Raw genomic sequence first — 144,179 nt, forward strand, 5'->3', positions numbered from 1 at the left:
ACTGTAGCTACCATGATGAATTTCAACATGGAGATTTCTTAAGAGAAGCAAGGTGCCATATTTATCACTTTGATGTACATATATTCCTAAGAACTACCTTGTTAGGTAAAAATTTCTTTAAGTTAGGATTATGTGTTGTTCTGACAAGAAAAATGCTTTTCTTTAAAAAATCACTTTCATGGGTAGAGGTAAGTATAAAAATGTGTCTGATTCAGTTATTGTATGTCAGTACACCCCACCAACCAGGGGGGTTAGGTTCCTGAAAAACACTGTGGTTGGGAAAACTGTGGTTGGTGAAGTTAGCTTTATATGGGGAAAAACAGAGTAAAGGAAACCTTGGTTGAAAGTACTGTAAAAGGGATTTAGCATGAAAAAAGTGTACTAGTTTTGTGATCTTTATTATACAGTATTGCACTGTACCAAATGTAATCATAAACAAATAAAAAAAAGTATGATTGAAAATAATTTACTATACAACTTATTATTCTCTTGTACAAAGGAAAAGGGGAAAAAGAAGTTTGTGGTAATCATAGGTCATAGGGGCATTTGTCTTCTCAGTGTAATAGGAAAAGTATATGGTAGGATCCTTATTGACAGAGTTAGGGAAATAACAGAGGAATTAGTTGGAGAAGAACAGGGAGGCTTTAGGAGGGGATGAGGTTGTGTAGATCAGATATTCATTCTTAGATCTTTGGTGGAAAAGTTTCTAGAGAAGGGAAATAAGTTGTATGCAGCCTTCATGGATTTGGAGAAAGCATATGACAGGGTGGATAGACAAGGATTGTGGAAAGTATTAAGAATATATGGAGTAGATGGGAAGTTGCTGAATGCTGTGAAGAGTATGTATGATGGTGCTAAGGCTGCAGTGCGTGTGGATGGTGAAATGAGTGAATTTTTCTCTTTGAAGGTTGGGTTGAAACAGGGATGTGTCATGTCTCCATGGTTGTTCAATCTGTACATGGATGGGGTAATAAAAGAGGTACAAGGTAGGGAAGTGGATGTTGGAGTGACCCTGGTGAGAGAGGGTAGTGTTTGGAAACTCCCTGTACTGTTGTTTGCAGATGATACTGTGTTGTTGAGTAAAGACGAAGGGGAGCTGCAAGGCTTGGCGGATGAGTTTGGGAGAGCGTGTAAGAAACAGAATCTAAAGGTGAATGTAGGGAAGAGTAAAGTTATGGTCTTTGAAAGAGGTGAAGTCAGTGAATGTACAGTGAGGTTGGATGGTGAGGAAATGGAAAATGTGAGTACGTTTAAGTACTTGGGCAGTGTGATGAGTAAGGATGGAAGTTTGGAGGGTGAAGTGCTTGAAAGGGTACAGCTGGGAAGAAAGGTTGCTGGTTCCTTGAAAGCAGTGATAAGAAACAGGGAAGTGAGAATGGAAGTGAAAAAGTTACAACATGACAGTGTTGTGATACCAACTCTAACGTATGGAAGTGAAGCTTGGACGTTGTTGGAAGGACACAAGTTAAGAGTCAGAGCATTGGAAATGAGTTATTTAAGAGTAGCCTGTGGCGTCATATGGAGAGGATAGAGAGTGAGAGACAGACAAGGAGAGTGCATATGAGTGAGGTGGAGGGGGAGAGAGGGAGGGGAAGGCCAAGGATGAGGTGGAGGGATGGAGTGGAAAGGTATGTGAGAGAGGGGGAGGTGTGAGTTGGAAGCAGGGCAGTGAAATGGCGGGGGACAGGGTGACATGGAGGCGATTTGTTTGTTGCCACCTCGTATGGGATTAAGGCGTCTGGCAATGGATAGATAGATAGATAGATAGACAACATCGTGCTGGCCTCTTTTGATTGTCAGATTTGCCTCGAGATGTCTGACAGCAAGTTGAAAATGTTGAAATGAAAGTTCCTTTACCACAGAGATAGTCACCAGGAAAAACAGTGCAGAATTGATTGGAGTATGATTTACTAAGGATCGTCTAAAATGCAACAAATATTGGTGGGTGCATCAACACGTAGTTTATTTTCTGAGAGAGAGAGGACGTAAGGTGTGAGAAAAGCCCTGGAGAGTTGAGAGGACAAATTTTGAGCTTCTCTACCAGCCTCACAACCACCACTAAGTGTACTCTCTTTACCTGCTCTAAGCCGAATTTTAGTAAAATAAACTCACTCAATAGTTCAGAGAACATCATCTACTTACATGTTGGATCCAGACACCAAAAAATAGCCCAGAGATCTCACTACTGCCCCAAATATAGCCCAATCTCTCTCTTTCCGGAAATTAGTTCAAAACATCATCTGGCATGAATCTGGTAGCCAACGGCACATGCGCAATGAACGCAAGGAGTCAAATTTATCGAGAGAGTCAGGATTTCGCACTACACCGGATCCAGACACCAAAAAATAGCCCAGATGCACTACTGCCCCAGGTATAGCCCAATCTCTCTCTGGAAATTCTACAAATTTTTTATTGGATAGTAAGTATGGATAATAAAATGCAGTGCAGTATCACAGAGGGCAACCCAACACCCCCAGAAGGAGCCTACAGAGGAGCAAATACAGTGCCACTGGACTCCAGGCGACAGGGATGTAAGTCCGCCTGGGCCGCACACCCCTATGACCCAGAGCTCGCCTGCCGCCACCATAGCAGGAAAACAAGACTACCCCCTGGACGAGCCGACCACTGACAACCATGGGGTGGGGCTATTACTCTAGCTCCAGTCAACACCCCTGAGACGGCTGGTAGCAGCTCAACCCTCCTACAGGAGAAGGCATGCAGCCGCTCTGGAGGTAACAAGGAGACGGCCAGAAGCTGCTCTGAAGGTGACCTAAACGAGATGGCCTGTTGCCGCTCGACCCTCCTGCAGGGGACGGCCTGCAGCCGCTCCTGAGGTAACGAGGAGACGGCTGGTAGCCGCTCGCACCTTCGTCAGGAGACGGCCGGAAGCCACTCTGAAGGTGCCCCTCAAGAGATGGCCGGTAGCCACTCGACCCTCCTACAGGAGACGGCCTGCAGCCGCTCCAGAGGTAAAGAAGAGACGGCTGGTAGCCGCTCTGAAGGTGCCCCTCAAGAGACGGCCTGTAGCCACTCGACCCTCCTGCAGGAGACGGCCAGTAGCTGCTCTGAAGGGAATAAGGAGACAGCCGGTAGCTGCACCCGCCGTCGTCAGGAGACGGCCAGTAGCAGCTCCGAAGGTGCCCTTGATTTGGCCTGTAGCTGCTTCCTTCCCTAGGCCATGGCCAGTAGCCGGGCCTTAACAACGGCCGGTAGCCGCGCCCCTAGAAGGCCATGACCAGCAGCTGGGCCCTATGGCAGGAGATGGCTGGTAGCTGCTCCTCCATCAGGTGCTGACTCCTACCCACAAAACTACAACCCAGAGGGAGGCCCCAGCCCGAAGGAGTATTGGAGAGGCCCTGTAACTACTACTGGGCTCTTCTCACTGCAGCCCATTCCTGAGAGGACTCGCCTGACAGACCCCAACGGAGGCCGATGCTGCAGCCCACCCCTGACTGTGTCCCCAACTGCTGGGGGCCGCAGCCCATGGGACTTTCAGACCATCCCCAGGACCCCCGGGTGGGACATCCCTACATCCCAACGCTGGAGATCTTCGTCCTCCGTCAGGCGCCTGAGTGAGAGGTTCAGGCAGCTGTTCAGCCCCAGGCCTGAGGACCAGACTTTTGTCCCAAGCCCTGAAAGTGCGAGACCCTTTGCCACCAGCAGCCCCGGACGAGAGAGGACGCCCATACGCGTGATCCTGTGGCCCCTGAATATGGAGGCCTCTGGCAGAACTCAGCCCCATCAGTAGTGAGGCTGAGTCGTCCCCGCCGCCCTTGTACCTGACCGCCATTACTCCCAGTCTCGAAAGTGAGTGACAGTGATAGCACGGTGTCAGTGATATAGTCAAGTAAAGGCAGAACAGTGAGTTATCAGAATATGGGAAGTCAGTGAGAAAAACATCAATAGCAGTATAAAAGGGAGGTGGAATCCACATCATATGGAGACCCCAGTGCAAGAACTGTTATGCTGGATGTTTTTAGATCTACTTCTCGTTCTAAAGACACCAGCGACTGAGCGGGATCCTCTTTCTAGACCGGAAATAGAACACTTACAAAGGAACAGGGCATAAAAACTCGGCAGTATACCTTAACACATCTATTGTCTCAGTTCAATTCCCTTTCATTATACATACAAAGATACACTGAATATGGATGGGGTAAAGTGACAGGTTAATTAATACTAGCATGTGATGTGGTGTGTGGGAGGAAGAGAAGCCGGAGGGGGGTGCAAGGAACCGCGTGGTGGAATGAAGAGGCGAGACAGGCTGTGGCACAAAAAAAGAAAGCATACAATGAATGGATGAGAAATAGGGGCGTGGAAGAAGTTGAGAGGCGGAAGAGAGAGTTATATGCAGAAGGAAAGAGGTGAAAAGATTGTAAGAGAGAGTAAGAAGAGAGTGGATGAGGAATTTGGAAGGAATTTGAGTGTAAAGTGGAGGGACTATAAGAAAATGTTCTGGAAAGAGGTGAAGAGAGTAAGACAGGGTGGAAGTGAGGTTACCAGGGGAGTGAAAGATAAAAATGGTAGATTACTAGTGGAGAAGGGAGAAAAGTGAGCAGATGGAGAGAACTCTTTAAGGAATTGTTGAACATACAGGATGGAAGTAATGCGAGTATAAGTGGCTGGGGAATGGCTGGGAGAAGGAGGGAGGTGAGAAGACAGGAAGAAATCAGTAGGATAGAAGTTGTGGAAGCAATGAAGAAAGTTAAATTGGGGAAAGCCCCAGGAATTGATGGAGTGTGTGGTGAAATGCTGAAGCATGGGGGAGAGATAGTAGTAGAATGGATGTGGAAGATGTGCAGATTGGCCTGGGAGGAAAGTAGAGTCCCAGAGGTTTGGAAGTCAGGTATAATTATTCTCTTGTACAAAGGAAAAAGGGAAAAAGAAATGTATGGTAATCATAGGGGCATTTGTCTTCTTAGTATAATAGGAAAAGTGTATGGTAGGATACTTATTGACAGAGTTAGAGAAAGAACAGAGGAATTAGTTGGGGAAGAACAGGGAGGCTTTAGGAAGGGAAGAGGTTGTGTAGATCAGATATTCATTCTTAGATCTTTAGTGGAAAAGTTTCTAGAGAAGGGAAATAAGTTGTATGCGGCTTTCATGGATTTGGAGAAAGCATATGAGAGGGTGGATAGACAAGGATTGTGGAAAGTATTAAGAATATATGGAGTAGATGGGAAGTTGTTGAATACTGTGAAGAGTATGTACGATGGTGCTAAGGCTGCAGTGAATGTGGATGGTGAACTAAGTGAATTTTTCTCTTTGAAGGTTGGGTTGAAACAGGGATGTGTCATGTCTCCATGGTTATTGAATCTGTACATGGATGAGGTAATAAAAGAGGTACAAGGTAGGGTAGTGGTTGTTGGAGTGGCCCTGGTGAGAGAGGATAGTGTTTGGAAACTCCCTGTACTGTTGTTTGCAGATGATACTGTGTTGTTGGGTGAAGACGAAGGGGAGCTGCAAGGCTTGGTGGATGAGTTTGGGAGAGTGTGTAAGAAACAGAATCTAAAGGTGAATGTAGGGAAGAGTAAAGTGATGGTCTTTGAGAGTGGTAAAGTCAGTGAATGTACAGCGAGGTTCGATGGTGAGGAATTGGAAAATGTGAGTATGTTTAAGTACTTGGGTAGTATGATGAGTAAGGATGGAGGTTTGGAGGGTGAAGTGCTTGAAAGGGTACAGCAGGGAAGAAAGGTTGCTGGTTCTTTGAAAGCAGTGATAAGAAACAGGGAAGTGAGCATTGAAGTGAAAAAGTTACTACATGACAGTATTGTGATACCAACTCTAACGTATGGAAGTGAAGCTTGAACGTTGTTGGAAGGACACAAGTCAAGAGTGAGAGCAGTGGAAATGAGTTATTTAAGAGGAGCCTGTGGAGTCACATGGAGAGACAGGCTGACGAATGAGGATATAAAGGAGCGTTGTGGTGTTGATGTGGATGTGATAGGAAGCGTTATGAGGAACACACTGAGGTGGTTTGGCCATGTGGAGAGGATGGAGGGTGAAAGACTGACGAGGAGAGTGTATGTGAGTGAGGTGGAGGGGGGAAGAGGGAGGGGGAGGCCGAGGATGAGATGGAGGGATGGGGTGGAGAGGTATATGAGAGAGGGATGTGTGAGTTGGGAGCAGGGCAGTGAAATGGCGGGGGACAGGGCGACGTGGAGGCGATTTGTTTGTGACCACCCCAAACGGGATTGAGGCATCTGGCAATAGATAGAGAGATAGATAACATATCACATGGGCACAGTGTTTACGTCTGAGTTAATACACGGGAGAATATCACATAGCCGTGGTGTTACTGTTCATCCACTCGGTCTCGTCTCAGGTCAATTCCCTATCAAGATACATACAAAGATACACCGAATATGAATGAGGTAAAGTGACAGGTTAATTAATACTAGCATATTGTATCGCATGGGCTTGGTGTTTACGTCTGAGTTAATACACGGGAGAATATCGCATAGCCGTGTTGTTACTATTTATAAAGTCGGTCTCTGGAGTATACGTGGTAGGTTGGTCTCTTTGCCACACACTAGGATATTACTCCGGTTCTGGGGTATTCAGATATATGCACAATACTCTGTCTAAATTAGAATAGAGACCTTTATGGGTGGTGTTTCTGTCTCACTGTTTTATATCAGATAGTCACTTCACCATAAAGTCTTTTAGCACGACACTGGGATCTGGAGGCGTCGTCATTGGGCTGCTGAGACCTGGGTTTAACTGAGGTGGCGCCCAGGAGTGGGAGGGAGCCCTTCTGGGGAGCCTTTCTGCAGAAGGACAGCTCTCGGGGGCGTCGCGGCCTGGGCGCGTCTCTGGTCTGGGGTGCAGGGAGGCCCTTTCCTGCTCGGGCCTCGACCTGGTAAGGGGCCTTCGGGACTGGGGCCGAACAACGTCAGGAGCTGGGCCTGCCGCTTATTTCTCCTGGCGGAGGGCTGATGGTGAGTGGGGCCAGGGCGGTCCCACTTTGGGGTCTGTGGGCTGGCCCTAGGAGGCCTGGGACTGTGGTCGTCTCTAGGTCAGGGCACCATCAGGGGTTGTCTGCGGCGCCTCGTCTGTGGGGCGTCCGTCAGGATCCGGCGTCGTCCAGGGGCAGACTGTAGGGCCCAAACCTCGCCTTCGGTGACAGGACCACCACCACTCCTGGAATGACAGCACCTCCGGGGAACCACACCTGGGGGGAGAGAGAAAAGGGCATCCCACGCAGCCGAAGGGTGGATGGTGGGCCGCACAAGGGACCTTTCCCTCCGGGAGAACCCTCGGGACCGTGGATGAAGGGCGTACAGTGGCCGTCCCTTCCCCGACACATACAGTGGCCGTCATCGTGGTTCCACAGCCCCTTGGGGTAGCAGCAGAAGGACGTACAGTGGCCGTTCCTTCCCCGGTACATACAGTGGCCGTTACCGCAATGCTTCTCCCGAAGGAGGAAGAGGCAGATGAGGGACGTACAGTGGGCGTTCCCTTCCCAGTGTGTACAGTGGTCGTTGCCGTGGGTCTGCCTGCCCGACGGGAAGTAGCTGAGGGACGTACTGTGGCTGTTCCCTCCCCAGTACGTACAGTGGCTGTTACCGCGGGGCTACTGTCATAGGAGGAGGAGGAGGTGGATGAGGGACGTACAGTGGCCGTTCCCTCCGACACGTACAGTGGCCGTCGTCACGGTTCCACTCCTCCTGCCTTTGCCTGTCAGTGTGCGCTCAATAGCTGTCACGCCAAGGCGGGCTCCACATGTGGCTGCAGCAGAAGGACGTACAGTGGCTGTTCCTTCCCCGACGCATACAGTGGCCATCGTCGTGGGGCTGCAGGGGGAAGCAGCTGAGGGACGTACAGTGGCCATTCCCTCCTCAGTACGTACAGTGGCCGTTACCGCGGTGCTGCCTGGGACTGTATCTGGAGCAGTCCCACCTCAATCCTGGCGAGGGTTGCTCCGGCTGGGGAGTAGTCTTATTTCCCTGCGATGTTGTAGTTGAGCAGGTTGAGGGGAAGAGGGACATATGGCCGGGGTGTACCTGGGCCCGTTTCGCTCTCGGGCTGGGCAACTGTCATCCGGCCCACCGTGGTGTCCTCCAGGAGTGGGGGTGGGGATGCGGCTCCGTAGCGGGGTGGGGAGTCTGGCTGCGGGAGAGCGCCTATTAAGAACCATAATTAACGACACGACAGACGAACCAGTTAGACTACCAACATTGAAAACAGTGCCACGAACTCCACCCGATATACAAAACCTAGACTTCCCCAAGTAATAGTGTTATAGCTTGACTGCCCTAAGACTCTTGGGCCCGTACTTATAAAAACTACATCATAGTTAGGTGAAAGTCATAAATGTGAGACTTAAGGAGCACCTCATCATAACTAAGTCGAGACTTTGTCTGATTGTAGTGCTCTTCACTTTGATCTTGTTTCAAGTAGTATCCCGTACGATACTACCAGCCCATAATCTAGGCCTTAAGATTATAATTGTTCAGCATAATTACTCTTGTGACATCTACCCGTTCCACTGTAGAATTTAGCAATAAACATGTAAGGTTGTTGCCTTGAGTTTTTGTGTCCTGCCTCTCTCTTACTTGTCTAAGCTTCGGTTTAGAAAGAGAACCCAGCTACCCACTAGGCGTTAGAGGAACGGGAAGCCGAACCTAAAACACCTAGCATTACAGATAATTACCAACATATTGATATATGCGTTAAAACATTTCCGCAGATACATTAATTTTCATTTCAAGTCATTATTTATGCAAATAAAAGTTTGTCAAAGCGAGTTGCCGTGCTTAAGGTGAAACACTTCTGCTAACTTTAGCACAGTTACACTCTAAATCCTGATTTTTAAATTAATAATTAAATGAAAAACTTTGACCGGTGTCATATGCACGGAGTGACTTATGCTGGAAATTATCGGCTCAACAGCTAGTGTTTCTAGGACGAGAAGTCGACCTAAAAACACCTAGAATAACAATTTTCTCCAAGGATACATTATAATATTAAATATTCAACATTATATGTGCCAGTTGAGTCAAAGAATAGGCCTACATGAATGAAATAGGACGAGGCAGAGCGCATGCGCCAAGGTCAAGTTAAAGAGTTCTAGTAAACAAAAGTAAGTCAGTGGCAGCTCAAAATTTTCAATGGTTATTCGTGTTGCCGTAGGCTGTTTTCGTAATGGCCATCAAGTGTTCAGGAAAAGAATAATAAGGGCAGCCAGTGGAACTGGTAAGGACACGACATATCGGACTCTGGCTCGGCCTCTTGGTTTCATAGTTAAGACCACGACTCTTAGCCTCTTCGCTTCTTACAGGTTGGTGAGTTAGCAGTCTATATATATATATATATATATATATATATATATATATATATATATATATATATATATATATATATATATATATATATATATATATATATATATATATATAATGGATGTGGAGAGGTTGCACTAAAAGAACTGGACAAAATTCAGAACAAAGCTGTTGGAATTATTAATCCTGCTATTACAAATAAACTACCTCCCCTACAGGTACGAAGGAATGTTGCCTCCCTTGCATTATTTTACTGATACTTTTATGGCAAATGCTGAGACGAAGTTGCGTCCATTGTGCCACCTTTCCATGCCTTCCCTCGTGCAACATGGGAATCTGGTAACGCTCATGACTGGAATGTCACACAGCCATTTTTGGAGAACTTCTGCCTATCAGAATTCTCTCATTCCCCAAACCGCAACTCTGGAACTCACTTCCCCAGAGTTGTTTCCTCCCGAACTTCAACCCACAGCTGTTCAAGTCCAACTGTTACAGATATTTTATGAATGGATTGTGCCAGTAGTCTGGTGTATAGATTATTTTTTTTTATTTTTCCTTCTGATCTGTAATATATATATATATATATATATATATATATATATATATTGATGTTTTTGATGTGGGGAAGTATTGATTTTTTTTTTTTTTTTTTTTTTGCTACACCAATTGGTATGGAGAGTGCATTTTTAAATCAAATTCTGGTTATGTTTCTTTTTTGGGCTGATGCAAGTTATATTTAATAATTTGGTAGCATCTTAACAGTTTGACAGCCTAACTAGCTGATTACCATTTTTTGGTATTAGGCTAAACAGAGTGAGATAACAAGGTAGAACCATACCACAGTAGATACATGGTCAGTAAATAATGTTTCAACTGTGCCAGGGACTGTGTTGGCTAAACTGAATTGTCATTGTACAGATTAAAATTACCCAACTAGCCTACATCTCCAGGCACAGTACACTGAACAGTTAAGAGTCTATCTTGATTAGCCTACAATACCAAACATTTCGTAAGACTGGGCTGGAATGACACCATTATTGTGGCTAATTTGCCCCTTTATGTTTTATTTTGCTGTCTCTCTTTCCTCAGTACTGATATGTAACTTGAATGAAACCAGAATGATGGAAATCATAAAGTGCTGTGGGAAGGATGTTTAACCACAAGTCTTATTCTGCCACAGAGCTACTGGTGCATGCTATAAAGCCATAAAAGAACAAAAATATTGGCTGAGTTGAGGTGAAACAACTATACTCCTTTCATGCTAACCTGGCCTAGGTTTTTACACTTTTGCAAGATATTTCATATAGAACAGTGGCAGAAAAAGACATTGCTATAACTCAGCATCTTTTCCATAGCACTTCGTGACTAGCATAATATTTTAGTACGGTATCAGTCTTTTGCTACGACTGAAAATTCAAGATGGGCATACGGCAGTGTTAGGGCCAAGTTAGAGTAAAAATAACATGTTACTGTAGTAGCTACAATAGAAGTACCGTACTGGTACCATTGGAGGAAGCCTTGCCCATCAAAAGACCAATAAAATCCACAGGTTTGCTGTTGATCTACTTAGATTCTATAGTCCACCTCCATTTCCACCTGTACCATGTACAGTATTTGTCATATCTTTCCTAAAATATATTTATTGAGGGTGCAGTATATATATATAAAATATATAATATATATAATATATAATATATATATATATATAATATATAATATATATAATATATATATATATATATATATATAAAATATATAATATATATAATATATAATATATAATATATATATATATATATACAGTAGAACCTCTCTCATTCGGACTATATGGGGGGAAGGGTTGTCCGAATTAGCAGATTGTCCGGACCATCAGGGTAATCATCAGTTCATACCAAACTCTATCTACATATGGTATGTTTGTTAATTATTAACATATGTAGCATATGTCAACCCTACGTAACCGCAAAAGATGAAAGGATACTGGTACTAAAATAACAAAACTAATCATGTAAGATAGTTTTGTATTGCATAATTTACAGGTAAGGCCATGACAAGAAACTAGCCTACATTTTAAATTGTAATAAGTGACTGAGGCCCGTCTAGGCAAAAATATAAATTAATTAATTAACTGTAATATTGGGAATAAAAATAAAACTTATGTAGGCAAAAAATACATTGTCATCTTTGGTATATTGATAACACCCATATGGGCAAGAAGCTAATGTTTGATGTACAAGTAAAGCACATTTAAGTACAAAAAATAACCTACAGTAATCACTAAACACTGCAGAATATTCTGACCCATTTTTGTGTAAGCAAACTCCTCCTTTTAACACCTTCATTCATTACAGAAGCTACACTTGCATTAAAGGGCATGGTAAGGAGGATTAACTTTTGAAATACAGCGTAAAAATATAAATGGTTGGTGAACTAGTTGATGGAACGAATGCTAGCGTGTGTTTAAACAGGCGCCCATGTAGCGACCTAGCGTGATCCGAGACTAAACGAATGACGATCGCTTTCCGCGCCGATACTGAAAATGACTTTATTATTTTGGGAGCTTATTATTTTTAAATTTTGTCCGGATTAACAGAAGTCCGGATTAAAGGGGTCCGGACTAAAGAGGTTCTACTGTATATATATATATATATATATATATATATATATATATATATATATGGCAATAGATAGATAGATAGATAGATATATATACTTTATAGCGTCGACAGGGGTGATTCGGACCATCAAGTGGTCCAGGTTAATTTGGTACACCTTCCTATTTCGGTCACTGGTGTCTAGATATGTAACATATGTGCAGTTTTGAACACCCAGTGTAGTAAAGCAACTATTTTCACATTTGCAGGGTGATTATGAATGTGAAATTCGATGTGTTACAGAATTGAGGAACCAGAAGGGAAATATGATGAAAATGGTGCAAAACTAACGTGTCGGGGAACTTTGTTTACAAAATCAGCACTTTTGCTAAACTTTGTTCTTACGCATATTTAAATGGGTCAGTCTCTTTAAAAATTGTCATAAAATAGTTTGTTGTTTCTAGTTTCACATAAAACAATATCGGTAAGAAAAGCTCTTGCTCATCCCCTTTTTTTTTTTTTTTTTTTTTTTTTTTTTTTTGACCATAATCATCCCAGTCAAAATTAATGGCTGGGGTGATTGTGGTCTAGCTCTGTTATCAAACTAATGAGTCAGATTTTGAAGACATCCTTGCTGCTGCAGTTAGGTCTACAGTAAGATCCACTGCAGCTCCTCCCGGGAAGAAGGTTCGAAGGAGAATAATTCCAGCAGCAAGGGTTATAACAAGTGATGAATTTATAGAGGAAATGGAAAAGAGAGAAAAAGAAATGAAAAAAAAAAAATTCAGAAGAAAGGTCAGGGAAAGAAAAGGATGATTGAAGAAGTTGAGAACGAAGATGTAGAGGAAGAAGGGCTAAAATTGAGAGTGAAGAGGAGCCAGGCAGAGAGAGATCAGAGGTGGAAGAGGAGAAACACGAAACAGAAAAGCGAACAGGAAAATACTGTTACTTCCCCTCCCCACACTGCCACAGGCTTCAACAACAGCAGTGCAATACAGGAAGGATGCTGCCCAGTGAGTTGTTCTTCCTATGGTCAGCCTTTAGGTGTACAGTACACAGGATCAGCTCAGGCGTCGTAAATAAACACTGGCATTTTAAGTTCACTCTTTATTTTCCAGATAATTACACTTAATGCTTTCCAACTTCACATCACTATTCTCGCAAGCACTGGAGCTATACAAACTTTACTAACTGCAGTTACACTTAATGCCTGACAACACTTCACTATTTTCACAAGTACTGAAAATATACAAACTTCACAGACACTGACACTGCATTACACTCAAACTGAACTGAAGACCAACTAAACTTGAACTATTCTCTTCCCCATCCTTATATAAGCTTACATTACTCAAGAAACTTCTAGCACAAACGCGACGGGGCATCAGTTAACAATTACCAACTAGGAGACATCAAAACATGCTAGAGTTGTCTTACGTTACATCTATCTATCTATCTATCTATTGCCAGACGCCTCAATCCCGTTTGGGGTGGCCACAAACAAATCGCCTCCAAGTCGCCCTGTCTCCCGCCATTTCACTGCCCTGCTCCCAACTCACACCCCCCTCTCTCATATACCTCTCCACCCCATCCCTCCATCTCATCCTCGGCCTCCCCCTCCCTCTTCCCCCCTCCACCTCACTCACATACACTCTCTTCGTCAGTCTTTCACCCTCCATCCTCTCCACATGGCCAAACCACCTCAGTGTGTTCCTCATAACGCTTCCTATCACATCCACATCCACACCACAACGCTCCTTTATATTCGGATTTGTCAGCCTGTCTCTCCACGTGACTCCACAGGCTCCTCTTAAATAACTCATTTCCACTGCTCTCACTCTTGACTTGTGTCCTTCCAACAATGTCCAAGCTTCACTTCCGTACGTTAGAGTTGGTATCACAATACTGTCATGTAGTAACTTTTTCACTTCCATGCTCACTTCCCTGTTTCTTATCACTGCTTTCAAGGAACCAGCAACCTTTCTTCCCTGCTGTACCCTTTCAAGCACTTCACCCTCCAAACCTCCATCCTTACTCATCACACTACCCAAATACTTAAACGTACTCACATTTTCCAATTCCTCACCATCTAACCTCTCTGTACATTCACTGACTTCACCTCTCTCAAAGACCATCACTTTACTCTTCCCTACATTCACCTTTAGGTTCCGTTTCTTACACACTCTCTCAAACTCATCCACCAAGCCTTGCAGTTCCCCTTCGTCTTCACTCAACAACACAGTATCATCTGCAAACCATAGTACAGGGAGTTTCCAAACACTATCCTCTCTCACCAGGGCCACTCAACATCCACTACCCTACCTTGTACCTCTTTTATTACCCCATCCATGTACAGATTGAACAACCATGGAGACATGACACATCCCTGTTTCAAACCAACTTTCAAAGAGAAAAATTCACTTAGTTCACCATCCACACGCACTGCAGCATTTGCACCATCGTACATACTCTTCACAGCATTCAACAACTTCCCATCTACTCCATATATTCTTAACACTTTCCACAATCCTTGTCTATCCACCCTCTCATATGCTTTCTCCAAATCCATGAAAGCCGCATACAACTTCTTTCCCTTCTCTAGAAACTTTTCCACTAAAGATCTAAGAATGAATATCTGATCTACACAACCTCTTCCCTTCCTAAAGCCTCCCTGTTCTTCCCCAACTAATTTCTCTGTTCTTTCTCTAACTCTGTCTGTAAGTATCCTACCATACACTTTTCCTGTTATACTAAGAAGACAAATGCCCCTATGATTACCACACACTTCTTTTTCCCCTTTTCCTTTGTACAAGGGAATAAATATACCTGACTTCCAATCCTCCGGGACTCTACCTTCCTCCCAGGCCAATCTGCACATCTTCCACATCCATTCTACTACTATCTCTCCCCCATGCTTCAGCATTTCACCACACACTCCATCAATTCCTGGGGCTTTCCCCGATTTAACTTTCTTCATTGCTTCCACAACTTCTATCCTACTGATTTCTTCCTGTCTTCTCACCTCCCTCCTTCTCCCAGCCATTCCCCAGCCACTTATACTCGCAGTACTTCCATCCTCCACGTTCAACAATTCCTTAAAGAGTTCTCTCCATCTGCTCACTTTTTCTCCCTTCTCCACTAGTAATCTTCCATTTTTATCTTTCACTCCCCTGCTAACTTCACTTCCACCCTGTCTTACTCTTCTCACTTCTCTCCAGAACATTTTCTTACAGTCCCTCCACTTTACACTCAAATTCCTTCCAAATTCCTCATCCACTCTCTTCATACTCTCTCTTACTAATCTTTTCACCTCTCTCTTCCTTTCCACATATAACTCTCTCTTCCGCCTCTCAACTTCTTCCACGCCCCTATTTCTCACCCATTCATTGTATGCTTTCTTCTTTTGTGCCACAGCCTGTCTCACCTCTTCAGTCCACCACGCTGTTCCTTGCACCCCCCTCCGTCTTCTCTTCCTTCCACACACCACATCACATGCTGCACATATTTCTTCTGTAAATATCTTACACACACCTTCCATGTCTCCCATCTTCTCCAATTCATATTTGCCCAATCGTTCCTCCACTTCTCTCTTATACTCTGCCTTTTTCTCATCCTCTTGTAACCTTTCCACTCTCCTTGCAACTACTCCTTCCTCTCATCTTTCCCTTCTTCTATTCCCCTTCTCACTTGCATCCTAATTCTGGCCACCACCAAGTAGTGGTCAGAAAGTCCACTCCCCCAACCTCTATACACTCTTGCATCCTTTACACATCTTCGCATCCTTTCATCCACGCACACATAATCAATCATTGCCTTCCTTTCATTCATTTCACCACCCACCCTTCTCATCACTCGCCATGTATACCTGTGGATCATTTTATGCCTGAAGAGGGTATTGGCTATCACCAACCCCCTCCCAGCACAAATGTCCACTAACGCACTCCCATTCTCATCTATCTCGGCAGGCACACCCCACTCACCAACTATTCCATCCACCTTCACATTACCAACTTTACCATTCATATCACCAATCAGAAACACTCTCTCATTCCTTCCAAACTTTTCCATGCACACTTCCACATTTGTCCAGAACTCTTCTCTCACTCTTCTAGCACGATCTTGAGTTGGCGCATACACACACACAATCGCCCACATTTGTATTCCAACTTTCAGCTTTACCCACACAATCCTTGACCCAACTGATCCATACTGTCTTATGCTCTTCTTCCATCTTTTACTCACAACTATACACACTCCTTCCTTTGCCCTCTCATTCTCATCTACTCTTGCACATATACCCCATCCATACTCCCATTCTCTCACACTTTCTCCTCTCCATTTTGTTTCAGTTATTCCACATACATCCACTTTCGCACCCTCAAGCACCTGGACAATCTCTCTCTCTCTTTCACGTCATCATTTGCTCCTCTTACATTCCATGTACTCATTACCAAGTCCTTTGTCCAGTCCTGGGTCGTCATCGTTTGGTCAGTCCTTGTCCGAGGCTTCTTGTTTGTTTTTTTAGTTAGTTGTTTTCCGGGGAGGGGCACTAACCCTCCGCCAACCCTTTTAGTCGCCTTTTACGACAAGCAGGGATACTGGGGGAGTTACGTTACATAACACTGTAAATTATTTAGCATATAGAATTAACATAATTTAACAAGCAGTCACATAAATAAAACTTTGTATAGAAAAAGAGCATAAAAATTACAATAATACCTCACTATAGCAGACTAATTGAGGCCCAAACCATTCCGAAAAATGCGAAATTCCGATAAAAGCAACATCCGGACTTCCCCCTGCTAATCCGGACTTCTTCCGATATATCAGACATTAGTCCGGAGTGCATGAACGGTTTTGAATGACTACCATTGTGGTTCTGTTCTGTGTTATAACTTCACTGCATTAATGAAATGGTATAATATATATGTATAAAATTACTGTACTGTACACTGATAAACATGTCTTTTATTTACCTTATTGTGGTGAGCATAGCTGAAGTGGTCAGGCAGTCTGGATTGCTTCTGGCTTTATCGGACTTTTTCTGATATACAGTAATCACTCCAATATCCGACGTAATAGAGCCATAGGTAGGTTCGGTTATTGGTTTTGTCCGGATATTGGGCCCCAGCGTATGGACTTGTACTTATGGACCCTAACTCAGAGAAACACCTATACAACTCCCTCTGGACATGCATAGCACCTATTTAACATCCAAATCACACCAATAAGACACATAAATGACTGAAATAAATGCAAAAGAAACATAAAATGAGGGTTTAGAAGTATGTTCATACATTAATAAACATTCTGGTACTTATGGACCCTAACCTAGCCTAACTCAGAAAAACACATTCCTACTGCACATGCATAGCTACTAACACCCTATTCACACCAATAAAGGACATTAAGGAGTGAAATGAGGTAAGTATAGTATGGAAAAAAGTACGGTATGAAACATTCTAGCTACTTACAGCAAGTCCCTGGCCACCTCGATGAATAACCGCCTCCTCTCGGACTCTGATTGTAAGAACGATTTCCTGAAGCACTTGCAGTACACTGTTCATGAAGTCTTGCACTGAACTTAGTCAATAACACACAGAAGTCCGTTCTCTTCACAGTGTGCACTTTTGTCTAAATAATGCGTCAATCAAAGGCCAAGGGCTTTTGATTGATGCTGCTACTGTGATTGAGGCTACTTATATGTATATACATTCATATCTTTATTATTTTTGAATTTTTTCTGTCTACTTTTACCATACCAGTACCCTTTCAGTGTTAAGATAATCTGATGAATGAGAGAGCAACTGCATTAGCTCATTATTCTAGAGTCCCTTTTCTTCAATAGTGGGGAGGTCTTTTAAGGCCAGGGAAATTGTTTGGGTTTAACATTGGGGAATTAGATGAATGGACAATAATAAGAATAAAGGAAATTCTTTGGTCTGAAGGGGTTAAATCAGTTCATGATCTAACTAAATGAACCGAACTTAAATCCTGTCCAACCCAGTGTATCATAACATATCAGGATCTCTTACAGACTCCACCGGACTGTGTGCTTGTCCAGCAGCATGGGGATTAAAGTCCATGTGGATAACATAGTCAAGTCTGAGGAAGATGAGCGACAGTATCGTGCTTTAATATTGGAAAATGATCTGAAGGTGCTGCTCATATCAGACCCGGCCACCGATAAGTCTGCTGCGGCTCTTGACGTACATATAGGTGAGTCCTGAGAGAGAGAGAGAGAGAGAGGGGGAGGGGAAGGGAGGGAATGCTACCTATTTTGAATCCAGAGAGAGAGAGAGAGAGGGAGGGTGGGAGGGAGGGAGGGAATGCTGCCTATTTTGAACCCAGAGAGAGAGTGTTTTACTCTTAAAACATTTTCAGTATGAATGTACTGACATCCACAAGATGTAAACCTGAAATTCCCAAGCACTGTCATGTACTATCAGCTCTCCTAAATATGTTAATTTGGGAAAGTACATATTTTTGCCCTGATCATTGAGTCAGAGATTGTGAGGAATGATTGTTTGAGCCTTTAACATATTTAATTCAACCTGACAGAGCTCTCCAACCTCATTCAGCTCTGGTGTAGGCCAGGTATAATCAGACTGAAGAGTACATTTGACAGGCAACCAAGGACTCATTTGTATTCATAACTAAGACCCATTGGATTTCATGCAACTGTGACTTAATATTGAAAGTAAGGGAATGACACAGTCCGACGGGTGCTTTCACCTGACTTAAGGCTTGCGGCCCCAATTTGATGTGCGATGACAGTTGGGAAAGACTAATCCCGGTGGTCGTGTGACTTTGGACATTTGGTGGGGATGCATAGGACATTTTGACACCACTTGTGGGTTACGGTCAGTATTACTCAGGTGCCGGAGGTTCATAGGGAGTGATCGGACTAGTGCTCAATTTTGATCATTCAATACAGGGGCAGACAGACTTTTTAGCTCAGGTTGTGGGTTATGACCTATTTCCCACTCAGGGTTAGAGGCCAGTGGCCACAAAACTGAAAGTTTGATCATATTGGCTGGCTGGCCAAAGTTCTCGGGGACTTTTATGTCCAGATAATAGTGAGTAAATTGGAATAATGGTTTAGTAGAGCCAAAGTCCAGCATCCGGATAATGAACACGTCCAGGTACTGCATGTCTGGATAAGTAAGGGAGTAATGTATGTACTTGTAGGAGTACAGTAGGGCCCCGTAGCTAACGTTTTTTTTTTACTAGCCATTTCAGGTCTAGTGACAGGATAGAAACTGTCTTCAGCCTCATAACTTGCGACGAAAACCTCGAAACTAGCGACTCTGTGGCAGTCATCGTCTAGCGATCAAGCCGCGAGGCACATTTCCACTCGTTTTCCTAGCAACCGAGTCTCGTCTAGTGAGTGAGCTGCACGTAGTGAGCGAGTCATATGGCGTGTTTTGATTCACCGTTGTCCTGCCCATCGCAATGTTAGTGTGACCTTGCCCTGTTTTTTTATAGCTGGCTACCCCCATTGTTCACTGTTTTTGCAAGACTTATGGCTTCTGTGGCTGGTGGTCGAAATGATGGTGAACCTAACGACAATGAAGGGTTTGAAAGTGATGATGAGATACTACAGGAGATACGGAGAAACGCTGTTGCTCGAGAGGGTGGCGATGGTGGAGAGGAGGGTGGCAATGGTGGTGGTGGCACTTACTCCCAGTAAGCTTGAGCACTCCCAACTCCCAACTTTTTCTTTCAATAAACTGCATTCTGAGCATTTAATGATGACTTTCCATTGCTTTGTCTATCTATCTATCTATCTATAGCCCGACGCCCTAATCCCGCAAAGGGTGGCTGCAGACAAAACGCCTCCAAGTTGCTCTGTCACTCACCATTTGACTACCCTCCACCCAACTCATCCCCCCCCCCAACTCACCCCCCCTCCCTCATATACCTCTCAACTCCATCCCTCCACCTCATCCTCGGTCTACCCCTTCCTCTCCCTCCCTCCACCTCACCTACATACACCCTCTTAGTCAGTCTTTCATTCTCCATTCTCTTCATATGTCCAAACCACCTCAGTGTATTTCTCCTAATCTTCTCAACCACATCCACATCCACCCCACAATGTTCCTTCACTTCTTCATTCGTCAACCTGTCCCTCCACGTCACTGCACATGCTCCTCTCAAGTAACTCATTTCCACTGCTCTCACTCTTGACTTGTTCCCCTCTTGCAAGGTCCACGCCTCGCTTCCATACATCAGGGTAGGGATCACCATACTATCATGCAGTGACTTCTTAACTTCCATACTCACCTCCCTATTTCTCATCACTGCTTTCAGTGTACCAACAACCTTCCCTCCCTGCTGTACCCTTTCACACACTTCATCCCCCAAAGTCCTATTAATTATAATAAGTATATAAAAATGTGACTATTTAGTAGATAAAAGTCGACAAAAATGGAAAAACAGTTGAACGTTCAAAATGTTCCAGTCTGTTTTTTTTTTTTGCTATATAAAGTTTGCCTCCAAACTATGGTCCTTTCGCAGCAAGAAGTCCGTTCAGGGTGTGGCAGAAGTTGGAATTCCCCCGAGTGCGACATTGCCAATTTGACCACCAATTATCGGATTATCACTCTGTCTCCCTACCTACCCCCATCTCACCTGTTTCTCTCTCTCTCTCTCTCTCTCTCTCTCTCTGTATATATATATATATATATATATATATATATATATATATATATATATATTGTATACAGTATACAGTATTTATTATTTATTTTCAACTTTTTTTCCACACCACCTATGAGGTAAAAGTCTAGGCGTAATTTATTTTTAAGAGGTTTCCCCTGTAGGCCTAATCCTCTCTCTGACCCTGGGTTCCTCGCCAACCTCGGCGTGGCAACATGGGAAAAAAGCGCTGCCACGTGTCGTAGAATTCATTCAAATCGTTGTTATAATTCTAAAAAGTGATACTCAATGTTCTATATAGCTTCCTTTATTATATACAGAATATAAAAAACAATTTCAAATAGCACATAGGTGGGAAATAAGAGAGAGAGAGAGAGGCATGTACTACGGTTGATTTGGCAGCATCGCTAGAGGTGATTCACCAGGTGGGCCCCACCCTGAACGGACTTCTTGCGGTGAAAGGACCATAGTGGTTTCACGACTAGCGAGGTTTCATCAGTGTCTTAAGATCGCTAGTTGCGAGGCCCTACTGTAGACTGTAGCACCAGTCAAGCAGAGCAGTACTGTACTTCCAAGGTGGATGGAAAGCTGATGACAGGGAGAGCTGGAGCTCCTGTTTCATGAGCCCTTGGGTCTAGTTCCTGACCATCCCCCTTTTGCTGAACTTTTTCACTGTTTCAGTAACACAGAGAGTAGACCAGCATGCTCTCCAATGTAAGTTTCTCTAACTGTCAACACCAAACTACATGCACACTACACACTGCACTTCCTTTTCAAAATTTTAGAAAAAATCTGTCTATCTATCTATTGCCAGACGCCTCAATCCCATTCGGGGTGGCCACAAACAAATCGCCTCCATGTCGCCCTGTCCTCCACCATTTCACTGCCCTGCTCCCAACTCACACCCCCCTCTCTCATATACCTCTCCACCCCATCCCTCCATCTCATCCTTGGCCTCCCCCTTCCTCTCCCCCCTCCACCACACTCACATACACTCTCTTCATCAGTCTTTCACCCTCCATCCTCTCCACATGGCCAAACCACCTCAGTGTATTCCTCCTAACGCTTTCTATCACATCCACATCCACACCACAACGCTCCTTTATATCCTCATTCGTCAGCCTCTCTCCATGTGACTCCACAGGCTCCTCTTAAATAACTCATTTCCACTGCTCTCACTCTTGACTTGTGCCCTTCCAACAACGTCCAAGCTTCACTTCCATACGTTAGAGTTGGTATCACAATACTGTCATGTAGTAACTTTTTCACTTCCATGCTCACTTCCCTGTTTCTTATCACTGCTTTCAAGGAACCAGCAACCTTTCTTCCCTACTGTACCCTTTCAAGCACTTCACCCTCCAAACCTCCATCCTTACTCATCATTCTACCCAAGTACTTAAACGTACTCACATTTTCCAATTCCTCACCATCCAGCCTCACTGTACATTCACTGACTTCACCCCTCTCAAAGACCATCACTATACTCTTCCCTACATTCACCTTTAGGATTCCGTTTCTTACACACTTTCCCAAACTCATCCACCAAGCCTTGCAGCTCCCCTTCGTCTTCACTCAACAACACAGTATCATCTTCAAACAACAGTACAGGTAGTTTCCAAACATTGTCCTCTCTCACCAGGGCCACTCCAACATCCACTACCCTACCGTGTACCTCTTTTATTACCTCATCCATGTACAGACTGAACAACCATGGAGACATGACACATCCCTGTTTCAACCCAACCTTCAAAGAGAAAAATTCACTTAGTTCACCATCCACACGCACTGCAGCCTTAGCATCATCATACATACTCTTCACAGCATTCAGCAACTTCCCATCTACTCCATATATTCTTAATACTTTCCACAATTCTTGTCTAATAACGTAGCCTCAGAGTCCCGGGGGGGTGGGGCAACGAGCTGCCTGGAACCACCGTCTGACTCACTTCTTATTCATTTCTGCAACATTCACAGCCTTTCCTCTAACTTCCTCTCTATTGAACACCACCTCTCCTCCTCAAAACCTCACCTTCTCCTCTTCAACACAGTATCATCTTCAAACAACAGTACAGGTAGTTTCCAAACACTCTCCTCTCTCACCAGGGTCACTCCAACATCCACTACCCTACCGTGTACCTCTTTTATTACCTCATCCATGTACAGACTGAACAACCATGGAGACATGACACATCCCTGTTTCAACCCAACCTTCAAAGAGAAAAATTCACTTAGTTCACCATCCACATGCACTGCAGCCTTAGCATCATCATACATACTCTTCACAGCATTCAACAACTTCCCATCTACTCCATATATTCTTAATACTTTCCACAATTCTTGTCTAATAACGTAGCCTCAGAGTCCCGGGGGGGGGGGGCAACGAGCTGCCTGGAACCACCGTCTGACTCACTTCTTATTCATTTCTGCAACATTCACAGCCTTTCCTCTAACTTCCTCTCTATTGAACACCACCTCTCCTCCTCAAAACCTCACCTTCTCTTCTTAACTGAGACTCAGCTGTCTGAGGCAACTGATAGTAAACCCGTTTCTGTATCCTACATTCTCTATACTCATTTCAAAGCCAAAGGTGACTGTTGTGTATATGTACACAACGACTTATCTTGCTCTCGTGTTCACGAACTTGATTCTTCTGAATTCTCTACTCTCTGGCTTTGGCCCTCCTTTCATTCTCTGACTATACAGTATATATCTGCACTGTTTACTTATATCCTAATTCTACTGACTCTGAAATACTCTTCGACTATCTTACATCTGCGTTGGAACACATTCAATCCATTTATCATTTCTCTGAAATCTCCATTCTAGGAGATTCCAGTGTTTACCACCACCTTTGGCTCTCCTCTCCATGCACTGATCCACCTGGTGAACAAGTATACATCTTTTCAATCCTTAATGACCTAGAGCAGCTTGTACAGCACTCTACCCGTATCCGTGACTTCCTTAGAGAGAGCTCCAACATACTTGACCTCTTCCTTACAACTAATCCTTCTGCTTATGCTGTTAATCTTTCCTCTCCGTTGGGCTTTTCTGATCACAACCTTATTACCTTGTCCTTGCGCTTCAGTACGGCCTGTGGACCCTCCAAAGAAACGTCGACTGTGTCACTTTGGAGCTACGTATAGGGAGGCCCTCAGGCATTACTTCTTTGATTTTCCCTGGAATGATTATTGCTTCCATGGCTGAAAGCCATCTGAGTGTGCCCGGTCCATTATGGAGGTTATTCTCTCAGGCATGGAAGCATACTACATTCCCTTCTCATATCCTTTGACTAATGTGATAAAGCCTTGGTTTAATAACGCTTGTTCTAATGCTGTCCACAGCAAAGAGAAGACCTATAAAAGGTACCGGAGGCAACCCACCCCTGAATCATCTTTTTTACGTTTCAGCCTGAAATCGTGCTAAGTCTGTTCTTCGCCCTGCTAAAAATAATTTCATCTGTACTAAATGCTCTCAACTCTGCAACTCAAATTCTTCCCGCTCCTTCAGGCACCTTGCCAAAAACCTTTCTAACAACTTTACCTCATTATTCTTCCCTCCTCTCTTCTACTCTGATGGCTCTGTAGCTATTTCTTCTACTGATAAAGCAGATTTCTTCGCTCAGACTTTATTCTCCAATTCCACCTTAGACGATTCCAGTGCTGTTCCTCCATCACTTCCCCCCTCAGACTTCCTCATGGCTGACATTAAAATTTCTTCGGCTGATGTACTTCCTACGATCACTGACCTCAATACTAACAAGGCATATGGGTCTGATGGAGTCCCTCATGTTGTCGTCAAGATCTGTACACCCTGCCTAGGTAAACTTTTTTGCCTTTGTCTATCAACTTGTACCTTTCCTTCTTGCTGGAAGTTTGCTCTCATTCAGCCCATCCCAAAGAAGGGTGACTATTCTCAGTCCTCGAACTATCCAGTTGCTTTAACATCGTGTGTCTCAAAAGTTTCTGAGTCTGTTCTCAACAGAAAATTTTAAAGCATCTTTCCCATCAACATTCTTTCTGATCGTCAGTATGGGTTCCGTCAGGGACGCTTCACTGGCAATCAGACTGTAGCACCAGTCGAACAGGGCAGTACTCCCGAGGTGGATGGTAAGCTGGTGATAGGGAGAGCTGGAGCTCCTGTTTCACCGGCCCTCAGAACTTAATCCTGACCATCCCCCTTTGCTGAACATTTTCAGTGCATTCACTTACACAGAGAGTAGGCCAGCATGGTCTCTTAATACCTTTACCTTCAACTGTCTACACCACACTGCATGTGCCTAACATATCACACCTATCCACTCTCTTTAGTAATGGCCGCTGCAATGTTTCTATCATATAAGGTGGTACCTCGGATTGCCACCACCGGCAGGGTAGGGCTGGTGGCACAGGGTCCTCCCGGTCGCCAAGTGACTGTGCCGGCAGCGACTGTTGCTATTTCTGCTAGTGCTCGCCAGCGAAGAGGTGAAAGTGCGGCCTTATTCTTCACCAACATCTGTGGCCGTACCACAAATTTAAACTCAGTTCATTTTTTCCTTCAGTCCATATCCCCTTTGGCCCTTTTCGTCACAGAACCACAAATCTCACCCTCTACTGATGTATCCCCATTTTGTTTTCCCGGTTACCATCTCCTTACAAACCTCCGTAACAAGGGCGACACCTGTTGTTATATCAAATCCCAATAGGCAGTTGACACTGTTTTAAACTTCACCTCATCCAGTGTTGAGTACTCATTGTATAAACTAAACTGTCAAAATATTACCAAATATATTTGTGTAGAAGAAGGGAAAGACGAGAAGAAGGAGTAGTTGCAAGGAGAGTGGAAAGGTTACAAGAGGATGAGAAAAAGGCAGAGTATAAGAGAGAAGTGGAGGAACGATTGGGCAAATATGAATTGGAGCAGATGAGAGACGTGGAAGGTGTGTGTAGGATATTTACAGAAGAAATATGTGCAGCATGTGATTTGGTGTGTGGAAGGAAGAGAAGACGGAGGGGGGTGCAAGAAACAGCGTGGTGGACTGAAGAGGTGAAACAGGCTGTGGCACAAAAGAAGAAAGCATACAATGAATGGATGAGAAATAGGGGCGTGGAAGAAGTTGAGAGGTGGAAGAGAGAGTTATATGTAGAAAGAAAGAGAAAGGTGAAAAGAACAGTAAGAGAGAGTAAGAAGAGAATAGATGAGGAATTTGGAAGGAATTTGAGTGTAAAGTGGAGGGACTGTAAGAAAATGTTCTGGAAAGAGGTGAAAAGAGTAAGACAGGGTGGAAGTGAAGTTAGCAGGGGAGTGAAAGATAAAAATGGTAGATTACTAGTGGAGAAGGGAGAAGAAGTGAGCAGATGGAGAGAACACTTTAAGGAATTGTTGAACATAGAGGATGGAAGGAATGCGAGTATAAGTGGCTGGGGAATGGCTGGGAGAAGGAGGGAGGTGAGAAGACAGGAAGAAATCAGTAGGATAGAAGTTGTGGAAGCAATGAAGAAAGTTGAATCGGGGAAAGCCCCAGGAATTGATGGAGTGTGTGGTGAAATGCTGAAGCATGGGGGAGAGATTGTAGTAGAATGGATGTGGAAGATGTGCAGATTGGCCTGGGAGGAAGGTAGAGTCCCGGAGGATTGGAAGTCAGGTATAATTATTCCCTTGTACAAAGGAAAAAGGGAAAAAGAAGTGTGTGGTAATCATAGGGGCATTTGTCTTCTTAGTATAATAGGAAAAGTGTATGGTAGGATACTTATTGACATAGTTAGAGAAAGAACAGAGAAATTAGTTGGAGAAGAACAGGGATGCTTTAGGAAGGGAAGAGGTTGTGTAGATCAGATATTCATTCTTAGATCTTTAGTGGAAAAGTTTCTAGAGAAGGGAAAGAAGTTGTATGCGGCTTTCATGGATTTCGAGAAAGCATATGAGAGGGTGGATAGGCAAGGATTGTGGAAAGTGTTAAGAATATATGGAGTAGATGGGAAGTTGTTGAATGCTGTGAAGAGTATGTACGATAGTGCGAATGCTGCAGTGTGTGTGGATGGTGAACTAAGTGAATTTTTCTCTTTGAAAGTTGGGTTGAAACAGGGATGTGTCATGTCTCCATGGTTGTTGAATCTGTACATGGATGAGGTAATAAAAGAGGTACAAGGTAGGGTAGTGGATGTTGGAGTGGCCCTGGTGAGAGAGGATAGTGTTTGGAAACTCCCTGTACTATGGTTTGCAGATGATACTGTGTTGTTGAGTGAAGACGAAGGGGAGCTGCAAGGCTTGGTGGATGAGTTTGAGAGAGTGTGTAAGAAACGGAATCTAAAGGTGAATGTAGGGAAGAGTAAAGTGATGGTCTTTGAGAGAGGTGAAGTCAGTGAATGTACAGCGAGGTTGGTTGGTGAGGAATTGGAAAATGTGAGTACGTTTAAGTACTTGGGTAGTGTGATGAGTGAGGATGGAGGTTTGGAGGGTGAAGTGCTTGAAAGGGTACAGCAGGGAAGAAAGGTTGCTGGTTCTTTGAAAGCAGTGATAAGAAACAGGGAAGTGAGCATGGAAGTGAAAAAGTTACTACATGACAGTATTGTGATACCAATTCTAACGTACGGAAGTGAAGCTTGGACATTGTTGGAAGGACACAAGTCAAGAGTGAGAGCAGTGGAAATGAGTTATTTAAGAGGAGCCTGTGGAGTCACATGGAGAGACAGGCTGACGAATAAGGATATAAAGGAGTGTTGTGGTGTGGATGTGGATGTGATAGGAAACGTTATGAGGAACACACTGAGGTGGTTTGACCATGTGGAGAGGATGGAGGGTGAAAGACTGACGAAGAGAGTGTATGTGAGTGAGGTGGAGGGGGGAAGAGGGAGGGGGAGGCCGAGGATGAGATGGAGGGATGGGGTGGAGAGGTATATGAGAGAGGGGGGTGTGAGTTGGGAGCAGGGCAGTGAAATGGCGGAGGGCAGGGCGACTTGGAGGCGATTTGTTTGTGGCCACCCCAAACGGGATTGAGGCATCTGGCATTAGATAGATTAGATAGATAGATATTTGTGTAGTTTATCGCTCCCCCAGTGGTTCTTCGGAACCCAGTGTATTTGATTCCATATCCACACAGTTGAGTAACCTTAACCTTGTCCTTAGCACTGAAATTACCATTTTGGGTGATTTTCTATCTATCTGTCTATTGCCAGACGCCTCAATCCCGTTTGGGGTGGCCACAAACAAATTGCTTCCAAGTCACCCTGTCCCCCGCCATTTCACTGCCCTGCTCCCAACTCACACCCCCCTCTCTCATATACCTCTCCACCCCATCCCTTCATCTCATCCTCGGCCTCCCCCTCCCTCTTCCCCCCTCCACCTCACTCACATACACTCTCTTCGTCAGTCTTTCATCCTCCATCCTCTCCACATGGCCAAACCACCTCAGTGTGTTCCTCATAACGCTGAATGGTTATTGCATTCTGCCGGGACTGACGACGCTGGTCTAGAGTGCGAGCTGTTTGCTGAATTGTTTAATCTCACCCAGCTGGTAAAGCAACCAACCAAGATACCTGATAATCCTGACCATGATGCCCATCTCTTTGATTTATTCTTGACAAATAATCCAGATCAATACAGGATAGAGGTATTGTCACCACTTGGATCCTCTGGCCACAATCTCACCAAAGCCTCATTAGTTAACCCCCCTACACCACTGCATTCTGAGCCTGTCAGGGTGAGCCGATGGCACTTTGATAGGGCAAACTGGGATGGATTTAGAAATTATCTTGCTGACATTCCATGGCAGTCTTTCTTCTCTGGTGATCCCAATTCTACCCAGTCCCACATTTTGCGACTTAATACTAGCTGGTATGGATTTACAGGTATTCATACCAAGTCAACAGTTCACTAAAAGATCGAACTCTCCAAAATGGTTTGATGGCAACTGTGCCAGAGCAACAGCCCAAAGGTCATTAGCATATAACTCTTACTTAAAATAAAAAACATCTGAATCACTCTCAATTTACTATTGCTAGAAATCATGCAAAAGCTGTAATAAATCTAGCTAAATCAAACTTTCTTCAAAAGCAAGCATCAGAACTACTTAACAACCCTAATGACAAGAGAATATTTTGGTCAACTCTTAATTCTTTCAGTAATAACTTTAACAAGTCATCTTCCATTCCTCCACTAAAATCTTCAGATGGCGATATTACAACTGACCCGCATGGGAGAAAGGATATTTTTGCCAGTACATTTGCCAGAAACTCTACCATAGACGATACCAACCAGAATGTCCCAGTACTAGAACTTGACTGTCCTGAAATTTCCCCACTTAAAATACAGACAAGATATGTAAAATTCATCCTAGACAATTTACTTACCAACAAAGCTCCAGGCCCAGATGGAATTCTGCCAGTTGTTTTGAAGAAGTATTTACCTAATTGTGATATACAGGAAATGAACTACGCTTGTGGGGTCCCGTCTCTGTTTCTTAGTAAGTCAAATTTAGCTTTAAACTCGTTTAACTTTTTAGACTGGACGATCTCTTTGTCCAGGCTATTCCACAGGTCTGTACATCTATAAGGAAAACCATATTTCTTGATATCCTTCAAGCAGCTTGGCTTCTTCAGTTTCATTCCGTGTCCTCTTGTTACTCTCTTATCCCATGAAGACAGATCGTCTTTATCAATTTTATCTACTCTCACCGTGGTCCTGAACACTGCAATCATGTCACCTCTCTTTCTCCTGTCTTCAAAGGAAGGCAAATCCAGCTTTTCCAGTCTCTCTCTGTACGACAGATCTGCCAGACTGGGGACCGTTTTGGTTGCTGTTCTTTGTATTCTCTCAATCTTGTTTATATCTTTCTTTTTGTTTGGGGACTGCATTACTGCTGCTTATTCTAACCTGGGGCAGATCATGGCCACTATCAATTTTTTCATCATCTCCTCATCCAAATAATGAAAAGCTACTCTTATATTAGTTAGGAGTTTATACGTCTCTCTAACTGCCTTGTTAATGTGTTTCTCAGGTGACAATCTGTCCTGGACCAGCACTCCTAAATCTTTCTCTTCTCTCGCTTTTGTGATTGGTTCATTACCCATCAAATAATTCAATGATGGCCTCTTGGTACTTTTACCCATTTCCAATATTTTACATTTCTTTGCATTGAATTTCATTTCCCATATCCGGCTCCATTCGTGTATCCTATCCAGATCCTCCTGCAGCATTTTATAATCCTCCTTAACCTCTACCTTCCTCAAGATCTCTGCATCATCAGCAAACAGACTTGTATAACTGTTCACTCTATCTGCCATATCATTTACATACATCAGGAACATTACTGGTGCCAACACCGAGCCCTGTGGGACTCCACTTGTTACTTTCCTCCATCCTGACATCCTATCCTTTATTACTGTCCTCATTTGTCTGTCTCTCAAAAAGTCTCTCATCCATTCCAGGAGGTTCCCCTTCAGTTCTCCTATATGCTCTAGTTTCCACATTAGTCTCTTATGGGGTACATTGTTGAAGGCCTTCTCCAAATCTAAATACACACAATCCACCCAACCGTCTCTTTCCTGTAGCACCTCAATTGCTCTTGAGTAAAAACTCAACAAGTTGGAAACACATGACCTTCCACTTCTAAATCCAAACCATTAGCTAAAATATTCATCTCTTCGAGATATTTTATCCATCTATCTTTCAGAATTCTTTCACACAATTTTGCAACCATGCTGGTTAGGGACACTGGTCTATAATTCAGGGGTTCTTCCCTGTTTCCTTCCTTATAAATTGGCACCACATTTGCCCTCTTCCATTCTTGAGGCACTTTCCCCTCTTCCAGAGAACACATAATTAAACTGTGAATCTTATCAGCCAGTTGTTCTCTACATTCCTTCAGTACCCAATTAGAGATTCCATCTGAACTTGCTTCTGTTCTAGCAAAATTATTCAGACTATGCATACATATTTCTTTATTCCCAAATTCATGGAAAGAAGCCATTATCCACCCAGTTCCGAAGAAAGGAAGTTCCTCTGACCCCTCTGATTACAGACCAATAGCTGTCACATCTTCTCTTGGTATGGCATTTGTAACTTTAAATAATAAGCAAATTGTTAAATATCTTGAATCCAACAACTTAATTAGTGATAGACAATATGGTTTTCACCACGAAAGATCCACCTTTGACATACTCAGTCTCTTAACTCATGCAATCCATCAATCAATTGATATACATGGAGAAACTCATGCAGTAGGTCTTGGTATTTCTAAAGCTTTCGACAGAGTATGGCACCGTTCCCTGCCGTCCAACTCCCCTGCTATGGACTAACGTCTTTTGTTCCTTTGATTTCTTCATATCTTAGTGACAGGAAAATAAGAGTAAAAGTAGATGATGTATATTCCAATTTTCACTCAACCCTGGCGTGCTGCAGGGGTCAGTTCTGGCACCAACCTTATTCCTGGTTCATATTAATGATCTCTTATCTGTCACCCACAATCCCATCCACTGATACGCAGATGACTCAACACTACATAGTTCATTCACACTCAGACACCCATTTACAAAGTCTAATATCTCTACCTCTCAACTCAGTACAGCCATCTCCATAAATCAAGACCTATCTGTGATCAGTGAATGGGGACAAAACAACCTTGTCTCATTTAATGCTAGTAAAACTAAATACCAGTACAGTAATCCCTCCACTATCTGATGTAATAGAGCCAAAGGCATGTCCGGAAAGTGGTTCTGTCCGGAAAGTGGGCCCCTGCCTCCTGGACTGGTACTTAAGGACCCTAACCCAGCCTAACTTTGAAAGCCACCTAAATAACTCCCTACCGGACATGCATAGCACCTGTTGAAACCTATTTAAGACTCTATTCACACCAATAATGGACATAAAGCATGAAATAAATGAAAAGGAACCAAAGAATGCGGAGTTAGAAGTGGCTGTACCTCACCCAGGGTACTTACAGCACGGCTGTGGCCGCCTTCTCTGGCTTTGGCAGTGGTGAAAATGCTCTTGAAGCACGTACTGTAATCCAGTGTTGTGCTGCACTTAATTCTTTGCACTGTGAGTTATAATTGTTTAACACTGCACATTGTTCTTAACTGCACCGCGCCACTTTCAACCGCCAGTTTCAACCGCCAATATGCACTTCACAACTAATCTTTTGCACTCTAAATTCTAATTTCTTAACACTGCACAACACTGTAAATTCCTGTGTGGTGTAGCAGTGAGGTATTGCAGTTTATTCACTGTGTATTCACAAAAAATGAGCATGTGTGTCTATCATTGCGATAAGCATCTGCTCTCAATCGGAGTTAGGCTATAACTGTTGATGATGGGGTAACAGAGTTGCCAGATTGCAACAGCCACATTACCAAACTCCTTAATTTTCATTACCAAATTTAACTTTTCATTATCAAATTCGTAAAGCTAGCATTTATTCTTCACTAATTATATATACAAGTGGAAATACATGTAATCACTCTTCTTATGATTAACAACAAGTTGATTATTTTCACGCTATGTTGGCTAGCAGATTAATCAGAGAGAGCAAACAATCCACCATCTCCATCCTGTGTATCCTCATACATGTGAAAAATCCATTTGGTATTGCATTATTCTGATTCATTACCAAACGAATTTTTCATTACCAAATTAACCCACATTTGGTAATGAAAAATATGAAATGGCAACCCTGACAGGGGAGGGGGGAGGGGGGAGGAAGGAAGGGGTGAAGGGTCCATGGTGTAACAGCTGCTCGGCGCCGCGCGGCAATTTCAAATTACGGGTGGGGAAAAACTAAGATTTTGGGGGAATTTTTTTTTCTTTTTTTTGGCCATTTTTGGGTTCCGAAGGTCCATGCCCACAAAATCCGGTAAGTGGGGATGTCCAGAAAGTGGGCGTCCGGAAAGTACAGGGATTACTGTACAATTTACTAATAGACAGATGTTGCCAAATTCGTACATTACCTTCAGTGCTGCTAGTATTCCCATCTCCAAAAGTATTGAAACTCTTGGCATCTCGCTTAACAATGCCCTCAGCTGGACCTCTCATGTTAGATCACTTGCTGATACCACCTTAAAAAAACTTGGAATATTGTACAGAGTCCGTAACTTCTTCACTGATGAGCAGTTGGCTATAATTTATAAGAGTCATGTGCGCTCTCAGCTTGAATATTGCTCACCCTTGTGGAATGGATGTGGAGAGGTTGCATTAAAACAACTAGACGAAATTTAGAACAAAGCTGTTAGAATTATTAACAACCCTGCCATTACAAATAAGCTACCTCCCGTGCAGGTAAGAAGGAATGTTGCCTCCCTTGCATTATTTTACAGATATTTTTATGGCAAATGCTCAGACGAAGTTGGATCCATGGTGCCACCTCTCCATGCCTTCCCTCATGCTACACGGGCATCTGGTAGTGCTCATGACTGGAATGTCACTCAGCCATATTGCAAAACTTCTGCCTATCAGAATTCTTTCATTCTCCGAACTGCATCTCTCTGGAACTTGCTTCCCCAGAGTTGTTTCCCTCCAAATTTCAACCCACAGCTGTTCAAGTCTAACTGTTATAGATATTTTATGAATAGAGGACACCAGTAATCTGGTTTATGGAGTATTTTTTTTTTTTTATTCATTTGTTTTTCCTTCCTCCATTGTTATTAAAAAAAAAAAAAAATACCTTTCAGACTTCTGGCCATCCTCCTTTTGGGACTTTGGCAAAAGCTTTGCCATTGCATTTGACATCTCAAAGGCTTTTGATTGAGTCTGGCATAAATCTTTTATTTCCAAACTGCCCTCTTACGGTTTCTACCCTCCTATCTTTGCCTTCATCTGTGGTTTCCTTTCTTGTCGTTCTATAGCCTCTGTTGTAGACGGCCATCATTCTCCTAGATCTATCAATAGTGGTGTTTGTCAGGGCTCTGTCCTATCACCAACTCTTCCTTTTATTCGTCAATGACCTTGTAAGGTGTACATCTAACCCAATCCAATCGTACGCTGATGATTCCACCCTTCACCTTTCCATTCGGTTTCCACAACTCCCATCTCAGCAGTTACTTAACAAACAAGGGATGAGGCTATGGCACACCTAATGTCTGACTTGGGTCGTATCTCTGATTGGGGCAAAAATAATCTTGTTGTTTTTAATGCATCAGAGACTTAGTTTTTACACCTATCAACCTGACAAAATCTTCCATGGGAGTACCCACTAGTGTTTAATAATATCTAGCGCAATCCTGCATCATCTTGAACATGCTTAGGGTTTCATTCACTCGGGGTTTATCTTGGAAAGATCACATTACATCTCTTGTAAAATCTGCTTCTAAGAGATTAGGTGTGCTAGGCCGACTCCGTTCCTTCTTTACCCCTGCACGGTTTTTGGCTTTATGCACAGGTTTTATTTGCCCTCGTATAGAGTACAACTGTCATGTGTGAGGAAGCTCCTTGCATACAGCTCCTCTCAATAGGGTGGAGTCAAAGGCTTTTCGTCTCATTTAACTCTCTTCCTCTTACTGGCTCCCTTCAACCTCTGTCTCTTCACCGCACTGTTGCATCTTTATCTCTTTTCTATCGCTACTTCAATGGTCGGTGCTTCTATGAACTGTCAGCTTGCATCCCTTCACCTCTACAACTTGTGCGTAGCACCCATCTAGCAACAAACTCTCATCGCTTTTTTTTCCACGTCTCTAATGCAAGAGTTATCCGTTACTCCCAGTCCTTCATGTATGCAACAGGTCAACTCTGGAACTGTCTCCCTCTGTCTGTATTTCGTACTTCCTATGATCTCCAGTCTTTCAAACGCAGTATGTCCTGGCATCTCAAAATGAATGGATCTTGCTTTTGGCTCTCTTTTGCATTGTTTCAATTTTTTCTTGGAGGGAACAGTTTGTGTGCTCCTGGCCTTTGGTGCTTTCTTCCTTGCATTAAAAGAAAAAAAAAAGTGTGTGTGTGTGTGTGTGTGTGTGTGTGTGTGTGTGATTTTATTTTTATTTTTTATTTTTTTTTCTGGCACCCTCCACTATACCCTGTTAACATTGGTAAATGTGTCCTGAAGTGTACAAAAAGTTGAGGACCACCGCTTTACGGGATTAAGACATCTGGCTATAGATAGATAGCTAGATTATTATTGTCATCATTGGTTTTATTATTATTATTATTATTAATATTATTAATATTAATTTTTATTTTTATTATTATTAGTGGTTGGTGGGAGCACTCACCATCCACTCACTTGATGTAGTGCTGCTCTCGGGTGCCTGCCCGTTCCTCTCTTCCTTCTTACCATCCTTCCTCTTTTATCATTATTTCCTTCATTTTTTCCTCCTCCTTCTGTCTTCAGTTACACTGAGCGACAAGCCAAATGGTTTCCTGTGCACCAGAAAACCATTTACTGCGCTGGATGGTAACCATATAACCAAACTGTGGCGCCTGGCGGTTTAATGGGCAATTTAGGCACTCCAATCGGATTGAGCCAGTGCAGTTTTATATCCAAGGGACGGTTGGAGTTTATTGCTCATATAATGCCACTCAGGGATGAGTGAGGCTGGTCACTCCCATCTTAAATGTCAGGACCAACTTGCCTAGCCCCGGGCTCCTATGCTTTTCGTGGGGTGGCATAGGATTGGATGATGGATTATGGATGGATTATTATTATTTATTATTATTATTATTGCTGTTGATTAGTTATACTGTACCTTTATTTTATTTATTTATTTTTTGTATGCTACCTCATCTTACCTATGAGTGGGAAAAGAGAATATGACAACGATGCTGATGATGATGATGATGATTTTTACTCTTATTATTAACTTAGGAAGCATGTCTGATCCCCTGGAGCTGCCTGGCCTGGCACATTTCTGTGAGCACATGCTGTTCATGGGGACACAGAAGTACCCATGTGAGAATGAATACAACAAATACCTGTCAGAGCATGGCGGTTCCAGCAATGCATACACTGCAGCCGACCACACCAACTATTATTTTGACGTGGCTCCTGAGGCCTTTGCTGGGGCCCTTGATAGGTAAGACTCTGCATTAACTCCTTGTTATGTGTTTTTGTTTGTCATGTTGTAGTAGTAGTAGTAGTAGTGTCAGTAGTAGTGGTTGTAGTAGTAGTAGTAGTAGTAATTGTTCCTTGGGCAGTCTGGCCAAACAGCCCTAAGTCCCTAAGGAAGGCCATAACCAAGACCGGGCTTTCCCACAGAGCTCTCAAGGAGTGTATGTTGTGTTGTTGGCACAGGCAATTGTGTGCAGTGGAGTCTTCCACAATGTACTCTATGCTGCGGGATGCTGTGTTCCATCGTGGACAGGTGTCAGCGACGGAGTCATCCAGCCTTTTCTGATAACTCAACAAATACCTGTCAGAGTATGGCAGTTCCAGCAATGCATGATGCCAACATCTCATCTTGGCCAGGTGGACCCTGTCCTTATGAGGGAGGTAGGATTCAGAAGGGTTGATAACAGGAGGCCTTGCATGCAGCTGTGTGTTGTCTTTGAGTAACTGAATAGACCAGTGAGTAATTTTAGTACGGATATGCTTCTGGAAGCTGGTTTGAGGCGGGCGAGGGAGGAGAGATGACAGTATTTTTGTATGATATCATGTGCTGGCTGTTGTTTTTATGTTCCTTGGTATGTGTGGGTATGCTGCCATGTAGTGCAGTGGATGGTGTGGGTTTGTGGAGGCTGGGGCAGGAATTTGTGCACCTCTCATATCTAGATGATCCTTGACTTTGAGGACTTTGATTTCTTGGTGTAGGTGATCTGTGGGTGTAGTAGTTATGCAGCCTTTGAGTATTTTTTAGGGCCTTGTTCTGTATGGTCTGTAGAATGTTGTAGTGTGTTTTAGTGAGGCTAGAAGCCCATGCAGGGCTTGCATAATTCATCACTGAACATATATATGTTGTTTGTATACTGTGGTGGTGATTTCTTTGTTGTTTCCAGATGTTGTATGGGCAAGTGACCTTAAGGCATTGAGTCTTGGAGTTAATTTATTTTTAATTTTCGTGATGTGTTGTTTAAATAACATCGATGTATTGTACGTTACACCAAGGATTTTGTGTGTGGTAGGGGAGTGTTGTTTATGCTGAGATGTGGAATGTGACTATGTTCTGCCATCCAGTTTGTGAGAAGGGTCATTGTAGATTTGGCTGGGGCTGTATTGAGTCTGTTTGTGGTGAACCATTCGTATAATGTTTTGAGGTAAAGTTGGAGGATGTATGTGGCTGTGTTTGCATTTTTGTGTGTACATGTAAGTGTTATGTCATGTGCATAGAAAGCTATGTGTATTTGTGGTGTGTGAGGTGTGAGTATGTCTTGCATGTATAGGTTAAGAGTCGGGAACAAAACAGATCCTTGAGGGATGCTGTTTGTGAAGTTTCTGATGCTTGATGACTGACCAGCAAATGTTACATGTGCACATCTGCCTGCTAAATAGTTTGCCAGCCATCCTTTTGTGTTATTATGCATGTTTGTGTTGAATAATTTGTTTGTGAGGTTGTGGTGGGGGATGGCATCAAAAGCTTTGTTAATGTCTAGTGTGACTAAGAGTGTTCTTTGTGGTGGCCTAGCTGAATTGATGCCATCAAAAACTCTCTGTGTAAGGTGTGTAAGAAGGGTCTTTATGGAGTGTAGTGGCCTACAACCATGTTGTGATGGGGCTACGGTGATGTGAGGTGTAACTAATTATAATACCAGTTGTTCAGTGACTATGGAGGGGGTGCAGAGGAGTGTGATGGGGCAGTGTAAGGAAGTTGAAGTGGGGTCTTTGTTGGGTTTGGGGATAATGATGATAGTGCCATGCTTCCAGTTGTTGGGTATTATGTTGTGTGAGTAACTGTAGTTTGATAAGTTGGTGAGTGCTTATAAGCCTTGTGGTCCAAGGTGTTTAAGGTGTATGATGCTTATGTTGTCTAGACGATAGGCAGATGAGTGCTTAAGGTTGCTAATGATATGCTTCCTCTGGTTGTAAGTGAAAGGTGCGAAGTTTGGCCCTGTGGGGAACTGTCTCTTGCATTGGATGATGCGTCAGAGGACACTTCGGGTGTCATGATGGGGGTTTAGATGGCTGGCATGTGAAAAGTGATTGATGAGAGTGTTTGCTTGTTGTTTGTTTGAGGTTATGGTGTCTGTTGTTATGATGGCAGCTTGTGATTGTGTAGTGTTGCTGTTGGAGAGTGTGACACTGTTTAGTGTTTTGTAGAGTTTGCCTGTGTCTTTTATGTTTCTCCCAGAATCGTGCTAAGTCTGTGGTTTGTTCTGCTAAAAATAATTTCATCCATACTAAATGCTCTCTACTCTCCAACTCGAATTCTTCCCACTGCTTCTGACAGCTTGCGAAAAACCTTTCTAAAAACTTTACCTCATCATTCTTCCCTCCTCTTTTCTACTCTGATGGTTCTGTAGCTGTTTCTTCTACTGATAAAGCAGATCTCTTTGCTTAGACTTTCTCCATCAATTCCACCTTAGATGATTCTGGTGCTGTTCCTCCATCACTTCCCCTCTTAGACTTCCTCATGGCTGACATTAAAATTTCTTCACCTGGTGTATTCGTTGCCATCACAGGCCTTAATATTAACAAGGCATATGGGCCTGATGGAGTCCCTCCTGTTGTCCTCAAGAACTGTGCTTCTGTGCTTACACCCTGCCTAGGTAAACTCTTTCGCTTTTGTCTATCAACTTGTATCTTTCCTTCTTGCTGGAAGTTTTTTTTTTTTTTTGAGTAAGAAAGAACCAAAGGCTAGGAGCCCACAAACAATTTTTGCTATCATTCAGCCTGTTCCCAACCCTCTGACTATCGTCCCATTGCCTTAACATCCTGTATCTCAAAAGTTTTTGAGTCATTTCTTAATAGAAAAATTTGAAAGCATCTTTCATATCACAACCTTCTTTCTGATCATCAGTATGGGTTCTGTCAGGGACACTCCACTGGCAATCTTCTCACCTACCTTTCAGACTCCTGGTCATCCTCCTTTCAGGGTTTTGATGAAAGCTTTGCCATTGCACTTGACATCTCAAAGGCTTTCAGTTGAATCTGGCATAAAACTTTAATTTCCAAACTGCCCTCTTACGGTTTCTATCCTTCTATCTGTGCCTTCATTTCTAGCTTCCTTTCTGGTTGTTCTATAGCCGCTGTTGTAGACGGCCATCGTTCTTCTCCTAGATCTACCAGTAGTGGTGTTCCTCAGGGCTCTGTCCTATCACCAACTCTCTTTTTATTCATCAGTGACCTTCTAAGCTGTACATCTAACCCTATCCATTCGTATGCTGATGACTCCACCCTTCACCTTTCCATTCGGTTCCTGTAACGTCCATCTCAGCAGTTATTTCAGGAAACAAGGGATGAGGCTATGGCACACCTATTGTCTGACTTGGCTCGTATCTCTGACTGGGGTAAAAGTAATCTTGTTGTTTTTAATGCATCAGAGACTCAGTTCTTACATCTATCAACTGGACAAAATCTTCCACGGGAGTACCCACTAATGTTTAATAATATTCTGCTTAATTCTGCATCATCCTTGAACATGCTTGGGGTTTTATTCACTCGGGACTTGTCTTGGAAAGATCATTTTACATCTCTTGTAAAAATCTGCTTCCAAGAGATTAGGTGTGCTAGGCCGACTCCATTCCTTCTTTACCCCTGCACAGTTGTTGACTTTATACACAGGTTTTATTTGCCCTTATGTAGAGTACAACTCTCATCTGTGGGGAGGCTCCCCACATACAGTGCTTCTCAATAGGGTGAAGTCAAAGGCTTTTCGTCTCATTAACTCTCTTCCACTTACTGGCTTCCTTCAACCTGTGTCTCTTCACTGCACTGTTGCATCTTTTTCTCTTGGCTATCGCTACTTCAATGGTCACTGCTCCTCTGAACTGTCAGCTTGCATCCATCTACCTCTACAACGGGCGCGTAGCACCCGTCTAGCAGTAAACTCTCATCCCTTTTCTGTCCAAGTCTCTAATGCAAGGGTTAACCATTACTCCCAGTCCTTCATTTATACAACATGTCATATCTGGAACTGTCTCCCTTTGTCTGTATTTCTTGCTAGCTATGATCTCCAGTCTTTCAAACGCAGTGTGTAGGCATCTCGAAATGATCGGATCTTGAATTTCGCTCTCTCCTGTATTTTGTTTTTCTCTTGGAAGCAACAGTATTGTGGGCTCATGGCCTTTGGTTCCTTCTTCCTAGCATTAAAAAAAAAAAAAAAAAGAATAATCAAAGTTAAAGTTTGCTGTTCTGATATTTTATTGTGTAATTGAGTGTTTAGTTCTTGTATTTGTTGTACAGTGTCTTGTGTACCAGGTGTTGGGAAGGTTTGTAGTGTGTCACATTGATTGATGAAGCCTTGAATTACTGGTGTGAAGTTGGAGTTGTGTCTCTTTCTGTTGCCTCTAGGGTTGCGTCATTTGTCTGCATTTTGAATAATTGTATTGAAAGTGTGCACAGTTGTTTTGATGTTTGTGATGGGTGTACTGTTTTATGTTTCAAAGTTTTGTTCTGTTTCAACTGTGAAGGCCTTCCAGTTGGCTCTCTTATATTTAGTGTGTGTGTGTCTGTGGCCAGCTGGGGTGATTCTGTTTTGGTAGTGATGATGATTGGGAGGTGGTCAGAGCCAAGGGTTTTGACCACTCTCCAGGATGTTGTGGGGGTGAGGTTTGGGGAGCAAAAGATGATGTCTGGGGATGATGGGAGGAAGAGGGCATGGTGTGGGATATGGGTATGTTGATGGAGATTGTTGAGGATGAAAAGATTATCAGTTTGGGATTGTAGTATCAGCCCTCTGTCTGTGTCAGGGTTGTTGACATGCCAGGCCGACACATAGGCATTGAAATCACCACCCAGGATGATATTGGGTATGTTAGTGATGTGGTGTATTTGAGGAGAGTAATTCTGTGGTACTGTGAAGGATGACTGGGGGGGAATGTGTGTATTGGCGATTGTTATGTGTGATTTGTTAACAGAGCGAATTTGAAGTGATTGAATTTCTGTTTTGGTGTCGTGTGGGGGGAGAAGTGATTTTGTGTGTGCTCTAGTGTCTGAAAATTTGATGAACTGGTGTACCAGGGTGATGAGTCCACCGCTACCACCATCGGCCCAATCTTGTCTAATGATGGTGAAATTATGAAATGTTGGTACTTTTTGTGGCCTGCGTAGTTTTGTTTCTTGTAAGATGGCAGTATGTTTTGTTGTTTGATGAATTGTGTGAGTTTTTGGTGTTTATGGCATCTATGAGAGAGGGGGGTGCAAGCTGGGAGCAGGGCAGCGAAGTGGCAGGAGATAGGGCGACATGGATGCAATTTGTTTGTGGCCATCTCTTACAGGATTGGGGCGTCTGGCAATAGATAGATAGATAGATAGATAGATAGATAGATGCCATCTATGTTGTTGTTGCTGTTATTATTGCTTAACCCCAGTCTTTGCCCAAACAGACTCATGAACCACAGGTAGCAACTGATTTTAAGGGGCCATCCTACAGGTACATTACACTACTGTACATACACTGTGTAGGAAATTGGCACACACTTGTGGTAGACAGTGCCTCACCAGGGTCAGATCAGAGTCCTTTTCCACAGTAAAGTGCAGAGAAGTGTGATAAGGTATGACTCTTGGGAGGATGCTGCAGCTCCACCCAGGGCACACAGCACTACCATGCGTAGGTTTCTAATCAGTACCCCCCTCCCCCCCCTTCTTTCTTTAAGTTAGGTACTTCTTACTCTCAGGTTTTTTCCCGATCTGTTGACCCTACCACACACATCTTTAGGTGGGAAAAGGGGTTGGGTAATAGTAGTAGTAGTAGTTGTTCCCCAGGCAGTCTAGCTGAACTGCCCCGAGTCCCTAAGGAAGGCCATGGCCGAGACCGGGCTTTCCCACAGAGCACTCTAGGAGTGTATGTTGTGTTGTTGGTGTAGGTAATTGTGTGCAATGCATAATAGTACGGGGTGCTGTGTTACATCCTGGACAGGCATAAACGATGGAGTCGTCCAGCCTCTTCTGATAACTTAGAGGTTGGGTTGGTGGTAATGGTGATGGTAAATTACAAGAAATGCATTGCTCTTTGCCATCAGTCAGATTCTGTTTTGTTATCTAATTTTTGTGGATACAAATTCACACTGTTAGTTTATCGGTTCCTTGACTGTGATTACTCGTATATCCAAATTTGATTTCGTTTAGTTTGTCTTTTCACTTAATGCAGATTCTTTTATAGCCAGAGTATTTATTTATTTATTTATTTTTTCAGTTTGTCCTAAATTCATTGAATGTTGATTCATATATGGAAATTTGATTTTCTTTCACTTTGTATTTTCATTGAATGCAGAGTCTCTTATATCCAGATTGATTTAATTTCTCTTTGTCTTTCTTTGTATTCAGATTCTCATATATCTGAGCTCATTTTCTTTCAGTTTGGTTTTTCATAGAATGCATATCACTTATTCTAAATATTATTATTTTAGTTAGTCTTTGGTGAAGGAGTATGCCTTCACAGGGTGGCACCAGTATAATCTCTGCCTGGTTATACAAACATCCAATGACTCCTTTCCTGTTCTCCAAATGGAGGGTGGTGGACTGTACGAAAAGGGCAGCTTCCTACCGCAGTCCATGAGGCTCACATTCAGATGAATATAGGGCCATGACAGCAGGAACAAGCCATTGTATCTTGCTCTTTTTTTGCATTCTGAATCCTACTTCACCTCATCTTTGGGTGAGAAAGAGAGGCTGCAATGATGATAATGATGGTGATGACTGTCTTTTCATTGAGTACAGATTCTCCCAGTTCTTTGTGACTCCACTGTTCACTGAGAGTGCTGTGGATCGGGAGGTGAATGCAGTGAATTCTGAGCATGAGAAGAACATCCAAAATGACTATTGGCGCCTGGCTCAGCTTGAAAAGTCCACGGCAGACCCAGCACATGATTTCAGCAAATTTGGCACAGGTTAGGCTGTCAGCTGTCTGTAGGTGATTCTACACTGTGTGACAAGTCAAATGGTTTCTTGTAGTTCAGGAAGCCTTTACTACACTGGGTGGTAACTTGCAACCAAATGGATGCCAGGATGCCTGGTGATCTACTGAGTTGAGGTTCTTCATCTGGATATAACCTATAAGGGATCATATCCAAGGGGTGGCTGAGGTTTATTTCTCACAAAATACCACTCAGTGACATGCTGCTGGCCACAATCACCATAAATGTATGAAATAAGTAGCATAGCCCTGGGCCCCTAAACTTCTGATCAGGCAGTAAAGAACTGAATAATAGATATGTAGGCATAGGCTGTCAGCTGCATGGAAAATCCTTGTTATGGCATTTTTGGTCTGGAAAGTGTTTGGAGAAAAACCATGAGATAGTTTGGTTACATGGAGAGAATGGAGAATGAGACTCACTAGGAGAGTGTGAATTATCTCTTGTCACCCATAATCCCATTCACTAATATGCAGATGATTCAATGCTTCACAGTTCCTTTACACATAACTACTCTTTCACAAAGTTTGATAGCTTTAACTCCCAACTTCACACAGCAGTCACCACAGAGATCTATATAAGATCACTGAATGGGGACAAAATAACATTGCCTAATTTAATGCTAGGAAAGCCAAATATATCCAGTGTAAGATAGACTGATATTGCCCAATTCTTATATTACCTTCAGTGTAACCAGTACTCCTGTCTCTGATAGTATTGAAATTATTGGTGTTTTGTTAAAGAGTGCCCCAAGTTGGAACTCTCATGTTAGATCACATGATATTACAGCTTCAGAGAAACTTGGATTGTTGCATAGAGTCCATAATTTCACTGACAAGCAATCAGCTATAATTTATATGAGTCATGTGCACTCTCAGCTCAAATATTGCTCCTCCTTGCGAAGTGGATGTGGGGAGGTTGCACTGAAACAAATGGACAAAATTCAGAACAAAACAGTAATAATAATAATAACAAAGCATTTAAGATAACTAAAGTACCTCCCCTGCAAATAAGGAGTGTTGCCTCTCTTGCACTGTATTGCAGATACTGTACTTTTATGGCAAATGTTCAGATGAAATTTCATCCATTGTGCCACCTCCGCACACCTTCCCCTGTGCTACATGGGAATCTGGTAGCACTCATGACGTATCTGTCACACTGCTTCACTGCAGAACTTCAGCCTCTCAAAATTCCTTTATTCCTCAAATGACCTCTCTTTGGAATTTGCCTCACCAAACTTCATCCCAATGCAGTTCATCAAACTGTTACAGATTTTTTATGAATGGAGGAGATCTGTAGTATGGGGTATGGATTTTTTTTTCTCTGTTTAACTTGTTTTTCCTTCCTCTGTTAATCTGCTGTAAAAAAAAAAAAATAATAATAAAATGTGAGGTTGAAGGGAAATGGTAGAAGGGGAGAGCAAAGATGAGGTGGATAGATAGGGTGGAGAGGTATATGGATGAGGGTGGTGTGAGTTTGAGGGAGGGCAGCCTGATGGCAGAGGACAGGATAACATGGAGGCAGTTTGTCTGTGGCCACACCCTCCATGATCAAGGTGCCTGGCCATAGATAGGTGGATAAGTAGATAAATAGATAGAAGAACAAACTTTCCTGGAGAATCCTCTGTTGTGAACTGCTGTGGGGAAGTTTCTGGGAAGGTGCAAAGTGCCTGTGAGATGGATATAGATGGATAGAAATTTTCTGTCCATCTGTCTGTCTGTCATTTGCCAGACGCTGTAATCCTGCAAGGGGTGGCCACAAAACAAATCGCTTCCATGTTGCCCTGTTTCCTGCCATTTCGCTGTGCTCCACCAGCTCACACTCCCCTCTCATATACCTCTCCACTTCATCCCTCCATCTCGTCCTTGGTCTCCCCCTCCCTCTTCCTCCCTCCACCTTACTTGCATACACTCCCCTACTGTAGTTAGTCTCTCATTCCATCCTCTCCACATGGCCAAACCACCTTAGTGTACTTCTTGCAACACTTTCTATCACATCCACATCCACACCACTATTCTCCTTCACATCCTCATTTGTCAGTCTGTCTCTTCATGTAACTCCAGGTAACTCATTTCCACTGCCCTCATTTTTTACTTATCTTCTTCCAACAAGGTCCAGGCTTCTCTTCCATACGTTATAGTTGGTTCCCCCCCAGTATCCCTGCTTGTCGTAAAAGGCGACTAAAAGGGTTGGCGGAGGGTTAGTGCCCCTCCCCGGAAAACAACTAACTATTTCTTATCACTACTTTCAAAGAACCAGCAGCCCATCCTCCCCCCAGTATCCCTGCTTGTCGTAAAAGGCGACTAAAAGGGTTGGCGGAGGGTTAGTGCCCCTCCCCGGAAAACAACTAACTAAAAAAACAAACAATAAGCCTCGGACAAGGACTGACCAAACGTTGACGACCAAGGACCGGACAAAGGACATTGCAATTGGAACGTGGAATGTAAGGGGAGCAAATGATGAGGTGAAAGAGAGAGAGATTGTCCAGGTGCTTGAGGATGCGAAAGTGGATGTATGTGGAATAACTGAAACAAAATGGAGAGGAGAAAGTGTGAGAGAATGGGGTATATGTGCAGGAGTAGGTGAGAATGAGAGGGCAAAGGAAGGAGTATGTATAGTTGTGAGTAAAAGATGGAAGAGGAGCATAAGACAGTATGGATCAGTTGGATCAAGGATTGTGTGGGTAAAGTTGAAAGTTGGAATACAAATGTGGGCGATTGTGTGTGTGTATGCGCCAGCGCAAGATTGTGCTAGAAGAGTGAGAGAAGAGTTCTGGACAAATGTAGAAGTGTGCATGGAAAAGTTTGGAAAGAATGATAGAGTGTTTTTGATTGGTGATATGAATGGTAAAGTTGGGAATGTGAAGGTGGATGGAATAGTTGGTGAGTGGGGTGTGCCTGCTGAGATAGATGAGAATGGGAGTGCATTAGTGGACATTTGTGCTGGGAGGGGGTTGGTGATAGCCAATACCCTCTTCAGGCATAAAATGATCCACAGGTATACATGGCGAGTGATGAGAAGGGTGGGTGGTGAATTGAGTGAAAGGAAGGCAATGATTGATTATGTGTGTGTGGATGAAAGGATGCGAAGATGTATATTGGATGCAAGAGTTTATAGAGGTTGGGGGAGTGGACTTTCTGACCACTACTTGGTGGTGGCCAGAGTTAAAGTTCAAGTAAGATGGAGGAATAGAAGAAGGGAAGGACGAGAGGAAGGAGTAGTTGCAAGGAGAGTGGAAAGGTTACAAGAGGATGAGAAAAAGGCAGAGTATAAGAGAGAAGTGGAGGAACGATTGGGCAAATATGAGTTGGAGCATATGGGGGACGTGGAAGGTGTGTGTAGAATATTTACAGAAGAAATATGTGCAGCATGTGATGTGGTGTGTGGAAGGAAGAGAAGACGGAGGGGGGTGCAAGGAACAGCGTGGTGGACTGAAGAGGTGAAACGGGCTGTGACACAAAAGAAGAAAGCATACAATGAATGGATGAGAAATAGGGGCGTGGAAGAAGTTGAGAGGCGGAAGAGAGAGTTATATGTAGAAAGAAAGAGAGAGGTGAAAAGATTAGTAAGAGAGAGTAAAAAGAGAGTGGATGAGGAATTTGGAAGGAATTTGAGTGTAAAGTGGAGAGACTGTAAGAAAATGTTCTGGAAAGAGGTGAAAAGAGTAAGACAGGGTGGAAGTGAAGTTAGCAGGGGAGTGAAAGAAAAAATGGTAGATTACTAGTGGAGAAGGGAGAAAAAGTGAGCAGATGGAGAGAACACTTTAAGGAATTGTTGAACGTGGAGGATGGAAGTAATGCGAGTATAAGTGGCTGGGGAATGGCTGGAAGAAGGAGGGAGGTGAGAAGACAGGAAGAAATCAGTAGGATAGAAGTTGTGGAAGCAATGAAGAAAGTTAAATCAGGGAAAGCCCCAGGAATTGATGGAGTGTGTGGTGAAATGCTGAAGCATGGGGGAGAGATAGTAGTAGAATGGATGTGGAAGATGTGCAGATTGGCCTGGGAGGAAGGTAGAGTCCCGGAGGATTGGAAGTCAGGTATAATTATTCCCTTGTACAAAGGAAAAGGGGAAAAAGAAGTGTGTGGTAATCATAGGGGCATTTGTCTTCTTAGTATAATAGGAAAAGTATATGGTAGGATACTTATTGACAGAGTTAGAGAAAGAACAGAGAAATTAGTTGGAGAAGAACAGGGAGGCTTTAGGAAGGGGAAGAGGTTGTGTAGATCAGATATTCATTCTTAGATCTTTAGTGGAAAAGTTTCTAGAGAAGGGAAAGAAGTTGTATGCGGCTTTCATGGATTTGGAGAAAGCATATGACAGGGTGGATAGACTAGGATTGTGGAAAGTGTTAAGAATATATGGAATAGATGGGAAGTTGTTGAATGCTGTGAAGAGTATGTACGATGGTGCAAAGGCTGCAGTGCGTGTGGATGGTGAACTAAGTGAATTTTTCTCTTTGAAAGTTGGGTTGAAACAGGGATGTGTCATGTCTCCATGGCTGTTCAATCTGTACATGGATGGGGTAATAAAAGAGGTACAAGGTAGGGTAGTGGATGTTGGAGTGGCCCTGGTGAGAGAGGATAGTGTTTGGAAACTCCCTGTACTGTTGTTTGCAGATGATACTGTGTTGTTGAGTGAAGACGAAGGGGAGCTGCAAGGCTTGGTGGATGAGTTTGAGAGAGTGTGTAAGAAACGGAATCTAAAGGTGAATGTAGGGAAGAGTAAAGTGATGGTCTTTGAGAGAGGTGAAGTCAGTGAATGTACAGCGAGGTTGGATGGTGAGGAATTGGAAAATGTATGTTTAAGTACTTGGGTAGTGTGATGAGTAAGGATGGAAGTTTGGAGGGTGAAGTGCTTGAAAGGGTACAGCAGGGAAGAAAGGTTGCTGGTTCTTTGAAAGCAGTGATAAGAAACAGGGAAGTGAGCATGGAAGTGAAAAAGTTACTACATGACAGTACAATATTGTGATACCAACTCTAACGTACGGAAGTGAAGCTTGGACGTTGTTGGAAGGACACAAGTCAAGAGTGAGAGCAGTGGAAATGAGTTATTTAAGAGGAGCCTGTGGAGTCACATGGAGAGACAGGCTGACGAATGAGGATATAAAGGAGCGTTGTGGTGTTGATGTGGATGTGATAGGAAGCGTTATGAGGAACACACTGAGGTGGTTTGGCCATGTGGAGAGGATGGACGGTGAAAGATTGACGAAGAGAGTGTATGTGAGTGAGGTGGAGGGGGAAAGAGGGAGGGGGAGGCCGAGGATGAAATGGAGAGATGGGGTGGAGAGGTATATGAGAGAGGGGGGTGTGAGTTGGGAGCAGGGGAGTGAAATGGCGGGGTACAGGGCGACTTGGAGGCAATTTGTTTGTGGCCACCCCAAATGGGATTGAGGCGTCTGGCAATAGATAGATAGATAGATAGCTTTTTTACTTCCATGCTCATATCCCTATTTCTTATCACTACTTTCAAAGAACCAGCAGCCCCTCCTCCCTTCTGTAGCTTTTCAAGCACGTCATTCTCTGAACTTCCATCCATGCTCGTCACACTACCGAAGTATTTAAATGCATTCACATTTTAATTTCTTTGTCATCCATACTGTTCATTCAGTGACTTTCTGTCTCTTGAAACCACAACTTTACTCTTACCTACATTCACCTTTAGATTCCATTTCTTATGCACCCTCCCAGACTCATTCACCAAGCCTTTCAGCTTCCCATGTCTTCACTGAACAATACAGTATCATCTTCAAACAACAGAACAAACAGAAATTTTAATATTCACCAATGTGGGACTTGGTGTGTATTGACGTTTCACCTCATGGCTTCCTCAGAATGCAAATGTACAGTAAAAGCTCACTAAATGGACTAATTGGGGCCCAAGCCATTCCAAAAAATGTGAAATTCTAATAGTAGTGACATCTGGACTTCCCCCTGCCAACCCGGACCTTTTCCGACATATCAGACATTAGTTGGGATCCCACCAACTTTTTTTTTTCATTAGCACTGTTGCTTCATTACATGTTATCTAACTCATATCACGCAGTCTGCTTCCTCAAGATCCTGACACACTCCAGTGCCCATCCAACACCCATTATCAAGGTCACGACAACCACCCAGTGCCCATCCAACGTCCATGATCAAGGTCAGGTCACGACAACCACCCAATGCCCATCGTCAAGGTCACAGCAACCACCCAGTGCCCATCCAACGCCCATCATCATTGTCACGACAACCACCCAATGCCCATCCAACGCCCATCATCAAGGTCAGGACAACTCACCCCAACTTCCTCATCCTCCACCATCCCCCTGCCCAAGCTGGACTGAGGTCAGGCAGTCCGGACTGTTTATCGGACTTTTCCTGATATACAGTAGTCCCTCATTTATCCACTTGCAGTACCTGGGCATGATCATTGCCTGGATGCTGGATATTGGCTCTGTTAAACCATTACTTGAATTTACTTACCATTATCCGGATGTAAAAGTCCCTGAGAACTTCAGCCAGTCAGCCAGCATGTTCAAACCTTCGGTATCATGGTCGCTGGGCTCAAACCGTGAGCAAGAAATAGGCCATAACCCACAACCTGAGCTGAAATGTCCATCCACCCCTGTACTGAATGGTCAAAGTCGCATGCTTACCTGACCATTCCCTACAAACCTGCAGCACCCAAGTAATACGACCGTAACCCACAAGCAGTGTCAAAATGTCCGCACACATCCCCACCAAATGTCCAAAGTCGCGCAGCCACCGGGCTGTCTTTCCCAACTGCCGCCACGCATCAAACACAGACCGCAAGCCACAAAGTACATGTTCTGTGACAGCAGCTGTCTGCCTCTCTACCGAACGTCCAATGTTGCCTGGTCACCGGGGGAGAGAGAGAGAGAGAGACACACACACACACACACACACACACACACACACACACACACACACAGGGATTCCTTCCCATGATATCATTACAATATCAGTACAATAATCTCTGTATAAATGCATTTGATAGTACAGTATGTGTGTATGTACTGTATAGTACGTTTAGGTTGGGATGTGTTCACACACGTAATTTGTTTGGGAAACACACTTAACATATTTTCAAGAAAATCCCATGGTTAGTTTTGAAACAGCGGGGTAAGCGTCGTTCCTGGGTGAGGATTCCTGGTGGTCACCCTGCATGTAACACAGACCACAAGCCACAAGTAAACGTATGGTAAAAGCGCCCATCTGCCACTGCAATGAGTGATGGGATTAGTGTGGAAACTCCCCACCACCTGCTTCTGTCCGCTTCCCTACCGAATGGTCAGCGTCGGCTGGCTGGCCGTATTAGTCATACACTGCCTGAGGTGATGATATACTGGTCATCCGCTGTTTCCGTCACGTGCTAACCCTTGTCTGGGCAAATGGAAGTGAACCTTATATCAGATGTCAGTTTGTCGCGTTTTGCTTTGTCTGTGCTCGGATGCAACCATGGGGTGCGATATGGCAGTGCTGTACTGCTTGCTGACCAACAAGCCCGTACCTCAGTTCCTGCCTTTGTCTCGGCTGAGTGACTCGCTTGCAAGAATGGCTGTGAATGAGGTAGCTTTTGTGGTGGTCCCCTGCCTCCTTCAGGTTGTGGCTTTCCTGTGCTGTACAGTATTCTTGTGTGTGTGGTGGTGGCCCCATTGCCATCTAAGAGGCAGAAGAGGAAGGTTCTGACTCTGGAGAAGAAATGTGAGATATTGAGTGAGGTTGATGTGGGCTAGACCACAGGATGCATACTGCGGGAATATGATCTAGCCTCTTCAACATTGTTTGATATCAGAAGCCATGGGACAAGCTTACGCAGTACAGACAGGACTTCAGCGAAAGCACATGCAGGGGTGGCAGGAAAGTCATGCCCCAGGCCTGACACACCATTATCGACCAGTCGATATTGTTGTGGTTTCGCCAGCAATGTGGTGCCAGTGTGCTAGTGCATGGGACCAAGGTGAAGACTACAGCCAAGAAGTTTGCATGCCTTCACAACGTGTACAACTTCAAAGTGTCCGAGGGATGGCTTTTTCGGTTCAAGCTTCGCCATGGACTTTCTGGCTGTAAGGCACATGGCGAGGCCTTGGATGCCACAGTGGAGGAAGTAGACCCATTTCTCCAGAAAGTGCAATGCCTGATCAAGGACAAGGGCCTTGCCCTTGGTCAAGTCTATAATGCTGGTCTCTTCTACCACTTCTTGCCCACCAACACCCTGGCTGAGGAAAAGAAGAATGCTTTGCCTGGTCGGAAGTTGTCCAAACAGCGTGTTTGTGCTTTGTGCTGTGCCAGTGCTAACGGGATGCATCGCCTCAAACCCATTGTTGTTGGGCATGCAAAACAACCACATTGTCTTCGTGGGTTGATGGATAGCCTGCTTGTTGTGTGGTCAGTCTATGAAGGCCTGGTTTACCGCAAAGATCTTCTGAGGATGGCCCCACAGACACTTCGTCAAGGAGGTTATCGGTTATCATACGGAAGTCCTTGGTATCACTTGCGACCAGGTGAAGGCACTCCTGCTCCTGGACAGTGAACCTGCGCATCCTTTTGAAAAGGATTCGATTGCTTATGATGGGTGGATTAGGTGCATGTTTCTGCCACCTAATACAACTGCTCAGATTCGACCAATGGACCAGGGTGTTATCGTGGCTGTCAAGATACTGTACCACTGACGGTTCCTGAATGAGGTGATTGTGGTGTTGGAGGATGAGGATGGGACCGAGGGCACACGTGGGGAGCAGATCTCGCAGAATCTTCGGTGTTACGGCCTGAGGTCTGCAGTGTTCAGCTGGGTGAAGACATGGAAGGAAGTCTCCGTGAAACCTGTGGAAGTGGTTGGGAATCGAAGGTGAGCACGACTTTAAAGGGTATTACGTGGATGATTTCCACTGCTGCCTTCGAATGGCAGGATTGCAGGTGGACGTCGACGATGTGAGGGACTGGCTGGACTACAACAGTGGCAATGCCGGTTATCAGACTGTGTGATGAGGAGATGGCTGCTGCTGTCTTTGCGGGCACGAAAGAGGACCTAAAGACCGACAAGGATGAGGACCCTGACTTCCAGCCCTCCGCAACTCTTTCACTCCCTCATCTCAGTGTTCTCTGTTGCTACCTGGAGGGTACGCTGGAGTATGCCGAGCACCCGCATCGTGACAGGAAGTTGGTGCCACTCAGCATGGCGATGGAGCTGCGGGCAGTCGGGATGCTGTCATCCTCCAGCAGAATCATCGGTCCTATCGTTAGTCCAGGGTCGACTCCTTCTTCAAGCCTGCGACCCCCCATGAGTGCCAGCCCATTCTAATCACCACCACCACCATCTTGTTTCCCGCCTTCACCATCGGACCTGCAGTCGAGCACGTCGACATCCGTTGAGTCTCCATTGAATGTAAGCTTGTGCATGTCTTCGGAGTCTCCTGAGGTGGGTAGGCCACCATCACCGCATTGTTCGTCACCGCTCATTGCCCAGCTCCAGCAGGTAGAGGAGGAGAAGTTCTTTGACATTTGCTGAGTGCGAAGGGTAGCCACTAGACCACATGGGACAACTCTACACCTGCTGGAGGTGTGTGGGTTAAGAAGCCTGTCTGCAGTGCACTGGGTGGTAATTACCCCAACCGAATGTTTTTTGGCAGGGAACTTTAGGTTTCTTTCATAGTTTCCTTGGTGTAAAAATTTATTTAGGATATTCCCATGTTTGTTTTGATGTCAAAATATGGCAGAAATGACCTGAAAAGAGTTCCAAAATTAGGAGGGGTACACACATACAGTAGTATATAGGTAGGGTGTTTTTTGGTTAGCAGTGTTTTTTTTTTCTTTTATGTTTTTCTTGGTGTTGAAAATTATTTTGGATAATCGTATGTATGTTTTGATGTCAAAATATGGCAGAATGACCGGAAAACACTGCCAAAATAAGGAGGGGTGCTGTACATACAGTATTGTGTAGGTAGAGTGTTTTTTGGTTTTCAATGGCTTTTCTGCATGGTTTTCTTGGTATTTAACATTACTTTAGATATTCCTATGTGTGTTTTGATGTCTGAATATGCCTGAATGACAGGAAAATACTGCCAAATTAAGCATAGGTACTGCACAAATATATTAGGTATAGGTTGGAGGTTGGGTATAGGTAGGGTTTGAGTATAGTAAGGGAATAGTTTTCATTATCTGTGTTGCCACTACCCGGACATGCCTTTGCTCTATTACGTCTGGATAAACGAGTGATTACCTTATAAGAATTTAGTCTGATAGGCTCCTCATGTCTGATGAAAGCGAATTCCAGTATATTAAACTCTATTATATTGAGGTTTTACTGTATTCTGAGGAAGCAATGAGGTGAAATGTCGGTACATACTAAGTCCGATTTGTTTGTGGCCACCCCTTACAGGATTAAGGCGTCTGGCAATAGATAGAGTCAGAAATATTAATATTTTCATTAATTGGCCACCGAGAATATTTATGGTACTCTTTTTACTTTAATGACTTAAAATTGCTGTCTGTCCATTCTGAATGCTAAGCTTTAGCAATTCTTAGATTAACTTAGTTATTCACAGTTGACCATCTGATCAAAGTCTGAGTTAGGCCTGTGAGTCCAGCTGCATTACATTAACCTTGTATGTTGTTTCGGTCAAGTTAATTTTATTAATTTGTATTTCAGCTTTATAATCCTAAATTAATTCCTGAGTATTCCAAACTTTATCTCTCAAAATACTTAACTGACTTTGAATTCAATACATACTGGAGTAATACATTCCGGTTGTTTACAATTCTGTTGTAAAATGAATATTTCCATTTATCTAATCCGGTTCTTTCTGTATAAATCTGCTTATCATGGTCTCATGTTGACTGGTCTTCTTGCAGCTCAAAAATACCCCAGTGCACTTCAAGGTCGTACACAGTGCATAGTATCATGTAGATCTCCGTCATGTCTCCTCTTGCCCTATCGTATGCTAACATTGTATGTTGCTCTCCTCCATATTTTCTGCTGCCTCCACATCCTTCACCACATAAGGAGAACAGCCCTGATTTGCATATTTTGAGTGGGATCTAGCCAGCGTTACATGTAAGAGTTTAAAGATTTCTTCATCTAAAGACACAGTTGTTCACCGAATAAGCCCAACTATGCGGTTTGGCATGCTTATCTTCTCCGCAAGAGGGTCCAAGAAAATGAGCTTATTGTCAGTTATGACCCCAATATCCTTCTCATAGTTTACTTCAGCCATTTTTACTCACTTCTGTCTAAATTTGATCCCCCAGTTCTCATAAACTAGCATTTCTTAGGGTGAAACAACAGCAGCCACTTCTCTGACCATCTCTTGATAGCATCTAAGTCTATTCTATCTATCTATAGCCCGACACCCTAATCCCGCAAAGGGTGGCCGCAGACAAAACGCCTCCAAGTCACTCTGTCACCCACCATTTGACTACCCTCCCCCCAACTCACCCCCCCCCTCCCACATATACCTCTCAACTCCATCCCTCCACCTCATCCTCGGTCTACCCCTCCCTCTCCCTCCCTCCACCTCACCTACATACACCCTCTTAGTCAGTCTTTCATTCTCCATTCTCTCCACATGTCCAAACCACCTCAGTGTATTTCTCCTAATCTTCTCAACCACATCCACATCTACCCCACAATGTTCCTTCACTTCTTCATTTGTCAACCTGTCCCTCCATGTCACTCCACATGCTCCTCTCAAGTAACTCATTTCCACTGCTCTCACTCTTGACTTGTTCCCCTCTTGCAAGGTCCACGCCTCGCTTCCATACGTCAGGGTAGGGATCACAATACTATCATGCAGTGACTTCTTAACTTCCATACTCACCTCCCTATTTCTTGTCACTGCTTTCAGTGTACCAACAACCTTCCTTCCCTGCTGTACCCTTTCACGTACTTCATCCCTCAAAGTTCCATCCTTACTCATCACACTACCCAAGCACTCGAATGCACTCACATCTTGTAAATTGGTACTATCAGTCTGGTTCCTGATCTTCCTGTACACCTTTGTGTCATCAACATAGAGATAGATTTTACTGTCATTCTGAACTACTTCTGGCAGATCATTTATATAAAGAACAAACAATAATGGCCCAAGAATATGATGCTAGTCTTCAAGAAGTTATATGGAAAGGATGGAGAGCCATAATATTGCCTTTTTCTCTGACTGTGCTGTGTGAAATAAGCTTCAAAAGGTAAAAGTCTGGCCCAAGTTAGGATGAATGATATACGATGAAGATTTTTGTAATGAATTTTGATGCCATGTCTTTCACCTCAGGCAACAAGGAGACCCTTGAAACTATACCGCGTGAGCAAGGTATCAACGTTCGTGATGCACTCTTGCAGTTCCATGCAAAGTGGTACTCTGCCAACATCATGGCCTTGGTGGTCCTCGGCAAAGGTGGGCTCTTAGAAGCACTCTTTCCACTATAAATTTTCCACTGGCATGGACTTGCTTTTTAACCATGTTGGTAACTTTGTTAATTTTATCCTGCTTATTATGGGATGGAAATAAGACCCACTCCAGAGAAAGGGATGTTGAGAATCTTTGGGGAAGGGGAAAACCTGCAACCTTTGGAAGTTTAATCTTGGGATGTATGCAGTTTGCAAACTCTTGTGTATGAAGATAACTTGGCTGTTTTTCTTGAAGAACTGAGAGATGTAAATTGCAGTGTTATATGTTGTAGTGAGGTGAAAAGGCCAGGTGAGGCATATATAGAATTATGTTATGGTTGCATACTGTGTTGCAGAGGCAAACGAGAAAAAAAGGAACATGATGAACAATTTCTGATAATTGAGTAAGTGGCATGGCATGGAATTTTCTCCTCATTTCTGTTATGTAGTAACAGTTATGTGGAGGCGGTGCTGTCATGGCCAACCTCTGTTGGGGGTTTCCCAGGAAGGAACAAGATGTCATAGATAGTGATTAGAATATTATTTGCCTAGTAAAAATGGAATCGTAAGGTAAATGAATGTGTGACGAGCCTAATTTCTTTCAGCATTAGTAACTGAGCATCTTCTACTTGCTACACAGTCATCACTCAGTTGGGAATCTCAGCCGCATGTAAATAACTTCAAAATCTAACCTAAGACCCACGTTGTTATCAACTTTGTATAGTTTTTTTTTTTTTTTTTCCAGCTGTTGGGAAATTGATGTTTATTTGGTTCTGAAACATGACGTAGCTTCCAGTCCATAAAAAAACATAAGCTTTAGAGTGAATTGACTGGCTGGTTTATTTAAGTTGATAGGTGATGTGGAACATGTAAGTGTGGATGGTTATGCTTGTCAGGTGAAGTTAAAATTCCAAAGGCATGAGTATTGAGTGAATGAGTGTGTGACCCATTTAATTGGGCCTGCTGTTGAAAATTCTCCTTTTGTGTGTGTGTGTGTGTGTGTGTGTGTGTGTGTGTGTGTGTGTGTGTGTGTGTGTGTGTGTGTGTAGCATCCCATCATTAGGTGAAAAAAAAAATTTAATTGTTGTTGTTGTTGTTTTTGTTGTTGCAACCCCAGGAACATCTGAGCCCAGCAAATTGCAGGGTAAAGTGTGTTTTCTGGCAGTCTGTTATCCTCCTTGCAGCGAATAAGGGAAGGAATTAAAGGATGTTTGTATAACTGAGCAGCAGAGTTACCCAGCTATATCAGTGCAACCCTCGGAAGGCTGGTGAGATATACCAGCACCAAAGGTTTGGATAATAATAATAATAATAATAATAATGATGATGATGATGATGACGATGAGGAGGAGGAGGAGGATTGTTATTATTATTATTATTATTATTACTATTATTATTTTCATCATCATCATCATCATCACCACCACTGCCATCATGATCATCATTGTCATCATCATAATCATCATTATTATTATTATTAGTGGTAGGTGGGGGCGCTCACCATCCACTCACTCGATGTAGTGCTGCTATCTGGTGACCGCCTTTTCCTGTCTTCCTTCTTTCCTTCCATCCTCTTGTGTCATTCTTTCCTTCATTCTTTCCTCTTCCTTATGTCTGTTGGTGACTCTACACTGAGTGATAAGCCAAATGGTTTCCTATACACCAGGAAACCATTTACTATGGTGGGTGGTAACCATGGAACCAAATTATGGCACCTGGTGGTTTAGTGGGTAATTAGGCACTCCAGACAGAGTGAGCCTGTGCAGGTTTATATCCAAAGGGTGGTTGAAGTTTATTGTTCATGTAATGCCACTCAGGGATGAGTGAGGCTGGTTACCCTCATCTTAAATGTCAGGACCAGTTTGCCTAGCCCCAGGCTTCTACACTCCTCATGGAGCAACACAGGCTTGGATAATGAATGAAGAGAAAAAATATATATCATCATCATCATCCAATCCTACATTGCCTCATGAGGGGTGTAAGAGCCCAGGGCTAGGCAAGTTGGTCCTTACATTTAAGATGAGAGTGACCAGCCTCACTTATCCCTGAGTGGCATTATGTTCGCAATAATCCCAATCACCCCTTGGATATAAACCTTCACCGGCTCAAACCGATTGGAGTGCCACAATTACCCACTAAACCACCAGGCGCCATAATTCGGTTGTATGGTTACCACCTGGCATAGTAAATAGTTTCCTGGTGTACAGGAAACCATTTGGCTTGTCACTCAGTGTAGAGACACCCATAGGCAGAAGGAACAGGAAAGAATGAAGGAAAGACAGACATAAGAGGGAGTGTAGTCACCTGCAGGCAGAAGGATGAGGAAAGAATGAAGTAAAGAAAGACAGAAGAGGAAGGAAGGTAAGGAGGGAGGAGAGGAAAGGGCAGACACCCGAGAACAGCATTACATCGAGTGAGCGGATGATGAGTGCCCCCACCTACCACCGAAATATATATACAGTATGTATATATATATATATATATATATATATATATATATATATATATATATATATACAGTGGAATCTCAAATTTCGACAGTTTAGAATTCTGTGAATCAAATTTTGATGCATTTTGGAGTGGTCTGCCTACTTTACTTTTTGATGCAAAGTCGCATATTTGGATGCTCTCAGGGCCAGACTCCAACCAAAACAAACAAAGATAATATTTTTGATGCTAACCAAAATGCTAGAAGTGAAGGAAAATTATAAGAAAAAGTATGAACCTAACCTAATATTGTATGTGACATGTGCTGTCAGGGCCAAACTCCAGCCAAAACAAACAAAGGTATTATTTTTGATGTGAACCAAAATGCTAGCAGTGAAGGAAAATTATAAAAAAAAGTATGAGCCTAACCTAATATCATATGTGACATTTGTCATGAAGAGAATGAAAATCAACATCATTTATTCATACAGTACATGAAGCATGCGATGATATGGTTCCGAGACAATTCACCATCAAGTCAATTCGCCCATCAGATAATTCTCCGTCAAAACATGGACGATTTTCCATCAGGACAGTTCGCACCCTGGACAATTCCCTGTCATTCTATAAATATACTTATTATTAATTAATCAGTACTTTAATAACTCGAAGATATAACAAGAGAAATTAGAGGAAGAGAATCAATAGTAGAAATACTAAAACAAAATGAATTACAGGTGGTAGCAAATACTGTACAGTAGGCAGAATAAAGAAACGAAGAGAAGTACGGTAATTATGAATATGAGGAACAACATAGAAATGAACAATAGAGACAGAGAAAAAAAATAGTCATGTTGTTTAACCCTTTAACCGTGGGCTTGATTTGCTTTTTCTTGCGGCACCCGCGGGCATATTCGCGCTCCGACAGCCTCTCTAAAATTATTTGCCAAAAATCAATTATTAGTCCTAGAATATTAAAATCACATATGCTTATGGCACATACCTTCAGCTTTCTCCTGGGGTGTTGTTGAGCCTTCGTCGAGTACCGTAGGACTTGTGGAGACCTCTGAAGTTGGGTAACGAAGTCTCCTCTTTACACTTCCCGACAACCCGTAATATGATTACCACAGCCTGATATTATCACTAGAAACACCATTCTATGATTCTCAAATAGTTTGGAATCCATATTCCAAAAAAAAAAACACTGTGAAAGCAATGAAAATTACGAGGACATATGACCTTCCCACTTGCGCTAGTTCGCCGCTGGTGGTGTCATTTATTATTCATAAAAATACTCACAGTTTATATTTCTATTACTATATAACACTTATATATATCTATAGTCTTTATCCATAAGTTTCCTTCAGTAATAGTACACTCAACCCTCGGCTATCATGGGTTCCGCTATAGCGTATCTCGCTATCATGCCTATATAAAAAACTACCCAAATACCTTTATCATGCACTAAATGCCTGCTATCGTGCACCGCAAATGTTCGAAAATTTAAGAAAGGCCAGGCTCCAGTGCTCCGCCCAGCCAACAGAAGCTTCACTCCGTGATTGGTCGTGTGACATCAGCGCCAGCCGAGCACTGATTGACCACCCGACCGAGTCTCCTGGCTGCCAAACCATTCAAGTGCGCGCCCTCAGATCGTGAACAGTGATAGCGAGAACAATAACCTTTTTTATGATATGACCATGGCCAACGTACCCCCTCCCCGTCCCCCTACCATCACCCAACATAATGCTGTGGCACCTGGCAGGGAAATAAAGAAGAGGAAGAACCTAAGTTATGCAGATCAACTGGAAATGTGAAACTTATAGAGAATGGTGAGACCAAGCGAAGTGTGGGGAAGAAACATAACATAAATGAATCAACTGTGAGGAGTATTTATAAGACGTACTTGAAAGCCCAGGGGAATTCAAAATAACACAGAATCGCAAAAGTGACGCCCCGCGGTATGATCCCTTGCTCCCAAGCATCACGAAAGTGACGCCTCGCGGTTAAGGGGTTAAGGACAAGAGCTCCGGGATGGGAGTAGGCACCACCAACAACAAGCCATGTGCAAGACGATGCTCTATTGTCGACGGCCATTTTGCGACTGTCCTGCCAGCAGCCAGCCCTCTACAGCCTAGTGCTGCACTTTCAGCTTGTACCTTCCATGTGTGGACATGCATTTCACTGCAATTTAATTGTATGTATTTTCTTTGTATTTTCATCACAACTTACCTGTTTCAAGATGGCAAGCAAGAGTGGTTGTTCGGGTAACATTGGTAATGGACGAGAGCAGCCTGGCACCTCTAAATCTTCGCAGCCAAAGGAGAAATGGGAATACAGGAAAGGGCAGAAATACACCAAGTATACTGTACACTTGCTGACAGTATGGCAGTACAATCCAGAACTACAGTTACTTAACCACAATTATGGTTCATAAAGTTTACTGGGGTGTGGGCAAAAAATCATGATATTAGGTAGTTAGGTTCGGAGGCTCTGGACCCAAAATAATTTTTCTCATAAGAAGTTCAGTTTAAATTTTGATGTTTTCAATTTCGATGCGGTTTTTTGGTACATATCCCCATCGTAATTTGAGAATCCACTGTATATATATACAGTGGAATCTCAAATTTCGACAGTTTAGAATACGACAAATCAAATTTCAATGTGTTTTGGAGTGGTCCACCCACCTCACTTTTTGATGCAAAGTCACTTATTTCGATGCTCTCAGGGCCAGACCCCAACCAAAACAAGCAAAGATAATATTTTTTATGCAAAACAAAATGCTGTAAGTGAAGGAAAATTATAAGAAAAAGTATGAGCCTAACCTAATATGTGACGTGTGTCAAGGAGAGAATGACTATCAGCATCATGTATTCATATGTGAAGCATATGATGATATGGTTCCGAGACAATTCACCATCAAGTCAATTCGCTTGTCAGATAATTCCCCATCAAAACATGAACGATTCCCCGTCAGGACAATTAGCACCCTGGACGATTCCCCGTCATTCTATAAATATACAGTACTTATTAATTAACCAGTACTTTAATAACTCGAAGATATAACAAGAGATATTAAAGGAAAAGAATCGGTAATAGAAATACTAAAACAAAATAATTACAGGTAGTAGCAAATACAGTAGGCAGAATACTAAAACGAAGAGAAGTAATTATGAAAATAAGGAGCAACATAGAAATGAACAGTAGAGACTGAGGAAAAAATAAAAATCATGTTGTTTAAAGACAAGAGCTCCCGGATGGGAGTAGGTGCCAACAACAACAAGCCATGTGCAAGGCAATGTTCTGTTGTCGGCGGCCATCCTGCGACTGTCCTGCCAGCAGCCATCCCTCTGCAGCCAAGTGCCACACTTTCAGCCTGTACCTTCCACGTGTAGACGTGCATTTTGCTGCAGTTTAGTTGTATGTATTTTCTTTGTATTTTCGTCGCAACATACCTGTTTCAAGATGCAAGCAAGAGTGGTTCTTTGGGTAGCAGTGGTAATGGACGAGAGCAGCCTGGCACCTCTAAATCTTCGCAGCCAAAGGAGAAATGGCAATACAGGAAAGGGCAGAAATGCACCAAGTATACACTTGCTGACAAGGCGATATACACTTGCTGACAGTATGGCAGTACAGTGCAGAACTACAGTTACTTAACCACAATTATAGTTCATAAAGTTTACAGGGGATGTGGGCAAAAAATCATGATTGTACGTAGTTAGGTTCAGAGGCCCCGGACCCAAACTAATTTTTCCCATAAGAAATTCAGTTTAAGTTTCGATGATTTGAATTTTGCGGTGATATGTAGGTACATATGCCCATCGAAATTTGAAATTCCACTATATATATATATATATATATATATATATATATATATATATATATATATATAATATATATATATTTATATATATATATATATTATTATTAAATTAATTAATATTATTGTTATATTATTATTATTAATATTATTATTATCCTTACTACTAATCTTTGCAGAGAGTTTAAATGAACTTGAGGAGATGGTACTCAGACTGTTCAGCGAGGTTGAAAACAAAAATGTATCAATACCAGAGTGGACTACACACCCCTTTGGGCCAGACCAGTGTCAAAAGGCTGGCTACGTTGTCCCTGTCAAGGACATACGAAGCTTGTACATCACTTTTCCTATCCCAGATCTCAACCCTCATTACAAATCGGCAGTAAGTTGACAGTTATTGTCAGTCTGTTTGTATACATCAGAACACCATATTCTTTCCTTGGGAGCGTGGTTGTTATCTGAATCATATGTTAGGACATCATAATGATGATGATGATGATGCCTCTGTCACATGAAGATGATGATAATGTCTCTCTCGGCCCCCCTTTCACAGCCTGGACACTATCTCGGACACCTGATTGGACACGAGGGCCCTGGGTCACTGCTGTCCTATCTCAAGGGGCGAGGGTGGGTCAACTCACTGGTGGGGGGTCAGAAATCTGGAGCAAAGGGATTCGGCTTCTTTGTGGTCAATGTGGACCTGACGGAGGAGGGCATAGAGCATGTTGAAGATATTGTTTCAGGGGTATTCCAGGTAATAACAATAGTAATCAATGTATCTCTGAGTCCATTAGCCAATCTTCTATTTCCCTATCAGGATCACAGTATTTTTGGGGCTGGACTACTCATTCCAGACATTTAGGGGGAGCGTAACCAGTTGCTTGGCCGAGAGTTACTTTACTTGAGTAATTAATCCCTGTCACCCCTTTTTAAGTAGACCACTGTGGGTCACATCTAGTTGGAGTGCCTTGACACTCCAGACCGTCAGGTGTCTAAAGATAAAAATCCAAGGAGAAAGTTAAGAAGAGGAAGAGCTGTCAACAGCATGTCTAGTGATAGTTTTCTCCCTATGAGCCTGACTGAAGTAGGGTTTAGAACACATGAAAGTCATTACATCAGAGGTTTTCCTGGTAATTTTGATCCACTGTTATCAGAACAAAACTTCAAACAACACTGAAATTCTTTCATCTAAATTTTACCCACTGATTTGTCCATTTGCAGCTTATTTCACATAGTTCAGTGGCAGAAAAAGAAGACAGTCCTGTGGCAATACATACTTTCCATTGCACTTCTTCATGACTGGTATCATATTCTGTGATACTCTTGTTACAGCTCAGCATTCAAGATAGAGAGTGGGTAATTTTAAGCCAAGGTAAAGTGAAAAGAGTATGGTTTCCAAGCCAGAGAGAGATCAACTTTAGACCAAGTTATCATGAAGAGATTATAATACTGTATTTCAAATTCCACCCCATTTTCAGTACAGCACATGAGCTTAAAGGTAAAAGTTAAAAGAAGAAAGTTATCATATTAGCTTGAGTCTTGTTTTCAGTACTTGAACCTGCTGGTACGTGAGGGTCCGCAGCAGTGGGTGTTTGAGGAGTGTCGGGACCTGAGCATTATGACCTTCCGTTTCAAGGATAAGGAACGGCCTCAGTCGTACACATGTGGCCTCTCTGAGCAGCTGCACGTAAGCTCTCCTCATACCCTTGTCATCTACCCTTTACCTGTACCCTCTTCATCTGTAGTATGCCTTTACCTTCTTCCTCTGGCTTTTACCACTATCCTTTCCCTTTGACTTTTACCCCTACCCTCTCACCTCTGCTGTCATCTGACTTCTACCTCTCCCCTCACACATCTTTTTTCACACCCCTACTGTCTGCCTTTACCCTGATAGCTTTACCCTTTCAGTGGTGCTGGAGAGGGACAACTTGTTGTGATACCAGTATAACTGGGCAGTGGAGCTGCATTGTTTTGCAGGTGTCCCTCAACTCCCTCCCTGTCTCACAAATGGGAGATAGTGGATGACAGGAGAGGGACAACTTCAGCTTATAGTCCACTGATTTCAGTTTCAGATGAGCCTAGGGCAACGACAGCAAAACATCCCTTTGGACCCTTTCATTATTATAACCTGTCTGTAATCCTCTGCACTGATTTGTTTCAAATTGGCTTACACAGAAAAATGTGCTTTGTGCTTACTTAATTCCTCTGTGGCCATGGGTCTGGAAATCATTGGGACCCACAGGCTGGCCTTAGCACCAATTTTTCAAGTTTCAAAAATCAATTTTTTTTTTCTTGCCAAATTGAAGAGAAACAGCTGGTGTGCCTGGCAATGCAATTTGTAGCTTTCTAGACCAATCCTGTGCATCACAGTGATTTACCAATCCTGTGCTTCGCAGTGAAGCACAAAACATTTCTCCTGATGATCGTGACTGTACACGCCAGTGAAAACTGAGAAGAGTGAAAAACATTGCTCTATGAAATATCCATATTTTCACTCCCCCCAAAATTTCAGTGGTGCTGAAATTATTTGAAATACCCAGATATGTGTATTACTAACAAAATCAGTACATAATATGGGAGGTTTTATAAAAAAGAAAAATAATTATCATCATCATCATCATCATCATCATCGTCATCATCATCATCATCCGGATCTCCTTTCCCACCCTAGGGCAGGGTGAGGAGTAGCAGTGTCCAGACAGCCCATATTTGCCCAATCCAATGGGCCACGCTTCCATCCACTCATCATTCAAGCCCCCGGAATCCTGGCTGTATCAGATACACCAAAAACATTCACTACATTCTGTAGCTTCACATAATCGTATCCGAGAGTCAGTAATTATCATGATTATCATTTTTCACATTTTTGTATGTTCATTGTGTTTATGCAAGTATCGAGTTATTTCTGTTGTCTGGGTTGTTTAGTTTGTGTCCAAAGAGAGGCGAGAGATGATGTTTTTAGACTCTTAACAAGATAAGGGTCCTCCATTGTGTGTACAAGCTGAACCGCAGCGGCTAAAATTCGATACAACTCACGATTAGCACTTTGCATGAGGAAACTAGTGTGAAGGAAGAGAAGGTTTTACATCCATATACAGTAATCCCTCCAAGATCCGACGTAAGAGGGCCAAAGGTATGTCCGGGACTTTGGTTTCATCAGGGACTTGGGAAAAAAATGCCCCTGGACAAGTACTGATAGACCCCAACCCAACCTAACTTTGAAAGCCACCTAAATACAGTGCACTCGCATAACTCACGCACTACTAACTCACGAAGTATCTAACTCACGGTGTCCTTATGTAAGTCACCATTATCACCAAACTCACGGAAAATGCTCAAACTTACTTTTCTCCACTAGAAAATTACTGTACTTATTTCTGAGGAGATGTTTAACTCACAGTATTTTAGCCGCAACTCGCAACTGGAAGCCAATCATATTTAAGCACACAGTCCTTGTGATTGTGCAACCAATCAAAACAATGTTTTCTCCACCCACGCCACCTACGCCTAGTGGCCAGGACTGCAACTATTGTCAGACTCAAATATGAAGTCTGTTTGGGTGGGGCCCGTAAGGGGATTACCCTCTCTACAGCTTTGCTGCATCAACCCCAGTACCTGTCTCTCTCTTTGTCATATGTCAGCTGTTTACCATTTGAAATTGTGTATTAAACAGTCTGTACTTATTAAATATATTAAATAAGGCTATATAGTGTTATGAATGTGTCGCTTTTTAGGATAATAACAATGATTTGTATAAATTCCACACCACGTGACAACGTCACTTTCTGACATTGCCAGAGGTCAAGGACTCTATGTATGTCACCACCTCAGACTACATGTGACCGGTCACTTCCCTTATAGGTTTGGCAGCGCTGTGGAGAGGGGAATCCCCACATGGGCCCCACCCAAACGGTTTTCATATTTGAGTCTGACTATAGGCCTACCAAGCGAGATTTTTAGTCTACACACGTACACCTACCTGCGAGCTCCTTCCCTGCCTTTTTGTGCTTTCCTGCCTTTTTTATGGTTCACCATGACTGAAAACAATCAAGCAAAGAGTTCTTCATCCAGGAAAGGACTGAAGCAGAAGCCACCACTGAGCTACACCCTGAAAATAGAGCTACAGTAATTCGGAGGATAGACAACGGCGAGAGGAAGTCCAAGATGGCCAAGGAGCTGGGTCTGAACGAGTCCACAGTATGCACTACAGTATCTACAAAAGTAAGGACAAGATAATGAATAATGAAGCTGATTTTGAGAGCTCCTTAGTGAGGCTGCTGAAGAAGAAGCATTACTGCAGCAGCAGCATGAGGCACCGTAGGCTAGTGTGCCGAAACCGCTACCCATCTGTCATCGACGAAAGCAATGTCATCAGTAGGATTAAGGTAGATGCTTTTCAGTATTGTTTTTTTTTATCATACTAGGCTATGTAATGTCTTTTAATATTGTTTATTATCATTATAAGATATGCAATACATACTTCTGAGCCAGGATGTTAGTGTTAAGTGATGTTAAGAGGGGTTCCGGTAATGTTATACTTGGCTACCCGACACCATGGCAGAATCAGATATATTTTTCCCCATAAGGTGTGTTTTTTTTTAACATGTTTTTCCAACTCGTGACATGAGTTCGGAAGGAAAGTTAGGCGAGTGCAATGTATCTCCCTACCAGACATGCACAGCAACTATTTAAGGCCCTATTCACACAAATAAGGGACAGAAACCATAAACTAAATGAAAAGGAACCAGAGAATGAGATTTTAGAAGTGAGTATGGAAAATATTTAGCAGTGTACAGGGTACTTATGGCACGTCCATGACTGTCGTGAAGATTAATCCGCCTCTTCTATAGCTCTGACAGTGATGAAGGTGCACTTGAAGCACGTACAGTAATCCAGTGTTGCACTGCACTTAGTCCTTTGCACTATGAATTGTAATTGTTTAACACTGCTCATTCTGTTCTTACTTGCGCCATGCCAGTTGCAACATGTCAGTTTTTCACTCAGCACATAATCCTTTGCACTCTGAATTCTGATTTCTTAACATTGCACAACACTGTAAATTCCCATGTTGCCTAGTGGCGAGGTATTGCAGTTTATTCACTGTCCACCACAAAAGCTATCACGTGGGCAGCCATGGCGACGAGCATGCAGTCACAATGGTAGGTAGGTGGGAAGTGGGGGAAGTGGGGAGGATGCAGGGGCGCTCTAGCGGATGTCGCCAGAACTATGCGCCAAAACTCAGCTGTTCGTCACCGCACAGCAAGTTTAGAGTACGGATGAACACATATCGGCCTTTTTTTTTTTTTTTTTTTTTATTTTTTTTTTTTTTATACCCAAGCACAAAATGTCTGGGACTTGGGCATCCATTTCTTAAAGGGATTATTGTATTCACCATGAGAACACCTCACATGTTGCTGGAAAATATGTGTAAAACAAGAAATATGTAAAATTAACAAATTCAAATAATATCTGTTCTTATGAATGAAGATGGAGTTGAGAGGTATATGAGGGAGGGGGGGGTGAGTTGGGGGGAGGGGAGTCAAATGGTGGGTGACAGAGTGACTTGGAGGCGTTTTGTCTGCGGCCACCCTTTGCGGGATTAGGGCGTCGGGCTATAGATAGATAGATAGATAGATAGATGAATGAAGATATCATAATTATCAGTGTTTTTCATCATTCTTATGTTTATAATGTTTATTCCTGTATGTATTTTTTTTTTTTTTTACTGTGGGTGGTCTAATTCATGTGGAAAGAGAGCAGAAGGATGCTATTTTTAGTCTATTTCAAGATAATGAGTGCTGCTGTGTGTGTATAGACTGAACCATCATGGCCAAGATTCTATATGACCCAAGATTAGTGCCTCGCAAAATGGGATTGGTGTGAAGGGAAGGGAAGGTTTTACATTCATATATTTTGCGATGAGAACACCTCATATGTTGCTGAATTGCATGTGCAGAACAAGAATTATGTAAAATGAACAAATTTAGTACGTAAAACAGTACCCTCGCGTCCAACACGGTAATATTGTCATGCACAGATTCCGTGTTGGACAAACAACAGAGTGTATGGGGAAAAACAAATTATGTCATCAACCCTAGGAAAAGTCACCCTAAATACCTACCATATACCTATACATATATTCGTACTGCTGTAGTTGCAATAAATGGTATTATACTATGAATGATAATTAACCTTTTAGGATAGTGTTGGTGGGCTTGCTGGGAGTGGAAGGTGGTTTCCGAAGCTGTAGGTAGTCCTACTGGGTCCCCGGAGGATGGCTGCTGGTGTCACTAGCAGGTAATGGCTGCTGCATTTCCTCAACCTCCCTCTTAAATCCTTTGAAATTCCTCTCCCCTTTCTTCTTCCTCTCGATGATTTCTAGCTTGGTGGCGTGAGGGAGGTGCCACCGCTTCTTGGGGTTCTCAGGAGGCTTCCTAGGCATCGTGAGCAGGGTAAAATGCAATAGCAAGGGCAGAAAATGCAGCAAGAAAAGAGCACTGTTCAATGCGAATTATGTGACTGAGTGGCGCTGTGGCGGGAGAAATTTAAACAAAACAACATGTGAGAGCAGAAGCATTTTTAATTGGGCGACATCATGATCACATCACGATAGTGGGTGGGGGAGGCTACTTGATCGGAAGTTTTGATTGGCTGTCAGCGTCATGGGAATGTCCAGTATGACCATGTTGGACCAGGGGTGATCGTGCTAGAGGCGAACTCTACGGATTTCGCCCACTTCTCGGAGCTACGTCTGTGTTATGCTAACACACCCGTGTTACATTAATTAAATCGTACTAATTTTTTGCTCTCCATACTGGACGCGAATTATGCTGGACAAATGCGTGTTGGACGCGAGGGTACTGTACTGTGTATGTACTTACAGATAAAAAGATACTGTGATTTTGAATGTTTTCCCTCTTTTTTTATATTTATAATGTTTATTCCAGTATGGATTTTTTTTTTTTTCTTTTTTACTCTGGGTAGTTTAGGAAAGAGAGGAGAAAGATAATGGGTGCAGCTGTGTAGGGACAACCCTTGCAGTAAAAAAACAACAAGGCCAGAGATAAACACGGTAGGCTGGGAGAAGAGATGCAGGGGGTTGGTAAGATAAACAAGGAATATGAATATTTCTTCTGCAAAAAAAAAAAAAAAAAAAAAAAAAAAAGAAGTAGAGGAAAACAGTACAATAAAAGAAATAATGACAATATGAGCAAGGAAAAAAAAAAAAAACTTAGCTTTTATACTGTAGGGTTGGGGGTTGTAGAGTGGGGAGAACGAGGGAGCGGAAGGGATGCTTATCTCCTTCCCCTCCCTGGTCAGATGCAAACATTGATAAGCAGTCACTGTTTGGGCAACACACTTTCTTTCTTTTCTTGACTTTCTCGTTTTCTTATTCATACTTACACTAACACTTGAGGGGAACAGAAGATGGACCTCCACTCATGACTGATTCATGAGATGTACAGACTACCTAAATGGTTTGGAGGCTAGAGTAGGTCTGTGTCAGCATCTCTCAGACCTTCGTTCCCTTCCCAAAATTGTTCATAGTTTTTTACAGGTTGCGCTGCATCAACGCCACTGGCCATGCTCCAGTAAAACATCGTTCAATGCTGGCGGCCGTAGAGGGGTTAAAGGGGTCATACAAGATTGATTGTTGCTATTTTTAACTCTTACAGTTGAGGCAACTCTAGTATTCTGTTCCTGTTAATACCAAGTTATTTGATTTAGTTGAAAGTTAATAAAAGAAACTGAGTGTGTAAATGTTGTTGTCATAACTAATTCATCATCAGGACAGCTGATCTATTCTGTGCAAGCTAACAGCAGTTTTAGTCAGCTGAGAGTGAGTTAATAGATGAGCCCTGGATTATTAATATAGTCAGTCTTGACTATTTCATCATCAGGACAACTCTTTTATCCTATTCGAGTTAATGCCATATGATTTTTTTGAGCTGAGAGTGAGTCAGTGAAGAATTTTTTCCTTCTCAGTATTACTCACTGTAGTCTGATTGACTTGTGCACCTGAGATATATGGGGCAAGTAGGGTGTGTTTGATTCGAGGCTGCTGATTGGCAGCCGATGATGTCATTGAAGTAAATGCAGACATGTATTGTAGTGCAACATGCAGATGTGGGTGTACGCTGTTGATGGATATTATAGTGCAACATGTGGATGTAGGTGTACAACGTGGGTGGATGCAGTGCAACATGTGGATGTGGGTGTACACCGTTGGTGAATGTTACTGCAGATGTCACTCATCATTTTATAAATTATATAATTAACTTTAATTTTCTTTGATAACAGTAAACTTTTAAAGCTAATTTTTACCTCTTTAGTTTCGGAAATTATTCCAGATTTAAAATAGCCGCTTACATTGTAGGCAGTTTAGAAATAAAAATGTATCATAAACGGGTGATTTCAGACTCGGGGCAAATTCGGACATTATTGCAATAAAAAATTATTTATATTAATAATGAATGAACATATTAGAAATCTGTTTGTGCTCAATTGTTTGGAATTCTTTACTGTACTTTTGTGTGTAACGATCTTTAATATATCACATGACACTTTCCAAATAAATACTATAAAGCAAGCATATATAAAAAAATAAAATTTGTATCATCGGCAAAATTCCTTTGGCAGACATGTTGATGAATAGATACAGGGAAGTCTTTGGTGCCCAGATGTACTTTCATGAGTAGTGTGAAAGTGCAAAGTAAGTAATTGGCGTTATCTTCTCAGTTAATCTCTTGATTGGGCATTTAATGAAATTTTTACAGTTTTAATGCAAATTGGAGTCAGTTTGGACATTGGAGTCAATTCAGTCTGGGGGAGTATGAACAAAAAAAATAATTTTTTTTTCCAACGTTCTGTTGTCTACAAATTGCCAGCTGTGGATATTGTGTGTAAGTGGATTCATATGTGCCATTTACAGGTATACTCTTGAGCTGTTATGGTACTGCCTGGTTAAGCAAGGACACCCAGTGACTCAAACATATACGAAAAGAACTGGTGGAGATTGAGATCCTTATCATAGGGAAAAATCAAGCAAGAAAATGATAAAGACAAATAATCATGATAAACATCACCTTTAACTAATTTCCCATTGTTCTTCCATAGGAAAAAATTATTAGTCAGAAATTATTGTTAAGTATATACAGAACTAAAGTTTGTTGCTAGATTTATATTACCTACATGTGTTCTAATATGTTTTATTTTAACAAAAAATTAATAAATAGTGCTATTGTGTTCATATCTCATTATAGTCATTAGCTTATTTTCTCAGGGAGTGACATTATTTTTGTACTGGAAGAACATTTTTTTTTTTTTTTTTTTAAAGCCCCAAAACATTCGAAATGGCCCCACACATGGCGGAGACTAAACTGGGAACCCAGGGTAGTCATCTGCATTCATTTTCTATTTATATACGAATTTATACAGGTACAGTGTGTCCGAATTCACCAAAGTTTGAGTACAAATTCGGAACCTCATTACTATGTTTGCTATAATTATGTATGAAGCATTTAAAAATTTTTACTGCTATGAATTGATACCCTAGTGGACCAGCCCCACATACAATACTTAAGATCTTGGATTGAACTAAAAACTTGATTACATGACATAAAAACACGAAAAAATCTCCCAAATTCACCGCAGTTTACGATATTTGTTTTACAATAAGAAGAGCTGTAGATAGTAGTAGTAGTAGTAGTTGTTCCCTAGGCAGTCTGGCCGAACAGCCCCGAGTCCCTTAGGAAGGCCATGGCCGAGACCGGGCTTTCACACAGAGCTCTCAAAGAGTGTATGTTGTGTTGTTGGCGTAGCTGATTGTGTGCAGTGCAGTCTTCCATAATGTGCTTAATAGTATGGGGTGCTGTGTTGCATCCTGGACAGGCATCAGTGACGGAGTCATCCAGCCTCTTCTGGTAGCTTAAGAGGGCTGGATGGTGCCCACATCTCAGCCTGGACAAGTGGACCCTGTCCTCACAAGGAAGATAGGATTCAGAAGGGTGGATGTCAGGAGGCCGTGCATGCAGCTGTGTGTTGTCTTTAAGTGACTGAATGGAGCGGCGAGTGATCTGAGTGTGGATATGCTTCTGGAAGCTGGTCTGAGGTGGGCGAGGAGGGAGAGATGACAGTATTTGTGTATGGTATCGTGTGCTGAGTGTTGTTTTGATGTTCCTTGGTGTGTGTGGATGTGCTGCCATGTACTGTAGTGGATGTTGTGGGTTTGTGGAGGCTGCAGCAAGAAACTGGGTGCCTCTCATGTCTAGGTGATCCTTGACCTTGAGGACTTTGGTTTCTTGATGTAGGTGGTCTGTGGGTGTAGTAGCTGTGCAGCCTGTGATTATTTTTAGGGCCTTATTCTGTATGGTCTGTAGGGTGTTGTAGTGTGTTTTGGTGAGGTTAGAAGACCAGGCAGGGCTTGCATAATTCATCACTGAACGTATGTATTGTTTGTATACTGTGGTGGTGGTTTCTTTATTGTGTCAGAATGCTGTATGGGCAAGTGACCTCAGAGCATTGAGTCTTGGTGTTATTTTATTTTTAATGTTTGTGATGTGTTGTTTGAATGACATTGATGTATTGTATGTTACACCAAGGATTTTGTGTGTGTGTGTGTGGTGGTGGAGTGTTGTTTATGGTGAGATGTGGGATGTGACTATGTTCTGCTGTCCAGTTTGTGAGAAGAGTAACTGTAGCTTTGGCTGGGGCTATTTTGAGCCTGTTTGTGGTGAACCATTCATGTAGTTTGTTGAGGTAAGGTTGAATGATGTGTGCAGCTGTGTTTGAGTTTTGGTGTGTACATGTAAGTGTTATATCATCTGCATAGGAAGCTATGTGTATCTGTGGTGTGTGGGGTGTGGGTATGTCGTGCATGTATGGATTAAAGAGTGTAGGGGACAAAACAGATCCTTGGGGGACGCCGTTTGTGAAGTTTCTGATGTTAGAAGACTGACTGGCAAATGTTACGTGTGCACATCTCACTGCTAAGTAGTTTGCCAGCCATCTTTTTGTGTTATTGTGCATGTTTATGTTGAGTATTTTGTTTGTGAGGTTGTGGTGGGTGATGGCATCAAAAGCTTTGCTAATGTCTAGTGTGACTAGGAGTGTTCTGTGTGGTGGCCTAGCTGAATTCATGCCATCGAAAACTCTCTGTGTAAGGTCTGTAAGAAGGGTGTTTGTAGAGTGTAGTGGCCTGAAGCCATGTTGTGACTGGGCTAGGGGAATGTGAGGTGTAACTAGTTGTAGTATCAGTCGTTCAGTGACTATGGAGGGGGTGCAGAGGAGTGTGATGGGGCGACGTGAGGATGGTAACGTGGGGTCTTTGTTGGGTTTAGGGATAGTGATGATATTGCCATGCTTCCAGATGTTGGGTATTATGTTGTGTGAGTAGCTGTAGTTTGATATGTTGGTGAGTGCTTGTATGCCTTGTGGTCCTAGGTTTAAAGGTGAATGTTGCTTATGTTGTCTGGTCCACAGGCAGATGAGTGCTTGAGGTTGTTAATGATGTGCTTCGTCTGGTTGTAAGTGAAAGGTGCGTAGTCTGGGTCTGTGGGGAACTGTCTCTTACGTCTGATGATACGTCGGTCTTTCGGATGGGGGGTTAGATGGCTGACTTGTGAAAAGTGATTGATGAGAGAGTTTGCTTGTTGTTTGTTTGAGGGTATGGTGTCTGTTGTTGTGATGGCAGCGTGTGATTGTGTGTTGTTGCTGTTGGAAAGTGTGATGCTGTTTAGTGTTTTGTAGAGTTTGCTGATGTTTGTTTTGTGGTCAAGTGTTTGGAGGTAATTTTTCCAGTTTAGTGTTTGCTGTTCTGATATTTTACTGTTTATTTGAGTGTTGAGTTCTTGTATTTGTTGTATGGTGTCTTGTGTATGGGGTGTTGGGGAGTGTCGCAGTGTGTCCCGTTGTCTGATGAGGCTTTGAATTTCTGGTGTGAAGTCATTGGCAGCCAATCAGCAGCTGCGAAACAAACACACCTTAGTCGCCCCATAGATATCAGCTACACAGGTCAATCAAATAGGATATAGAAGAATTGAATGATGGTTACCAAATTGAAGTGAATAGATTATATGTTTTTTATTTATTTATTTTTTTTATTTTTTTTCCAGTATTACCCACTGGAAGAAGTGTTGTGTGGTGGTTACCTCCTGAGTGAGTACAAACCAGAGCTTATCAAGATGGTTCTCAGTCACCTGACTCCAGACAACATCAGGTGTGTGAATGTGTGTCACCTCCATGGAATACACTTGCTCTAAAATATTGTAAAGTTAAGTTGAATTCCTCTTGTTTATTGTACCGTACTTACCTCACGAATCCTTTCATCCACCATCCACTCTAGTATTGGCATATCAAGAGTGTAGGGGCCTGGGGATAGGCTGTGCAGTCCAGGCATTTAAGGTGAGACTGACTGGTTACTTCCTCCAAAGGGACGATTATTCATTCATTCATTCATCATCCAGTCCTACATTGCCCCATAAGGAGCATAGGAGCCTGGGGCTAGGCAAGTTGGTCCTGACATTTAAGATGAGAGTGACCAGCCTCACTCATCCCTGAGTGGCATTATGTGAGCAAGAAACCCCAGCCACCTCTTGGATATAAACCTGCACCGGCTCAATCTGATTGGAGCGCTGTAATTACCTACTAAACCACCAGGCGCCAAAATTTGGTTATATGGTTACCATCCAGTTTAGTAAATGGCTTCCTGGTGTACAGGAAACCATTTGGCTTGTCACTCAGTGTAGGGTCACCCACAGGCAGAAGGAAGAGGAAAGAATGAAGGAATGAAAGACAAGGGGGAGTGTAAAGTCACCTGTAGGCAGAGGGATGAGGAAAGAATTCATGAAAGTAAAGACAGAAGAGGATGGAAGGAAAGAAGGATGGAGAGGACAGAGCAGACACCCAAGAGCAGCACTACATCGAGTGGGTGGATGGTGAACGCTCCCACCTACCACAAGGAAGATTATTATTATTGTTTGTTTTTTGTTTTTTTTTTATAACAGAACAGAGGGGAAAAAAAAAAATCAAAAGTAGACCCTGATGGACCACATCAAAAGTATGCAAATACTGTATAATGTCAAGAATTGACCTGATGTCTTCATTATACAGTATCACAATATGCTGAACTTTGTCTTTTAAAAGATGTAGTATGGTATTGCTAGTGATATCGTGATGTACAGTACAGTATCTGTATTTTCAAGAAGATTTTTTTTTTTTTTTTTTTTTTTTTTTTTTTTTTTAAGGTACTTGTCCATACCAGGCTGAATATTATGTCCTCTCTTTATCCATACTGTACAGTATTCATCATCATCATCCATACCACTTTTCCCATCTTTGGATGGGATGAAATAGGGTCTAGAGAGCCAGTGGAAAAAATTATAAGAGTAACTAACTAAAGTCTGGTCAGTTGAATGGGCCACACACTCATTCACTCACTGTTTAAACCTTCAGGATCTTGACTCCACCTCATAGGAACAGGCATCCACACTTATCCGCTTCATAGGCTACCACAGTGATGAAGAGAGAGTTATATAAACCCTTTCACTCCAGTGGTGTATTTTTATTTCATTAATGCTGTCTCCAGACGGCTGTGTTCAACTGAAAGGGTTAGTGAACGCTATATCTAACTCCTCCAATTTTAAGTGCCACCCCTAAGCAAACTAGATTGTTTGAAGGCAGCAAGACTGAAATAAGAGACATAAATGGAGTATAGTGGTTAAAGCTGTTTTATTTCCTAGACTCATTTCACATGTGAGCAGATTCAATGTTCTCTGGTAGATGGGGGTGCCTACAATCCACTCGCTTGATGTGGAGCAACCTACTGGTAACTTTACACTAAGTGACAAGTCAGTGGGTTTCATGCAGTCCTGAAAACTCTTGTGATAGGTGGTAACTGTTTTGTGTAGTCAATATATCAGTACCTGTCAGTAAAATGAATGAAGGCATCCCACCCAGAGGTGGCCCACATGGATATAATTCAAGGTGTGGTTTGGGTGTCCACAAAATACCGCTCAAGGGTGAGCAGCTTGTTACTCTTGTCATCAATATATGGACTGAGTACCCTAGCCCCAGCCTTTACATTTAACCTGGCCATAAACTGATGTCTCTCTGTTTGAAAGTTAATCTGTAACAGAAGATAAACACTAGAATATCATTCAAGTCACAAAGAAGTGTTATTGGAAAGATGTAAAGTCTTTTTCTGGCCCTGAATTATTTGCATTAAGTGGCAAAAGGATGAGAATCTTGGCCAAAATTAGCTGAGAGAACTGTAGTGTTAAAGTAATTCTTCTTTACCTTATTAAGTAAAGTTGTTTCTGCATAAGAATTGATGCTGAAAGACCTTGCTTTATTATGTCTTCTTTCTGTTCCTTTTTGCTCTTAACTCCACATTAAGATCCATCCATTCATCCATCATGTATTCCTGTGTTTCCCCTTGAGGAGCATAGGATCCCAGGGCTAGGCAAATTGGTCCTGACATTTAAGATGAGAGTGAGCAGCCTCACTCATCCCTGAGTGGCATTATGTGAGGAATAAACCCTATTCATCCCTTGGATATAAACCTGCACAGGCTCAATCGGATTGGAGCACCTTAATTACCCATCAAACCACCAGGCATAATTTGGTTATATGGTTACCATCCAGTGTAGTAAATGGTTTCCTGGTGTACAGGAAACTATTTGACTTGTCACTCAGTGTAGAGTCACCTGTAGACAGAAGGAAGAGGAAAAAATGAAGAAAGAAAGACAGAAGAGGAAGGATGGAAAGAAGATAGGAAGAGAGGAAAAGGTAGGCACCCGAGAGCAGCACTACATCAAGTGAGTGGTTGGTGAGTGCCCCCACCAACCCAAGAATTTATTTGTCAAAGTTGTCTATCTATCTGTCCATAGCCAGATGCCATGATCCTGTAAGGGGTGGCCATTTGTCTTTGAGTTTGTTGTTTCATGGGGAGGGGTACTAACCCTCTGCCAACCCACTTGCTGACATGTAGGGAACACATATGGGTTGGTTATATGGTTACCATCCAGCATTGTAAATGGTTTCCTGGCTTACAGGAGACCATTAATCTGTTAACTGCTCATGGCGGTTTTTTGAAGGTGTCTGTGGTGCGCAGACATAGGGGTGAAAATGAAATTTCCCAAAGGCCAAATTTTGTCTTAGGAATTGGGAAAACACATGCCAAAGTATATAGTAATGAAATATTAGCTCAATATTTACCTAGGTAAAGTCGTGGATGAACATCGAAGTGTCCGATTCCCTATTGGAATGTATGGTTTTCTTTTTCAGTTTCAGTTTCAGTTTCGGTTTTGAAGGCTCAAACATCCTTGCATGGGTCGGCCTTGGTCACCATGGCACTATATTTGAAATTCACCCTCGCAGCCAGGGCTGTATTGAGCAGTCGCACTTGGAGCAGCCCAGGCTGTATAGAGCAGTTAATGTGTTAAGATTGTCACTCAGTGTAAAGCCACCTGAAAAGGAAAGAAAAGTAAGAAAAAGTGACAAGAAAGATAGGAGATATAGGAAGAGAGGAGGGCAGACACAGAAGAGGAATGATAATGGTGAAGGATGAGGTAGGCTGCACAACATCTAGTGTGTGGATGATAGTCACCACCACCCTAAGTTCCCTTGCTGCTTATGAAGCTGATTTGCAAACTGACCAGATTTATTGTACATACCATTTGTATGGAAAAGTTGTGATACAGTATTTTGAAACACATTATCAGCTTATAATTTGGACAATTATAAGTTAACCTTTTAAATTAAAGGTCAGAACAACTCTGGTATTCTGCACCATCTAATACCAAATGATTATTTTCAGTTGAGAGTGAGTGTAGGATCCTGAGAGGGTTGATCCTGGTACCATTAACCCTCTAGTTTTCTGTTCCAACAAATGCCATATGATTTAGCTGAGAGTGTATCATAGGAATTAGTGAGTGTAAAGCTATTGCTGTGTAAGAAGGGATAATGTTTCAGAATTGCAGTGGTGGGCAAGGCAGTAGCTGAGAAGGCCACCTGCACTGAGAAGTGGTATGGGACCTGCTACAAAATGGAAGATGTGGCATCGGAGCTGTTGGAGAAATGGAGAAATGTGGCAGAAAATGAACTACTTCAGTTGCCTAAGAAAAATGAATTTGTTCCGTCCTGCTTTGACTTGTACAAGGATATCCAAGTTAGTTTTATTTTTTTATTTTTTATTTTATTTTTTTTTCCAGATGCCATAATCCCAGATGGGTTGCCACAGACAAATTGCCTCAAAATCATGGTGTCCGGCACCATAAGGCAACCTTTCTTCAGTTCACACAATGTTCATTCTATACATACCCCTCCAACCTGTCCCCGTATCATATCCTAGGTAGTACTGTAAATCGGCAAGCAAAGCCATTTGATATCTGTATCGGTATTGTTTTGTTTCATTTCGTTTTTGAAGGCTCCAACATGCTTGCATGCATCAGCCTTGATCACCTAATGGTGGCTCTCCATGGTGCTCCATCTCTGGCAACTTCCCTATGTAGTCCCTTATTCCTGAGGTCACACTCAATGGTTGTTTTACCAACATATATATTCTAGCACTTATTTCTCCACATCGTCCTGTTCATTGTCTTGAATGGTGAAATGCTTGAACTAAAACATACGGAGTATTAACCCATTCGATACTTAGGGTAGCGGTGCAAAAGTCAGCCGCTCGTTACTGGACAACGCTGGCAGCATCGAACCTGATCTTACCCGCTCGTTACTGGACGACGCAAGCAGTTTCTCACATGCTTGAGAGACATACCATCAAGATCAGTCCTTTCATGCCTGACAATCTCCACCTGCTCTCCCTGACACACTGCACACATGAAATCAGCATTATCTTGCAGTCTACCTCTAATACCACTACATCTCTTGTGTACCCACTTATCACAAACACTGCACACGATTAAATTACTTCCCATGTCCTTGTGGCAAATTTTATGTGGCCACTCTCCCTCTTCTTTGACAGTATTGCCACACCAGTGAAAAGTGTGACTGCAAATATTACAACTAAATAAAGGATGTAAGAATTAATTGTTGTGGGCAGTTCGTGCTTTTGTTGACTCTGTATGTACACTATTCATGTACAGTGAAATTTCAGATTTCATTGGGCATGGGTGCCAAAATATCACCGCGAAATTCAAATCATCGAAATTTAAACTGAACTTCTTATGGGAAAAATTAGTGTGGGTCTGGGGCCTCCAAACCTAGCTATGTAAAATCATGATTTTTTGCCCACACCCCCTGAAAACTTTATGAACTATAATTGTGGTTAAGTAACTGTAGTTCTGCTTAATCTATCTATCTGTCTATTGCCAAATGCCTTAATCCTGTACGGGATGGCCACAAACAAATCACTTCCACATCGCCTGTCCCCCGGCATTTCACTGCCCTGCTCCCAACTCACACCCCCCTCTCTCATATACCTTTCCACTTCATCCCTCCATCTCATCCTCGGTCTCCCCCTCTGTCTCCCCCTCTCCACCTCTCTCACACACTCTCCTTGTCAGTCTCTCACCCTCCATCCTCTCCACATGGCCAAACCACCTCAGTGTGTTCCTCCTAACGCTTCCTCTCACATCCACATCCACAGCACAACGCTTCTTTATATCCTCATTTGTCAGCCTCTCTCTCTCCATATGCCACAACAGGCTTAAATAACTCATTTCCACTGCTCTCACTCTCGACTTGTGTCCTTCCAACAATGTCCAAGCTTCACTTCCATATGTTTGAGTTGGCATCACAATACTGTCATGTAGTAACTTTTTCACTTTCATGCTCACTTCCGTTACTTAGCATTGCTTTCAAGGAACCAGCAACCTTTCTTCCTTTTTGTACCCTTTCAAGCACTTCACCCTCCAAACTTCCATCCTTATTCATCACACTCCCCAAGTACTTAAACGCATTCACATTTTCCGTTTCCTTACCATCCAACCTCACTGTACATTCACTGACTTCACCTCTCTCAAAGACCATCACTTTACTCTTCCCTACATTCACCTTTAGATTCCATTTCTTACACACTCTCCCAGACTCATCCACCAAGCCTTGCAGCTCCCCTTCATCTTCACTTAACAACACAGTATCATCTTCAAACAACAGTACAGGGAGTTTCCAGACACTACCCTCTCTCACCAGGGCCACTCCAACATCCACTACCCTACCTTGTACCTCTTTTACTACCCCATCCATGTACAGATTGAACAACCTTGGAGACATGACACATCCCTGTTTCAACCCAACCTTCAAAGAGAAAAATTCACTCAGTTCACCATCCACACGCACTGCAGCCTTAGCACCATTATACATACTCTTCACAGCATTCAACAAATTCCCATCTACTCCATATATTCTTAATACTTTCCACAATCCTTGTCTATCCATCCTGTCATATGCTGTCTCCAAATCCATGATGGCCACATACAACTTCTTTCCCTTCTCTAGAAACGTTTCCTGATCAGACAGGAAACGTTTCTAGAGAAGGGAAAGAAGTCTGATCAGCTAGTCAGGTCAGGTGCGGGTAAGGGGATGGGTCTGTTATGATGTGGCAGGGGTAAACCAGTTCTGCTGTCGGGCCCTGCTGCGGATGTCACTGATTGCATTGCCCAGTTGACCCTTGTGCGGTGTGGTGCGGTGAGGATCTGTCCGTTCTCCCCTTTGGGGCTAAGATGCGAATGAATGTGTTTGAATGGATGAGTAAATGGAGAGTGAGTCGTCCTGTCTCGGCTACCTCCCTTTCCTTGGGGGAAGCAGCCTAGGTATATAGATAGATAGATAGATAGAAACGTTTCCACTAAAGATGTAAAAATGAATATCTGATCTACACAACCTCTTCCCTTCCTAAAGCCACCCTGTTCTTCTCCAACTAATTACTCTGTTATTTCCCTGACTCTGTCAATAAGTATCCTACCATACACTTTTCCTGTTACACTAAGAAGACAAATGCCCCTGAATATATTTACAGAATGACGGGGAATCATCCAGGGTGCCCACTGGCCTGACATGGAATCGTCCATGTTTTGACAGGGAATTATCTGATGGCCAGTTGACTTGATGGTGAATTGTCTCGGAACCATATTTTTGTATGCTTCACATATGAATAAATGATGTTGATTTTCATTCTCTTCTTGACACATGTCACATATTAGGTTAGGCTCATACTTTTTCTTATAATTTTCCTTCACTTCTAGCGTTTTGGTTCACATAAAAAATATTATCTTTGCTTGCTTTGGTTGGAGTCTGGCCCTGAGCGCATTGAAAAACGTGATTTTGCATCAAAAAATTAGGTAAGTGGACCACTCCAAAACACATCGAAATTCAAATCGCTGAATTCTAAACCGTCAAAATTCGAAATTCCACTGTACTTAAACCCACATGGTCACAACACTTACACACCACTAGTACACAGTATACCTCATGGTCAGCTCACTGTTTTCACCTTCCCCATTTCCCCCCCCCCCACCTATCTATCTATCTATCTATTGCCAGACGCCTCAATCCCTTTTGGGGTGGCCACAAACAAATCGCCTCCAAGTCGCCCTGTCCCCCTCCATTTCATTTATAATTCTGAACTTGTAATGGTTTTCAGTAAGACTCTTATTTATTAAGCTGGAAAACAGTGTCAAGGAAACAACACTGTTTCACAGAGAATCAGGCAAAACAGTGAAGGAAATCTTCAGTTATGTTCATTTCAGTATTTCATCTGTCTGTATCATATACTTTGACATTGACTAAAAATCTCTATCAGTTTGGTATTGGAAAGAATGCAAATATCGGTGATATATGGGTTTGGCAAATTGAATTGGTCACATCACTAATCCTTACTCTTTCCCTTCCTTTCTCGCTGTCCATTTCTCTTGTGAAAAGTTACAGGAAATTATTTACAAACATGTCTTCCTTTTTAAAAGTGCAAAGACAACAAAGATTCTTATATTTTCTGACCAGCTGTACAATGCTGACACCACTCATCTGAACAATAATGTAGTCCCAGACTAAACTAGAGTGGTAGAGCTCATAACTCCGCCATCAACATCCATGCAATATTCACTGAAAAATTTACGAAAAATTTATGGCATATCTCGCAGTGTTAAAGAATGTGAAAAAAAATTCCTGGATCTGCACCTTTATCCGGATTGACACCAAAATTTAATGAAGTCTATTCTGGGCCAAGGCCCATTCTTCTATCAAGTTTCGTGGAAGTCCGTCTAGTAGTTTTTGTGTAATCTTGCTCACAAACTAACCAACCAACAAACAAACGGACAGTGGTGAAAACATAACCTCCTTGACGGAGGTAATAATATTTTGCCAGGTAGGAGGAGGCCGTAGCACAGGCCGAACAGGGTAGTACTCCCGAGGGGAATTGGGAATGCTGGTGATAGGGAGAGCTGGAGCTCCTGTTTCACTAGCTATCTAACCATCCCCCTTTGCTGACCTTTTCAGTGTGACAGTAACATGGAGAGTAGACCAGCATACTCTCCCAAACATTTCCTCTAACTATCTATGCACTACACCACATGCACTTTACATTTCACACAACGTATCCCACTACGTTACAGGGGTTGGCGCCAGCAAGGGCATGGGGCCAGAAAACTTTGCCCCCGCTACCTAGTGGCGGACTTCTGGGGGGAGGCGCGGCAGGAGTTCCACCAGCATAGATCGTGGGTCCAGGGCGAGATGGGGCTCGGGCCTGTGCTAGAGGGTACAGGGCATTGCGGTTCCCAGGCTGCCACTTCCGCCCAATAGAGAGGGGCCCGAACCTGGGAGTAGCGCCCCAGGAGGCTGCCCTATCAGTGGGTGTATAATGGCGGGATAGTTGCAGTGCCAAGACGTGCTTGGAGGGTGTCCCTGCAGCTGTCCTGGCAGGGTGCCCCGAGCCCACTACCACAGCCACTGGTAAGCTGGTGGGCTAGGGGTCCCAGATCCATTGCCTGGACCAGGGACTGTGCAGTGAGTGGGATCTATGCTGTGTCTGTCCTCCTTTATTAATACTGAAGATGACAAAGCAAAATAAGTTTCAAAGCAAGCCTGAGGACAGTAAATCACCCATGGGGATGAGGGTGGGTTCATGAAATGTGGGAAGAGCAGGGGAAGTCATTGAGGCATTCAGTAGGAGGTGGGTGGATGTGGCGTGTTTGCAGGAAGTCCGGTACAGGGGTGGATCAGCCAGAAAGATTGTTGGGAAGGACTGTTGCTATAAGTTGTTTTGGCAGGGGGGGGTAGACGGATATGGAGGAGTTGGTGTGATGGTTGCTGAGAAATGGGTGGAATATGTTATGAATGTTTTGAGAGTAAGCGATAGGATATTGGTAGTGAAATTTCTGTTGGGAAGAAAGATAGCTGCGATTATATCGGCATATGTTCCACAGGCAGGATTGGATGAATCAGAGAAAGATAGATTTTGGGATGATTTAATACGTGTAGTGGGTGGTATGTGGGATGATGAGATAGTGATTTTGGGAGGGGACTTAAATGGTCATGTAGGTGAAACAGCACAAGGTTATGAAGGAGTGCATGGGGGATGTGCGTATGGTCTAAGGAATGCAGAAGGGGAAAGGATACTTGAGTTTGGGAAGGCAACGGACATGATTGTGTGCAACACATATTTTAGGAAAAGAGACAGTAGGTTAATTACGTATGAGTCTGGGGGAAATAGCAGTCAGATAGGTTATTTTCTGGTTAGGAGGGCCGATAGGAGGTTAGTGAGGGATGTTAAAGTTATAGGAAGTGAGGAGTGTGTGCAGCAGCATAAACTATTGATATGTGATATGGTGCTTAAAGAACAAGTGATGAAAAAGAGGACTTATGTACCTAGGAGGAAAATATGGAAGCTGAAAAACCAAGTAGTAAGGGATGCCTTCTATAGCGAGTTGAGGAGAGTGGTGGCTGAACAGGGAGCTGTAGACAGAGGCGTTAATGAACAGTACAGAGCCCTCAAGAACAATTTCTTGAGAGTTACTGATGTAACATGCGGCTGGACAAGAGGACCACCAAGACTAAAGTAACTTGGTGGTGGGATGAGGGTGTAGAAGCTGCAATTAAGGAGAAAAGAAGGCTTTTCCGGGAATGGAAGAAGGGTGGTAGCAAAGAGGAATATTTGGCTGCTAAGCGTAGGGCTAGATTATACAGGGCAAAGACTGAGTCACAGAGACAATTACTTGATAACCTAAATCATGGGGAAAGGAAAAATATATTTAGGGTGGCAGGTCAGGTGAAGAGGGATAATCGGGATATCATAGGTGAGCAGTGTGTGAAGAATGATGAAGGAAGGGTAGTGGTGAACAGTGAGGATATTAAAGATGCATGGAGAGAGCATTATAACCGGTTGTTGAATGAGGAGTTTGACTGGTACAGGGAAGGTTTGGAGCCAGCAGATCCAGTGTCTGGCCCTTGGCCTTTGATTGATACTGCTACTGTGAGTGAGGCAATAGGCAGGATGAGGGTGGGGAAGGCAGCAGGTGTGTCTGGGTTGACTGCCGAAATGTTGAAGGCCTCAGGCGATACAGGGATGAATTTAGTCACCGACCTGATAAATAGGATTATTTATGAGTGTGTTGTCCCAGATGATTGGCTGAAGAGTGTAATTGTAAATGTGTATAAAGGGAAGAGTGATGCCCTGGAAAGAGGAAATTATAGAGGTATAAAGCTTTTAGGTCAGATAATGAAGGTAATGGAGAGAGTTTTAGAAGGTATGATTAGAGAAAGAGTGAATATTGATGAGATGCAGTTTGGGTTTATGCCAGGTAGGGGGACCACTGATGCCATATTCATTGTTCGACAGCTTCAGGAAAAATATATTGGTAGGAGAAGGGATCTTTATTTTGTTTTTGTTGATTTGGAATAGGCCTTTGACAGAGTCCCTAGAGAGGTGGTGAAGTGGGCAATGAGAAAGCTTGGCTTGGAGGAGTGGCTGGTTAGGGTGGTTATGGCCATGTCTGTGGGTGCTCACACCCAGGTGAGAGTGAATGGTGATTTGAGTGATGAGTTTTCCGTGAATGTTGGTGTGCATCAGGGGTCAGTCTTGAGTCCCATGTTGTTTATCATGGTACTTGAAGCCCTTTCACGTGACTTTAGAAACGGACTCCCGTGGGAGTTGTTGTATGCTGATGATTTGGTGTTGATTGCTGAGGATGAAAGGGAGGCGGAGGAAAGGTTTAGGAAGTGGAGAGATGGTATGGGGCAAAAGGGTTTAAGGGTAAATGCAGATAAAACAAAAGTGATGATATCTAGGGTTGGTGGCGGTACAGTACTGTCAAAGACGAGGGAGAGTGGCCATGTGCTGTTTGCCACGAGGGCGTGGGAAGTAATTCCATCTTGTGCGGTGTGTGTGATAAATGGGTGCATAAGAGATGTAGTGGTATCAGAGGTAGACTGCGAGATAATGCTGATTTTATGTGTACGGCATGCCGGGGTGAGCAGGTGGAGATTGTCAGGCGTGAAAGGATTGAACTTGCTGGTGAATCTCTTGAGTGTGTGTGGAAGAGTTTTGTTATTTGGGAGACATGTTGTGTGCTGGAGGTGGGGCTGTTGTGTGCTTCTGTGGCTAGGGTGAGAAGTGGTTGGAAGAAGTGCAGGGAGCTCTTGCCTCTCCTGACCTTGAGAGGGCTCTCCCTACGTGCTAAGGGGTCTTTGTATGCAGCATGTGTTAGGAGTGTAATGCTGTATGGCAGTGAGACCTGGGCAGTGAAGGAGGAAGATATTCGCCGGCTCAGACGTACAGAAATGACAATGATTAGGTGGATGTGCAGTGCGTCCCTGCGTCCAAGGCCTGGAGGGGCTGGGTTTACAATGGAAGAGTTGAGAGGTAGGATGGGACCGGAGTGTATTGGTGTTGTGATGAGGAGAGGTAGATTGAGGTGGTTTGGACATGTGGAGAGGATGGGGGATGATAATTGGGTGAGGAAGGTGAGAAGTGTTTATATTGGGGGTGGGGTTATGAGGGGTAGACCGAGAAAGACATGGGATGAGGTCATTAAGTGTGACCTTAGGGTTAAGGGACTGAACAGGGAGGCTGCAATGGATCGTGCAGCGTGGAGAGCCGCCATTAGGTGACCAAGGCCGACACATGCAAGCATGTTGGAGCCTTTAAAAACGAAAATGAAAACGAAAAAAAACTCACCAAATATTTCACCTCTTGGCTGAAGATGGAATGATCTGTTTATTGCAAGATGCCTCAATCCGGTAAGGGGAGGAGGCCATAAACATATCGCCTCTACGTCATTCTCTCCTTTGCCATTTGCCTGCTCCCTCTTTCTCCAACTTCACACCCCCCTCCATTATATACTCTTCCACTCCATCCTTCCTCCTCCTCCTCATCCTTGGTCTTCCCCTCCTTCTCTCCCCTTCTATCCTACTCACATATACTCTTTTAGCCAGACTCTCATTTTCCATCCTCTCTACATGGCCAGACCATCTTAGAGGATGTCTCTTAACAATATATGAAATGTTTAATGTTGTGAACCCAGATAACATCTTTTTTAGCATATTCCCATCTTTACCAGGCAATTTTGATAAATTTGGGAAAGGCCTTTCATGTTTAAGAGGTTTATTAAGGCTGTATCTAACCCCCCCAATTCCAAGAGTGTATCATATGCTGAATGGAATTGTCAGAAGATGGCAGGAATAAAATGACAGACATCCCTGGGCTCAGTGGGGTAATGGTTACATAATTATTTAATCAGTTTACTACAATGACATCTTTTATATTTAATGCTTGATTCTTACAGATGATTTTTTCAGCTAGAGGGAATTTTTTGGCAAGGAAGGGATTAAGGAAGGCTATTCATAACCCTTATAGTTTGAAAAGGTCCTGGAAAGGGATGCCTTTACAGTGACATCTACATAACCAGGTGGCAGAGCTACTTTGTTATACAGTTATAGAAATGTCCCACAGCTCTCACCCTGTCCCCCAAAAGAGGATAAATAGTGGACTGAAGAAAAGCAGCTTCAGCCTGCAGCCCACCGGGTTCACAGTCAGATGTGCTTGTTGACACAAGAACAACAGTTTGAAAAGTCTGTCCAAAATTAAAGAAAATCATCTGGGGGTAACAGTAGCATATAGCAAGCCCTTTGCTTTTTATGGGGGTTACATTACATGGGCACCAGTGAGAAGTGAATTTCCACGTAGTAACAGTCCCCTAAGATAGGGCTCCCATTGTCATAATTTAGCAACATAATGGCCTAAAATTCATTATAATGCTGTAGAGCCTCAGCAGACATTGCAGTTTGCATGTGTAAAATATATTTTGAGATGATTTAATAAAAGATTTGGTTGGATTGCCCCCAAATACAGATTAAACTAGTGGATTTTGTTATGGTTTATTCATGCACAAAAAAAATAAAGCCGACATTGTCAAGTACCGGTACCACTGTGGACAAAGGCTTACTGTGATATGGAAGACATCACTGGACTCAGGGGGCTAATTTTTATCTACCTATTGGACAGGAGGTGAGCAGCTTACCAGTGATGGTGAGTGAAACACCACTGGCCCGTGTCTGGTTCAAACAAGATGATGAATTCAAGCTTCCTAAATGTGTGATATACACAGAGTTATTCAGGTGAGTGACTATTTTCTGGTCAGCCTTTTGAATAAAAGATGAACAGAACAGCTGACCTGTTGAGCTAGGACACTAATCCCCCTCAAAGCAGGCCCCATCTGACTTGACACGTGTAGCCCAGCATTCTGTCCACAGCCTGAAACATTTTTCAAAGTCAGTTTTCAGTATCTCCTGCAGGTGCTTTGTTGCATTCATCATGATCTCTTCTCAGATGATCGTTGCTTAAAATATGTTGGAGTGTGTAAATCCCAGTCCAGACTTTCTGAAGATTGTTATCACTGTAGATGAAACTTGAGTGTATGGGCATACCTCAGAAACCAAAGCACAGTCATCCCAGTGGAAGTATGCAGGGTTGCCTCATTCAAAATAAGCACAACAGATCCGCAGCAGGCAATGTGCACTCATATGTTGACTCCCCTCCCCCCCCACTGTAATGTTGTACATCACGAATACACACCAGAAAGTCAGATTGTCGACAAACATGTTATACGTCATCTTCATGACACAGTTTCTGCTCTCCAAACGACTGATTGGAAAGCAGAAAGTTGCAAACTGCACCATAACAACCCCCCCATCCATTCCTCTCAACTGGTTCAGGAATTTTTGGATAAACACAACATCCCACAGGTCTGGCAGCCTCCGTACTCACCAAACATGGCTCCATGTGACTTGTTTATTCCCCAAGTTCAAAACTCAGCTGAAGAGTTCCCGATTTGAGGCAAGAGAAGAGATCATGACAAATGCGGCAAAACACATGCAGGAGATATCAAAAACCACCTTTGAAAACTGATTCATGCTGTGGAAAAAACACTGGGCTATGTGTGTCAAGTCAGAAGGTGTCTACTTTGAGGGGGATTAGTGTCCTAGCTCAACATGTTAGCTGTTTATTTTTTTTAGAGCCTATGGCCAGATACTTCTCGAACAGATCTTGTGTAGTGGAGTGTATGACAGTGGTGTGGAACCATTGTTTTTACTTGGTGAAATAATAGTTATCAGATTGATTGTAGCTAATATGTGATGAGAAGCATGGAAATGTGGATGCTAAAGCCTTTTAGATAGAGCCAGATTTCCAGGGGCTGGAATGGTGAGTGACTGAGAGTGTGGCCCATTTAATTGGCCCTGCTATCGATAGTTCTATTTTTATCATTTTTCTTACTTTCTTGTCCCTACCTTACTCAGTCCATGAGTGGTCAGAACGGTCTTGATGATGATTGTGATGATGATTCAGGTAAGTTATTTTTCATGTTTAACCTTTTGAATTTTTGTGGTCTAGAGATGCTGTAACAAGGAATAATGTGATTTGTAAAAGATGTGGAATAGTGACATCTGAACACAGGATAGAAGAGAGTACAGTATGCTTAGTTGGTGTAGACATGTGGAGAGAGTGGGTGTTAGTAGGATGGTGAAAAACAGGGGCGTACCTAGAGATTTGGTGGCCCAGGGGGCTAGGTTCTTTGTGGGGCCCCCCTCCAGGAGGGGGCCCCACACAGACCCTAGCCCCCATAGTTCTTAAAACTTATCTAATATCTTAGCTGGGATTGTCGGGATGATAAATATATATATTTTTAAATATTAATAAAAATGCTTATAAATTTTTAAGTCTTTTGGGGGTCCCCCTCACTTGGGGGCCCGGGGGGCAGTTTCAAACACCCCCTACCACCCCCTCCCCTCAGGTACGCCACTGGTGAAAAGGGTGTATGTGGGCAAGGTGGAAGGTGGTAGGATGGTTTATAGTCCAAGAAGAAGGTGGGTAAATATGATAGATAAGTGTTTGAGCATTCAGGTATGTAGATTAATGAGGCTAGGAAACTGACAGTGGATCAATCTTGTTTGGAAGAGTTTTGTAGAGAGGAGTGTATGACAAGGGTCTGGCACCCCTGTCATTTTTAGCCATGTGGTAGTCACTAAATTGGCTCAAGCTGTTATGCAACGTAAATCAAGTAAATGTGGGTGATTATCCTTGTGAGATTGAGTCAGATTCTGGGGGCTTAAATGGTGAATGAATGAGAGTTTGGTCCATCAGCTGGCAGTGTAGTATATATACTGTATACATGTATGTATACATAGTGTCTCTCTTTATATATATATATATATACAGTAATCACTCTAATATCCGGACGCCCAATATCCGAACATCCCCACTACCCGGACATAATCGTCCTGGGATCCAATATTCCCAAAATGGTCCCCCCCCCCCCAAAAAAAAAAAAAAAGAAACAAAGAAAAAAAAAAAAATCCCCGCCCGTAATTTGAACTTGCTGCGCGCAGTGCAGGAGAGCATTGTTGTGGCGCATCATTCCTCTGACGTCCGATAGAGCGCTGCTGCATCCTCCCCATTTTCCGCCTGTCTCTCGCCGCTAGTGCACGCTCATCGTAATGGCTGCCCACGTGATCACTTTTGTGGTGGGTTTTGGACTTGGTTAGGGGGAGAACCTAAAGCTGAAAAACGCATCTCATTACATGTTAAAACTATCCCGATATACGATACTTTTCCTTAATGATGGGTTTTTACATTACCAATTACATTGTTAAACTGGGGTATTACTGTATTATTATTGTTTTGTTATTATTATTATTATTATTATTATTAATATTTTTATTATTTTATCCTCTGCTTTGCACAGCCCGTTGGCATATTTGGATCCCCTTCACACCAATTTGCTTCACATGTTCGCACAGCTGTTTAGAGATGCCCTGACAGAGTACACGTATGCAGCTGAGTTGGCTGGCCTAACTTACTGTCTTTCCAACACAAAGTATGGCCTCACGGTGAGTATGTCTGTGTGTGTGTGTGTGTGTTTTTTTTTTTTTTTTTAATGAGATGTTCTTAACACCTTTTCCTTAATGAACTCTAGTCAGATGTGGACAGTAATGGTTTAAATCTGAGGGGTGATTGGGTTTCATTGCTCATATAGCCTAACTGCCACTCCAACTTCAAATATGACCTTACAGTGAGTCTACGTGGCATGTAGTCGCTCTAGTTAAGGAGGCATCCTAGTAGCACCTTTCTCAAAAAACTCCATTCAGATGTGGCAGTAAGGATTTAAATCTTAAGAATGGTTATCATTTATTGCTCACATAATGTACTGTTGAACTACCTATCCTGCAGCAAGTGTGGCCATACTGATAATCTTAGGGTTGCACAATCTTGTCAGTTATCCACTTCATTATGATGTCTTTTATTATTTCACAGAGGTGGACAAACTGTACTTTTAAAGTGCTGTTGGTAGCAATAACGGTACTGGTTGAAAATAGTACTGGTAGTTGTGATAATGTTACCGCTTTTGAAAAGTACCGGTAGTAGCGATATTGGTACTTCCTAGTGGCACGTTTTAGTTAACTATTTGAGTCTTCCCTTAACCAAACCTTTACAAAAATGTTAGTACAGGCTTATCTGGATATCCAGTACATCGATAACTGACAACCTGGTACAGTGAACAAAAGAAATTGGGGAACATTCTCACAATCTGAACAGATGTTGCATCACTAGTCTGAATACTCCACCGCTCCCTAGGTTTGAAATGCACATGTCCGAATGTGCAGGCACAGTTTCACTCATCCATACCTTCTTACATATCTCTTCCTTGAATTTAAAAAAAAAAAAAAAAAAATCAGTACACAAGGTTTTTCCGAAGTTAAATATAATTGAAGAGCATAAGTAAGAATAAGCTAAAATTGTACATCATCGGATTGTGGGAGTTCACGAGGCTTCCTAGCCCCTCTTTTTTTTAGAAGCTAATGCCTGAAACAGGTACAGTACAATATTCTTGCATAAGTTGTCGTTTTTGCAATATTGTCAGTATAAAATGATTAAAAGGATACAGCAGAATAATAAGGTACAATATGTAAGATAAATTGTTAAAGAAATGATGCCCCCCCCCCCCTTCATAACTTGACCTAAAGTTAACATCCTTCCATCTTGAATGCTGTGCTGTAGCAAGATTTTAGCACATGACTACTGCTTTAAACAAGAAGTTTTCTTCAAGGAATGTAGGGCCACAGTTTTGTTTTTTTCTGTAATTGAGCTACATGAAATAAGCTGTGAAGGATGAAAATTTGGACTAAGTTCAGATAAAAAGAGTACAGTGTTCCCTCGTCATGAACAGGATTTTTTTTTTTTTTTTTTCCCCCCCAGCTGGAAATGTCACTGGCAGAGTCTTCTTACCAACCTGCCAGTCACATACTTTCAGCTGTACCCATTTCCATCTGTGCATCTCCTCTCACTTTTAGTAAATAACAAGATACTATAAACTCTTGATTATCTGGCATAATACAGTAAGACCTCAATATAACGGACTTCAGTGGACTGGAATTCGCTTTTATCGGAATCGAGGAGCTACCAGACTAAATTCCTATATATCGGAAAAAGTCCTATAAAGCCAGAAGCAATCCGGACTACCTAACCACTTCAGCTTTGTTCGCCACAAGAAGGTAAACAAAAGACATGTCTGTCAGTGTAAAGTACAGTATTATTACTGTATATATATATTATACCATTTGATTATTGTAGTGAAGGTATAATACAGTACAGTACTGCAGTAGTAGTGAAAACAGTTTAAAAACCGTTGGTGTGATCCAGATTAATGTCCTATATATCGGAAAAAGTCCAGGTTAACGGGGAAGTCCACATGTCTCTTTTATTGGAATTGCCCTTTTTTCAGAATGGCTTGGGCCCCAATTAGTCCGTAATAGTGAGGCCTGAAGTATACTGTCAAAATGCCTGGTTATGCAAAAGTCCCTCCTAGTGGCCCCAAACCCCCCAACCCTTAACACTGATCCACTGTCTAACCCCTGCAGAATGCTTTAAAATGTCAAAAAGCAGCTAATGGACATTCCTAAAAATAAAATGCTGTAATGTACTGTTAAGTGCACTATAATTGTATGTACAGAAGCAATTTCATGCTGTCATTGGAGATAATATCATTAGTCCCCCCAGCCGGGAGACCTGTTTTCTTTCACTCAGCACTACATGTACTGTATAACGCACATTATAAACACTTTAAATCATTGAAAATCAGCTGAAAGACGTTCCTAATATGGAAATACTGTGTTTACTTTCAAGTACACTGTAATCGTATGTACAGAAACACATTTCATGTTGATAGTTGTGATGATGATGGTGGTGGTGATGTAGACATTGTTGGAGAGTAGTGTACAGTAACACCCAAAATAACCAATCAGAGCATCAAGAAAACAGAAAAAAACGAATAAAATGAAGCATGCTTCACTACTGTACTCTACTGTATACACCATACTGTACTTTCTTCGATCAGAATTCTAGCACTCTGCCACACACAACACAACAAAACTTTTGTCTCATAGTTGCAAGAACAAACTTCACATGGGAAAGAAGAGTTGTCTGAATGATTTTACATATTGTGTTAACGATTCATTTGTAGCATGATTATTCTGCATAGTAAAATAACACATTTTTATCAACTCTTATTGTTTAGTAACAAAATTTAATTGACTTTTCTTTCCAATACACTTTCATTGGTGCCTTAGCAGAATCCAACAGTCACTTGTACAATGCAGTAATGTACTCTTCAGAACACCGTAAGTAGTACTTACCCGAGAGGAGAGGAGGGGCCAGCAGCATGATGTGTCAGAAAGCCACTGCAGCACTAGAAGGCCAGCCAGGTTTTTGGAGGGAAACCCATCACAACATTGCCATTTAATAATAATTATGTTTTGGAAGAGACATAGAGTGCAGTGTAGATTTGTTTGAATATCGACACCATAGCAGCGGAGGAATAAAGTGGAGTAAGAGAACATCCACCTTCCTGCTGCGAGCCAATGAAAACTCTGCATTAGAATTCTCCTTCCCCTGCCTTAGCCAGTCAAAACTCTTCTACTCCCAACCACTGCATCTCCCCTCCCTACCCACCACCAAACACCTCATGAGCTGCTAGGCCCACCAACCGTCAATCCTCCCCCCCTCCCTCCCTCCCCCCCCTCAACACTTCACCCATTTCCTATTACAGTACATGTACAGTGTAACTCCATTCTTTTTGTGTATTTTATTTATTTTCTTTTTTTGTGATTGTTGCTGGATGTTTGATGACATCAACTGTCTCATGCAGGATAATAATGTGCTTTTAGCCAGAAGGAAGGGTCCTTCATGCAGGGTAGTGTCAAAGATTTTATGCTTTCTGCCAGATAAAAATTTAATTCAGCCATTAGCCAAGCCAGATAATGTATGCCGGGTAGTGCCGTGATGGATAATCGGGAGTTTACTGTATTCATGGTGTCTATAGTTCCTTCTGTGGAAACTGGTAAAATGTTTTCTCAAATATGCACCAGTCAGTGCCAGCCTGTCTTCTTTGTTGCCATACATACAGTGTTTGCAGAAAGTATAGAGCGCCTTCCATAGAAATCAATGGGAAAAAGCGCTCTTAAGTTTTTGCGGTTTGCAGCGTGGTCTCGCAGCTGACCAGAACTGTAATACGTTTGGAACGCAGGGACACGCCAGGAAAACAAGATGACCTTCAGTTCCTGCCTCACTGCTCTTTGAGCTGCCTTTGAGGGTGCATTAGTGCCACATTCTTCTGTACCACTACCCTCTGTTTTCGCATGTTAGCTTGTTGGCACTGCAGTTTTTGCACTGTTACACCCAGATGACTCCCGTCATCCTCAGTGCTGAAGAAAAGGCTTGGGTTTTGGCCTGGAAAGTCAAAAATGTGTTAAAAAAAGAAACAGTAACAAGGCATAGGGGCTGTGATGAGAACGTTTTTTCCCATTGATTTCTATGAGGGGCACTCTATACTTTTTGCGGACATTGTAAGAAGTTAATTGACTGCGTGTGTTGCTGCTCATTTCCATCTAACTTGTGCATCTCATTTTCACTTTTAATAAATAACAAAATATTCGTAGTGTCTGTTGCTCACTCTGTGGAAAATAATAAAATGTTTACGTAAATATACACCAGGCAGTGCCAACCTATCTTTTTTGTTACTGTTCGTACACAGCTAGTCATTTTCTTTCACCTTTACTCATTTACATCTACGCATCTCTGTTGCCATTAATGAATAACAGTACAGTATTCCTAGTGCCTGTAGCTGAACAAGTATTCAGTGCAAATGAGAGGCCTTTAGTGGAGTAGTATGTAGAAAGGAATTCCTTTTTAATCATCAAAAATCATGTTAACATAACATATGAGTGGCTACATAGGAATTATATGATGCTTAAATAAAGGTGACTATCAGAAACTCAGTATTGACAAGATATGTGTATCAGCGACATCTTAGAAATGTAACTCCCGTTGATAACAGAGGCAGATCTGTATAGCTGGTACCCCATCTGGAATGCAAGGGTTGGGCGAAGCAACTTAATTGCAACATTTAGGGTTAGGGTGAGCAACTGCTTTCCTTTGAGTGTCATTAGTGTGTATCAGCAGTAAACTCAGTTGCTGCGTGAATGTGAATCTTTATTGGCCACTTGCAATTCAGGGACTTTAACCTACTAGATCACAAGGTGACATTTGGTTATATAACTTAGCTCTGTTGTCCAGTTATACAGATAAGACATCCCTCAGCTCCTCTCTTATCCCCAAAAAGAGATTGGTGGACTGGAGGTGAAGGCAGTTTCAGTCTTCAGTCTACTAGGTTCATGTTCAGATGAGCCAAGGGCCATAACAGCAGCAAGAATCACTACATCTCTTAGGTGATAATGAAGGTTGTAATAATGATGATGTTAATGGTGATGATGATGATGATGTATGGTATATTTTTTTGTAAAATTTTCAGATTCAAGTGAAGGGGTGCAGTAACCTTCACCAGCCTATCTCTTCAGTGAGAGTGATGATGATATTGATGATGATGATGATGAGATGATTTTCATGTACCCATACTCTTTTCAGCTGCAAGTGAAGGGGTACAATGACAAGCAACATGTGCTGGTGGAGAAGATAATGGAACGCATGACCACCTTCACCATTGATCCAAAACGCTTTGATATATTAAAAGATGCAGTGAGTTGCTTTAAAGTCTTTGTGATGTAATGTAGTTGGATAGGTAATATTAAATATTTAAGTGTGAATAGTGGTGTCATGAAGTGGAGTCTGGTTTCTGGGAGCTCAACTGGTGAGTGAACGTGAGTGTGACCTGCTTAATTGGGCATGCTGTTGATAGTTTTTTTTTTTTTTTTTTTTTTTTTTTTTTTTTTTTTTGTGAACCCCATCTCACAACATCCTTGGCTGGGAAAATGAGGTTGGATTCTATTGATAGTTTTTTTTTTTTTTTTTTTTTTTTTTTTTTTTTTTTTTTGAGGTTGGGATGGTGATGGTGGTGGTGGTGAGAGTGATGGTGGCTGCATCATCGGCATTTGCGTTGGCATCAGTGTTGGCGACACTGTGGATAATACAGTTGGCCATAGTCAGAGTGAATATACTGTGCTTTTTTCACTTTAATATTACTTTGTTGACTGAGAGAAGGTGGTTGTCAAACTGACGTTAAATTTAAAAGTGATTTGGACATGAATACACTGTACTCTTTTAACTTCAATGCTGCTGAGTTGGCTTTCAGAGGAAGGGAATGTCAAGCACTCATTGCTATGAAACTTGTATTGGCTGCTCTTTAAAATATTTTTGTTATAAATACTCCTGTCTGAAATATTTCTGACTCTTCTTGAATAAATATTCTTGTCTAAAATATTTCTAACAAAAGTTATTCTTGTCCTACCTCACCCAATCCTTAGGTGGGAAAACAGGTCTAGATGATGATGATGATGATGATTGATAGTGAAGAAAACTAAAATATTCCCATGTAACTTAGTCCTGTATAAAGTAATTTTGTCAAACATAGTTGTGTCAAAATAATCCTGTTTAAAAGTATGACTGCCTAATAAAGTATTTTGTTTACCATAGTACATCCGAGCACTACGCAATTTCAATGCAGACCAGCCTCACCAACATGTGGTCTACTACACCTCATTACTAATGGCTGAACATGGATGGACTAAAGAGGAGCTGTTGGAGGCAACTAATGGTGAGATCTATAGTTTTTTCACAACTTTACCAGGCCTTGATGATTATCTTTTTGTAGTTTATGCCCCATCTATCATTGGCAGACAAAAGATAATTCTATGGCTCTTACATACTCTCCATGGCCTAAGAAGGAGCAACTGTTGGAAGCTGATAGTGAGATCTTTAGATCTGATACTTCTACCCCTTCAGCCTGGTGACAGAGTTATCTAAGGGTGCCTTAGCATGGTGGCACTGACATTGATGGATGTGTCTGCTGCCTGGTTATGCAAATGCCCCTCAACTTCCTTCCTATCCCCTGAAAAGGGGATGATGGACTGCAGGAGGGGAGCAGATTCAGCCTTTAGTCATGTTGGATTTACATTCCACATGAACCTGGAGTTACAGCTACTGCCACTGCTACAGCTAATCTGGTGATTTTTTTATTACTATTCATGATACCTCCAGATGGTTTTAGGTTACCTAGGAAATATCTCTCATATAGAAGGGTTTAATGAAGTCACTCAAGTTAGAGAAGTCTTTCCGAAGCTTAACCTGTAGCTGGCAAGAATGAAATAGTGTCATCAGGCTGAAGAGGTCAACTTTACTCAGATTTTTGTCATCTTGCAGCAGCCATATTTCACATAGTTCTGTGGCAGAAAAAGTTAATGCTATGATCCACATCCGTTTCATAGCACTCTTTTTGTAACCTTCACTTTACAGTATTCTAGTGTAAATCTGATGTTACAATGTGGCATTCAAGATGGAGAAATGGCAGTTATTGGTTGGGGGGTGGGGTTACTGCCAGATTTCCATTCTGATGCCCCTTCCCCCCATAGCATGGAAAGTAGTATTGAAACATGAAGATTAAACATTCCTAATAGTGAACAGGATCTTTGCTGGAGAAAAAGCATGAATTTCAGAATTTCTTAACATTTCAAGCCTTGCAAAACATTCTTTCCATCTGCTCCATACTTCCATTCCTTTGTTAGTATAGTATTCTTATGCTTTCATCCTTCACACTTTCATACTTGTCGTCATCCTTTTTTGTACATTTTTTTTCCTCATTCCAAAATAATATCTTATTTGCAAAGTAGTTTCCATCCATTTTCTTCCAATATCATCATTTAGTATTCCTCTCTCTTTTTTTATGTGCTCGACTCTGGGCATAGACTTCACAGCCTGCTCCAAGCCCCAGTAGTCCTCCTACATATCAAACACCTCTACATGTTACCACGTCGGCGCTAACACCCACCGTCCATATTGAATACATCCTAGGGCAGTCTCATACAGGACTGATGTATTGGTATTAGTGGGGGTATTTTTACGACATGTCGACGGGTCTTCTGGTAGATTGGTAAAGTCTGCTGTACATGAAATTCAAATCCTTAAACTGTTCCCTGCCCCAGCATGGATTTGAACGTGGGTCTAGTAGGATGACCAGGAAAACCTGCCAAAAAGTTTCTAGCAATTATGGTCGGCCACCCCAGTGCAATAACAGTGTCTGGCAAGTATTATTGGTCAACCCTAAGCACTAAATACTTAATAAGCAACTTATATTCAATGTATTATGCATGAACTTACCTTGACCTAGATGTATTTACATTTGTACACCATAAAATAGCGCGACAAAGTTTCCAAACTTTCGAAAGGTCCCATTCACAAAGCCAGACACTCACGAGTCATGATGGCCAACGGTGCATGTAGTGTTGGCAAGCAGAAATCTTCAAAAGTGCTAAGAACTTTATAATGCACTAAGCTATAGGTGAACTGTTAGAATTTTCACACTTTTGGACTTCAAAATTCACTAGATATAGGATAAAATCTAGTATTTATTGGTACTAAATTATTATGAAAAGCCCTAAATTATTATGAAAAATGCTAGATCTAGCACCAACAGTGCCAAGTTGGTAACTGTGGGTGCACAGGTACCAGCGGCGAGCCAGCAAACCCTCCGCAAATGCCGATCGGCTTAGCAAATGTACCGGAAGAGCAGAGAACTTTCGTAATGGGACTGTTTGTGAAAATGCCGAAAGACCGGAAATACCGTAAGACTGGATATCGAGTGAGAGGACTACTGTGAGTCTTAGTACAGTACAGTCACAATCCAGTATGCAGTGGGATTACATCAGATGAAAAGTTTATCACATAATTTATCATGAATTGATGTCAATTTAAAATGGGTTTAATGGTGATACTGTACATTGGAGGTCAAAGGTTGTGGAACATTAAAAAAAAGAAAAATTTACTTTCCCTCAGTGTTGTCTGTATTACCATGCCTTCCACTAATCCTGGCATCATTGCCAGACATGATTTCACAAGTTTCAGTTTTTCACACAAAAAGTTATCACTCCACTTAATATTGCACACTGCACTATTTGTTGCACATTTGCACTGTTATTTGGTGATAACGACAGTGTCTCAATGACCTTTACATGTGCAAGACAGAACAAAAAGGAGACTCACATTGCATGTAAACACTGGGTGGCCATCTTGGCTCAAAAGTTTGTTGACTTGCACAGGTGACACATGGGATTCTCGGCCACCACAGTTATCATTTACGGTAAACAAATTCCACAGTTGTTAGCCTGAGACTGGGTATAGGTTTGTTTTTGTCGTTTTATCAATTGACCATATACCAAACCGTCATATACTGGATCATGACTGTACTCTCAATATTTCTCAACTGTCTGTGGCCACCACAATTATCATATAAGCAAATTCTTTTATAGTTAACCCCAAACTGGGTGCAGTATAACTTTTGTTTTTTTTATCTTTTTATCAACTGAAAGGATACCAGACCATCATATATTGGCTCGTGACTGTACTCTTATTATATTCTCAACCTCTTTTGTGTTATTACAATATTTACTGTTTTATTCTTTCTATTTCCTGATGATTTTAATCCCCTTAGGATAGTCTTGAAAGTAAAGGCTTGGATACAGCCTTCTATAAGCACTTCACAGTTAGTAATCCTTCCTAAAGTTGTATTATCACTTGGAGATCGTCTGATTAAAGTACAATATGCATAATTGGGTTCAGTGCTTTAGCCTCATCAATATTGCAGACATGACAGTGGAAAACCTTGAAGTGTTCATCTCTCGTTTTCTGTCTGGGCTACATGTTGAGATGTTGATCCATGGTAACATGATGAGAGAGCAAGCCATTGACCTTGCCTCCAGTGTCCAGAACTACCTCACATCTGCCGCCCACACCCGCCCACTCCTTCCCTCTCAGCTTTCACGTCAGAGAGAGTACCAGCTCAGAGACGGTGAGTGGCTTTAGTTTAAATTGAAGTACATTAACTTTCCATAGTTATTTTCACAACAGAGAAGTGCATTTTGTATTGATTTATATGTTTGTATTTTTGTTTTTGATTATTAACACTACTTGCAGTTAGGATTTGTTCAACTTTTTTTTTTTTTTTTTTAGATTGAGTAGGCTTCTTGGGACTTGAATGATGAGTGAATGAGAGTATGGCTCATTTAATTAGGAATTTGTTTTTTCATGCTCTCTGAATTGTACCTCAGTCTATCCTTGGGTGAGATTAGAGGTTGAAATAAAAGTGATGATGATGAATTTTCTAGTACAGTACACCCTTGATATAATGAACTACAGTAATTGGTATAGTCAGCCAAAAAAGTTGTGTCTTCTTTCCGAACCCCACAAATATTCGAACAGATAAGTCAAAGCAGAAGGGATATCTTCACAGTCTGGCAACTGTGTCAGACCAGACAGTGGTGGGGGTGAGTGATTTGGGGGTGGAGGTGGGGTAATGAAGGATGTGTGTGCTGTAGTTGTTGGCAGTGTAGTCTAGCATTACACCGCATAGTAAAGGTGCTAAATGTGATATTACACATGATTTAATCCATCTATCCATCCATCATCCAATCCTACATTGTCCCATGAGGAGCGTAGGAGTCCGGGGCTAAGCAGTTGGTCCCAACATTTAAGATGAGAGTGACTCGCCTCACTCATCCCTGAGTGGCATTACATGAGCAGTCAACCCCAACCACCCCTTGGATATAAACCTTCAACAGCCCAGTTCGATTGGAGTGCAATAATTACTCACTAAACCACCAGGTGCCATAATTTGGTTATATGGTTACCACCCAGTGTAGTAAATGGTTTCCTGGTGTACAGGAAACCATTTGGCTTGTCACTCAGTGTAGAGTCACCCACAGGCAGAAGGAAGAGGAAAGAATGAAGGAAAGAAAGACAGAAGAGGAAGTGTAAAGTTACCCATTGGCAGAAGGACAAGGAAAGAATAAAGTAAAAGAAGACAAAAGAGGATGGAAGGAAAGAAGGATGGAGGAGATGAAAGGGCAGACACCTGACAGCAGCACTACATCGAGTGAGTGGATGGTGAGCGCCCCCACCTACCACAATAACCCTATTACCCAGTATGTTATTCCCAACAATTTCCACACGACAGTAATACATGGCACCCCAAACCACTCACCCCCACCACTGTCTGATTTGACACAGTTGCCAGACTTGTGAAGCTATTTCTGCTGCTTCGACTTATCTGTTCGAATGTATGCGGGGTTTGGAACGAAGACACGACTTTTTTGGCTGACTATACCAGACCCTTGACATTGAAGCTGATAGTTCATTAAAGCTAAACACCATGCTCTTTGCTAATTTCCCAGACATTGTGGCTTTTACCAAACATCATCATCATCATCGTCATCCAGGCCTCCTTTCCCACCCTGGAGCAGGATGAGGATTAGCAATGTCCAGACAGCCCAAGTTTTCCCAGTCCAATGGGCTATGCTTTCATTCACTCATTATTCAAGCCCCCAGAATCTTGGCCCAATCTGATACGCCAAAAAACTTTCACCACATTCTGTAGCTTCACATAAATGTATCCAATAGAGTCACTCTGAATGCTGTCACATGAAAAGGGGGGCCAAATCTTTGATCATGCACTTCTTCTCACAACATTCATCCAGCCAGCTCGATATGTTGTCAGTCCCATAGCCTCACTGACTTCTGTACCTTTTTTCCTCACATGCTCATCCACCATATCCCTTCACCTTCTCCTTGGCCCACCTCGCCTCCTCCTTCCTTCAGATTCGCTCAGATACACCTTTTTCACCACTCTGTTGTTTATCCATTCTCTCCACATGACCCTACCATCCCAGTACATTCTCTTCATTTCTGGTGTCCACCGACTTCCTCACTCCACATCTTTAACAAATCACATTATTTCGTATCCTATCCACTCTCTGTACTCCACATACATTTCTCAGCAGTCCCATCTTCACTGCTTTCGCTTGTGACGTTTCATTTTCTTGCCACACCATAGTCACACCCATACAAAGTTGGCACTGACACTCCTTCATGTAAGCCTCGCACAGCTGCAACACTCAAGCCTCTGTTTCTTATCAAGGCCTTCATAGCACCAGCTACTTTTCTTCCTTGTGTCACTCTAATTTCCACTTCTTTTGCACATTATCCTCTCTTGTCTGTCACTGTACCCAGGGATTTGAACTGTCTCACCAATTCCAGTCATTCTCCATTCACTGTAACATCACATTGGGAGTCACCTTCTCTTGATTACCATCACTTTACTCTCTTCTGCATTTACTCTCAAAGCACAACACTCACAGATGTCAACAAAACTGTGCACTAGTCTGCCAAGTTCTTGTTTGGTATTTCCAAGTAGCACTGCATCATCAGCATACATCAAATTTGAGATAGTCCATCCATCCACCATTCATTACCAACGCCTTCCTGCTCTCTGTTACTCGTTTTTTACTTCTCTCATTACACCATCCATGTACTGTATATATTGAACAACCATGGGGACATCACACAACCTTCTTGGATGCCCAGATTGATTGTGAACGATTTACACTGACACCCATTTACCCTTACACATGCCTCACTGCCATCATAAAAACACTTGACAGTACCTAGCAGCTTACCATCTACACCAAACATACGCAAAACCTTCCACAATCATGCTCTGTCTACTTTGTTGTATGCTTTTCCAGATCCGTGAATGCTATAAATACCTTATAGTCCCTCTCACAAGCCTTCTACATTATCTGTCTCTGCAAATATTTGACCCACACATCCTTTGTCACTCCTAAAGCCCCCCTGTTCATCACTGAGTAGGACTTCTGATATCTCTCTTAATTTCTCTGTAATAATTCTTCCATATACCTTCCCTACAACACTGAATAAACTTATGCCACGATAATTCTTGCACTCACTTTGCTTACCTTTATTTTTTTACAAGAGTACGATCACAGCATCACTCAGTAAACTTCTGTCTATCTATTTATTGCCAGACACCTTAATCCTGTACAGGGTGGCCACAGGCAAATCGCCTCCACGTCGCCCTATCCCCCGCCATTTCACTACCCTGCTCCCAACTCACACCCCTCTCTCTCATATACCTCTCCACTCCATCCCTCCATCTCATCCTCAGCCTCCCCTTCCCTCTCCCCCCCTCCACCTCACTCACATACACTCTCCTCATCAGTCTTTCACCCTCCATCCTCTCCACATGGCCAAACCACCTCAGTGTGTTCCTCCTAATGCTTCCTATCACATCCACATCCTTACCACAATGCCTTTTTATATCCTCATTTGTCAGCCTTTCTCTCCGTGTGACTCCACAGGCTCCTCTTAAATAACTCATTTCCACTGCTCTCACTCTTGACTTGTGTCCTAACAACGTCCAAGCATCACATCCATACTTTAGAGTTGGTATCACAATACTGTCATGTAGTAACTTTTTCACTTCCATGCTCACTTCCCTGTTTCTTATCACTGCTTTCAAGGAACCAGCAACCTTTCTTCCCTGTTGTACCCTTTCAGGCACTTCACCCTCCAAACTTCCATCCTTACTCATCACACTCCCCAAGTACATAACCGTACTCACATTTTCCATTTCCTCACCATCCAACCTTGCTGTACATTCACTGACTTCACCTCTCTCGGAGACCATAACTTTACTCTTCCCTACATTCATCTTTAGATTCCTTTTCTTACACACACTCCCAAACTCATCCACCAAGCCTTGCAGCTCCCCTTCATCTTCACTTAACAACACAGTATCATCTGCAAACAACAGTACAGGGAGTTTCCAAACACTTCCCTCTCTCACTAGGGCCACTCTAACATCCACTGCCCTACCTTGTACCTCTTTTATTACCTCATCCATGTATAGATTCAACAACCATGGAGACATGACACATCCCTGTTTCAACCCAACCTTCAAGGAGAAAAATTCACTCAGGTCACCATCCACATGCACTGCAGTCTTAGCACCATCATACATACTCTTCACAGCATTCAGCAACTTCCCATCTACTCCATATATTCTTAATACTTTCCACAATCCTTGTCCATCCACCCTGTCATATGCTTTCTCCAAATCCATGAAGGCCGCATACAACTTCTTTCCCTTCTCTAGAAATCTTTCCACTAAAGATCTAAGAATGAATATCTGTTCTACACAACCTCTTCCCTTCCTAAAGCCTCCCTGTTCTTCTCCAACTAATTCCTCTGTTATTTCCCTAACTCTGTCAGCAAGTATCCTACCATACACTTTTCCTATTACACTAAGAAGACAAATGCCCCTATGATTACCACACACCTCTCTTTCCCCTTTTCCTTTGTACAATGGAATAATTATACCTGACTTCCAATCCTCCAGGACTCTACCTTCCTCTCAAGCCAATCTGCACATCTTCCACTTCCATTCTACTACTATCTCTCCCCCATGCTTCAGCATTTCACCACACACTCCATCAATTCCTGGGGCTTTCCCCAGTTTGACTTTCTTCATTGCTTCCACAGCTTCTATCCTACTGATTTCTTCCTGTCTTCTCACCTCCCTCCTCCTCCCAGCCATTCCCCAGCCACTTATACTCGGATTACTTCCATTCTTTGTGTTCAACAATTCCTTAAAGTGTTCTCTTCATCTGCTCACTTTTTCTCCCCTCTTCAATAGTAATCTACCCTTTTTATCTTTCACTCCTCTACTAACTTTACTGCCACCCTATCTTACTGTCTTCACCTCTTTCCAGAACATTTTCTTAGTCCATCCTCTTTTCACTCAATTTCCTTCCAAATTCCTCATCCACTCTTTTCTTACTCTCTCTTACTAATCTTTTCACCTCTCTCTTCCTTTCTACATATAACTCTTCCGCCTCTCTGCTTATAAATAAACTTATGCCACGATAATTCTTGCACCCACTTCGCCTACCTTTATTTTTGTATAGGGGAACAAATACAGCCTTTCTTCACTATGCTGGCAATTTCACTCATCCAAGCCTTCTTACGTATCTCCAACAAACAGTTCATTCCACTCTCTCCACTACACTTAACCATCTCTGCACAGACCTCATCAGTCGCTGCTCTGCTTCACAGCGTTCTTCACGTGTGTGAATGTCACGGTCCCTGGCACTGCATTCCTTCTCTTCACACCCCAAAACCAGTCATGTTTACAGCAGCTCTGGTCTCACTATTGCCATTCGTCAGCATTTCAAAATATTCTTTCCATCTGGTCCGTACTTTTTTCGCCATGTGTTTATAATCTTCCAGTTACATCCTTCACACTTTTGCATTTCTTTCTGCTGTCACTTCTACATTTCCGCACCTCTTTCCAGAATAACTTCCTATTTTCAGAGTAATTTGCATTCATTTTTCTTCCAAGATCATCATTTACTTCCTTCTTTTTCGTCTGCACTAGTCTCTCTATGTGCTTCTTGCTCTCAATATATTCAGTTCTTATTTCAACTGAGCTGCTGTCATGTAACTAGCCACTTCTTCCTCTTTTCCTCCACTACTCTCTTAACCTCTTCATCTCACCATGCCATACCTTTCTTCTTTGTTGTTACTCTTGCCACAGCACACACCGCTTTAGCATTCCTAACAAAGCAGTCCCTCTTTGCATTCCACAGGCTGTCCAGATCCATTACTTCCAGTTCATTGATTCCAACTCCTTCCTGCTTTGGTCCTGTATTCGTCTGCCATTTCTTTGATCCTCAGCTTCTCGACTTTCAGTCTTCCTCCCTGACTGCTCCTCTCTCTCTTGGTCCACCTCACTCCTCTAAGCTTGATCTTGCGTACCACAGTCATATGATCTGACAGACCTCTACATCGTCCTTTCATGACCCTCGTGTCAGCAACCATTCCCAGCATTGACCTCTTTATGAGCACGTAATCAATCAGGCTCTTTCAACACAATCCCCTTTCCCTTTATCCCATGGATATTTATGTACATCTTTGTGTTTGAAATACGAGTTACAAATATGCAATCTCCTTTCCTGACACATATCCTTTAGTTGCTTCCCATTATCATTTTCTCCTCGTACTCCATTACAACTCATTATGTCATCCTCGGGACAAGTGCCTACTTTTCCATTCATATCGCCAGTTATGAGCATTTTATAGCTCCTGGGCATGTCTCCCACGGCTTCATCCAGCTCATCCCAAAACCTGTCTTTCTCTGTCTCAATTCTGTCATCACATGGTGCATATGCGCAATCACTGCCATTTTCACCTTCTGAAACTTGACCTTGACATACATAGATCTCGAGCTGACACATTTGTAATCTCTCATTCCATTCTGCCACACTTCATTCATCAGGAAAGCAACTCCTTCCTTGCACATTCCTCGCCTATTCTTGCCCGATCTTACACATTTCGCACCCTCCCACTCCACCACTTCACACCCTTTCATCTTTGTTTCACAGAATGCCATCACGGCATATCTCACACTCTTGATCACATTCACCACTTCCACCCTCATGCTTTCCTCATTCACACCTCTCACTTTCCACATGGTCATGCAAATATGCCCATTTGGTACGGGCCCTGGGCAGGTATTGGGCCTCTGAGGCTCTCAAAAACATTTGCCATGATTAAGTGACTTTTAGGTAGGGGAATGTGGGGGACACTTAACCCTACCAAAAACCCTGGTTATATGGTTACCACCCAGTGTAATAAATGGTTTCCTGGGTACAAGAAACCATTTGGCTTGTCACTCAGTGTAGTGACCATGACATCCCAACATTGAGTGAGTGGATGATGGGCATCCCCACTTACCAAGCAAAGATCGTTAAATATAGAGCGTTGTTCAACCATACAGTTGTACACAGTAACATACAGCTAGGTCTAAATGGCTTTATTTCTCAATAATTGCTCTGTTATTTGCTCCTCACAATGTTGGTCACCCAGAGACTGATGCAGCTTTCTGTGGGATGCGGAGGAGTGCACGTATACGTGCATACATGCTTGCTTGCTCGCGTGTGTGTGTGCGTGTGTGTGTGTGTGTGTGTGTGTGTAGGGACACCACGCTGGTCGGTGTTTCCCACATGTCCATTCTTTTACTAAACAAAGTTTGTTGAATGAACATAATGTTTGGCCAGTTCAAGGTAGCCGTTAAAACCAAAATTCATGAAAAGAGAGTTTGGTATATCAAAAGTTTACTGTATTTGTGTTTTTTATTTTTCAAGACTTATTTATTACATATTGTGACATGTTGCAGGGAGCAGCTATGTTTATCATGCAGAGAACTTGGTCCATCGCAGTTCAGCAGTGGAAACATACTTCCAGTGTGGCCAGCAGGGCACTCACCAGAACATGCTGCTAGAACTCCTCTGTCAGATATTTGCTGAACCTGCTTTTGATGAACTTAGGACTAAGGTGCTGGCTGAAGGTGCACTGTTCAGTTAGGCATCATCATCATCATCAATCATTGTCATTGTCATTGTTAGTCATCATCACCATTGTCAGTCATCATCATCATCATTAATCATCATCATCATCAGCTGTCAATCATCATCAGCTATCAGTCATCATCAGTCATCAACAGTTAACTGTCATCAGTCATCCTCAGTCATCAACAATCATCAGTCATCAGTCATCATCCATTATCCATCAGTCATCAGTCATCTGTTGTATGCAATTTTTTTTTTCCCCCCATAATGTTGACATTACAGAAGGTTTGCTAATGAAAGTTCTGTCATCACCATCATCATCTAATCCTGTGTTGCCCCATGAGTAGCGTAGGAGCCCGGGGCTAGGCAAGGCTGTCCTGGCATTTAAGATGAGAGTGACCGGCCTCACTCATCCTTGAGTGCCATTACATGAGCAATAAACCCCAACCTCCCCATGGATATAATCCTGCACAGGCACTGCCTATAAAGGTAAACTACCAGCTTACTTATGTACAGTACCAGTTGTAAAAAGAAAAAAAAAAAGTGGACTCGGTCTCATTATGAGATGTGTAAGACCTCTTTTGTCTCATTCTTTCCCAAGTACTTCTTCACTCTCACCATTCTAGTGCTGACTTCTTGTGATAACTCAGCATTTGAAGTGGAGAGATGGCAAATTTAGGGTAAATTAAAGTAAGTGGTGTATAGCAATAACAATACAATTGCAATTTTTTATTTCACACAGGAACAGCTGGGTTACATTGTGTGGTGTGGCATCAGGCGGGCGAATGGAACTCAGGGCCTTCGAGTCATTATCCAGGGAGACCGCCACCCTCGCTTCCTCGACTCCAGGATAGAGGCCTTTCTGCATAAGATGGGAGTATGTTAGTTTTTTTTTTATTTTTTTTTTTATTTTTATTTTTTTTAATGCACAGTACTGATAGATGGCTACTGTATACCATGTGAGATACTTATGTGAGTGAAATTTGAAATTTGGTTATAAACCCTAACTAGCCACAGGGACATCACTCTCAGGTAGGAAAGATTAAGCCACAAGTACATAGAGTTGAAGTCCAACCTGAGACACCAACATTGGTACTGCTATTCATATACACTTCAGATTCATTGAAAACATCAGCTATACCATGGCCAACCTCAGTATGGGGTTTATCTGAAAAGGAAGTGCTACATCTTAAGGTTTGAATTGTTAAATGTGATTTGATTCTTCATTCACTGCTTTCCTTCACCCAAGGGGAGACTAGAGGAACCGAGTAAGGAGAACTTATTGCATTATCATAAGATAGCCAATCCTTGGGTCCCTACACATCAGAGGGTCAGAATGGGATTGGGTGTTTCTGATTTTTTTATATACAGTTGGTTTATGATTCGCTCTTTCCCTCTACCTAGTGAAACACTAGAGGAGTTGAATGAGGAAGATCTTATGTTCAATTGATTAATTATTCACAGGTGCTGGAAAGGAATACCTTCACGCAGTGGCACTGATATAACAGGGTGACTTTGCTTTCCAGTTATACAATCATTCCACATTTCTCTCCCTGTCCCACAAAAGGAGGTTGGTGGGCTGTAGGAAAAAGGCAACTTCAGCCTGCAGTCTACAGGGTTCACTTCCAGATGAACTTGGAACCAAAACATTAACATTATACACTCATTTCCTCCACCCAAGGAGACACTAGAAGAGTTAAGTGAAGAGGACTTTTTGCGTCATCGGGAGGCCCTGGCTTGTCGCCGTCTGGAGCGACCCAAGAAGCTAGCTCATCTCACGTCCAACTGGTGGGTTGAGATCACATCCAACCAATACAACTTTGACCGTGATGCCTTAGAAGTGGCGCACCTCAGAACCTTAACCAAACAGGATGTCATTGATTTCTACAAGGTAAGAGTGTGACACCTGGTGGCTTAGTAGTAGTGGCAGTTGTTCCCTAGGCAGTCTGGCTGAACAGCCCCGAGTCTGTAAGGAAGGCCATGGCCGAGTCCAGGCTTTCCCACAGAGCTCTCAAGGAGTGTATGTTGTGTTGTTGGCACAGGTGATTGTGTGCAATGCAGTCTTCCATAATGTGCTTAACCCCTACACGCGGGGGGTTTTCTGATGTTGCATCCTCCTCCCTATGGGGGATTTTGTGATTTTGGAAAAAATATCCTTATTTCAAACCCTAATATCTTCCAAACAGTAACAACTAGAGAAAAAATTTAAAGATGCATAAGACTCACCAACTCTTCCTCTTTCAATTGAGAGTATCCCCACATCTCCAGGTGGTCCCGTCGATGGGTAAGGATAAGTTAAAAGTTCAACGGGTGGCGGGAAGACGCTTGCGGATATACAAGTCAACCAACGTTGCTTTGTGCCCCAAATCATGACAGCTATACGTGTCAGCTGGCGCGTAGGGGTTAATAGTATTGGGTGCTGTGTTGCATCCTTGGCAGGCATCAGCGACGGAGTCATCCAGCCTCTTCTGATAACTTAGGAGGGCTGGTGGTGCCCACATCTCAGCCTGGCCAGGTGGACCCTGTCCTCATGAGGGAGATAGGATTCAGAATGGTGGATATCAGGAGGCCATGCATGCAGCTGTGTCCTGTCTGAGTGACTAAATGGAGCGGCAAGTGATCTGAGCATGGATATGCTTCTGGAAGCTGGTTTGAGGCAGGCAAAGGCAGAGAGTTGACAGTATTTGTGTATGATATTGTGTGCTGGGTGTTGTTTTGATTTCCTTGGCATGTGTGGATGTGCTGCCATGTAGTGTAGTGGATGGTGTGGGTTCGTGGAGGCTGTGGCGAGAATTTGGGTGCCTCATGTCTGAATGATCCTTGACTTTGTGGACTTTGGTTTCTTGGTGTAGGTGGTCTGTGGGTGTAGTAGCTGTGCAGCCTGTGATTATTTTTAAGGCCTTGTTCTATATGGTCTGTAGAGTGTTGTGTTGTGTTTTAGTGAGGTTAGAAGCCCAGGCAGGGCTTGCATAAGTCATCACTGAACATGTATATATATTGTTTGTGTACTGTGGTGATGGTTTCTTTGCTGTGTCCAAATGTTGTATGGGTATGTGACCTTAAGGCATTGAGTCTTGATGTTAATTTATCATTAATGTTTGTGATGTGTTGTTTAAATGAAATTGATGTATTGTACATTACACCAAGGATTTTGTGTGTGTGTGTGTGGTAGGGGAGTGTTGTTTATGGTGAGGTGTGGAATGTGACTGTGTTCTGCTGTCCAGTTTGTGAGAAAGGTCACTGTAGATTTGGCTGGGGCTATTTTGAGCCTGTTAGTGGTGAACCATTTATGTAGTGTGTTGAGGTAAGGTTGGAGGATGTGTGTGGCTGTATTTGCATTTTGGTGTGTACCTGTAAGTGTTACGTCATCCACATAGGAAGCTATATGTATTTGTGGTGTGTTGGGTGTGGGTATATCATTCATGTTTAGGTTATAGAGAGTAGGGGACAAAACAGATCCTTGGGGAACACCATTTGTGAAGTTTCTGATATTCGATGACTGACCGGCAAATGTTACATGTGCACATCTGCCTGCTAAATTGTTTTGCCAGCCATCTTTTTGTGTTACTGAACATGTTTGTGTTGAATATTTTCTTTGTGAGGTTGTGGCAGGGGATGGCATTGAAAGCTTTGCTAATGTCTAGTGTGACTAAGAGAGTTCTGTGTGGTGGCTTAGCTGAGTTGATGTCATCAAAAACTCATTGTATAAGGTGTGTAAGAAGAGTGTTTGTGGAGTGTAATGACCTACAACCATGTTGTGATGGGGCTAGGGGGATGTGAGGTGTAACTAATTATAATACCAGTCATTCATTGACTTTCGAGTGGATGTACTGTAGAGGAGTGTGATGGGGCAATGTGAGGAAGGTAATGTGAGGTCTTTGTTGGGTTTGGGGATAGTGATGATAGTACAGTACCATGCTTCCAGATGTTGGGTATTGTGTGAGTAGCTGTAGTTTCATATGTTGGTGAGTACTTGTATGCCTTGTGGTTGAAGGTGTTTAAGGTGTATGTTGCTTATGTTGTCAGGTTCACAGGCAGATGAGTACTTAAGGCTGCTAATTATGTGCTTCATCTGGTTGTAAGTGAAAGGTGCAAAGTCTAGGGGTATGGGGAACTGTCTCTTGCATCGAATGACATGACGGTCATCATGATGGGGGTTTAGATGGCTGACGTGTGAAAAAGTGATTGATGAGAGTGTTTGCCTGTTGTTTGTTTGAGGGTATGGTGTCTCATTGTGATGGCAGCATGTGATTGTGTAGTGTTATTGTTGGAGAGTGTGATGCTGTATAGTGATTTGTAGATTTTGCTGGTGTTTGTTTTGTGATCAAGTGTTTGGAGATAATTATTCCAATTTAGTGTTTGCTGTTCTGATATTGTTTATTTGAGTGTTGAGTTCTTGCATTTGTTGCACCATGTCTTGCGTATGGAGTGTTGGGGAGTGCCATAGTGTGTTGCATTGACTGATGAGGCCTTGATTTTCTGGTGTGAAGTTGGGGTTGTCTCTCTTTCTTTTACCTCTAGGGATGTGTCTTTTGTCAGCATTTTGAATAATTTATCAAAAGTGTGCACAGCAGTGTTGATGTTTGTGATGGACGTACTGTTTAATGTTTCAAAGTGTTGTTCATTTTCAGTTGTGAAGGACTCTCAGTTAGCTCTCGTATAATTAGTGTATGTGTGCCTGTGGCCAGCTGTGGTGATTCTGGTTTTGGTAGTGATGATGACTGGGAGGTGGTCAAAGCCAAGGGTTTTGACCTCTCTCCAGGATGTTGTGGGGGCGAGGTTTGGGAAGCAAAAGGTGATGCCTGGGGATGATTGGAGGAAGAGGGCTTGGTGTGGAATATGGGCATGTTGATGGAGAATATTGAGTATGAAAAGAATCTGTTTGGGATTGTAATACCAGCCCTCTGTCTGTGTCAAAGTTGTTGGCATGCCAGCCTGATGTCTTGATGTTGAAATCACCACCCAGGATGATGTTGAGTATGTTACTGATGTGGTGTATTTGAGGAGAGTATCTGGGTGATACTGTGGGGGACGACTGGGGGGAATGTACAGTATGTATTGGCAATTGTTGTGTGATTTGTTACCAGTGCGTATTTTAATTGATTGTATTTCTGTTGTAGTGTCATGGGGAGGAGAAGTGACTTTGTGTGTGCACTGGTATCTGAAAAGTTGATGGATTGGTGTACCAGGGTGATGAGTCCACTGCCACTGCCGTCGGCCCAGTCTTGTTGAATGGTGGTGAAATTATGAAATATAGGTGTTTTTTGTGTTCTGCGTAGTTTTGTTTCTTGTAAGATGATAATGTGTATGTTTTTTTGTTTGATGAATTGTGTGAGTTCTTGTTTTTTGGTGTTTATGCCATCTATGTTTATTTGATTATGTTGTTTGTATGATGTGTGTTGGGTGCTTCAGCATAGGGGGGTGGTGGGGTTGTGGGTGGAGGGAAAGGGGTAGGAGAAGGTTGTGTAGTGAAGGTAAGGGTTGGGGTGAATTAGATTGGGTTGGAATGGGAGGGGTTGGGGGATTGGATGATGTGGGAAGGATTGGTCGGGTAAGTCGAGGAGGTGTGGGGGAAGTAGGAGTAGGAATGGTGGGGGAGTTAGTGGGTGGGGGGAAGGAGCATAAGGAGCAGACCCAGGTGTTTGTGAAATATTTTCTGGATGCAAGTTTTGTGCAGGTGCAATGGATCCAGTTCTTGAAGGAATTACCAGAGAACCTGATGGCTTAGTGGGTTAAGGAATTGTGGCCTGTAATGGTGTATTTCCGAGAGACGATTGTGCTTTATTGCTCACATAATGCCACTCAGGGTAAGGAACTGGTCACTCATGCCTTCTTTTTGTGGACTAACTAGTAGTGCTGTTACCGATACATTTTGCCATACCGATATATTGCCGATATTTGCATTTTTTCCCATACGGAATTGATACCAATACAGTAGTGTATTTACTCTCAGTATCAGATATGGACAGAAGAAACATTAAAATTATTTTTATTGAAGATTTCGGTTATTGTTTTACTTGACACTGTGTGAAAGAATGTGTTACCTTGACACTGTTTTGCAACTTAATACGGTAGTCTTACTCAGAATCATTAAAGGTTCATAATGATAAGTGGGTGAGTTGGAAAGGAGGAAAAAAAAAGAACTGAAGGCTGAAAGCAACAAGTTGAGAGTGAGGTATACTGTGTACTGGTGGTGCGTAAGTGTGGTGGCTGTTTGGGTATATGTACACCCGAGGAAAGTTCTGCCTTATACACCTGCCTGCCAGTTCTGTCCTTTATGCTTGAGACAACCACTGGTGAAGCAGTAGCCAGACATTCAAATGTCTGGTACCACTGTGTGGGAGGGGAGAGGTTAAGGGAGGAGGAAGGCTGGGGGAGCTGATAGTTCCTATCCCTCTCTCTTCTATCCCCATCCTTCTCACACAGTTACCAGATAGATGAATGTTGGCTACTGCATTGCTACTGCTCATCTCATATTAACTACAGTATTTCAAAGTGGTGAGCAAGTGTATAATGCGGAACTTTCCTCAGGTGTACATAAATACAGGTATACCCTGGTTTAACGATGCAATTGGTTAGGTAAAAACAGATCGTTAGGCTGGGTATCATATATCGGAGTAGATTTAACATGTAAAGTAATGGGATGCGTTTTTCAGGCCAGGGTTTCCCCCCCCCAACTGAGCCCAAACCCACCCAAATGAGTCCCAAAACAAGTTTAAAGCCAATCTAAATGGCCTACAGCTGTAAAGGAAGCTAGCCTAACCCTAACGCCTGTAAATAACACACAAAAATCAATAAATAAAATCTGAAAATCATCAAATATAAGTATGGAAAAAATCAAGTCTAGTAAACTGTACCCCAAAATGACATTGTTCACCCCACCTATGGCTAACACAATTTTAGTCTAATATATCACTAAAATAAGTAAAAAATCAAAACCCATTGTTAAACCAGGGTTTGGCCATCGTTAGGTGGGATATGGTGGTATTTCTACCCTCATCATTAAGCAGGGGTATCGTATATTGAGGTATACCTGTAGTGTACACACTCTGTTGAAACAAACACTAACTTCCCACACCTGTTATAGCCTATTTGATCTTATTTGAGAAGAGAAGAACCATAAGCTTTTGAAAGCTGGCAGTTGATTGGTTGTCCAAGTGCATTAATTAGTAAATGATGTATTCAGTTTTATTGTTTTATCATAAGAATTACAATAACCATTTGATGATAAGATTGCCCAGATAAAAAATATATATAGTTATGTGCATGGATGAATTTAAAAACAAGGCCTTGCAAAGTCTGTCAGCTGGCCCATATGTATGAAATTTTCGTTTCTGCCAAATCAACGCTTTTTGACAAAGTTTTACGAGTTCCTTGATTTTTTTCCACCATGTTCAGGCAAATAAAGGTAAATTGTATGTCATTGCTGTGACACTGTTGATTCGGCAGGAGAACTGAAAATTTCAAACATATCTAGGCTCTCTCCTAGACTCTGTAAGGCCTCATTTTTAACCCTTTTGTTCACAATAAGTTTCAGTAAATTTTGTTTTCCATGACACATCGGCTTTCTCCCCTCTCCCTGAGCTCCAAAAAAGTGTATTCTTGGCTTTTTTTCACCACCCAAACATCTATCTATCTATCTATTGCCAGACGCCTCAATCCCGTTTGGGGTGGCCACAAACAAATCGCCTCCAAGTTGCCCTATCCCCTGCCATTTCACCGCCCTGCCCCCAAGTCACACCCCCCTCTCTCATATACCTCTCCACTCCATCCCTCCATCTCATCCTCGGCCTCCCCCTCCCTCTTCCCCCCTCCACCTCACTCACATACACTCTCTTCATCAGTCTTTCACCCTCCATCCTCTCCACATGGCCAAACCACCTCAGTGTGTTCCTCATAACGCTTCCTATCACATCCACATCCACACCACAACACTCCTTTATATCCTCATTCGTCAGCCTGTCTCTCCATGTGACTCCACAGGCTCCTCTTAAATAACTCATTTCCACTGCTCTCACTCTTGACTTGTGTCCTTCAACAACGTCCAAGCTTCACTTGCATACGTTAGAGTTGGTATCACAATACTGTCATGTAGTAACTTTTTCACTTCCATGCTCACTTCCCTGTTTCTTATCACTGCTTTCTAAGAACCAGCAACCTTTCTTCCCTGCTGTACCTTTTCAAGCACTTCACCCTCCAAACCTCCATCCTTACTCATCACACTACCCAAGTACTTAAACGTACTCACATTTTCCAGTTCCTCACCATCCAACCTTGCTGTACATTCACTGACTTCACCTCTCTCAAAGACCATCACTTTACTCTTCCCTACATTCACCCAAACATACCTGTATTTATTTTTGTCACAAACCTACATATTCCTGTTTGTCGATGTTTGTTCTACATGATAAGCAAAAAAAAAAAAAGACTACGAACATTAGGATGGTGTGAATAAACATTTGGGAACATTCATCTCACTTCCTAACATCATAGCTTGAATGTTTACTAACTTATCTTTACATGTTATACCATCATTTGAGAGAGAATTTTATTAGCTTTCGAATGGAATAGTTGGCATTTTGCTACCTTTTTCCACCAGACAACAGAGTTTTTATTTGGGGAGCTCCAGTGAAAAGCTTTTCTTGACAGTGTTATGTGTTTATTTCGTCATCTTATGCAGAATTTCAAGGGCATTCACGTGATACAACCAGCATTCTCCTATGCCTCATAGTTTTCGAGAAAAATGCCAAAACCTATGGTTTACCTACGCCATGTCGTGACTGTAGGTCGGTTTCCCTGCCTCCCCCTAAGCTATCTATCTATCTATTGCCAGACGCCTTAATCCCGCAAGGGGTGGCCACAAACAAATTGCCTCCATGTCGCCCTGTTCCCCGCCATTTCACTGCCGTGCTCCCAGCTTACATCCCCGTCTCATATACCTCTTCACTCCATCCCTCCATCTCATTCTTGGCCTCCCCCTCCCTTTCCCCCCCTCCACCTCACTTACCTGCACTCTTCTTGTCAGTCTCTCACTCTCCATCCTCTCCACATGGCCAAACTATCTCAGTGTGTTTCTCCAAACACTTTCTATCACATCCACATCTGCACCACAACAATCCTTCACTTCCTCATTTGTCAATCTGTCTCTCCATGTGACTCCACATGCTCCTTTCAAACAGCTCATTTCCACTGCTCTCACTCTTGACTTGTGTCCCTTCAACAAGGTCCAAGCTTCACATCCATACATTAGAGTTGGTATCACAATACTGTCATGTTATAACTTTTTCACTTCCATGCTCAATACCATGTTTCTTATCACTGCTTTCAAGGAACCAGCAACTTTTCTTCCTTGTTGTACCCTTTCAAGCACTTCACACATTAAACTTCCATCCTTACTCATCACACTACCCAAGTAATTAAATATCCTCACATTTTTTATTTCCTCCTCATCCAACCTCACTCTACATTCACTGACTTCATTTCTCTCGAAGACCATAAACTTACTCTTTCCTAGTTTCACCTTTAGATTTCGTTTTGTATACACTCTCCCAAACTCATCCACTAAGCCTGGCAGCTCCCCTTCATCTTCACTTAACAACACAGTATCATCTGCAAACAACAGTACAGGAAGTTTCCAAACACTGCCCTCTCTCACTAGGGCCACTCCAACATCCACTGCCCTACCTCGTATCTCTTTTTTAACCTCATCCATATACAGACTGATCAGCCATGGAATCATAACACATCCCTGTTTCAACCCAACCATCAAAGAGAAAATTTCCCTCAGTTCACTATCCACATACACTGCAGCCTTAGCACCCTCATACATACTCTTCACGGCATACAGCAACTTCCCATTTACTCTATATATTCTTAATACTTTCCACAGTCCTTGTCTATCCACCCTGTCATATACTTTCTCCAAATCCATGAAAACTGCATACAACATCTTTCCCTTCTCTAGAAACTTTTCCACTAAAGACCTAAGAATGAATATCAGGTCTACACAACCTCTTCCCTTCCTAAAACGTCCCTGTTCTTCTCCATCTACTTTCTCTGTTATTTCCCTAACACTGTCAGTAAGTATCCTACTGTATACTTTTCCTATTACACTAAGAAGACAAATGCCCCTGGGATTACCACACACTTTTTTTTCCCCTTATCCTTTGTACAGGGGAATAATATATCTGACTTCCAATCCTTTGGGACTCTACCTTCCCTCCGGGCCAATCTGCACATCTTCCACATCCGTTGTACTACTGTACTATCTCTTCCCCATGCTTCAGCATTTTACCACACACTCCATCAATTCCTGGGGCTTTCCCCATTTTGACTCTCTTTATTGCTTCCACAACTTCTATAACCCTCCTACTCTCAGCCATTCCCCAGCCACTTTTACTCACATTACATTCATTCTCTATGTTCAGCAATTCCTTAAAGTGTTCTGTCCATGTGCTCTCCATTTCTGCCTTCTCCACTAGTAATCTGCTGTTTTTATCTTTCACTTCCCGACTAACTTCTTTAACACCCTGTCTAACTCTCTTTACCTCTTTCCAGAACATTTTCATACATTCCCTCCACTTTACACTTAGATTCCTTCCAAATTGCTCATTCACTCTCTTCTTACTCTCTCTTACTAATCTTTTCGCCTCTCTCTTCCTCTCTGCTTATGACTCTTTCTTCTGTCTCTCAACTTCTTCCACACCCCTGTTTCTCAACCACTCACTATATGCTTTCTTTCTTATTTCCACAGCCTGTCTCACCTCTTCATTCCACCATGCTGTACCTTGCACCCCCTTTTGTTTTCTCTACACCCCACACAGCATCTCACATGCTGCACAGTTTTTTTTTTTTTTTTTTGAATATCTTGCACACACCTTCCAAGTCCCCCATCTGCTCCAAATCATATTTTCCCAATCGCTTCTCCACTTCTCTCTTATATTCTGCCTTTCTTCCATCCTCTTGCAACCTTTCCACCCTCCTTGTTTGAACTGTTTCCTCCTGTCCTTCGCTTCTTCTGTTCCTCCATTTCATTTGACCCTTGATTCTCACCACCAAGTGGTGGTCAGAGTGTTCACTCCCCCGACCTCAATATGCTCCTTCATCCATTACACACCTTCTCATCTTGTCATCCACACACATATAATCAATTATTGCCTTCCGTTCATTGAGTTCACCACCCACCCTTCTCATCACTCGCCACATATACGTGAGGATCATTTTGTGCCCAAAGAGGCTGTTGGCTGTCGCCAACCTCATCCTAGCACAAGTGTCCACTAGAGCACTGCTATCCTCATCCACCTTTGCAGGCACACCCCACTCACCAACTACTCCATCCACCATCACATTCCCTACTTTTCCACTCATATCTCCAATCAAAAACACTTTCATTCCTTTCAGACTTTTCCATGCACGCTTCCAATGTTGCTGGCAGTATTTACATGATAAAAAAATAAATAAATAAATAGAGTAAATAAAGTAATCCAGATGGTTGCCCTTGTGGAGAGAATGGAGATTGACAGACAGATTTGGAGTGTATGTAATTGAGGTGGAGGGGGAAGGAGAGATTGAGGATGAGGTGGTGGGATGGGAGGAGTGGTTTAAGAATGAAGATATTGTGAATTGGAGGGAGGGAGGCTTGATAGCAGAAGACAGGAAGCTTTGGAGATGATTTGTTTGTGGCCACCCCTTGTGGGATAAAGGTATCTGGCTATGAATATAAGTGTGGCCAGAGGTTTTCTGTCATTTAAAGACAGCCTGGGATGTAAGGTAGTCTCAGGGGCGCACCGAGGGCCACCGGGCCCGGACCCTCCCCCCATTAGCTCTGTTTTTTTTTTTAATTTATATATATTTATTTCAATAACAGGAAAACATAAAAAATTGGCAAATACAAACAAAGAGTGACACATTAGCCAGCAGCTGCCTGACTCTAAACCTGCATGTGACCTCCGCATAATTATCGGATTGCCTTACCTCACCTCAATATGGTTCCCCCCCTTAGAAAATTCCTGGGTGCGCCCCTGGGTAGTCTTCTACATTTTAAATTATCCAAATCATTATAGCTTAGTTTTAGGTACTCCTGGGCCTGAATTGAATATTATGGGGTTGGTTTTTGGAAGATGATGATGGTAGTATTAAATTCCTTTTCATTTACGATGACCTTTCTGCTGTGTATTAATGTATCGCATTAGCTCCATTGCCCTCATAGTTATAAGATACCTGGTGATCTAGTGAGTTAGGACATTCCAACCAGATATATGGCCTGTAAGATTCTACTTCCCTGGAGTGCTTGGGGTTTGTTGCCCACATATTGCCACTTAGGGGTGAGCAGCTGATAACTTAGCTTAACCCTTTCAATACTTTGGGTAGCGGTGCAAAAGTCACCTGCTCGTTACTGGTCGACTCTGGCCTCATCGAACCTAATCTCACCCGCTCGTTACTGGACAATGAAAGCAGTGTCCAACAAACTCTCCCCTGGATGGAAAGAAAAAACATCGTAAATTAGTGCATAAATTATATTCACTGAACGTTTTTATCAACACCATAACCAAGTACAACTCTTCGAGATTACGTGAATAAAAAATCAGGAAGATAGAGGCATAAATAAAGGCAGGGAAAAAAATTATTTTGTGAAACATTGCTCCCACACTTCAGCGCGATCGTAAGATAATTTCTTTTTGTGGTAGGGCAACCCAAATTGTCCTACAGTAAATGTTCATATACCAAAATGTAGGTAATGAAGTTTCCTAAAACTCTTGCTCAGTAACACTTACCATAAAACATATATTTCAATGAGAAAACACGAAAGAAAAAAAACATAAATTAGCACATAATTTATATTCGCCAAAGGTTTTTATCAACACCATAAGCAAGTACAATACAACTATTCGAGATTATGAGGAATAAAAATCACGGAGATATAAACAAAACTAAGGGTGTGAGGATAAAATGTTTAAGAAGTACTGCGAGTGTTGAAACGGCGGGTCTCCCAGCACTCGGCCTGGGCCGAGCCGGCCCACATCTTGAGTACTTGCGTGCGGTTGGACACAGCCTGCATCGTCTGGTAACAAAAAGGTTAAATGTTTGGACTATGTATCCTAGCCACAGTCCTTTGTGCTCCTGACAGTAAAGAAGGATTTAATGATGAATGAATTATTGATGAATGTTGTATTCTTTATAGGAGTTAATTGTCACTTTCTTTCTTTCCCTGCTTTGTCAGCTTTGTATCGCCAGCATTGCACCCCAGAGGAAGAAACTTTCAGTGCAGGTTGTGTCAACGGCACCAGGTGGAGCAGGAGATCCCCAGGGCCCACAAGCTACCCCTACCTCTCCAGATGATGGACTTTCACATCCACCTCCACTTACAGAAGTAAGGCACTATACTCTTGTCACCGTAACTTGACCCACCATCCACTTACTTGATATAGTCCTTGTGGACACCAGTCACCCCCACCCCTCCAGATGTTGGACTCCAATCCTTGCTTTGAGAAGTGAAGTGCCAGTGTCCATTCGTTTCGTTTTGTTTCGTTTTTAAAGGCTCCAACATGCTTGCATGTGTCGGCCTTGGTCACCTAATGGCGGCTCTCCACGCTGCACGATCCATTGCAGCCTCCCTGTTCAGTCCCTTAACCCTAAGGTCACACTTAATGACCTCGTCCCATGTCTTTCTCGGTCTACCCCTCATAACCCCACCCCCAATATTAACACTTCTCACCTTCCTCACCCAATTATCATCCCCCATCCTCTCCACATGTCCAAACCACCTCAATCTACCTCTCCTCATCACAACACCAATACACTCCAGTCCCATCCTACCTCTCAACTCTTCCATTGTAAACCCAGTCCTTCCAGGCCTTGGACGCAGGGACGCACTGCACATCCAGTTTATAGGAGCGCATCACCCTCACTTGGTGTTAGGTCTCACTCTCTCTCTCTCTCTCTCTCTCTCATCATTTTTTTAGCCTTGTAAATTTTAAGTTGATATAGTTAGTTGCCTGGAGAGAGTCTAAAATGTCTGGAAGTTCATGGAGTCCTTTACAACAATGCACTAGATTCCTTTATTACAACATTTAGTTGCCTGCAGAGAACCTAGAAGTTCTTGGAGTCCACTGACAACAATGCACCAGATTCCCCTATTGCAACCTTTATTACAAGCATTTTGTCTTTACATTTTCAGCCAGAAGTGATTGAAGATATTCCCGAGTTCAAGCAGAGCTTACCTCTCTACCCCCTGATGCGCCCCATCCATCCGATATCCAAAGCTTCATCCAAGTCAAAGCTTTAGTGACTGTGGTATTGTGTACAGAAAGTTTCATTACATGCTGCCTTTCGTTTATGATAATATTTTTGCTGCTAGTCCAGTAAGGTACTCCTTATTAAAGCTTCATTGCAACCTATATAGCTGATATTTACCATTTCCCTATCTTACTGTACTAGTCAATCACGTTTATGTGAAGCTACAGGATGTGGTGAAAGTTTCTGGTGTAACAGATAGAGCCAGGATTCCGGGAACTTGAATGATGAGTGAATGGAAGCATGGCCCATTGAACTGGGCATACTTGGGCTGTCTGGACATTGCTACTCCTCACCCTGCCCTAGGGTGGGAAAGGAGGTCCGGATGGTGATGATGATAATGATACTGTACTAATTGTGGAGAAAAGGTTGTGGTATTTTGGAACACAACATCAACATATAAAGAGGGCTTACTGTATCTTTAGTTTATAGATAGATAGATAGATAGATATATATATGTGTGTGTGTGTGTGTGTGTGTGTTTGTGTATAGAGTGGTGAAAAAGGTATATCTGAGCGAATGTGAAGGAGGGAGGCGAGGTAGGCCAAGGAGAAGGTGGAGAGATATGGTGGGTGAGTGTGTGAGGAAGAGAGGTTTGGAAGTCGGTGAGGCTAGGGAACTGACAAGAGATTGAGCTGGCTAGATGAATGTTATGAGAGGTGCATGATCAGGGATTTGGCACCCCTTTTTTTCCTGGCAGCGTCTGGATTGACTCCACTGGGTATGTTTATGTGAAGCTACAGAACATGTTGAATGTTTTTGGCGTATTCGATAGAGCCAGGATTCTGGGGGCTTGAATGATGAGTGAATGGAAGTGTGGCCCATTGGATTGGGCAAATTTGGGCTGTCTGGACATTGCTACTCCTCACCCTGGCCCAGAGTGGGAAAGGAGGTCCAGGTGATGGTGATGATGATGATGATGATGATGATATATATTCTTAAATGTCAGAACTAACTTGCCTAGCCCCGGGTTTCTGCGCTCCTCATGGGACAAAGTAGGATTGGATGATGGGTGGATCACTCGATGTAGTGCTGCACTCGAATGTCTGCCTCTTCCTCTCCTCCATCCTTTTTTTCTTTCATCCTCTTCTGTCTTTCTTTCCCTCATTCTTTCCTTGTCCTTCTGCCTACGGGTGACCTTACACTCCCTCTTCTGTCTTTCTTTCCTTCATTCTTTTCTGTTCCTTTTGTCTGTGGGTGACTCTTCACTGAGTGACAATCCAAATGATTTCCTGTACACCAGGAAACCATTTACTGCACTGGGTGGTAACCATATAACCAAGTTATGGTGCCTGGTGGTTTAGTGGGTAATTATGATGCTCCAATCGGATTGAGCATTTGTAAATCTATATCCAAGGGGTGGTTGGGGTTAATTGCTCACATAATGCCACTCAGGGATGAGGGAGGCTAGTCACTCTCATCTTAAATGTCAGGACCAGTTTGCCTAGCCCCAGGCTTCTGTGCTCCGCATGGGGCAGCATAGGATTGGACGATGGATGGCTATTTTTTGAATCATAGTTTTAATTATTTATCATGTAACAGTCGTATAGTGAGACCAGATTGTACAGCAAGGATCCACAGTATTTGCTGTGCCATCACAGGGTGGATTATCACAACGCTTCGGACACATTTCATAATTCTTGATGCTATAAGTGGTGACCTACTTTTCATGAAAGGTGTGCAACTATGAGCAAAAGGTCATTGATGTTTTTGTACTGTTTGTGGCAGTGAGGGATGTTACATGAGGTTCAGGTACTTTTAGATGTAATAGAATAAGGTAGACAACAAAAGAATATGTAAAAGAGTATGCAGCACACAATAGAGTATGCCAGGGAATATTAAGCTTACAAAAGTATTTTAAGGAGGATAAAGCACACAAAAGAGTATGTGAACGAAGGATGATATCTATTTTGGGGGGAGAAATGAGAAAGGGAAGGCAGAACATAGTCCTCTAATATGTTACCAATGTGCTGGGAATTGAACCCCGGACTCACAGGTGAGAACCAGGCAGCAGTCCACTACACAATGACCAGGTAAGACTTATCTCACATTGTCACAGTCTTGTAACCAATGTCCCTCTGCCCCCACCATGGGCCTAAAGAAGCTAAGATAACCCCCAGGCACTCAAGCAAGTCGATGTTTTTAATCTATCCCAAGCACTTACGCAAGTCATATTGGAACTATATTGGATGATTTTTCTTGTGTAAAGTACAGGTTTCTCTCTTCATGCAGAACACAATGTTGGCACAGGTTTATTGATGAACCATTGTAATGGCTGCACGTGTGGACTCAAAATAGAGGGTTACAAGAAGGAAAGCCAAACCTCACGTCAATCCCCTAGCCACAAATACCCTCATACATACTACATGGGGCATTCGACTGGTTGTCCATCTTAAACATCTGGACTGAGTAGCCTAGCCTTGGGTTCATACACTCCTAATGGGACAGTAAAGGATGGAATGATAGCTAAATGGATTCTGTACTACTTAGTGTGGTTGTCTCTTTCTTAACAGTCTTATGGTATTAAAAGCTGCCAAGTTATAATAATGTCTCTCGGCTTCTTCGTCATCCCCTAAAAGGATTGTAGACTGCATGAAAAGGACAGCGTAAGCCTGTAGTCCCACTGGCTTCATATTTTGATGAGCCTGGGGCCACAACAACAAATAACTTGTGTAAAGGCTGAGTATATATTTTTTCCAAATTGACCAATTGTGTATCCAAAATATCTTGAGTACATTTTCTTAATATTGTTGTTAATTGTAGTCCCAGGTTCATCTGAGTGTGAAACCAGTGGACTGCAGGCTAAATTTTTAACTCTGCTGCAGTGTACCATTCACCTTTCCTTTGGGGGGATATAGTAGTTATCAAGGGATGTTTGTATAATTGGTAGGTTGAGTCACCCAGCTATGTCGGTGCCACCACATGAAGGCATCCCTCTTGAGCACTTATGTAATGACTAAAGTATAGGTAGCATCTAAAACCATGAGACGTTTAGCTGCGGTGCTCATCTCCTTAAGCCTTTGCGTCTATGGTGGGTTGGTCACTGCAGTTAACCTCCCTTATTTGTTGCCCTAGGTACTCATTTTACCTACCAACCCATAAAGGCTGGATGGACACCCGAGTCAAGTGATGCCACCTGTCCGCACTGGGCTGTAGAACCAGCCAGTTATATCTGTGCTAGCACGTGAAGGCGACTCTGCTGAACGCCATGTTTATTAAGACGAGAGAACATGCGAGAATGCTACCGTCAGTTATATAAAATAAATCGCTTAGGAACTGAGGCTACGAAGTGTTCCCTCCGAGCTGGAATTTTGGGTCTCAACTCTCAGATAACCTAACTACGCATGCGCCCATAATTTACTTGTTCTGATAAGTTTTATGTACGTCTGCTTCAGTTTCCTTCTAATGAATTACTCCGCCCTCCTCCCTCTCTCCGCCTTTCTTTTCAGTCTGGCCCTCACTCCTTGCTTTCTCCCTCCGTGTCCCTGCTCTTCTTCAGTCTATAATTGGTTTCGCCTTTCCACCCATTCCTCCATTTCGTCCTGTTTCTTTTTTCCCCTTGGCTTTTACCCCCTCCAGTGGTCTGTTCTTTTCTTCTTTGTCCTCACTCTGTTCTTTCACCTGTCACGCTCTGCCCACTTTATTTCCTTGAATACGTCTTCTCATTCTTCTGCTACTCTTATCATTATCGATGGTTTCAAATCCCTTCACGGTTTTGGTTTTATTGTTGTCTCCACTGAGTCTTCTTTTCCGGTTCCCTTCCTTCTGTTGCGTGTGTTCCAACGGCGGAACTTTATGCTGTTCTTTTCGTTCTGGTCTCTGTTTTTCGTTCCTCTTCCTCCTCCTTTGTTATCATTTCCGATTCTCATTGTGCACTTTCTTCTCTACGAGCTTCTCATCCCCTTGTCACCCAGATTCAAGAGTGGCTCTTCCGTTTTTCTGTGCATGAGAAAACGGGCAGATTCACTGGCTCTTTCTGCTCCTGTCTCTCACGTCTTTTTCTCGGCCCATTCCTGCTCTTGGTTGGTTCCCTATTCTTACTCGCCTCTTCTGTGACCTATGTCAAACTTCCTGAGACTCCCAGGTCACCAATAAACAACTCGTCAAACCTTCTGCTCTTCCACGGTCTATTTCTACTCATCCCAATGGTCGATGGGAGATAGTCCCTGCTCGTCTTCGCTTGGGTCACACCCGCCTCACTCAGGGTCACGTAATGAGTGGTTACCATCCAGCTACTTTGTTCACGCTGTAACTGCCCCTTGACTATCAGACACCTTTTTCTCCTCGCCCGTTCATACTTAGCGACCGTTGCTCGACTGCTTTTCCATTCCTCTCGTTATTACCCTGCCCCTCGTTGTTTACTGATTTCCATGGTGATTCTCCTACTTTTTCTAATAATATTGCACTTCTTTCTGCTTAGCGTATTTTGCATCTAATTTAACTGTCCTCCATTCTTTGCTGCTTTAGTGCCACATAATCTCTCTAGGCTTGGTGCAAGGTTGTCTCACTATTCATTCATTCTATAACTTGGTCCAGATTTTCAATTTGCAGCTTGTTTCGTGTAACTGTGGCAGAAAGGCAATGCTATGACTACTTCGTTTCCATAGCACTTCTTCGTGATTAGCCTCGTATTCTAGTGTTACAGCTGGTTCCTTTCCCCAGCATTTCTTCTTGACTAGCCACGTATTTGTTCAAGTAATGGCAGCATCCTTGCCGTAGTAGGCTAATAACATCATTCATCAGACCAACCCTGGAGTATGCGTCAGTAGTCTGGATCTACCTACACTACAGGAGAGAAGGAAAAGAGGAGACATGATTATACTATATAAATGCATATTAGGGAAGGCGAAAATAGACATAAATGAGTATATAACCTATGGGGATGCAACAGTAAGAGGACACTGCAAAGAACTGCATAAAAGGAGAGGCAATAAAGACTTAAGGAAATTTAGTTTCTCAAATAGAGCAATAATTGACCAGTGGAATGCACTACCGAATGAAATAGTGTGTGCCAAAACATTTCATAAATTTAAGGATATGTATGATAAAAATGGTTTAATACACGGGACTACGAGCTTTACTCATTCCTATAAAGATACAATTAGGTAAGAACACACACACACACACACACGGCATCGTCGGAGGTAGACGTCCGTTACCGGCGCTCCATACCAGCTCAACACGGCCAGAGGCATTACCTAAATAAGTATCTTTGAATGAGTCAAGCTCTGTACCAGGTTAGACTAAATGATTTTTCATTATTAAAAGGAAAAGAAATAATAAGTTTAAATAAGACTGGTTGAAACAACAAAGAACCACGATGCGTTGAGTCAGCTGGGTTTGTTTATACTACAGCAAGACGGGGAAAGCGTGCGCATACTTTGTAAGTACATACTCTGTACATTTAGTATTACAAAATGGATCCATACTTCAGTAAAACAAATTTGGAAAAGAAAAGGGATAAAAGTAAAAAGCAAAATGATGATTTCTACCAAGAACTGGTTGAAGTGGAGACTCACAATAGACTGGTTGAACGTGTACACAAACTAGAAATGGCTTTCAAAAATGAAATTGATGAAATAAAGAAGCAAATGCACTTGCAAAAGGAAGAGATAGAAAAACTGGGAAGGGAGGCCAATAAGAAAGACAACCATCAGTGAACTAACAGTGGAATTGAATACGCTTAGGAAGAAAGTGAGTGAAATGGGAAGTACAGTAGTTAATCACGAGAGTGTTATGGAAGAGTTAAAAAATGACACAGAGACAATTAGACAAGCAAGCAGTCTTATGGACCAGAGCAGTGATATTGAGGAGAAGATAACACAGGTGAATGAAGCTGTGCAAAGCTACAAAAATGATGTAGAAACCACGTATGCTGAAATGGTGAAAGTAAAGAAAGACTTAGAAACAAGGGTGGAGGAAAAAAGCATTAAAAAGGAAGTGAAAAGAATAATCCAAAACAATCCAAAGTTAGTCAGAGATTCAGTAGAAATAAATCAATCAATAGTAATCATTGGTATAGAAGAGGAAGAAATTAAAAACAAGATCACTAGAGACAAAAAGGAGATGGCAGATGTAATGGGCTTACTGAAAGAAGTATCAGAGGAAATCTGTAGTAAAGACATAGAGGAACACAAAAGGTTAGGGAAATACGAGAAAAGCAAGACAAGACCTCTAAAGGTGGCTTTCCAGAGTGTAAACACTGTGGAAGAGATACTAAAAAATGCAAAGAATCTTATGGAAAAAGAGGAGTTCAAAAATGTATGGATAAAAAGATGCCTAACACTAGAGGAACTGGAATTACTGAAAGAGAAAAGGGAGGAAGCAAAAACAAAAAATGTGGGAAGATCAGAAGAGGACAAGAAGAAATTTTTTTACAAAGTAATAGGATTGCAGGTACGAAAGTGGTACACAAACAGGATGGAAGAAAAAGGAGGAAGTTAGTAGAACCATGTCATGACAAGTATATATACAAGATGATAAAGTTGATGTACTCAAATGTGGATGGAATGGTATCTAAATTACTAGAGATGAATGATTATGTCTGAGAAAATGAACCACAAATAATAAGCCTAACTGAGACAAAATTAACACCAAGGATATCCAATGACATACTAAACTTAGAGGAATACAATATATGGAGAAGAAACAGAAATTTAAAAAAAGGAGGAGGAATTATAATATTAACTAAGAAAAATCTAAAAGTCAAGGAAATAAACCTAGATATACCATCACAAGTAGAACTGATTGCAGTAGAGATCGACACATCTGAAGGTAAAGTAATTGTAGCCAATTTGTATATGCCACCCAGATCAAACACATGGGAAAGAGACGAATATGAGGACCTGGCAGAGAGTACAATTCAGTGTGTAAGATCCTTGCTACATAAAATGGAAGAGAAATCGGAAAGAATTATACTAACTGGGGATTTCAATACAAATATAAATTGGAATACTCTAGATATAAATAGCCAAGAAAGCTGTTGGGACCAAAAGCTCCTGGATCTCGTACAAGAGTTTTTCTTAACGCAACATGTGAGGGAAACCACTAGAAAAAGAGGACTTGATGTACCTTCAGTGCTAGATCTAATATTTACTAGGCAAGAAAATGACATTGACAGTTTAATATATCACCCTCCACTCGGCAAAAGCGATCATGCAGTACTAAATTATAACTTCAGGATAGCATATGACATAGTAAACAGCAATGACAGTTACAAAAAGAGACTAAACTATAAAAAGGGAAATTATCAAGACCTAAAGAAGTATTTCTTAAAGTTGATTGGGAAAATGAGCTTAGAGGACAAGATTTAAATGCTGTATATAAAAAAATTTGTGAATTTTATGAAATAGGAGTCCAGAAGTACATCCCACAGCACAAAGAAGCAGATAAGAAAATACAGAAATGGTTCAATACAGAATGTAAAAAATCAAAAGAAAGAAGAGATTTGTTGTGGAACAGATACAGAAGACACAATAGTGAAAGGGCGTATAATAATTACAAAAAGGCAAGAAACGACTATACGAGAATAAGGAGGGAAGCCCAAAAACAGTTTGAGGAGGATATAATAAATAAAAGTAGTGATCAACCAAAGCTGTTTTACAGCTATATTAGAAGCAAAACCAAAGTAAAAGATATAATACAATCCATCACGGACGAGGGAATCACTTATACACAAGAGAAAGATATTTGTGAAGCACTAAATAAGAATTTCCAATTAGTTTTTACAGAAGAAAAACATTTTGAGAGGGAATATGTGGAACACGCATGTCCACACATACTACCAGATATACAAATAGCAGAAAAAGTAATACAGGAGGAGTTAAGAAGATTAGACAGAGGAAAAGCAAGTGGTCCTGATGAAATTTCATGTTGGGTGTTACGAGAATGTGCAAAGGAGTTAAGCAAACCATTATTTTTAATTTTCAAGAAATCCTTGAGTCAAGGGAAACTACCTGATATTTGGAAAAAAGCAAATATAGCCCCCTTATTCAAGAAAGGAAATAGACAAAATCCTCTCAACTACCGACCAGTATCACTGACCAGTGTTGTAAGCAAGGTATTAGAAAAACTTATAAGAAAAGCTTGGGTAAATCATCTAGAAGAACACAATATGATAACAGAAAGACAGTTTGGTTTCAGAGAAGGAAAATCATGTGTTACTAATCTGTTGAGCTACTATGACGGAGTAACAAACACAATACAGGAAAGGGAAGGATGGGTGGACAGTATCTATTTAGATTTCAAGAAAGCTTTTGACACAGTACCACACCAAAGACTTTTATGGAAGCTGTACCATCAAGGAGGAATTCGAGGCAAACTGTTTTGTTGGATGCAAGACTTTCTCATAAAAAGAGAAATGAGGACAGTACTAAGAGGAAACTACTCATCATGGAAAGAAGTGACTAGTGGAGTACCACAGGGTTCGGTGCTGGCACCAATCATGTTTCTAGTGTACATAAATGATATAAACAGTAACACTGGAAATGAGAGCTATCTGAATATGTTTGCAGATGATGCAAAAATACAAAGGAGAATTACTAGCACAGACTCTTGCAGGGAGCTACAAGAAGAATTAAATAAACTTCATGAATGGAGTAGTATATGGCAAATGGAATTCAATGTGGACAAGTGTCATGTAATCAAGTTTGGTAAAAGTGGAAAAAGGCCTGATTGGGATTATAAGTTAGGAAATAAAACCCTATACACATCAGAAAGAGAGAAAGACCTAGGTGTGATTATCAGTAACAGACTATCTCCGGCTGACCACATCAGCGAGAAGGTACGGAACATGTATACACTGCTTGCAAATATGAGAATAGCATTCACATACATAAATGAAGACATGCTAAGAAGGATAATAACATCATTCATTAGACCAACCCTGGAATATGCATCAATAGTCTGGAGTCCTCATCTCAAAAAGCATATAGACAAGATTGAAAAAGTTCAAAGGGCCGCTACAAGATGGATACCAAGCTTAAGGGACCTAAGCTACGAAGAAAGACTAAATAAACTGAATCTACCAACACTACAGGAGAGAAGGAAAAGAGGTGACATGATAATGCTATATAAGTGCATATCAGGAAAGGAAAAAATAGACATAAATGATTACTTAACATATGGAGAAGCATCAGCAAGAGGACACTGCAAAAAACTGCATAAGAAGAGGTGATAAAGACGTAAGGAAATTCAGTTTCCCAAACAGAGCAATTGATCAATGGAATGCACTACCGAATGAAATAGTGTGTGCCAAAACAATTCACAAATTTAAGGATATGTACGATAAATATGGTCTAAGACACGGGACAATACGAGCTTGACTCATTCCTGTAAAGATACAATTAGGTAAGAACACACACACACACAGTACAGGGAACCTCTACAAATGGTAAGAAGCAGACAAGAAACATTCAGATATTATGGATCTACAGTAAGAAGTGTGAACGTCGGGGGTAGGGTTGCGAGGCAGACCGAAAAAGACCTGAGACGAGGTCATAGAGTGTGACCACAGGGATAAGGGACTGAATAGGGAGGCTGCCAGAGATCAAGCAGCGTGGAGAGCCATCATGTGACTAAGACCGACGCATGCAAGCTTATTGGAGCTTTTATAAAAGATACAATACGATCACAGTACAAAGCAACTGATTAAGCAGCCAATAACTTAGTGTAGAATCCGAATGCAGTATAGATATCGCTGGGAAATAAGCCAGAAAAGATGTGATGAACTGTAGATTAGGTGGAAAGAATGGAAAACACAATCCACTGAGTGTCCACATATAGAGCCACATGGAAATTTATATTATACCGCCGCCATTAAGAAATAAAAGGACCTTTTAACATGAGGCAAGGTAAGAACAAGAGAGAGAGAGAGAGAAAAAAAAAAAACGAAAAGACAATGAACGGTATAAAGATTCGTCAAAGTTACATAAGGCTCCCCTTTATTTTGTGGGAATTTTCTTTATTGCAAGCCCCGCCCCCAATGAAGCGTCTACCACCCCCATGCATGCCCAGTCAGCGACCTTCAGTGTCCCTCTTGGAAGAGTGGAGTGTGTATCTGCTTCGGTTAGCCCATGGCGCCAGGCCGTCTACCTCTTCATCCGCCGCTGCCACACCAGCGATCACCGCCTTTGTTACCAAATGTTATTTGGGGGGTGTAGACGTGTGCCGCCCAGCTCCGCGGTGCCTGGCTGTCTGGTTACCCACAGGGTACCAATGCACACCATTCTCGCCTCATGGCAAGTGAGGAACATATTCGTGTTTCGCTGAGGGTGGGGAATGGAGGGAGGATTACTGAGAGGAGCATGTGGAGTTAAAAGGAAAGACAGACTGACAAATGAGGAAGTGAAGTAGCGTTGTGGTGTGGATATGGGTGTGACAGAAAGCGTTAGGAGAAATACACAGTTGGTTTGGCCATGTGGAGAGGATGGAGAGCGAGACTAACGAGGAGAGTGAGGTGGAGGAGAGGGTGGGTAGGCAGAGGATGAGATGGATGGATGGGATGGAGGTATGAGAGAGAGGGGTGTGAGCTAGTGGGGAGGGCATTGAAGTGGGGGGGGGGAGGGCACCACTGCTTACGAGATGGAAGCGTCGGTGTAGTGTTAATAATTGTTCTTTATTCTTCATTTATTTTGTATTAATCTCGTCGTCTTTATACTTAGTTTTTATATTGCTGAAAAGTAACAGGAACTACTGTATCATGTATTAACCTTTGTATCTCTGCCTTATTACATTCATTGCCTCCTCTTCACTCACTCTTCACTCACTCTTGGTGTGGCCGGATGTGCATATGGTTCATTAAACAGAAAACTATTGTGGCCAGTGAGCACAGCTTTGAAGTCCAATATTAGTTTGATTCTTAGAATGTACCTTGATGTATATCCCGTATTATTATTATTTTTATTATTATTATTATTATTATCACTCATCTTAAATGTCAGGACCAACTTGCCTAGCCCCGGGCTTCTGTGCTCCTCATGGGACAATATAGGATTGAACGATGGCTGGATGGATGGATTATTATTATTATTATTATTATTATCATCATTATTATTATTATTGGCGCTCACCATCCACTCACTCGATGTAGTGCTTCTCTCGGGTGTCTTCCCTTTCCTCTCCTCTCTCCATTCCTTCCTTCCTCTTCTGTCTTTCTTTACTTCATTCTTTCCTCGTCCTTCTGCCTACGGGTGACTTTACACTCCATCTTTTGTCTTTCTTTCATTCTTTCCTCTTCCTTCTGCCTATGGGTGACTCTACACTGAGTGACAAGCCTAATGGTTTCCTGTACACCAGGAAACTATTTACTAAGCTCGGTGGTAACCATATAACCAAATCATGGCACCTGTTGGTTTAGTGGGTAATTACAGCACTCCAATCTGATTGAGCCGGTGAAGGTTTATATCCAAGGGGTGGTTGGGGTTATTGCTCATGTAATGCCACTCAGGGATGAGTGTTCCGGTCATCCTCATCTTAAATGTCAGGACCAAATTGCCTAGCCCCGGGCTTCTACGCTTCTCATGGGGCAAGGTAGAATTGGATGATGGATGGATGGTTATTATAATTATGTGTTTCTGTTATACAGTGTGGTGGGCAACAAGCACTGCAGCAGTCCTGGCTTGCAGCTCCTGAAAACACTTTTGGAGAATGGCCTGGTATCTCCACACTCAGGCTACTGTGTAGTTTGTCAGGTATATCTGTATCTGGTAACTTTATCCATTTTTCTATCTATCTGTCTCTATCTGTCTGTTGCAAGGCACCTTATTCCTGTAAGGGGTGGCCACTAACAAATTGCCTCCATGTTACCCTGTCCTCTTCCCTCTCTCCAACTCACACCCCTCCTCTCTCATCTCTCTCTCCATCCCATCCCTCCATCTTATCATTGGTCTCCTCCTCCACCTTGCTCACATGCACTCTTCTAGTTAGTCTCTCATTGTCCATCCTCTACACTTCATTTCACCCTTGGTCTCCCCCTCCACCTCACTCACATGCACTCTTCTAGTCAGTCTCTCATTGTCCATCCTCTCCATTTCATATCATCGTTGATCTCCCCCTCCACCCCACTCACATGCACTCTTCTGGTCAGTCTCCTATTCTTCATCCTCTCCACTCCATCCCTCTCCTCATTCTTGGTCTCCCCCTCCCCCACTTCCCCTCCACCTCACTCACAAACTCTTCTAGTCAGTCTCTCATTCTCCATCCTCTTCACATAGCCAAACCATCTCAGAGTATTTCTTTTAACACTCAACCACATCAACACCACAATGCTCCTTTACTTCCTCATTTGTCAGTCTGTCTATTTGTCTACTTATCTATCTATTGCCAGATCCCCCAGTCCTGTAAGGGATGGCTACAAACAAATCACCTCCATGTTGCCCTGTCCCCCACCAATTCATTGCCCTGCTCCTAGCTCACGCAGTCTTTTGCAGTTAAATTTGTATGTTCATAGTTACATTCTTTGTACTTCCAGGTTTTTGTAGCTACACTTTCATGTTCTTTATGTGTCATATTCTGTGTTTATGTGCTTTTGTCTGCCAACCTTCTTCTGTTATGTTCTTTATGTGCTTTGTTCTGCCAGTCTGTGTTTTTGTCTGCCAGCCTTCCTCAGTTATCCTCCGTTATGTTCTTCTCTTGACTCAGTGCTTAGCCAGTTCTTTAAATCATGGCCTGTATTCTCGTCAGTTAAGGCAGCTCCCTAACACCTCTTCCCAAGCAATTTTTCTTTTCTTTTTTAATAGCAGGACAGAGGAAGGAAAAACAAATGAATAAAAAAAAAAATCCATATACCAGATTCCTGGTGTACTCCATTCATAAAATGTCTGCAACAGTTGGACCTGAACAGCTGTGGGTTGAAGTTTGGAGGGAAACAACTCTGGGGAAGCGAGTTCCAGAGAGATGCAGTTCGGGGAATGAAAGAATTCTGATAGGCCGAAGTTCTGCAATATGGCTGAGTGACATTCCAGTCATGACCGCTACCAGATGCATATTACCCCTTGCTGTCGTCTTGTATGTTACTTAAATAATTCAAATATCACCATACTCCTCCTATAAAATGTACAAAATCCTATTACCCAGCTGTATCCAAAAATTAATAGCTAAGGGCTAGGGAGCTTGCTTAATTGATGAGAATACAAGCCATGTGTACAATACCATGGCTCACCTCAGTTTGGGGATTCCTTCAGAAAAAGGATGGCATCATTTGACTTGAGTGTTTGATTAAATCCTTCAGTATTTAGCTTCATATATTGTTTTCACTTCACTCAGCTAGACATGAACTCAGGGGAATGGTGGTCAACATCCCCTGAAAGGAGGATGGTGATCTGTCGCCCATATGGTCCTGCAAACAAGAAAGCAGGGAAAGGATAATGGATCAGGTAAATGAGAGAGCCTTCGTTAGTAGTGGGCACTGGTGTTTAGCACAGGAGGCAGTCGAGCACCTGAGGCCCAGTGATGGGTTTTGCTGACCTTACGCAACTCTTTTCTCTCTCTTACTGATGTATGAATGGTGGCAGTTTGTGACCATAAACAGGGGAACACTGATATGTATATGCAGAAATAAACTGGTAAGGAAAGGTGCTTGGGTGTCTCCCCAGCCAGTGGGCATATGACTTATTCTTTGACTTAGTCACACTTGTGTGGGAGCTGCCTGGCATGGGCCAACTGGTCTGCTGTAAGATAGCACCAGCATTTTTTTTATTGGTGACGGGAGGTTGGAAATATTACAAAATAATATAAAGGTGGAACCGGCAAAGGCCTGAGGTAAGTGAATGTGGAGGTAATTGGAGTGAGGTAGGTTGCCTAAAGAATTTAATAATACTGATCCAAGAGTAGCCCCATACAGCAAGAGAATATGGGCACTACTTGGAAAGTATAACTAAAGAAGGTTTAAGGTGTTGCAAACCCCGTATATATGAAGATCTGTCAAAAGCTGCCAAAATAATAAACCAGTAGAGGACATGCCAGTACAGGTATGAGGAGGGAAGGAGACTGGTAAAAGGGAGGAGGAGGTTGAAAGATGGCAGAAGGGGCAGAAAAGAAATGCATTAATGAAAAAAAAGAGGAGAGGAAAAGGGAGGAGGAGGAAAAATGGGAGGAGAAAGGACAGAAAAAGAATGCATTAATAAAAAAAAGAAGAGGATAGCAAAGAAAGATGGGAGGAGAAGGGGTAGCAAAGGAAAAATGTGATGAAGAGGAGGAGAAAAGGAAGGAGAGGAGATGCGGCACTTCCTCTTCCATTTTCTTTCCTCCTTTTCCTCTTTTGTTCTTCCTCTTCCTTCTTTTCCTCTTTTCCCGCTTCTTCCTCTTCCTTTTCTTTCTTTTTTCCTTCTTCCCCTTCCCCCTCTTCTTTTCCCCTTCTTCCTGTTCCTCTACGTCCTCTTCTTCGTCTGCCTTTTCTTCCTCTTTTTCTTTCCCTTCTGCTTGCTCTTCCCCTTCTTCCTATACCTCTTCCTCTTCTTCCTCATTCCTCCTCCTTTTGTTCTTCTCCTTCCTCCTACCTCCTCCACCTCCTCTTTCTCCTCTTCCTCTTCATCATCATCTTCCTCCTTCCTCTTTGCTTTCTTTCTTCTATTTTCGTCTTCTTTTTTCTGTTTTATTCTTTCTCCTTTCTATCTCATTTCTTCTCTTTCTCCTTTCTTTTCTCTCTCATGTCTTCTTTTTTTCAATTTTTTCCCTCTTTCGCATTTCTTTTTTCCTGAATGAAGTACAAACTTTAATATGAATGAATTTAAAGGTCTGCAACGTAAACAATGCCGTAACTAGTAAATTTAAAAAACATGATTATGAATGAACATAACGTAAACAGAGTGAGAAAACGTGAATGAGTGACAACAAAATCTATTTGTAGCCTAGATCACTTCAGACTCACATTTAACTCACCTCAGAAGCGTTTATATAAGTCTTACCACATTATTGCACACTGTAGAAGCATTAAAGTACAGTAATCAAGCGGAAATTTGTTAAAATAATGGACTTTGAGAACGTGTTGTGAATGGACCGGCCGCCAACTCGTATTGCCATATGGTCATATTTGTATGCATTTTGATTCATGAAAAGCTAGTGCATTTGAAAATATGGGCAAAAAAAGGTATACTAGCGTGGTTAAGCAATATTGCATAGAAAAACTGGAATGAACTGCTCCCTCAGTACTTTTGAATAGCTCCGAAATAATTCCAAAATAATTATATTACTAGAAATGTCTGGTAACTTTTCGGGCAAGCTAACACGGCGGTTTAAGCCGAGTTGATTTTTTAGGCAATTTTTTCAGACTTAATAGTGTGACATTGCACAAAACCCTTGGCCTATTGCGGACATTAATTGTTTACTATATGTTATATGCTATAAGAGATACGTAACTGCCCTTCTCGCTGAAGAAATAATAGCACAGATTTATTTTTCTGTGTAACTCTTGCATGGTACTGTTGCAGCCCTGCGATAAAATATCTTTAGACTAATTTACATTTAAACATTTTATACATATAAATGGGATTGACAATGCATAAAATCTCAGTAAAATGAGGACGCTGACTGGTTGTAGAATTTATGTTAGGAAGGAGGTTTGTGTATTTGCCACTTTAATATAGAAATAATTGGGCAAATTTCTTCTATTTGCTGTATTTTAACATGTTTTCTGTTCATCAAATGATACTCGGATACTCCCACGAATCCGGAACCTCAGTTGCCTCCTTAACTCCGGAAGGGCAGGTATGTGCATGAAGGGTGGGAATTGGCATGGCCTGCATCTACTAGGATCTTACTAAGTAGTAGAGGCTTTGCAACACCTCTTCCATAAGAATTTAGTCTCTACAATGCAAAAGAAAATCTTGTCTATTTCTGATCCAAATAGAAGCTATAGGCATCAACGTTTGTATTTTTTTTTTAGGGTATGTGTCTGTTTAGTGCCTCGCGCAGCGATGACAGGCAGGCAATGTGAAGGAGGTGACATTGTAAGGTGCTGCCCTCACGCGGCAATGACAGGCAGGCAATATGAAGAAGGTGACATTGTAGGCCTAAGGTGCTGCCCTCACGCGGCGATGACAATTGACGATGCGATCATGCGATGCCTTGACAGACAGTCGCTTCTTTACAGCGTGGGGGGATAGATGATGTTTGCCAGTGGGAAGGTTGCTTTGTAGGGCAATGAGAGAAGAGAATGACCTAGGACCAGACAGGGCATGAGAAAGGGATGGAGGAGGATGAGAGGTAATAAAGAGAGAAGTGGAAAGAAGAGGAAAAATCTGGTGTTGGTAGATACGATATTGTTAAGCTTAGAAGGGAAGGAGAAGAAAAGGAGGAATTCAGATTAGAATGCAGAAATAGGTTTTTGGTGTTGGAAACGTTGGAAGAGGGGGAGAGAAGTGTAGATGAGATGTGGGAGGATGTGAACAAAGTTTTGCATGAGACTGCTGAATGTACGATTGGAAGGAGACATAGATTCAGGAGAAAGAAATGGATATCAGAGGAAACGTGGGATATGATAAAAAAGAGAGGTGAGGCTAAGTTGAGTGAGATGCAAAGCGTTGATGAACGAGAGATTGAATTAGCAAGAGCTGCGTACTGGAATTTGAATTCAGAAGTAAGAAGGTTAGCTAGGAGAGATAAAAGAAGATGTGTGGATGAAAAGATTGCAGAGACTGAAATCTTAATAAACAAAAATGATGGACAGAGTCAAAGAATAGCATATGAATCGATTAGAGAACTGAGTGGTAATGCAGGTAAACGCAAGGAAATACCAGTTAGAGACAGGGAAGGAAATTTATTGACCAAAGATGGAGATATTAAAAATAGATGGAAAGAGCATTTTGAGACAGTTCTTAATAGATATACCGTCTGCTCAGGAAGATTTAAATATAGAAACAGGAGAGTTGAGGCTTGCAGAAGTGGAGAAAGCAGTAAAACAGTTAAAGAATAATAAGGCACCAGGGGAGGATGGTTTATTTCCGGAAATGTTTAAAGTGGAGGGGGATAGATTAATAATGATCTTGACCAAGCTATTCAATAAGATATGGGTGACGGGGTTACTACCATCAGTTTGGAAGAATGGTGTAATTGTTAAAGTTCCGAAGAAGGGAGACCTGAGTGAATGTGGTAATTGGAGGGGAATCTCTTTGTCACCGATAGCTTTGAAAGTTTTCAGTAGTGTTGTTAAATAGGTTGGAGCCGGTGGTTGAGGGTATTCTGAGGGATGAACAGGCTGGTTTAGAAAGGGACGTGGTTGCAATGATCAGATCTTTATAGTTAGGCATTTGATGCAGCAAGTTAATGAAATGAGAGTACCGTTAAGTCTTTGTTTTGTTGATTTTGAAAAGGCTTTTGATAGTGTTTCGAGAGAGACTATGGGGAAGATCATGAGACATTATGGAATACCAGAGGAGTTTGTGAGGGTCATTATGAACATGCATGAGGACACATTTTGTAAAGTGATGGTTGATGGTTGTCTGAGTGATTCGTTTGAAGTCAAGTCCGGAGTAATTCAAGGTGGTGTTCTATCGCCTTTACTATTTATATTGGTCATTGATTACATTATGAAACGCGTTGGAACAGAAACCGGTGCAGGTATACTTTGGGAGAGAACAGGAAACTTTTGGATTTAGATTATGCAGATGATAGAGTTTTGATTTGTGATGGGCCAGAAGAGATGCAGAGAGTGTTGGACTGTTTGGTGAGTGAAGGTCACAAGGTGGGTTTGGTTATTAATTGTGGAAAAACTGAAATAATCAATATGAATATGGAAAATGCGCAGGAATGTGTAATTGGAGGTATGGTTGTAAAGCAAGTTCATAGGTTTAAATATTTAGGTACTTATTTAGCCAAGGATGGTTCTTTGAACTTTGAATTCGAGGAAAGGTTAAAGAAGGCTAATCAGGCAATGGGAATGCTTAAAAATATTTGGAATAATAACAATTTCTCTGTGCATACAAAAATCAAACTTTATAAGGTAATGGTTAGGAGTATCTTAATTTATGGACACGAGTCTTGGTACAGCACAGTGACTATGGAAAATAAATTCTTGGTGTTTGAAAATAAAGCACTTAGAAGAATATTAGGAGTTAAGTGGTGGGAAAGGATACCAAATAGTAGAATTAGAGAAATAACGGGAGTGCAGCCGATCGATGAATATGTTAGATTCTCACGATGGAAGTGGCTAGGACATGTGTATAGGAGACAGGGAATAGTACGAGGTACACCAGGGTGGGTGGCACTTGGTAGGAGAGGTAGAGGAAGGCCAAAAGAGACGTGGGTGAGAACAATGAGACGGGAAGCTGGAGATGAGTGTTGGGGAGATCTTGAGGAGTTAGCACAAGATAGGATGTGGTGGTGTGAGTTCATCGAGGCCCTATGCACCCCCGAGGGTGCCACAGGAAATGATTGATTGATTGATTGATTGGAAAGAAGAGGAAGTCGGGAGAGGAGTGAAGAGGTATGTGAGAGAGGGGGGTGTGGGTTGGGACTAGGGCAGTGAAATGGCAGGGGACAGGGCGACGTGGAGGCGATTTATTTGTGGCCACCCCGTATGGGATTAAGGCGTCTGGCAATAGATAGATAGATCTAAGACGTGACGAGGAGGGCGGAGGGTTCAATGGGTGGGATGTCTGGGTTGAGGTAGATTCTGCCGCTCTGAGTAGTTTGGATGCAGGGCTTTTTAGTTGATGATGTACAGTAATAGAGGAAAAGGAGAGTTTGCTTTGCAGTGTTTGCAGTTTTGGGAGTGTTCGTCGATTACATTGGGAGGGGGGCGATGTCCTAGCCGTAACCTTCGCATCAGTGAATGAGTGTAGTAGTTTACTTGTCTGGGATATGCCAGGGATGCGTAGTTGGTGGCGATTGGGTTATGCTAGGGGTGCGTTGTTGGTGGCGGTTGGGATATGCTAGGGGTGCGTAGTACGTGGCGGTTGCATACCAGGTGGCTGTTGGGGAGCCTTCATTTACACAGGTTTCGTGGTCAGCTTGGTTGTGGGCTGATGCTTTGTTTAATATTTTCTTTTTGATTTGTGAGTGGCTAAGTGTGACTTCGATATCGTTGTGGGGGCAGTTTGTGGCTTGTTTGGCGGCGTTGTCTGCTTTTTCATTTCCGTTTATGCCTACGTGGCTGGGGATCCAGTGTATGATTATAATTTTTCTTGCTGATATTTGGTATGCCGTGTTGACAATGGTGCTGCAGATGTTGATATTGTCGTAGCGGTCTGGTTGGCGTAGTACTTGTATTGCAGAGAGGGAGTCAGTGTGTATAATGATGGCTGGCGATACAGTGGTGTTTTCGGCGTCTATTAGGGCTTCTCAGATAGCTACGAGTTCAGTGAGGAGGGTTGATGCTCCCTCTGTGATTCGCCAGGCTGCTGTCTTGTTCCCGCAGATGAAGGCGGCTCCTGCTTTGGGTGGATTAACAGATCCGTTGGTGTAGTATGTGATGAAGTTGGGGGGAGTGAGGTGAGCGATGAGGTCTAGGCTGAGTTGGCGTATTTCTTCTGAGGGGGTGTTGGCTTTGGCGGAGGAGTGTGGAGTTATTAGTTTGAAAGGGGTTGGAGCCCAGGGGGGTGGCTGCCGGTATTCTGGGTCGGGAGCAACTGGTTCTTGTTGTATGACGGTGTCGAGGTTGAAAAGTCGGATGGCTTTCACAGTGCAATGGGTCCAATTTTGTTTCAGCAGATCAGGGTGAAGGTTGATGCTGGCTCGGACTCGTGTTAGGGGTGGGAGAGGTGTCGCACTGTGGGTTATTTTCGCTATGATTCCTGCAGCTCTAGCCTTTATACGGTGTTGAATGGCTTCGATCTTGCACTCCATGCGGAGACTACAGAGAAGTGTCCATCTGGGTGAGTTGGTCATGATAAGGAGTGCTTCGTTTTGGGTGGTTTCGAGTTTTTGGATTAGGGTGGGGTTTGCTCCGACGGGTATAGGGGCACAGTAGTCGATGACGGAGCGAATAGCTTGGATGTCAAATAGTCTGAGGATATTACATGAGGCCCCTATGCTCTTGTCTGTAAGTGATCTGAGGGCGCTGAGTCTAAGGTTTGTTCTCTCTTTTAGGAAACTGATTTCGATTCTGAAGGATAGATTGGAGTCGATCCACACTCTGAGATAAAGGTGAGAGTTTACATATTCGATCGGGTTGTAGCCGAGATGTAGAGGACGTGAGGAGGGGGGTTGCATGCCCAGTGCTAGTGCTTTGGTTTTTTGGGTGTTTATAGATAGGCCGAGATCTATACCCCTTGGTGGAGTTGGGAAAGGGTTCATTGAGCTTTGTCATAGAGGGGGCCTCGGTTCACTATTAGAGCTAGATCGTTGGCATAGCAGAGGACGCGTATGTCTGGGCCGATTTTTGTTTGTAGGAGACTGTCCATGAGGGTGTTGTAGAGAGTTGGGCTGATTATACTGCCCTGTGGAGTGCCGTTGATGTGTCTGTGGAAAGTGGAAGAGCGTCCTTGGAAGCGTACGAGAGTTTCTCGATCTCTGAAGAAGTCCTCGAGCCAGCCGAGGAGGCGACCCCCAATTCTCTTGCTGGCAAAGGTAGAGAGGATCGCCTCGGGACAGGCGAGCTCGAAGGCTTTTTCGAGATCGAGAAAGATGACTAGGCTCTTCCTGTTGCGTACTTCTGCCATGAATGTGGTGAGGCATTCTGCTGTCCCCCTTCCTCTGGTGTATGCAAACAGATATTGGTGTGGCGTGGGTGTGCTCCATTGCAGACGTTGGTGGACCATCCTTTCCATGGTTTTTCCGAGGCAGATGAGGAAGGATATAAGTCTGTAGTTACCAAGGTCTTTGAGTTTAGGGATTGGTTGAATGGCATCCTTTTTGTTTGCAGAGGGAAGTTTGGCTAAAGTCCAGAAGCGATTTACAAGGTTGAGAATGGCAGTGGTGGCATTTGGTCCAGCGTGAGATAGCATGGAGTAGGTGATTTGGTCAATACCGGGGGCTGTGTCTCTGCTGGTTTTGAGTGAACGATGAAATTCTTGGATAGTATAGGTTTGATCTGTTTGGGCAGGGGTGTTTTTAGCGAGGTGTGTTCTTGCATCGCACTCGGCGTGTAGGGTGTTGAGGCGGTTTTATTTGTGTCGTGGGGTGCAGAACGGAGAGGTTTGATGGGCGAAAAGTGACGCTATTCTTTCGACCTCTTCCTGAGGGTTGGGGTGTGTTGGGGGACGGGATTGTGGGGGTTTAAGACGCCTCTGAGTGTTTTCCAAATATGGCCTAGGTTGATGTTGGCGCTTAAGGATCTGCACCACTCCAGGCATTTGTTTTTTCTTATGTTTTTTTTTTTTTTTTTCTTAATTGTATGCTGGACGATTGCCTTAAGATATTGTCTGTTTTGGGGGGTGGGGTGGACTATATATTTTTCTGGCATTGTTAGCGCGATGGTTTAGTTCTTTGACTCTGTCATTATAATACCAATAGTCCTTGAAATTTCGCTGTTTGTGAGAGGTTGTAGGAATTGCAGTTTCGGCGGCAGTGGTGAAGGCTGCTGAGATTTGGTGTTCGTGTTCATCCAGGTTGTCTGAAGGTTCGAGTTGGGTTAAGATTTCTTCCAGTGAGGCTGTGAAGAGTCTCCAATTGGCTTTTTTTGTGCACCACCTGGGCAGGGGTCCGGGGGGGTTGAGGTAGTGGGGGGAGATTACGTGTGCAGACGATGGCGAAGTGATCTGATGTCAGGGTTGGGTGGGGGTCCCATTCAGTGTGTGTTGCAATTCCTGTGGTTAGAAGCGTAAGGTCGAGTCTGCCACCTTATAAGTGTGTGGGAGCACCTTGTAAATGTGTGGGAGCGCCTTGTAGGTGTGTGAATGTTGGGGTCATTTAGGAGTTGTATGCCAGGAGTGAGGGTTAGGAGTTCTGATATGTGTCATCCTGCGGGGTTGGTGGGGGATGTGGATCCTAGGCAGGGGTGATGGGCGTTCAAGTCGCCTTCGATTAGCATCAGTTCATAGGCTGCGAGGGTGAAGAGTTCGGCTAGGTCGAGGGCGGCGCTGGGTTTGCGATAAATGTTGAAGATTTTTAGGGGAGTGTTGGCTAAGGTGATGGATACACCCTGAATTTCGACCTCTTCGCCGCTGTGTGGTGATTGTGGGATTTTGTTTGCCTGAATGTGATTACGTATGAGAATGGCACAGCCTCTGGGGCCGCCCCGGGAGTGCAGAAGGAGAAAGGAGTTAAAGCTCTTTAGCTTGAGGGAATGTTGTTCGGTGATGAGGGTTTCTTGTAAGAGGAAGATGTCTGTTTTGTCTCTGTGCGCAGCCTCGTGAAGAAGGATGAGTTTGTTCTGGCGCCAGGGATGTTCCATTGTATGATCTTTATGTTGTGTGTTGGGGGTGGTGGGTTTGCTGTTTAGTTAGGACGGTGTTGTGGCCCGGTACTAATTAGTGGGGGTGTTTGGTCCATATGAACATTGTTTAGCTTTCTCTGGCTGTTGTGGAGTGTTCTTTGATCGGGAAATGGGAGCGAGGGCGTTCTCGTTTGTCTAGGCCCGCTGATATACTCCGTGGTTTGAGGCGTTGGGTTTGTGGAGGCGGGAGGGTTAGGCTGAGGTGATGAGGATTGGGTTTGTCTGGTTGTTTGTGAGAGGAGGCACTCGTTGCTGGGATGTGTTCTGGGTCGGGTACGGGAGTCGTTGTGGATTGTATTGGGTTTTGTCGTTTTGGCTGAGGATTGCTGAACTGGGTGAGACTGTTGGAGAAGTGTGTGCCCTCTATCCATGTGTCTGTCATGGTGTTGAGTGCTGGTGTGAAGAGTTGGGGGTTGAGGGGGCAGTGGAGCTGAGCCCCAACACAATTTATGATAGTTGTTCCGAGGTAATGGCAGGAAGATCGTAGGGTTTCTTTGGTTTGTGCTATTTGTTCTGGGTTCGTGACGAGGGTGTGCAGAAGAGATGGTGCTGTTGTTTCTGACTGACGTGGAGGGGGAGATGTATGGGTTGCTGCTTCGTGTGTTATGTGGGCAGGAGACGGAGGCTCGCCAAAGGCTTTGGTCATACAGCGGGCAGCTTCCTCCACTTGTGGGTGTCGAGTGATGGGGCGTAGGGGGTTTTTGAGGGGGTAGCCCATTAGGATCAGTTTTCGGGTGTTGAATTGAGGGTCGATCTTCTGTAGTAGAATGGGTTGGTGTCCTGCCATTTCGATCGTTGCTAGGAGGTAGAGGGAGTCTTCGTCGAGTGGAACCATGACTGTGCTGTTGTTCTTGCCAGGTATGATTGTGATTTTTAGTTCCGGGTGTTCCTCTTCCAGGGCCAACAATGTCGTAGCTGGTTGGGAAGGGGTCCTGTCGTTGAATCTGGAAGCCTGGGAATTTTGATGGGAGTGAGGTTAGGGGTTTCACTGAGACAATGGGCTGTCTTCTGTTGTAGGTGCTGGGTTGCGGTGATGGATGGCTTCTGGCCGAGGAAGTGGCGTTTTCCGAGGGTTGTGGTGTATGAGAGGAGGGGAGGGGGTCGCTGTACTGTGATGGGGGTTCTCAGTGAAAGAGCGGCTGTCTTTTTTTCCCCTCCTTCTTTTCTTGGAGGCCGACTGGAAGACGTCGTCTTTGATGGTTGTGGTGGAAGGGGTGGAGGTGGATACAGTGCTGGCGGTTTCGTCTGGCATGAGGGCGGTGGTTGTTCGTGAAGTGAAAGAGTTTGAGGAGGCGGTT

At 42.7% G+C, this 144,179-nt stretch overlaps 1 protein-coding gene across 3 annotated transcripts; it reads left to right on the forward strand.

The window, feature by feature from the left end:
* The first annotated feature begins 9,071 nt into the window (after positions 1-9,071).
* Positions 9,072-120,680, forward strand: Ide (Insulin degrading metalloproteinase). Of its 3 annotated transcripts, XM_080276195.1 has the most exons (20): positions 9,072-9,283; positions 17,916-18,097; positions 35,304-35,511; positions 42,249-42,418; positions 54,711-54,833; positions 61,250-61,452; positions 61,624-61,824; positions 62,620-62,757; positions 73,184-73,287; positions 77,043-77,238; positions 86,524-86,636; positions 89,261-89,405; positions 94,495-94,605; positions 95,500-95,620; positions 98,663-98,866; positions 106,109-106,266; positions 107,023-107,157; positions 107,962-108,171; positions 119,500-119,649; positions 120,457-120,680. In XM_080276195.1, exons 1-20 carry the CDS (start codon positions 9,114-9,116, stop codon positions 120,562-120,564), a joined length of 3,150 nt encoding a protein of 1,049 aa, XP_080132321.1. In that variant the 5' UTR covers positions 9,072-9,113; the 3' UTR covers positions 120,565-120,680. The 3 variants fall into 3 exon arrangements, with proteins under 3 accessions (XP_080132321.1, XP_080132322.1, XP_080132323.1); XM_080276196.1 differs by lacking the exon at positions 54,711-54,833; XM_080276197.1 differs by lacking the exons at positions 73,184-73,287; positions 77,043-77,238; positions 86,524-86,636; positions 89,261-89,405.
* The last annotated feature ends 23,499 nt before the right edge of the window (positions 120,681-144,179 follow it).

This window comes from Coenobita brevimanus, chromosome 64, assembly GCF_032717465.1.
Source record: "Coenobita brevimanus isolate Jiangsu-jjx chromosome 64, ASM3271746v2, whole genome shotgun sequence".
In the NCBI taxonomy this organism is placed as follows: domain Eukaryota; kingdom Metazoa; phylum Arthropoda; class Malacostraca; order Decapoda; family Coenobitidae; genus Coenobita; species Coenobita brevimanus.

Coding starts and splice junctions, on each gene's coding strand:
- Ide (XM_080276195.1), top strand. CDS start 9,114: ATGGTTATTCGTGTTGCCGTAGGCTGTTTTCGTAATGGCCATCAAGTG. Junction 77,239..86,523: donor ACTTGTACAAGGATATCCAA/GTTAGTTTTATT, acceptor CCTATTGGACAG/GAGGTGAGCAGCTTACCAGT. Junction 95,621..98,662: donor GCTGTTGGAGGCAACTAATG/GTGAGATCTATA, acceptor TCAATATTGCAG/ACATGACAGTGGAAAACCTT.